We start from the raw sequence: 111,549 nt of genomic DNA, 5'->3' as shown, positions 1-111,549 counted from the left end.
ACCAGCTAATTCCATTAAAGGTTAGTGACAAGAGATCAGGAGGGAACAGAACTCTGTTCATCGTTTGCGCCTCATAATTCAGAAGTGTTTCTCCACAGCTGTCAATCATGAATATAACTACACAATCTGTTTCTTCTACTGAGCTCTTTGTTGAGGATGAGGATGTGAGAGGGGGAACAGGCAGGTTTCTGATTTACACTGCAGCAGAGGAGGGAAAAGTAGTGCTGCTAAGGGGAGCATTATGTCAAGTTTTGGGTGAGCCAAGATAACTGATGAATCTTCTGTGACACTATTTACTAACTTTATTTTCTTTTAGTTTTTGTAGAATTGGGCATTTTAAATTTGCATTTCATCATGATAAACCCTTGGGCTTTTGCTCAGCCTTTTTCTTTCTGGACCAACCTGCATCTTGACAGGAGCAAAACTGATTAGCAGCAGGGAAAGTCCAGCTTTCCTCTACACTCAGTTCGACAACTTGATGAGTGACTTTTTGCTGCCATCTGCTGGACAAGTATCATTATCTGCCTTTCATGTTACTGACTGGGTTTTAGATGTACCTGTCTTGATGCTGCTGAATGGGAAATCCAGTGAACATTTATTTTTTTATTCATATTCCTTTATAGGGTGTGTGTATGGTGACTTTATAATGAATCCAACACATAAAGTGCTATGTTTGAATTGACTTTTATAAATCATTTTAACATTTACAGTGTGGTAGTTTTCCACAGTTATCTGTATTATCATTTTGACAGTTGTATCTGAAAGACTCGCTGTATTTGTTGAGGGTCAAAATCATTTTTTCATCACAGTATGTACAATGTTGTTTATTATAGATAAAGTGAGACTCTATAAATAAAATGCATGAAAGCAGAGAATAAATGAACAGAGATATGTGCAACCAGAAAGAGGAGATCACCAGCGACAGTTGGTCAGAAACAGAATCGCCTTTGTCAGTGCTTTAATTTGGGGTGAAACATATAGTACCGGTAGATGGCAGAATTACACATGCGATGCGTCGAATCTGTCATCAATTTACACCATGAAGCAGAAAAGCAACGCGCTGCCTTTCATTGTCTCCGGTGGATGCGAAGACGGCTTGACATTCCGACGTCCAAAATCATTAATGTTACGAATTATTATTGTTTTAATCGAATAACGACATTCACTAACAGGGTGAATGACTGTTTATGTAAAATCAATAAGGACGGAGTAACGGAGTAACGTCTCAGCGATAGAGTTAATACATCAGCCATACGAACAAAATTAAACACAAATACAGAGGAAAAAGCAACAGTAAAAGAAACCGAAACCAACTTGATGAAATGGAAGACAATGTGAATTATTTGAACGCATGTTCCTCATGAAAAGCCTAATTTTTCTCCTCGCTGGATTGTTTATGAGCAATAAAGGCTATTCTTTCGACAACCATGAACGCAGCACCCTCCAAACCCGGATGTTTTGCTTAATGGTAGTTTACTCAAGCTGTTTAGAATAAGCCAGAAAAGACTTTGAATATCTGTCTTCACAATAAAATTAGTTATGACTGAGTCAAGCTGTCTGACTGAAAATTCCTTTCCTCGTCTGAACTGAGGCTATCGTGAATGAAGTTGGAGCAACAGAGCAGCCACAAAACAACCAACCTTAGTTTTTGGTATTTGTGGTGTAATTAGTGAGTTTAGTTTCGTCCTTCAGGATGCTTCGAGAGTCGTATCCCTTCGTGGAGGACAGTTTCAGCCGCTTCCCGTCGCAGAGTAACATTTACGGGCTGTGTCAAGCCGGGGAGCAGGAGCTGCTAGCGGCCACTCTTAAAGGGAAGGTGGTGTGTTTCAGGTACCAGGAGCTGCAGCACAAAATCCGACCTGTGGCCAAGGAGGTTCAGTTCACCTACATACCAGGTAGAGACCACAGACAGTGACATCAGTGTCAGTCAGTTAGTACATGTACTAAATCTGAGGTACTTTCACTTTACTTGAGTATTTCGATGTTCCTTTATCCACATTTCAGCAGGAAATATAGAGCTTTGTACTGCACTCCATTTATCTGGCAGCTGTTGATACTGGTTACTTTGATGATTAATACATCAAAATATAAAATGAGTTTAGAAAAACTGCTGCATCGTTATATGTTTACCAAAGAGTACTCCTGGAGTGACTTGCTACTGAATAATTATTGAAACCTTTTCCACTGTTATTTTCCCACAGCAATTATCATTCTTCAACAGTCTTTTAATAAGAGGACAGTAAGAAAGATAGCTAATTTCAATCAAAATGTATTTTCTGTCTCAAATAATCAGACTAAACCAACAAAGTTGTGGCCGACTCACTGTTTGAAGTATGAGGAATACTAATAGGATTTTCTTTTAGTAATGTGCTTTTTGTAACTCAGTGCAATTAAGCCATGAAACCTCCATATATGTCGATTGTTGGCTGATACTATAAAGATTTAATCATGTCTGCTTTATCTAGTTGATGCAGAGATTGTATCAATAGATGCCTTCAACAAGTCTCCTCCCAAAAGAGGCCTGGTGGTGGGCATCACATTCGTAAAGGTATTTCACAGGTTACAGTGTGTGTGTACTGCCACGAGGGTTGTAAATCTTTTCCACCGTTGTAGAAACATTCTTAACTGTGGTTGAACTTCTGCAGGACTCTGGTGACAAAGCCACACCGTTCCTGAATATCTACTGTGACTATGAGCCCGGCTCAGAGTTCAACCTAGAGTCTATTGCACGTGAGTGGAATGGTGTCCTGATGAATATGATGTTCACCCGAGCAATTGTTTCACCTGCTGATGTTAGTGTGTCTCTCTGAACAGAGAGCTGCCTGAATCTGGAGTTGCAGTTCACACCTTTCCAGCTGTACCACACAGAGTAAGTTAAGAGCTGCCATAGACTGTGAAAGAACAGTGCATGCTGAATGCAGAGACATTTCGCAGCTAACCCTGGCTTTTCACTCTCAAAGATAGATCATACAAAGTTCATGCTGAGTTCAGTTGCCATGGTGACAACTGCTGCAGGACAAACCTACAAGTTTTGCTCAGGACAAAATATAAAAGAACCAACTTCTGACCAATCAGCTGTGAGGGAAAATGGAGTCACTATTCCTACAGGATCCCAGAATGGACAAAATACTGCACACTTACACTGCACAGTGACAAGCACAAGCAGAATGACATCATTACAAACCAGCAGACAGAGTTTGCTTGGCAGTCTGTTATACTGGAAATATAGAAACTTTTTACAGTCCGATCAGTGTCCCACCATGGTTACATGTTACATTTTTTGTGAACCAAAAATGTTTTATAGGCTCAGTGATTTGACCAGTAAATAAAGAAAAAGTATAGTGTGCCCCAATAATACCTTCATCAAGCCTTGTTTTGTGTTCTTGCAGTTCTCTACATAAACAGCACACAGGGATTATTGATTGTAACACATTAAAAAACTTCAACAAAAAGCAACACTGAGCCAAAAACATTCCAATCCAGCTACTTAACAAGTTAAAATGCATATTGAATCCTATAAAAATATATTATATTAGTATCTGAAAACTGTATTATTTTCACTTTATATTCTAGTGATGTGCTGGACTAATCTAATGTCTCCACAGATATCACAATTTCATCTTACATAAAACACTCCACTCCTGATCTGATGACATCATTGGCTTGTATTAATAACTCTGCTTTGGACTGATCACACCTTATGCTCTATAGTATTCCTGAATGAGTTTTAGTGTCTTCTAAATTATAGTGTCGTGTGTCTTGATGGTACATGTCAGCAAGCTTTTCTCTCTGTCAGAGTGCAGTGTGACGATGGAGGCAGAGAGACGGTATTTCTGCTCAGCGGTCATGACCAGAGGATCCACCTGTACAAGGAGGTCAGATCAGAGCCAAGATGTACCGGAACATTATTATTATCTTGTCTTTGTGTGTTTAAAGACTTTCAAAGTGTATAAAGTAGACACAATTAATTTGCCAAAATAATCCTACACAATTTAGAAGCTGTACTGGAGCTTTCCACTGCATCACACCATCCTGTTCAGTAGATGGAGTTCACCCACTTTACGTCACTTCACTTTAAGTACTCCCTTACCTTAAAGGTTGAGTTTCAGGGTTCACCCATGACTTTAGAAACAAGAGTTGACAATAACAGGATTCATTGTTCTGTCAAATAGAGGACTTGTGGGTTAAAAGGGATGAAAGCTACAGCCTCATTTTCCTAGCAAGGGAGATGACACAAGATGGTGTGAGTTTTGCACAACTGTGGGAGATGTTCACTTTTATTCACAAGCATCAGAGCAACACTCAGCCTGACTCTCCTGTTTCCTCCAGAACGCTTCCCTCCACCAGTTTGAAGAGCAGCCAGTAGAGAGGCTCTTTCCTGAGCTTCAACAACTGCCCAGCAAGTTAGTCTGAGTCCCTTTGGCTATATGTATGTATGCATGAATGTGTATGTATATGTATGTGTACTATAGTGCTCAACTTAAAGCCTCCAATATGGATAAATGGATAAAGCATCAAAATGTAGTGACAAAGTTGGAAGACAGCAACAACTTCATTGCAAATAGAAAAATAAAAGTAGCAAAAGAGGGCGGCAGTGATATAAAATGGAACAGATAAAGAAAATAGAAATGAGTTATACACACATACAGAACATAGAGAATAAAGACATCAGCATTGATACTGATATAAGCTGAAGGCAGAAAGTTGTGTTTTACTACTATTCTGTCAGTGAACAAATAATGTCTGTCAACACATTTTCTAAACAACATGCATGTGCTGTATGATCCATAACCCTGCATGCTTAATGCTTCCCTTCCCTTCCTGCAGTGTGCTGTGGTTGGATGTGTTGAGTATAGCTGGTGGCCGGCGACTCTCAGCATTTGGCTGCCAGAACGGCTGCATTGGACTGGCTCTGGTCAACCAGACAGGACCAGGTGAGGGAGACCTAGCACAGAATAACGATGCTCTGAGATTCAGAGTGGTTTAGCTCTCTCACAGGAGCTTTTGACACATTTTCCCTCCACAGTGTGATTGAGGAACACAGAGGAGTCCCCCCTTCCCTCCTCCAGGGGAGCTGAACACATTTACATCTTTGGCCAGACACACTGTTACATTATTTATGCAGCCATGTGCATATACCTTCAAGGTATGCACACAGATGTTTTCACTTATTGTGGTTCAATGAACCTCTGCTAAGGTTGAGGGTGGGAATGATGTGTGGTCACTGGATTGATATACTAATAAGACAAAGGTGCAATTTGTCCTGCCCTTGTACGTGCCAAAATAACAGGCGGTGTCATTTTAGCACTGCCTGTACAGACTAACACAGTCCTCGCACCGTGATTACCGGACAGGAAAAACGTTCAGCCTTCTTGTTGTAATTCTCGGTTAGAGATATTGGAATTTTCTAAAAGACAGGATATCTCAGATTGGTGAAAAGAACTACAGAAGTGTCAACAAACCTGTGGCGACATGGCTGCAAAGCCACCATCACTGTCAGTTACATGTAAATACAAAACAATAGTAACAGTCCTACAACCAGTTCAGCTAATGTGAAAGGTGAAACAACTCAGTCTTATTTCCATGGAACCAGTCTGCTGGTGCAGCAGGTGTGCCAATACAGGGTCCAGCAACACAATACTGGACCGCCAGTGAGAAATCTGAACCAGGCTCAATCGTGATCAGTGAACATTCATTCTATTATTAATTATATTTATACCTTTGTCAGAGGTGTGCATCTATAAAATATGATGTCTTTTATTGTGGGACTGCTAGCAGAAAAAAGTGGAGTGTGGTGAATGTGCTATGGACAGTACTTTTCATTCCATTGTGGGAATTCTTGAGGGCACTACATAGATAACACTTATTAGCACTTACATACATAAATTTCACTCAGAACCCAGCCAATGGTGGAATGTAAGAACAGTGCATAGTACACTGGGAGTGATTTCAGAGCCATGGTCTAATCAGACAGAATAATTCAGATTCCCTGTGTGGGGGTATTGTGACTGTGCAGAGACTTTGCAAGTATGCAAAGAAATAAATTCTTAATTACAGTATATGTAGTGTTATGGTTATGGTTAGTGTGTATCCCTGAGCTGCATTCACTTGATTAAGATCGCTACCAGGTGTCACCTATTTGCTTATCAATAACAGGGAATACATTAAGATTAAAATATTGCCTCTATGCTTCATGAATGTTTCATATACAACCCTGATTCCAACAAAGTTTGGACAGTGTTTAAAACATTAATAAAACAGAATGTGATCATTTGCTCATCTGTTTTGACATATACATGACTGAAAACAGTACAAAGACAGTATATTTAATGAGCTCATCAGTTGACCTCATCAACTTCATAGATTTTTGTATATATATGCTTACTCTGAATTTGATGCCAGCAACATGTTTCAAAAGAGTTGGGACAGGAGCAACTAAAGACTGGGAAAGTTCCAGTGGAACGCTCCAAAAACACCTGTTTGGTTCTTTCCACACAGGTTGATTGGTAACAGGTGATAGTATCATGATTGGGTATAAAAGTTGCATCCTCAAAAGGTCAGTCGTTCAAGGATGGAGTGAGGGTCACCACTTTGTGAAACACTGCACAGACAAAAAATCAAACACTTTAATTTATTCTGCAAATCATGGACGTCGCATCCTCCAGCCTAGAGAGGAAAAAGTCCATCCAGATTGTGACCAGCACAAAGTTAAAGAGCCAGCATCTGTGGGGTATGTTAGTGTCCATGGCATGGTAACTTAAATATTGTGAAGGCACCATTAATGCTGTAAGGTACAAAGGAGCAACATATGCTGCCATCCAGAAAATTCTTTTTCCAGGGAGTCTGGACATGTTACAACAGCGTGGCTTCATAGTAGAAGGTACCAGACTGACCTGCCTGTAGTCCAGACCTGTCCCTCATTGAAAATATGTGGCACATTATGAAACGCAAAACCCAAAAACCGAGACTACTGACTGTTGAACGACTGAAGTCCTATCAAGCAAGAATAGGAAAGAATTTTACTTTCAGTTAAGTGTCCTCGGTTCCCAAACGCCTACTGAGTGTTGTTAAAAGGAAAGGTGGTAACCATGCTCCATTGCCAACAGTTTTGGTATGTTTTGCAGGCATCAAATTCAGAACGACTGTATTTTTACAAGAAACAATAAAGTTTGTTAGTTGGAGCATGAAATATTTTGTCTTTGTACTGTATTCAATTGAGTATAGGTCGCAAAGCTTTTGGATTCAGTTTTTTATTTTACGCAGTGTCACAGTTGGAATCGGGGTTGTACAGTAAATAGTAGTGTGACATCTATATGTTCTACATGTTGAAAGCAAAGATCTAATTTTCTCAATTTGAGCCTAAAAACTGGTCCTAAATTAATTTCTCATGGCATTTTCTAAGTACATACCTTTTACATCATTTCCATCTTGGTTCTGTATGGAATGACTACAAGATGCACTGATCCTGAATGCAATGTAGGCCTATTCCTAGTTGTGTTTGAAGGATGTTGTGTTTTTCTTCAGAGGTTTTGCAGAGCTGGAGGTTCCAGTTTGACAGTCCAATCTCTACAGTGCTGCTGTTCCCCCTGAGCTGCCAAACTGAGCCCAACCAGCCCAGTGGAGCGAAAAGTATGTGACTGTTCTGTTATACACCTTAAGACTTGTATTGCTGTTGGTCTTCTTTTGGATATTCAGTGTAGCTTATGTCTGACCATCACTGTGGATTGTACTTTTTGACTGATTGTCTGTGTCTGTGCTGTCTCAGGTGTGGAAATGCAAGGCTACAACCTTCTGGTAACCAGTACTATAGAGATGGCAGTTGTTTATAGGTCAGAATTAGAAAACTTCATAAAGATTTCAGTGTCAGGTCATCACTTGTTTTGGGGAGATACACTGTTCTCAGTGTGTCTGTGTCTTCTCAGAGATGTCCAGGAGCAAGGCTTGTCCTGCTCGGTGTGCCTCTCAGAGAGTGACCAGTGGGACGCTGTGCTTTGTGCTCTCGTCATTGACCTGGATTTTGACGGGCAGAAGGAGGTGCTGTTGGGAACATATGGGCAGGTCAGAGCTCCTCTTTATCAATGGACTTTATTGATAATACTTTTTCTGTATTAGGACTAGTATTTTTATTGTCAATAAATCCCCTAGACCAAAACTTACAATGTGTTAGTCCGTTTCTCAGTACAATCTGACTTCCTCAGCCTGTCTGTGGCTCTCAGCTCTAAGCCCATTGGTTCCTACTGCGGACATAAATCTTTTAAATAAACTCTTTTTAAAAAACGTTTTCTAAAACAGCTAGTTCTTAGCGAACAGTATTTAAACTGGAGTAAGTCCATCTGTTGGGGACGTTCACCCACGTTTGATGCTCTAGTGGGACTGGGTCAAAATAAACTACAGTGTGCGTGTTCATGGAAAAGAAGGAACATGTCACCCAGTACAACAGTGTGGCTCTCTGATCTGTCATTTAATAGTTTTTGAACACAGGAGCTCTATGGCACAGAGAAAGAAGCTGTATCAGGCTTTGTTTGTGTTTCTTTTCATGGGATTTGTTGACAGTAAGATGTGGTGGTCTCGTGATGATGACAGTGTTATCTGTCTTTCTGCCATGCAGGAACTTCTTTGTTACAAATTCCAGCCGGCAGGGAGTGGACAAGATGGACAGTTTCAGCTGCAGTGGAGGCGAAGCTTTAAGAGCCCTTTGCTGTCCATCATCTACTTAGACTTGACTGGGGACGGTTTGAGAGAGCTGGCTGTCCTCACACTAAAGGGACTGCACATCTTGCAGGTGTGTAGCAGAAAGCTGTGTAACTGTATCTACGGTATTAATAAAAGTTGCATTGTATATCCCTGTCAGGGTCAGCACCTCTCTAAAATCAATCCTATTGTGGCTCTGCGCATCAGCATAACGGTCAGCTCATCTGCTTACTAAGTCAACACTAAAACATGTTCTTCTACTGAGAAGAAGGTATTTGTGTTGCATTAAGAGTTGCACTGAAACAAGGTTTTACAGATTTTACAGGCCTGTTGCCTGCTTTGTCTCTTCTGTTCCCCTAATCTGCAGTGACCAACACAGAAAGAACCTTAGAACATGAGAACCATGTAAGCTTGAGAACTAAAAGAGATCCCACACAAATCTAAAATTTAATAAAGACATAATGACCAAAAATGCTTTTCATTTGCTTTTCTCCTTTAAAAGAGTTTTTTCAGCTCTTACAGTATGTGATGCCTCTTGTAGGATCATTCTTCATCACTGAGCATCGAAAGAAATCCCAGACAAAAATGATTACCATGATCTGCTATAGAAGAAGAAATATCTAACTTCATACACCTTTTCAACTTTGTCAATACAGACCCCAACAAGATGATAGTTTCTCTGTGCAAATGAATTCACCAGACTTGCTCAAGACTGTCTGACCTGCTGTACGTCTCATTTGATGTCATCTTTTCAGCACACCCTGACCAGCACTGCTGATTTGGTTCTTGAGCGGCTCGCCCAGAAGATGTCTGCACTGACTGCTGGCTCTGAGCTGGAGTCAGCCAAAGCTCAAGACACTGAGGAAAAGGAGGCTTTAGCTAAGAAAGAGGAGTGTACAGCTCAGACACCATCAAATTAACAAAGTGGTCTTATTTACAGGTGTGATCACACCTGGTGCATTAAGTTGCGATGATGGACGCTGGTTAGAATCTCAAACATCTCATTTGCCATGTATAACAGAAACACTGCTTTGTGGGGGAGTCCTGTCAGTAGGTGAGAGTCAAATAAACTGATCAACGTGCTTGCACTAAGCTATAGAGTGATGTGCTGTAGATAGTGTACAGTAAGATACAGATAATAAATGACACATTTGTTGTTTGTTGGGTATTATTGTCTGTGTTGTTACTGCTCTTCCTTTGTGGAGCTGAAGTTGTTAGGTATTTCCAGAGATACAGTAAGTGGAACAAGTGCATCATTTACATTTTCTTTTTATGTGTAAAAAAACAGATGGTAATGCTGAATATGAGATCTGATCACTTTGTTTTCAGTACTTCTAATAAGATACATAATACCAAAGGTCCCACTGCTGTTAGCTGGTGTGTTCTATTTTAGGGTTCAGAAGAGGTGACAGAAAAACCAAACAAGAAAAGCCATGTAAGAAGCATTTAGGTGGCGAAATCAGTTCCAGCTTTGTTCGTGTAGATAAAAGCAGTGTCCTCACTTGAGAGTTGCTTCACATCAGATGGATTTTTGCTTCGGCCTCGTCTTTCGGCCGGTCAGTGGCACTGTAGTCCTCTCTGGGCTCAAACTCTATATCTCTTCTCTTGCACTACAAAGGCAACAATAACAACAGCTGCACTTATCACACCGAGGACTTCACAGAGGAACATGACGTGAAGATCACCTAACAGAGCTCTGATCCTGCGCCTTGCTTCTGCGAAGCTGTTGCACTTGTTTTAATGGCTGATCGGCTCTCAGACTGTTCTGCTGCCTTCCTTTAGGCGCGGGGTTGTTTTGCGCGTCAACAATAAGGAGCATGCTGCCGGAGCGGCGGTGAGCGCGTTAAATGAGCGCATTTCACTCAATGGGATTTTTATATTTAGCTCTGTAAGGGACGCGCAGGACGTGTAGCAGGGCAGCGGAAAGAGGAGACCCTGATCCCGGTGTTGTCTGACATTTTGATCCCTTTGAGACCGTTTCGAGATCCCAAAAACTTGTCGTTCATATCGCGGCGCGCGTTTTCAGGCTATGTGGTAGCGAGGGCGCTGTGTGTGAGGGGGAACAGCGCAAATCTATCTACAGCTCCGGGGGAAAGATGATGATGGCCGGTGGTGGCGGAGCAGCCGTGGACCATAACGGGATATACTCAAATCCTAACCTCCACAGCCTGCAGCCGCCCCTTATGGAGCCGGATAACCCGGACTCCCGCAAACGACCGCTGGAAACTCCGGCGGAGGAGGCCGGCTGTACCAAGCGCACCAACATTGGAGGTAAGAGAGATACACATCAAGAAGCGGCTCATCCGCCGTTTCCCTGCCACATGAAGTCAAATCTGTTGTTGAAGAAGCCTTTACATGCGCCTTTGGAAGCCAAACGCCGTCTTCAGTATCACCACACTGCATGCAAAGAAACTCCGTGCAGCACAGAGGCAGGTTTGGGCTGCAGAATAGGCGAAAACATGCAGCACCTGTGCAGACTGACTGTGGCCATGGTGGTACGGCTGTTACTTCATAACCTGAACACCCAGCAGGGAGAGCAGTGGCCTCCCCAGCTCAGGTCAGCTTTGGATTTGAACCCGATGGCCTCTCTGCTCCACATCTGGAGGTATTAAGTATAAGTCTGCCAGTCAGTGGAGAAGTGTTGCTCAGTGCATACAGGCTTGCTCTAATATTTCAAAGGAGAAGTATTTTTTGATAGTTTATAGTTTGTCAGTGTTAATTGGTGGTGTCTGGTTGCTGTCTATGACAGGGATTCCCCAATGCTTTCTTGTGCAGAGGCCAAAGATAAATGATCATTTTCCTTGAGTATGTGAGGAGACTTATGTTGAAAGATAACAAATAGAAAGAGAGAACACGTTTCTTTAAGTGCTTACATCCTGTGAATCCGGTGATTCCTGGATCCTACACTTCAGGAACCACACACCCCTTGTACAGTACAAACATGTCTCCCTCTGAGACAGCATCCCATAGCTTTATAATACCTTAATGGCCTAATAACAGTTAAAGACAAGCTGGTTGGTGGCTGTTCAACCGAAAATGAACCCCAAATGCACACAGGATCTAAGTGTATGTTTTTTAGTACACATGTTGAGTTGAGCTAAGCAAAATCACACAACCCTCTATAACTAGTAGAGTGCGCACACATTACCTGAGCTAGATTCCTATCAAAGTCAAGTTAATTATAGTTCGCAGGGTGAGTCAAATCTCAGCATCTGTTTGGTATTTTCATTAGCCTGTCATGATGTTTGCCGTACCAGCATTTAGGCTGTTTGAACAGTTAGCACAGTGTATAGTGGACAAATTACAATTCTGAAATACTAAAATGCAAATTATAAACATGTAAGTGCTCAACGAGTAGAGCTGAGTGGTGTAGATGCTTTTGGGGGAAAGTGGTTGGCTCCCTCTATGCCTGCAAGTAAAGGCTAAACTCTCACATTTAAACTGAAGGATAATAAATGGTAAATGGACTGTATTTAACAATAATAGCAACAATCTGGACGTGTTACAAGCACATCATGTTACAAGCACATCCCAGAAAATCAGGGAGTAGTGAGAATATTGAGAACTACTTGATGTGGGGGAGAGACTACAGAAACACTGCAGCACAATTTTAGCAAATTGATCCTGATTTCTTTGTTCTGGAGGGAAAATGGTGGTGGCCAATATAGAATCAACAAGGAGCTGTGCTCTATTACTCATCAGTAAGATGTCGGAGTGCTGCAGTGAGGATGACAGCTGATTCATTATGCCAACTACTGTATATCTTATTTCAGCTTGTGATTGTTATGGTCTGCAGCTCATAGGGACTTACCACTTATTCAGGAACTTAATGTTAATTAGACGTCCGTGGAGAACAGGCAGTTTCTTCACCATATGCTACTGAAATTTGCTTTGTCTGTCTCTGTATCCCAGACACCCCACCATTCGATGATAGCAGCTTTATATCCTATTTCTAACAGCATGAGCGTGTCTTTGTTGCACCCCACTGCACCTCAGAAATGTAATTTCAGCGAGGCGCATAAGGACCCTTGTGCCACCAGACACTATTTTAGTACAGATCCAGCCCCTATATGTCCTCCATTAGCACCCCGAAAATCACTGTAGAACAGAGAAGACACACGGTGTTCCTGCTTCTTGGAGGGTTTTCATCATTCAGACCTCACCATAATCCTTCCATTTAGGATCCAGGTGATATGAAACACTAGACGGTGTGAAATTGTATTTCTATTTGCATAAATCTTAATTAATAGTAAAAATACATAATTCACACAGACAGCTCTGACTATTTACTGCTGTCATTTCTGTAATAGTATTACACTATTACACACCACTTTATACACACATACCCTCCCCCCCCCACAGGTATATTCTTATATCAAATCAATTTATATGATATGATATTGTAAGAACAGTGTGTGAACACTAATTACTAGTTTTGTTGAGCCTTTAAGGGGAGATTTATGTTTAATTCTGAACACACATGTTTGCAACAGGACATTTAGTTTGTGCTTAGTCTTTGAATGCTGAGTATTGAAAAATAAACTTGCTTCCCTAAGCCCACGCTAACTTGGGCTAAACTGATTAAAGAACCACTGGTTTATGCAGTTACTAAAAGTAATTCCCTCCAAAATCGCTGTAAATGAAGCCATTTTATTCTAAAATAAATTAGACATGTTACAAGTTAGCTTAGATTGTCTCTAAGGTGGTAGCAAATGCAGTAGCCCACCAAAATTAGATTCACAGAGGAGAAATGGCAGCTAATCATCCGGTCGTTCTGATAAGTATCCAATTTGAAAGCGAAAAAGCAAATCTTTGAGGCTGATCTGGAGCACACTACCACAGGCTGCGTTCAGGAACAGAAGCTACCTTTATATGTTCACATGGAATGCAAATTTACCACTTGTAATGACTACTACACAAAACAGATGTTTTATAAATATCTTGTCACCCTGTGCTTCATGTAATATGTTTTAGCATCACCTCCCATTTCATGTTATCTGCATGCATTATGTGTAACATTGCAAATTCACAGCCCATCTGGCAGTGGGGTAGACAGCCTGATAATCCTCAGCCATCCCTGTAATCACTAACCCCTTGACTATGTCTGATATTGATCACGTTATTCCTACCGAACTGATCATTAACATGACTGGCAGCTACAACAAAGAGAAGAAAGCCTGTGCTCTTTCAAAGCTGAGCCCCTCGTGCATTCATAGCTGTGGACACCGAATGAGGGAAATTACTCCTCTTTTATCAGTATTGCCCTTCTCCTCTCAAAATGAACATCTTTCATTCATTTCTCTTTCTAATTACCCATACTCTGAGCCCATGTTGCTGGCAAGCATGTGCCCTCCAAAAGGTTGTGTGACTGAGGGATTAGGTATGATCTCGTAATGTTGCTAATGGAAAGGTTGGCACAGGAATGTGAGCTATATTTTTTTATTTTTGGTGGGAAGGACACAGGTGCCCTTGCAGAGCGATGTGACGTGAGCGGACTGTGAATTTGCCAGGTGGCAGTGAAAGAGAGAATGAGAGAGAGCGATAGAAATGAAGACAGAGCAAAGCAGAGAGAAAAGCAGAGATAGATAGACTGGGAGAGGGAGTGGAGTCTACAGGGAGGCTGTGTCTATATACTATAGCATCTCTCAGTGAATGAGACTGGTAGAATTTTCTGGAAGGATTCGTTCCAAAACCAGATGGGCCACGATGTTAGGGTTTGATTTGTGATGATGAAACTAATCAGCAGCCAGAAAAAAATGTTCCTTTTTCACAGATTTCCTAGAAAGCACTATTAAATGAAGCTGGACCTTCCGTGTCCACACACAGACACTTACACACAAGCACATTGCAGTTTTTACACACATTCAGTCACTTAAGATACCTCTCGGTGTAAGATTTATAGGCGTAGTGATTGGCTTCATCACCCCCTCCACCATTCTGCGGCACTGCCATTTGCAATGGTTGATGAGCCCCTCCGCCCTCTCAAACATGGCCGTCTAAGGGATTGGGGGTGGGGGAAAGGCGGAAAGGAGGGTGGGTGGCGTAAGGCACGCTGTCTCAGATCACTCCTCCTCCACCTCCCTCATCATCTGCTTATGTTATCCATACACCTCTTCAGCCACCATTGAAGGTCACTCTACATGCTTCCCCATTCACCGCTGAAGCCCGCTCCCCCAGCCACTTCACCTTTGTCACTTTGCACTAAAAAAAGTGAGTGAATGGGCTGCCATACTTTATAGTGCTGCGTCAAAAGAGGCGGAGTAGGGGAGAAAATTCAATTTTTTGGGACCAGCATCGGGGGGTGGGGACATGACGTGCTGGAAGGAGGACGCTACCCATTGGCCGAGCGAGGTGTCAGTCCTGCGTGCTGCTGCAGACGGACAGGCCACTCGATGAATATGGATGAGAGCAGTGAAAAGGGTGATGCGGCAGGGAAGACCCCCCCCCTTCAAACCGATGCAGGCTTGAACAATGCGTGCCGTCTTTCACTGAAAACACTGAGAGCCTGCATTAGCATTTTCTCAGACAATTGAGGCTCTGGCCAGCTGCAGGCATGGCTCGGATGCTGCGGTGAAATCTCTTTTTCTGCACCCACTGATGAATTAGACCTCGTGAAAAAGTCGACTGGCCGCATTCCTCAACACTACCATTGCACCTATGCCTAGACTAATGTTAAGATCCCCTTTAGAGATTGTGCCCCGGCATTGATGGCGATCTGACAGAGGACTTGAGAAGCAGCAGATCTCAGAATGGGTAAGCCTCAAACTCTTTTTGTCTGACTTGTTGAATTTATCCATCATGCTCGACTACATGCGATTTCATACACCTAAATCTCATTTGGCTATTATTGCTCAGTTTTGTTCCATCGTCCTTGCTGCCTGTCAGCAGCAGGTTAGTCCATTGAAATGCAGAATGGGTACTTGGACGGGTAGTGAGAAGGAGGGAGGACGGTCACAAGGCATTTCCTCCTGACCCACCCCCCTTGAGTGACTTAACTAAACACATTTGGCTCAGCGTCCGTGTCTCTCCTCCAAGCCATCCTTCCTTCCAGTATTGGAAGCAGGGGCTTGAACTAACACCCCACTGGCTCAGCTTCCCAATGTGCCCCACTGCTCCCGTTCCCTGGCGGATTGCAGCAACAGATTGCCATGTTTACTCTACCACATGACGCCATTAAAACCTGTTACTGTGATCTCAGACACTAGGACAGAATTAATTATTGACTAATGACAGCAAACGTGGCTGTGAGGGCGATGGAGGGAATCTTAGTGGCTTCCTCCCCTGCTGGGTTTACTCTGGTTGAAGATGAGCAGAAAGTTACGCAGTGGGTTTTGGCTTGCCTGTCAACAACAGGTCTTTGAATGTTTGCAATCAGCATCATTCAGTTGAATGTCTTAGTGTGGCTACGATATCAGATATCTTGCGATGCAGTGAAGGCTCAGCAGCTTTAAGGTGACTGTGTCAGACATGCATGATCTTTATTTTTCCACCAAGGTCATTTTATTGTTATTCATTGTGAGAAAAGCGGAGAGGTGACTATAGCATGGAAATCTCAAGATCAGACAATGGCCAGAGATGAACACAGCTTGTTATGTGTTTTCTGTGTAAAGGTTTATCTCTTGCCCTTTTTTCAGAATAATGACAGATTGACCAGGACCAGACATATTTACTAGCTTTCGATCGTGTTGTAAATAGTCATTTTGTGTCTGTGCTTTCAAATAAATATAGGTATAATATGTTCTGGGATTCTCCAAAACCATAGCTAATTAAACTAAATCAAGAGTGAATTCCATTAACAATCATGTCATTGTCTGTATATTTGTCAGAACAATTGGTTATGGGTGATGTGCACGAAAACAAGCCTGTGTCTGAATGGAACATGAGAGGCATATTAATGCAATAAGGAGAAGAGCTAACATCTAGGCTGTGAAATTCCTTAATGTCACAGTGCCATGTTCATTCACATTTGAGTCTAATGAGAGCATTACTGAGGCAACAGGTTGGTCTCAGTGCAGGGCGGTCGACTTCCATCTATCCATCTTTCCTCCCCAACATGCCGGTCGAGCCCCCACATTCGATACCCTCCACAAAACATAGGATGCACAGTGGCATGGTGACGGACCATTTAGCTTTGGCGTCCGCGATCGAAAGCCTGCATCACTCTACACTTGAAAACGTATCAGATATTTCGTTCTACGGAGATGGACGGTGCCTTTTTACATCTCTGCCCGCTCGAGTGACGTCACCCTTGAGGCAGCTGAAAAGGATCGAACATGACGTCATTGCATCGAGATCAGCATGCAGAGGGGATTATTTGTAGCAGAGCTGAGAACGCACCTGTACCAAGTGTCTACCATGATGTCATCGATATAATAGTTGGAATTCGGTGGGACGCGCCACACCTCTACAGTAAATATAATACCTTTGATCCGTTGTTGGCAGATTCTTTAATTATCTTTGGGTCTTTGCTCAATATGTGCTTTTTAGTAGATTAGCGTACTCATTGTGATCAAGCTTTTCTTGGACAGACACTTTGCCCACCTTGATGCTGATTAATTCTTAATTAATGTTGTAGGAAAAGGAACTTCACAACTGAAAAGGAGAAACATGTCTGCAAATGGCTGGCTGCAAATTCTACAAACTGACGTGCTGTCAATCACTGACTGCTACAAGCCACTATAAGCCACAGAAGCCCCTTCCAAAATGGAGGAGATTTAGACCATCTTGGCAGTATAGCCTTTGAACAAATCTGTGGGATTGGTTCCCATATGTTCTTCTCACGTCTGTTAATTAAGAAGGATCACTCCGTAGTAGCATTCATGAACTGCATGGATAATGACTTCATGTGTTTGCATTTAGTCCTCTGTGTGTAACTTTCTTCCTCAGAAAATACAGGCTGTGTCTGTCTTTGCATTCAGACTGGAATGCTAATTCAACATTCTTATTCTTCATGTGTGAAGAGTGATTAGTAAACACTGGACCTGGCTTTGTATTCAGTCAGAGGTGGCTAAAACTCCTTGAAACAGATAAAATTAGACCTCTGCAAACTGGAAAGGAGGTCATCATTTACTCTACAAGAAATCTGGGACAGGACACAGAGCATGTCACCAATCTCTGATAAAATGTGAATGCACTGAAAACCTGAAAGAACTCAAAAGGCAAAAAATACCTTTCCTTTACCGGAGGAGTACAGACACAGGATTATGTTATTTCCCATATATGTCAAAGCTATGTATTCCCATTGCAAAGTTTTGCTTGTTCAGAGTATTGGGGGTTGGGTACCAGTGGTGTATGTGATGATGTGCAGAGCTACTTTATGAGATGTGACCCTATCCCACTTTGTGTGTCTCTCCCCCAGAGGAGGGTGAGTACTTCCTGAAGGTGCTGATCCCCAGCTATGCAGCCGGCTCTATAATTGGCAAGGGCGGCCAGACCATCGTACAACTGCAGAAAGAGACGGGTGCCACCATTAAGCTGTCCAAATCCAAAGACTTCTACCCAGGTAAGAATGGACACTTGGTAATTAAAATCGATGAGCATAAAGGCTTATATATATGAGAGGAGTCGTCTGACTCATTACCCAGCTGAAGGAGTGATGCTTTGGTGCAAGAGAACATTTGATATATCCTCTTCATTTGGCTTCCCATGAGTAATTGCAGTCCATTTTAATCACACACCAATCGTAAACACTTTGAACTTGATTATCCTTATGGCCTTGAGGGACAAACATGCGCATATATGTTACAGCATTCAAGTGTGCAGGCAATTTCAGCTTCAATTAAGTTGCTTTAGCTAGCAGGTTGCAGGTTTTTCTTTTTAACAATATTCACGGTTTCATATTTGTCTCACTTGTCTGGAAAAATTGCATGAGTCTGCCATTTTAACCCCCATGCAAATATGAGCACAAATTCTGTAATGCAGAGGATGCATAGCCTACATGAAAATTATTAATTGTGCTGGATAGTCTTATTAAAAAATGGCAAGAGGAGAAGGACGTTTGTGCAGCTCGGTGACCCTTATCATATGGAGGTCAAAGCTGAACCATCTTATCCTCCAAATACAAACGCCTGAGTCGTAGAGGAGTCTGGGTGTTTGTCCTTCATGCCTCAGAGGAGGCTTCAACCTGCTGAAAAATAACAGGTGCTGAGCGTCTCGCTGCTTATTAGGTCCAGATGTTTTCTGTGGTAACTGCTGCAAGCAAATAATCCCTGCGTAGTGTTGTATGTTTTCCTGTATATATATATAGAACATATTATTTATGAGCTCTTTAGATAAGAATTGGTAACAGTGCACGTGACCTATGAAATATGAGTAGCACAAAATACTGTATGCATGTAAGAAATATTATAGATGTTGTTAAAGTATAGTGTTCACAGTGTTCACCCGGTATCGTGCCAAAGGCTGTAATACACCCGCCGGCCCACCATGTCATGTTTTGCGTTGCCTAGGCATGAAAACACTTTCTCATTCCGCGGTCTAGTTATCAATAATAAATATGCAATGAGTGGTTACACTTTCAAATGAAGGCTTGCTGAGAAACATTTCAGGTGACTGTTGAAGTTTGGTTCGGTTGCTTGGTTATGTTTAGGATAAGATCATGGCTTGGCTTAAAATAGCTACTTCCTTAAAATAATCACTCACTATTGGTTTCACACAGGAACTGAATCCTGGTCTCCTGGTACTGCGCATTCATTCATGTTCTTGTCATGTGGAGGGGAGGCCAACCTTCACATTAACATGCTATCCTCTAGTGGATCAGTGGGTCTGTTACATGCTTTGGCGTGAGACTGGGCTTGACAGTCAGTCCACTGATTTCCTCAAGCAACTACCACTATATAATAGCAAGACAGAGAAAGATTGTTCCCAGAACAACAGAATGTTCTATCATAATGGCTATCTTCTTTATTAGAGGTGTCCTGTGACCTCTGCAACTTCATCTGAAAAAGAGTCTTTATATTATTTGGAGCGCAAAATATTACACTACAGAATAACACACAACATGGTTTGAATTTGACCTGTTCTGTTGGGAGTTGCATGTGATATATTGGCCTGACTGAGCCATGGCAGAGAATCAGTGAGCACAGGGGGAGAGGAAAAGAAGATGTGCTGGCAAATATTTTTCATGTACTTTTTCTTGCACCGTTTTTCTGTTTGCCATGATGAAAGGATGTGTGTTCAGAGGGCTTGAAATTCTCTATACACAAGGGCCAACTATGTTTAAGGGAATGAATTATGACTACTTCATTGGAATAGGAACAAATGAAAGGAGTGATATGTATCCTTATTTCTCTCTTTGGATTGTCAATGTGTTCATAGGCCACCACCTGCTCTGCCCATCCCCCTTCTCATTATCGTGATGAGTGAGAAGAGGAGTTCAGGGAGAGGGTGCTGGCAGGAGTTTGATTGGGTAGTTGTTCTGGCCCACACAAGTAAAATGAAACGACTGCTACTGTACACTCCACAATGGCTACGAGTATCATTTTCTCAGAAGTCAATAGAGGCTAAACTTTAAAAAAATAGTTGAACCTGGCTGCTTGGTGAAGTTTGTAACAGCAACATATAGATGCTAATTAAAAATCCCTTTCCTGAATTGTAGTGGCAAGCATGTCAAACTTATCAGCTGCATCTGGTTTGCCTTCCTTCATTGTTGAATCAGTTGCCATTTGGGCTAATATAGCATGCTAATGCCATTACACACAGTTCATGCCCTCATCTCTCCCGCTGTGGCAGCCTGAGCACACTCCAACTACAGCACGATCGCACACTAGAGAAATCAAGGGACAACAACCAATGCAGCCATTTTCTTCTGCAGTCCTCTGTGATAGCTCAGTCTGAGTCTCCCACCCACCTCACATCTCCCATTTGTCAGTGTAAGACATGAGACCATGAATTCAAAGGTCCTGATGGGAACTGTACAACTGGGCCCTGCTGTGGTGGACTGAGATGGATGATCACAGATAGTGAAGGGTGTGGATGATGCATGGATTGTATGTGAGCGAGGGGACAGGGGGGCAGGCCCAGAAATAGCTTGTTTCAATCTCTCTCTATGGACATGACCCCTCTCCCAGCTGTACTCAAGCTGCTCCAACACACGCCAAGTTTCCTCTTTCCTCCTCCCCACGCACTGTTTCTCTCAGATTTGGTTCCTGGTAGTTGGGAGAATTCAGGCCAGATAAGATGACATCATAGTTCTCTTAAAATGTTCTTTTTGCATGTTTGCCTCCTAACACAATGGCACTAACTGTTTTTGTTTTTATTATTTGGTTTGAACCCATTTGAACTGTAGCATGGATTACTCGAGCCCCCGTAAATGCAGCACACTATGCATTCACCTACTCGTACTGTGCATTCAGCACACACACACACACACCTACTCACACCTACTTACACACATCCGCATATTTAAGCAGCTGCAGAGCGAGCCGTGGGAGTTCACGATTGGAACATAAACTTAGAAACAAAACTTCAAATCCTTTGCTATGTGCTGCTGGCCAAACAGATGAGGCTCTTGTGATGTCATAGAAGCACTTGTGTATGTTTTCCATTATCTGATCATTAAAATATCAATCACAATATGTGACCTCATACTGGAAAACACCACTATTTCATAGAGTATAAGGTTTCCTTCAAAAACAAGCAGGCCAACTAACTGCAGCAAATGCACACTTCTTCAGCTGTATCTCTATATGCAGTATATACTCAGTAATGCTCCCTATTAGACAGTATCACTTCTGTCCAGGATGATATGGGCGGGGATTTCAGACTAATGGTAACTGCAGTTTTCTGTTTCTCGAGATTCATGTCTGTGCCTTCAGTGAGCAACAACTCTTCTGGTGACCAGGAAGTGTTGTTGTTGTACTACACTGTAGTTTTCTGATTCATTGTTCTGCTTTATGGTGCTAATGCTGTGTTGGAGAGCAAGCCTCACTGTTTGCCTGATCTGTAAGCACAATGTTTGATGCAGCTAAACAGCTGCTGCATTTTGTTTGTGACTGACAAAGGCTAGTTGATTAAAAGGGCATTAGTAGAGGTCAGTTTACTTTTCATAAGGAGTTGTACTATGATATAATCATAGATTTAGAGACTACAAATTTTACAAACTGGAGGGCGTTTGTTGCCATTTTCAAGTCAGTGAGGGTCTAATGCAAGACGCTACAGAGTTGCATTATGGGAAATGCAAGACCTAGCATTTTTAGGGCTTGACCCCATGTAGGAACTAAAAGTCTGGATATCTAAGATTTTTGCCATTCTTTTTTTAATCCGTGTTTGAAGTCTCCAACACATTTACTGCAACACTAAATCACTGAAATACCCCTTTAAATAATGAGCCCTGATCTCCCCAAACTAGTTCCTAGCACACCTGTCAGTTGAATTTTGAGTAATGCTTGTACAGTGCAACTATCAAATTTTTTTGTGTTCATAATGTGTTGCAATTCCATAAAATACTACTAGCAGGTATATCACTAATGTCGCACTACATTGGCAGTGAGTAAACAAAAAGTTAATGTGCTTCGCCATTTTTGCTAACAGAAAATAATACAAGACGTATACCACTTTGCATCAGTAACTGTGACTTTGGAACATTACAGTCAGTGTCATATTTTAGAAGTTCCCCATAGCAAGTAAAATATTTTTTTCAATGGATTCTTTCTTTCTTTCTGTTTGTTCGTTTCACAAAATGTCCCTGAATCATCACACCACCCTTCACAACTACTATTCATTATATTAGCTTTGTGTAGCTCCACCATATATGTTGTACATTGCATCATGGTACATTGCATCCATCAACACTACAGTCAAAAATCTAGCAGTTGAATTCTGCATGTTGGTGTTTGTGACACTTAGAATTAGTACGGCGCTCACCTTGCTGAAATGATGGCACAGCCTCGCCCACCACACGGCGAGATGTCCTCACATGAAATTGAGTTAACAGCCTCATACGACCACCAGTTGTTTTCCACTTCACATCTTGTTTTAGTTGTGTCTCGTACAATGTGATTTATTTGACATATTTGTTTTTTTATTTCTGATATGTATTTTAGTCATGTAATAATACATAATAATACACGACTGAAAATAGTCCTAAACCAATGGAAATTTCCTCCAGTTTGAATAATGTTTGCTAATACCTACAGTGGCTGGCTGTTTTAGGAAATTAATAGAATAAAAGAAAGAACTACATTATTGTGAGCACATTTTTAAAGATTTAGGATCAACCAACGTCCTTTGGGCTGAGAGCCACTGACAGGCTGGGGATAGGCTGGAAAATAGTAAGTGATGGACTTTCAGCTATGACATTGACAGATACATGAAGCAAACCAGTCTATAATTTAATGGCTTATTTGTCTGTACTGAATGCCAGAAAACGTCTATGATAAGCATCGCGTGTTTACTGTCTTTTTCAAAGGTTGGAATTGTTTGGAACTTCTGGTCAGGGTGTGATGTAATGTAAAAGGTGTCCAGGAGACTGCTTCTGATTTAGTGGATATAAATGGTATGCTACAAAAAAGTCACAGCTTTCAGTGTTTACATTTGAGAAAACGCATGCCATATGGCAGCAATGTGACATGATGAATATATTCAGCTCTGGGATTTCCAACAAAAACATTTCAACTCAATTTGTAGTGTGAATGATTACTTTAAAAATCTGCTGATGTGATGACAGTAATTATGGGTGAGACTTTATGTGTGGCAGCTAAACAGCTAAATCAGAGAAAAGATTTGGACAAGCAAAGGCAGACGAAAAACTCAGAAAAACTCAGGCAACAAGGCAAAGATATTGAGACTTTCTTACTTCAGGATCAGGACAGAAGACCTGAGAGTGGTTGCTCTCAGGGAAAAGCTGAAGGCTGAGATGTGTGCTCTCAGGGGCGCTGACACATTTCTCTCCCCTCCTGCCAACAAGAGGACAAGTTAACTCTTACTGCAACTCACACCCCAGAACTTTTATTAAGAAATGTGTCACCTTCAAAGAGAGACAGAAGGCAAATGGCTGATGCAAGCAATTCAGAAAGTGATACAGGTGGGGAATAAAAATTAAAATTCAGATAGTTTCATGTCCTTTTAATGGTTTCTCATCCGAGACAAAAGCTGATAAACTGGTCTGGAAGCAGTATTGTCACTCCTTCCTCATCTAGCCATGAATCTCAGAAAAGTGAAGAAAAAGCAATGATTGCTCAAGGCAATATGTCTTCCAAGGATGTGTTACATCACTTTATAATTTGTTGCATAGGGGTAGGTAGGCAAGTAAAGAGATTGCTCAGTCTAAATAAATTCCAATAAGTCTGACTAAGGTCAAATCACAGTCTGCAAACCCAGTTTTTTTTATGTTTTTTGCACATGTTACCTCCAACCTCTTCATATTTTAGATTTTGTGCCTGTTTGTATCCTGGCTGTATTTACACCAGCATTTTACACACACTAATTAATATCTTTTTACCATTTCCTCCAGCGGCTTGAAAAGCTTTGAGCATGTGATTAATGTAATGACCTGTATCTGTTACAACTTTGAAATGTTAGTACTAATATTCTATGATAAATGCATGTGATGACAAAAAGATCTTCAATAGGTCAAGTGCCTGTACTCGCTGTCTGTCTGTCACTTAGTCACCTCCAGAATCACAGGCAGGTGCAGCACAATAACACCAAGCTGCCCATGTTTCTGTCTGAAGCTTCATGAGATCTCATTATTAACCTGCTTGTTTGTCCTTTAGTAGGATTTGTATTTTGGTTTATTTTGTACACTTTTAGTAAAAATGAGGTGACAGTCAGAAATAGGGTCAAATGAGCAAGACCCATATTTCCAACAGTTTTATTTAATGTTCTTTGTGCATTGTGTACAATGTAGGATTGTGTGTCTGTTATCAACAACTTAATAGGAAATGAGGTCAGTTGCAAGTCAGCTGCCTTTTCTTCCATTTTGCCAAATGTCAGTTTCCTACTGCTTTTTCCTGATATGCTTGAACTGACCTATTGATTGCTTAAATCCATTATCATACATGTCTATGGCATAAAGCCAATCAGGTCTGACTTTGACTAATTTCCCTGCATTCATTGTGGCATTTTCTGAGTGCTGATAAATGGCTTGGAGGACAGATGTGTGCCACCCAATCTTGTAATTTGAGATTCAGTTGAATTAGAAATGGAAATGCCAACGATGAAGTAGAGCAGTGCTTCTCAGAGATGAGATCACCTTATCAGCTGGTCTTTCCCATTTACACATTTCACTCAGTCGGGAGATGGGAGAGTGTGAACTTTACCCTCACTGAAATATTTGACTGAGTCAGATTTATGCTGGTGGTTAAGTCATCTAAGAAAACCTGGAGACATTTCATATTCACTTCAGCCAAAGAACAGTAAAATGTTCAAGAGAGCTAGGCAGAAAGGTTAATACAAAAGGGAGAGTATTTTAAAAATTGTGCAAGCAAGAATAAAGGACTCGCTGTTGCATCACCTGTTTCCACGGCTCGGCCCCTTAACCATGGCAACGGAATGCCGGTTGGGTCGTCAATGTGGGTGTAGAAAAAAGCCGAGAGGAGGAACAAGTGTGTGTTTAGTCTATTAGAGCTGCAAGGCAAGGACAGGCTCAGTGTTACAGCACTGAAAGAGTTACATCATTGAAGAGGAATCCTTCTCCCCCCTGTGGCTCGCTAACCAAGCACGGTTCTCTCTTTCAGCTGTTCCTCTGTTGATTGTGTAAATGGAGGAAGCGAGGAATAGCTTAGTAATTTGGTCTCTTTGTGAAACGTCAAGGAACATTTTTCATTGCCAAGACATCTTAATAGAAATGTAGATTTTTGTCCAGCCCATAGCAAGCCCCTTAAAACTGCTCGCCAAATATGCACTTTATGGTAACTAATCACTTTTGTTTTTCTTATCCTCCTCTCTCATCACAGGAACAACAGAACGTGTCTGTCTGATACAGGGTACAGTCGAAGCCCTCAATGGTGTCCACAACTTCATTGCAGAGAAGGTCCGCGAGATGCCCCAGAGTGCCCAAAAACCCGAACCAGTCAGCATACTGCAGCCACAGACCACCGTCAACCCTGACCGTGTCAAACAGGTGAGATACTGTACTGTCAATAGGGTCATGAGGGTGTGTGGTCACTATGTGGAAGAAACAGTTCACTTCCAGAACACCTTGTTTATAAGTTGTCAGTCTTACTTGTTCTCTGGGCCATGACCCACAGTCTGGTAGGGTCAGGAAAATGTGAGGGTATGTGGTTATTTTTACCTACAGTCTTTCATAGCTAGACAGAGCCGTGTGGCAGCTGCAGCCTAAACCCCTGGGATTAACAAATCGCTGAGTAAAGCAGGGCCTGGTGTAGTACTCTGACTCAGTGAGAGATATCCCTCTTTCTGTCAGCCATTTATGATGTTAAATCTTTCTCCTGTTACCTTTTATTGCTACTTCAATCTTTCTATTTCTCAACAGGCCAAACTGATCGTGCCCAATAGCACAGCTGGGTTGATCATTGGCAAGGGTGGAGCCACAGTGAAGGCAGTGATGGAGCAGTCAGGCGCTTGGGTGCAGCTCTCCCAGAAGCCAGAGGGCATCAACCTGCAGGAGCGAGTGGTAACCATCAGTGGGGAGCCGGAACAGAACCGTAAGGCTGTGGAAATCATAGTGCAGAAGATCCAGGAGGACCCTCAGAGCAGCAGCTGCCTCAACATCAGCTATTCCAACGTCTCTGGCCCTGTGGCCAACTCCAACCCCACTGGCTCCCCCTACGCTAATACGGCCGAGGTGCTGCCTAATGCAGCTGCAGCAGCTGCCACTGCCTCCAGCCTTCTGGGCCAGGCCGGCTTGACGGGAATGGGCGCCTTCCCTGCCGCCATGTCCAGCTTTTCTGGCAATGATCTGCTGGCCATCACCTCAGCCCTCAACACACTGGCCAGCTATGGCTACAACACTAACACCCTGGGCCTGGGCCTCAACCCTGCAGCTGCTTCTGGGGTCCTTGCTGCAGTAGCAGCTAGTGCTAACCCGGCTGCTGCTGCTGCAGCTAACCTACTGGCCTCCTACGCCAGCGATGCCTCCAGCAGTGCTGGCCACCCTGCTACAGGCCTCGGGGGGTTCTCCCTGGGTTCTCTAGCAGCTGCTACAGGGGCTTCCAATGGTTACCTAAATGCTTCATCCCCACTGATGGCCTCCTCCCTACTGGCAACAGAGAAGCTGGCAGATGGGGCCAAGGACGTGGTTGAGATTGCTGTGCCCGAGAATCTGGTTGGTGCCATTTTGGGGAAAGGAGGGAAAACGCTGGTAGAGTACCAGGAGCTAACAGGAGCCCGCATCCAGATCTCAAAAAAGGGAGAGTTCATTCCTGGTACTCGGAACCGTAAAGTTACCATAACAGGGTCGCCAGCCGCTACGCAAGCAGCGCAGTATCTGATCAGCCAGCGGATCACTTACGAGCAGGGCGTGCGCGCTACCAACCCACAAAAGGTGGGCTAAAAGGAAAAAGAAGAGGGGAGAAGGAAAGGATGAAGACAGAGATAGAAGGGAATTGAGAGGGTCACGATGAATAGAGAAAAAAGAAATGTCCAAATATCTGTTCAATATTTCAGTATCAAATGAGAGAATCACAAAGGAGGAGGTGGGGGAGACAACCAAGATAAGTGTGTGTGATATGTGAATGTGTTTTTAGGACTGACGTCCTGATGTTTTTTAAAAGTTTGTGTCGAGTCCTTTTGACGATGGTGATCAGAGTAAGCTGAACTGGTCCACTGCCAAGCTGCAGATTCAAGGGTGAGGCCGCAGGGTTTCACCCTCCTCCAAAACCTCATAGCTGTTTTATTTTCCTGTTTCTGTTTGGGTTTTTTGGTTTTAATTTCAGTTGCAAACCTCAGCTCCCGGTGAGTTGAGTGTGTCAGATGAAGTTCCAGCCAGCTGATAAAGCTGTTTTACAAACCTTGCTCTTTGTATACAATGCAGAAGGCATTGTTAACAGGGGAGAGGTTTTATGGCAAGCACCTGAGGTCATCTCAGTCTATGGGGAAGCAATCTGAGTATAATTTCTTTAAAGAAATCATATCTGTGTTGACATATGTTGAATTCTGGCTCATATCATAATTGAAGTTTCTAAATTTGGGTATTTTATATTTTCATCCTTTATTTATTGACATGGTCTCATTCAAACACAAATAGATTATTTAAACCTGTGAATACAGGTTGATCTGAATGTAAAAACAATATTAGCCTATCGCTATTTTTTATTTACAGGGATCAAATATTGTGTTGCAGTGAAAGAAATGTATAACTCAAACCCAGTCTGAACTTCACTGTTGCTGTCTGCAAGTATAGTTCAGGGGTTAAATAATCAATGTGAGAGGATAGAGGAGACACACAGGAATGTATAAATATATTTTACATGAACACACATAGATAATGCTCCCACAAACCCACAAACACTGAAACATATTTGCATATTCAGTCACAGCTACAAACACACAGAAATATGTTGTTCTTTAACCCGTTCTTGGTGCTATAGGATTAGGTTTATATCTCCTTTACCATGAAACCAGAATCTCTCTGGCGACTATTCTCTTTACTTGATGTAAAAAAGCTGATGTGTCGCCCAGCCATTAGTAGCCCATTGGATCTGACCCACCCTCTCACCTAATGAAAAAGGATTGATTTCAGCATTTCATGATGAAAAGCAATCCACTCTTAATATTTATAGTCTATCATCACTCTCAATGCAGGTCTTTTTTTCTAAAATTGGCCATACTCTTGATTTCACCTGACAATATTTTTGCCTTAGTCACACATTTGTAACTCCCTAGAATTAATGTAAAGCTCAGACTACCTTGAAGCAGTGTCTAACCAGTTCAGTTGGCAAAGAAAGACAAGCACTACAAAAGCATTTTCATAAGAAAAGCTGTATGAACCAATATCTGTGAACAAAGAAACTATTGCCTTTACATTAAGGGTACCAAATAGTCAAGAGACACACACTAATGAAAGGCAAGTAGAATGACACTTGAAAAGAAGGTCTGGACTCACTTTTTCTGTGAGCCATCCTTCCCAATTTGCATCAAGACAAAAAAAAAAAAAAAAGATTCTGCAGTTCATCCAGGCAGCCTGTTATCGTTCCCAAAACACGTTAAAGCTCACTAACTTCGGGTGGAGCATGTAATAAAACATCATGAAATTTTTTGGCATCGCTGTCTTTTATGGGCAATTGTTTGTCTAATGCAGGGATGCTAATTGTCTAGAGCATTTCCAAGCACTCGAAGATTACCTTGGCTTCCTTCTGTGCTGCTATCCATGGTGTTCATCCTGAGTACACTGGGTCTCTGAAGACTGCACTGTGAGACATTAAGAACACAATGTAAAGCGTGTCTGTCCCTGCTGGGATGTGAGTGTATTTTAATGTGCACATCTATGTCACATACACAAGACCTACCAATACTGACACAAGGGATCTCTCCACAAGAGCATTTATACTCCAGTGTCTTGTGATGTTTCTGTTTACCAGTACCAATGCACTGCACTTAAATTAGACATTTTCTGATCAGCAAACCATAAATTATTCCCACCACATTTTCCTGCACTGTACTATCCAGTCCTATTACGTCCACTTCCCTGCTCGAAAGACATCTTTCAAGTGTCCCCATCAACCCGAGCTCTATGATCAGCTTCCTGAATGCACGGCTGTGAGGGTTGGTGCTGAGTAGTGTCCAAGAAAATCAAAACCACTCCCGCTTTTTGGGAAATTTAATGAGTAGCCTTTTCTCTTTTCATTTTCATAATTCATGTTTGAAAGTAAATGGATTTGAAAGTGTTTGAAACAACTCTTTGTGTCTGCGTCGCAATTGCAAAAGTGAGCCTTTCTTCTGAACTGAAATCTTTCCTTTCACGATGTGTCTGGAAGGCTTCACAGTCATCCATACCTACAATCTGGCCACTAATGAAATCATAGCATAAGATAACCTTTTACTGCCCAAGATTTTAGCATATAAGATGATACAAGCACAAAACAAGGGGATGTTTTATCAATGCAACTGGACTGCTTGACTGCAGAGAGCTCTCCTTCTAAACTCTCTGATCAATACATTGTGCCAAATACTATTTCTCTCTGCCCCTCATTAGCTTTCCTCTTTCTCTCAACATTTTATTCCCCTGCATGTTGCTGTTTCTCACCCTTCTAAGAGTCCTCCTGTGTCCTAATCCCTGTCTATGCTTCTTCCTTCACTGTGCTCTCCCCCTCTTTCTCCTTCCTCCTGTCTTGTCTTCTCATGGGTGGTGTGTTGGGTGTGCTGCTGGTGGGAGTTATGCACTATAGGTCATAAGGGTATGAAAATATTTTCCCAGGCCTTAGAGTTCACAAGGCTAAAATGCACAGAAAACACCTGCCTCCAAAACTGTGACACCCACAAGACCAACCAGCAATGTTAGCTCAAAGTATCAAATTCCCTCTATAAGAAGAACAAGTAGGATTTAGAAAAGTTTAGACCGTGAACTATGGCCTTTTAAGGGAAGAGAACATGTTGGCTTTTCTTCCGAAAGAAGGCAAATCTTGTGTGATTAAATATTCATATGTTGGCTGAACAAACTGAGCTCAAGTTTCAGCCTCTAAACAAAGCATAGTAAGGACAGAATGCATAAGATAGCGAGAGTAAGGTGGGAACTTGTTCGTGACCTCAAGCCGAAACAATGACATCCTTTATGCATATCCTCTTATCTGAAAATGACTAGAATTCATTTCTGTGGAATACAATATGTCATGTCATATGATCTATATGTACTTTATTGTAGCTATTCTAGTTTGTAGTCCAAATGCAGTCCAGCGTTGTCGATACAATGTGAACTATGTTATATTTGTGTGGATGATGAGAGTGCCAACTAAGCCTGATTAAGATTAGCTTCGCGATTTGTTTGTGCATTATGATGACTCATCATCAACCGGTGGTGTCCATATTTCTGTCATTGATGATTTAGTTTGACAGTAAGAAAATGTAAAGAATATTGGAAGCAATATAGTAGCATGTTGTCCTGTTTTGTGTTTTATGTCTGTTGTATGAACCTTTGAAATTACTAAGATTTTGAATGAATAGGTTTACATGTACTTTTTGTAAGTTATGAAAATGCTGCTATTTGATAAGTAAACTATACAAAATATTTTAGTTGAAAAGATGTCTGGTCTGTTGATTAGAAACATGCTCTAAAAGGCTGGAGCATAAAACGAGGTGTATAGAATACTATACAGTATTGGTAAGATAGTAAAAGTAATAATAGACTCCATAGTACAACCTGTGCCAAACTAGACCTCCGCAGCTTCTGAAATTGTAGATGTGCGATCAAATGTTAGATATCAATAACTTGTTTAGAAGTGCTGATCAAGTGCCAATCAAACACTGTCTTTTAAGTTAAGAAAAGATAATCAAATACATTACTTAAGAAAACAAAGGACAAAGAACTTTTGTGCATTGTTTTATCCCATAGGTACATAGAGTAAGAGTTAAAGATTGTGATTTTTATGGATCCATGTTGTTTTACACTCCATGCATCCCTTGTGTGTTTGTTTGACCTGTGGCTTAAGTACTGCTGTCTCACAAATGTCTCTATAGGCCAGCATGGACTAAGCATAACATGTTATAAGCATTCATAACATACCATTAACAATCAAAAATGTGTTTGTGGAGTTAGGTGTTATCTTTTTGCACGTCTTCTATTGCATGGTATCAAAGTAAATTATGGAGGAAAAAAATTACAAAAATTTGCGAGGTGTCTCGCAACATTCAAAGACATAACGCTGCATGCAGTCAAATGTAAAGCACTTAAGTTTACTCGCCTCATGTTAAAAAAGTTGTTTTTTTTATGTCGTGAGTTGGGAGGGAGCTCATTATTGTCATGTTGGCCCAAAAAAAAAAAAGGCACACACACACACACGCACGCACGCACGCACGCACACACACACTTCAGATCCAATTCTCATCAAGAAGTTGATCTCTCTACATATCATAAGAGAAGATATTTTAATTTTTAGGTACAGTGAGGAGTATTAAAATGTGAAACAAGCAAACGTGAAAATGTTATTCAGTGCATTGGCTCCTTGTGTTTTACTTTTTTAGAATATCAGCCATGCATTTCTTTTACAAACAGGTTCAACCTCATATAACCTGTCCCATAATGTTTGTTTTTTTTTTTATGTCACAGCTTGAAAGCCCAGATCTAATCTATGAATGTACCCATTTATTCTTTTCTTTTTCATTTCTGTCGAATGTTATCAGTCTTTAATGTAAATTCAGGGCAGGAATGTCAAATACATGTAGAGTTAATATCTATGTCAATAACAGATTTCAGCTATAGTCAGGTAGGCCTCACATGGCCACAGTCATGATCCAGATATGTTTGAACACAACTTCCGATTCGCTGTCAACATTATCTTGTTTGTTTGGTGTTGCATAAATGCACTTTACTGATCAGTGGGTCATACTGGGTGTGAAATGAAGCAAACCATGTTGGCTTTCAGTAGTTTCTTTATTTTATTTTTTTCCATTCTTTGCTGTTGCTCTGATGTTACATTTATGTATTTATTCCCTGTTGGGTCTCATGAATAATGGAAAGGGCTGGAGTCTCAGACAAAATAGAAAAGTAGCACCTGCTTCCTCCCATGAAGGTTTCTCCTTCACATTCCCTTCAGCAGAGGTTTGTGTCAATCACTGAGTGCTTTGTTTTTAACTAACATGTGAAACCAGGAGCGATCTGTACACTTTTGTCCTTTCCCATCCTCTTTTGCTTTAAATTGCAAATTAGAAAATGGTTTTCATTTCTCCAGCAAATTGAGATTGAAGCACTGGGCTGAAGACACTGAGGGATGACAGCTCACTGTCTGGCTGATACAACAGCCAGATCATAAAGAGACATAATCGGCACCAGCAAAATGAAGATGCCTCTGTCACCTCAACATGATCAAAACCACAGAGGAAACCTATTAGACTTTGAGTGGCCTAGTTATATGAATGATATTTCACTCATTATTTTGTGTGACAAATCCCTGTCATTGCATTTACTGCTTCACATCTGAATGCCAAACAAATTACACTATCATTCCAAAAGTTGTTATGTTTGTTTTTATTTTCAGTCCAAATGCATCCTGGACGTTCATCCGCCCCCGCGGAGCCCTTTCACAAGAAGGCTAGGACTGGTTTTAAAAGCTCCAAACTGGCTAAGGCTGCTTGCTCCTCTCTTACAACCTCTTCTCCCTGAGTCTCACTCTCTCAGCCTACACGATATCACAATTTGTGTTTCATCACACTGAGCACCTGCTACTGTGTCCGCCCTTTAAACGGATTAAAGTATTTCTGAGCCCTTTCGTATGAGAAAATACAGGATTCTTTGCCAACCAGATATGAGGCCATTTTTGTCTTTGACCCTGAACCTCCCATGAACTTGGTTGACCTTCTCCATCCCCAAGAACTCATGTATGTGTTGGATATTTTACATCACTTTTACTGTCAAACTCTGCGAGACTGTTCTTCTGTTTCCTGGTTATCTGGACAATTCTGCAGGGTTGAACGCTTGCTTAAGTGTAAACTGAAGAAAGCATGCCAGTACCTTGCGACCATTTTCATGTTGTTGTACATTTTCTTTTGGGTTTGGTTTTACTTTGTTTAACCTCAGTTCTTTCCATCTCAGAAAAAATGGACTGACAGCATAAGATCAAATATTTCAACCCTAAGAAAAGTGATGTTGTCGATTGGATACATTTCTCTTTGATATTAATGACAACGGTTCTGTCTTTCATTTGTGATGAGAATCTGTGAAAGTCCACAGTGTTAACTACCTAAAGGGCTTTCCAGGACAGCATTTATATGTCTTTTAAAATGAAAAAGTCCTTTGAATATATTCAGAAATGAGAGGAAAGTCTTCTTGTGCCATTTAAAAAAAAGTGTGAAAGCTTTTTATGGCAAATATTGTCAGCAAGAGTGCCAAATAATTCCATACTGAGCCAAAAGGCAGCCAGCCTACATAACTAAATGTTAGATCACTGGAATGGTTACGTCCCATTTCCACTCCCCTTGAAAAACATCACCCTAATTGTACAATGTTTGAGCTCATGCACCATTATTGTTATGCTGCCAGTCTGTTTTCTGCTTTTGTCAGAGAAACATCTCAGAAGCAGTATATTTTCTAAATGATACACTGTTGAAAAAACGACAACAGCTACTATGGTGAGGGAATGAGAGGATTTTAAAAGTGTCATTGTTTTTATTATTAGTTTATTTGAACATTATTCATTAATAGATTTAACGGTAATGACTATTTAATGTAACTGTAGTACTGTGTTTGTAAAAGAAATTCAGTGAGTTGTGTTTTATGACTCGTGGACTACCAGTGAAGTCAGCATTTCAGTGTTAATAATTGAATTGTTTTTTAAAGATTATTTTTGCGACGGCAACAAAGAGTCATTATAAATGTTCATTTTAACATCACTTGTCTTCTGTTCCTTTTATTCTTCACCTTGTCCCTCTACTCTGTCTCTCTTGAGTGAAAGGTTGAGTGTTTATAGGATTGCAACCAACACATTCAATGAATAGATCAATTTCTGGAGTGCTGAATCTGAGCACATATTAAATATGAACAATGGCTGTGTTTACATGGACACAATGCTCCTATAATGAGGAATCCCATTAAGATTCAGTAAGTTTGGGGTGAGAGCAGCATGAATTTCACATCTGCTTTACATGAATTTATTTGATGGTTTGTTTACTGAAGGTAGGGTGTTAGATCATGGGTGCTACATTTAGTCCCCCATCATGCTGCTCTTCTTCTTAAAAAGCTTATTTTATTACTTCAGATAGCAGTGACTTTGGTCAGAGCCCGTCTAGCTTCAAGTGTTTGTCTTCTCTGTCATCTCTCTGACTTTGAACACATGTGGTTTCACTGCAAAATACACTGGAAGAGCACAGTCTGAACACACCCACATCTTGAGAAGACATATGATTGTTAGTAGTAGCAGTAGTAATTAATGGGTATGTTTACCATGTTCACCATCTTTTAGTCCTCAGTTTAGTCTGTCAACAGACTAACCTTTGCTGATTAGCACACAACGTTTTTATACTATATCAGAACTATACTTTAACAGGTCATAAACCCAATGTATTGGACAAATTCAATGTCTGACCTACTAATGGCACTAGAATTAATTTTTTGCATTTCATACTGAGGAGGACATGAACCTCTTCATGGCAATCCATCCAATAGCTGTTGCAACATTACACTCAAGACCATAAATGTCAACCTCATGAAGGTGCTAGATAAGAAGTCAGGAGATCACCAAAATTAGAAGGCTTCATCCCGTGGGTATCATGAATATCTGTACAAAATTTAATAGCAATCCATCCAGTAGTTTTCTGTTGGTGGATTATTCATACAGCCATGCTGTTGGGGATTTTTGTTCCCCCCAGCATTTTCCTCCTTGGTGATGGAGAGTCCTCTGAGTGAGCATTTCGACTATCGCAGGATATTCAAACTCGCCTCCAAAGCAGAATCAAATCAAACCAGAGTAATGAAAATCTTTCAGTGTTACAGGCCCCTTATAGCAGCATGACAAACTACACTATTCAATGTACAGCAGCTCTTAGACTGATCTGACCTTTATTGTTTAATTGAGTGGAATAAAATAGATTTACTTTGAGAATTTTGTGTGATGAGAGAAGAACGTCTCACAAGAGATAGATAATATGACTGACTCACATCTGATATTAATCGTGAGCCAATAATGGGACAGTATACCAATCTAAGCTATGTATAACTGGGTTATGCAAACAGTAGTGATCAATTTAATGTTTACGATCAGTCACTTTAGGTAGAATTCAACTTCAACCAGGCTGACACTAAATTATTGCTGCACTCTGAAATCATGTCCTGTTGAATGCTAACTCTCTCTGAGCTCTGAGCACAGTCCCAATCACTTCTACATAGAAATACAGCCAAGTTAGTGAAAACGGTTCAAAGTTCTGCAACATGTACGACTGCCATTATTTTTATGTAATGATGTCCATGAGCCATCCAGCACACAGCGATTCCTCCTACACTGTTTGACCTTGTTCATAACTCAGCAAATACATCCCTAATCTTCTGAGCTCAGCCACACAGGCAAGGAAGGTGACATCACACACACACTAACATACAGGGCTGCAGCTATACTGAGGTCATACCCACAGTTTTGGATTATTGTTTTAGCAACCTGAGAGGCTGCTTACATAGTACAACTGAAACACAATGTACTGTGATGGATTCTTTAAAGGTTGGTCCCAGTATGTTTTAGCCTCAGTATGTTTTCTCCTAAGGAATATTATTCTGGCTGTGCTGCAGTGTGAAGAAGGCTGTAGGGCTACAGCATTTAGACCACCAGTGCATGTAGGGATCTGATACCAATGAATGGAAATGGAAATATAAAAAATATATAATTCAACTGCAAGAGATGTACTGAAGTCGAATTAATATACTGTTTTCGGCATGTGATCAAAATGATCTGCTGGAGAAACATGTTCCTCCAGAAGAAATTTTTAAAACGGACTGAATGTTCAACAAACATTTAGCCACGCATCTTAATATCCACTTTATCTAACTACTCTGTGTTTCTGGAGATATTTATTGACCATTTGATTTAGATACCTTTGGAAAATCATTGAATTCCTTCCTGGATGCTTGTGGAATTCAGTGAAAGAGACACAACAGAAGATTTACTTCATTCATGCAAGGCTTTGCATGTAGTTTGCATAACAATTACCAGAATGAGTAAATAACTTTAGCTACTGTCAATTAGCCATGTAGCTGCATGAGTAAGTCACTGGAAATAGTAACCACCCTGAGGTCACTGGAATTTGGGGGAATTACATGTTGCCAGTTTGAATTTATGAACTCCTCTCTGTTATCCCTGACAGTTTATCGCTCCTAATGTTGTGCCATTAGAAATATTTGGAATTCTTAAAATATGTTATGCTGTTTATTATGAAAAACAGCAGTCATAATTATCGTATTTTAAAACCCTATCTTCCAGTTTCTGCATTAATCATACTGTCTAATCTGCTTTTTGTTCAGCAGTTTACACCAAAAGCCACTTCCTCCCATTGTAAAGGCAAGAAAATCATCTTACATTGTTCATCGTGACAGAGTGATTTCATAATTCAACATTTTCTGCACATCTCAAGACATCCAATGTCTCATTTCTACCTTGAACTGAGGTGTAAAACCCTGCAGCAGTATACATTTAAGGCACATTTGATTCCTGCTGTGAGAGAAGGTAGCAATGGGCTTGAATGATAAAATTGCGTTGTCAAGGTAACAGGTTGTTCTGAAGACTGCAAATACATCGTACTGGGGATGCTCCTATACAATCTTTCAGTCTGCAGCCTCTGTAGCACTGAAATACATAATATCTGCATTTCACTCCTTCAAAGTCGAGCAGGTAACTGCAGATGTAATATGGTTTGCATTCATAATTTACAGATATTTAATAGCCAGTCTATCTTCATCAATGTTATTGAAATTATTCACCACAGATGTCATTTGGAAAACCAAATCATAATGGTCAGAAACCTTGGAGTGGCACAGTGATTTCTTTCAAATGATGAATGAGGAAAAAGGTGGGGACTACTAAAGAATAGAGATACACTGAGGCACCCTTTAACATGCCTCCTGATGTAACCATGGATACCTCTATTTCATGGCTGGAGTAATTTTAGCTGGAGTGGGATATGAAGGATGGATATCACTGTTTCTGCACTGCACATCATACTGTATATTATCACATCTTAAATATGAGGTTACACTCCAGATAGACTGAAAACATGCATTCAGTCTCATGAAGATATTATGCATCCCTCAGTATAATGCACTGCACAGGGAGTCACTGACATATCGGATGTTTTGTTTGCAGGAACAATTTGAGAAGCAGAATTTGTTTTGAAATTAAACATTAAGACAAACAGCAGCAGCAGCAGCAGCCATGAGTCGATACATTGTTCAGACATGTTGCCAAAGTATTTATGAATCCCTTTTCTGTCTGTGGTGAGACTTATTAGTTGAGGAGAGAGCAGTCGAAGTGTCTGCACTGTCAAGGCAACCATGATAGTGCTGGCCACGAGGGATTAAGAGGAGATGTAGCTATGATAAAAACAGAGCACTGCTGAGGCAAACTCGGGCAGTTTCTCAGAAGTCAAGAAACAAGAGAGTCCGTACACTTGGCTGGACAGTGACAAATGGTGCCATGACCATTCTTTTTGCCATGTTTGCATGGAGCGATTTTAGGAACTTTCTAAAGGAAAGCACAAAGCACAAATATCGGATGGATGTCAATATAGCAGGTTCATTGCATTGGGACGTAACTATTTGTAATCCATCAGGAACCCTGTCATGCTTAAAATGGCAATTATGGATGCCAACCAATATCACTATGTACAAATATGTATCTGTAAAGAGACACTGATTAAAATGCAGCTGTGCAGAGTGGTTCACATCAGTAAAGAAAACAGTGACATCCCCCATGGCTACATGTAGACAGATCAGATCAACATTTCTGTAAATGACTTGGATCTAGAATATTTGCATGCTGAGTGCAGAATTTTCTTTTTGCCATCACTCAGCTTTATCGAGTGCTCTCTGACTCCATCTGCTGGTTTCATTCAGCACTTATACACACACACACATGCACACGAACACACACAGACCCTTACCATTTCTGAATGGCTCTGGTGTCACTGTAGAAGCATGGTGAACATAGTTTCTGTCCTTATGATGGTGTCCAATCCTGTGTTGTTAAACCTGAAGGGGGTGCTGTTCTGTTGCTGACCCTCCTGGCCTGTAGCAGGAAAAGCAGATGATTAAGGCTTACGGTTTGATCTTTGTGCCAATATTGCATCTTTTCATATTCAGCCATTTCCATTCCAGAAATTTCAGTTCAAAGTTCTGTAAAGCCTAAAGACAGAGTACAGCTTGCAAGGCTTGTTTTCTGATATGTCACCCGGTAAAAAGTTCACAATCAACTGTATACACTAATTTATCTTGCTGGAAAACTCAGTGGAATGAATAAGCTGTAGGGTTTGATTTTGTGGCTTCTTTTATATACTTTTTGGTAGCATTTTTGTGCCTTTGTTAGGGGGTCAACAGCAGATGGATGACAGGAAAAGACTGAAAAGAGAGTTGGGGAATGACAGGCAACAAAGGTCCCCAGTAGAACTTTAAACAGGGATGTTGGGGTTCATGGTCAGCACCTTAAACCCCTAGGCCCCAAGTGCACCCAAGAGAATGAAATATAACATTTGGAAGTTGTATCTGTGACTAGGCTATTCAGGCCCTTCTCCATCTGCAGAAACAAAAGCCGTTTTCCTTCGTATTATTGTACATAGTCCTGATCACAGAACAGCAACAACAAAAAAGTTCCCTTGCCAGTTTGGCACAATCCAACAGAAGTGTGGGGTAATCACTGCTTATGTGATCCAATTATCAGAGAATAGGATTTTGTCAAAATAAATGAAAACACAATTTTCTCTCCATTCTCATTAAGCTGTGTTTAATTATTCAATGTGGTGTGCTATCATTTTTAAACATGCCCCAAGTCCACTGGCAAATCTTCAGAGGGATTCTAAGGGCTTTTTAACAGCGTTCTAGTTCCTCTCCTGTTTAACTGCCATAAAAATATTCTTCTCCAAAGAAATCTTTCATTTATAGATATAGCAAAGTCAAACTGAATGATTTATGGCAGGGAAAATAGCTATATGGGAGGAAAAACATCCTGCTGAAGCTCCAGTGGGGCCTTAGCTGTCACTATGATGCAGTGGTTCTCAGACTCGGGTCCGGGGACTAACCTGGGTCAATGAAGGAACTCCATGGGGTCTCCAGTTAAATGAAGATCAGTGTGATTTTCTTACTGTAGCATTCAGTAATGATTAGTGCAGCAAGAAAATGGCTGACCTTCCTGATCAGAGGACTCAGACAGAAGCACAGCAAGGTACAGCATTGATCTGTTGCACATGATGTAATTCACAATCAGTAAAGCCAGTATAAATTACCTTGTGATACCACTTTATATTTTACTTTTCTTTTACTCTTGATCTCTCCATTAGTGTGTTTGATCAATATTTACAGCTCTGAACATTATGAGCTCAATATGATTCATTTGTTCACTGTAAAGCCAATCAACCATCAGATGACAGTTAGCATCACATAAAACAACTGCTTTGCTAAATGCTCTTCATACACTGCAGTCAGTTTAGCTATAAAATAATAAACACTTGTAGAAGTCTGAATGGTTGTTTTCTGTATGTATAATATCAACGTATAGACAGCAGCAGAGGTGGTAAGCAATAATCAGATGGAAGACCATTGTTAAATGAAGATGAGCTGGAGAAACTGAACCTAGACTGTTTTTAAATGTTGCTATATGGCAGTGGATTGCCATAAGACATTTTACTTTGGTACAGTTTGTAAAATCCTTCTTTGTGTGGCTATTATCATTACAGAGGAGGCTAAAGGAGAACACTTTACAAATATTACAGCAACACTGTAACTCTTACAAGCATATTATAATGATACCATAAGAAATAATGACGCAATAAATTATTGAGCCCAACAGACACAAACACCTTTATTTTAGTCTGATTGTCAGGACAGTGAACTGCAAAGTGTTGCTGAGATGGACTATAGTTGCTGTTGGTACAGCCAAATGTGGGTTTGCTTGTTTGTGTTTTAATTAAGAAAAAAAAGGTTATGTGTCATAAAAGGTCTTTAAACACATTTACATATCTGTGTGGAAGTCAAACTTGAAGCTAACCTGCAGAGATGGAACAGAAACAGTCATCATCATAGTTTTTATAGGCTAGTGTTTTGTACACATGGAAATCCAATATTATTACTTGTCCTTCTGTTTTAACTTAGTTGAGCTAAATGTAGAAGAAGTCAAAAACTCAACGCGTTTTCAGTGGAAGACCTGTTTGTATAGCGAAAACCTAGAACTAGAATCGCAGAATCGTAGAATAAATCTTTAAGCTGTATCTAAAAAGTACAGGTTGTAGAATAACTGTTTACACTCCACACCAGATGGTGGCAGGGACGTGCTTTAACTGAGTTCGCACACCGAGCCAGAATAAATGAATAAATAGAGAAACCAAAAGAAGGAAGGACAAATAGAACAAAGATTGTATAACTGTGAAGAGAGAATAGTAAGTCCCGGAAACGTAGTCGTATGAAGACGGTACGTAGATCTCTGCACTGCTACACTGCTGGAATGTCCGACAAAAATTAATTCAAGCATCATTTGATGAAAAACACTGAATGACAAATAATATTCAAATTTTCAGCAATAACAATATGTGGAATTGTACAATTTAAAGTCTTTACGTACACAATATAGCCTAAATGTCGTATATTACGAGTTCTGCATGTTGTCGAAAGAAACGTCTGCACATGGTTGACGTTTACGATTTCAAGGCACTTCTTTTAAATCGCTGACAGCACTGCCACACACCAGACAATAGAAACAAAATAAGATAATTCAATAGTAGCGCATCGCTAGAACCAGAAAACCTCTTTACTGAAACCCAAAGACGGAAACAACAGAGAGACTTCCTCTTATCTCCCTGTAGCGTCAGTTGGGGCGTGTTGACGGACCCTCCTGCCAGCTGTGGTTCGGTTGGTGGAACTGACAAATTGAGCCGAAGATCCTGCTGTCAACTTTAACAAAGTGCTGTTTCCTCGCGGTAAATAGAAACGTTGAGTTCTAAAAGACCAAAGTATCGTTTACCTTAAAAACAATGTAGGATTAGATAAGTGTTAATCGTGGTATATCCGAGTTTTGTTGAATGTAACGGATAACGTACCCATGCAAATTAGCTTAGCTAAAGCTACAGTTAGCTGCTCAGGCTATTGTTAGTAACGTCAAGTTCTACCTTAAAGACGGAATTTAAGAGGCTATCCGGTGTAGACAACGTTTTAACGATATTAGTCAGTAATGGATTAGGCCAATAACACTTGGTACAATGCAAAACTCGGACCGTAACGTTTACATTAACATGTTAACCTGTATATTTGCTCTATGTTGTGCGGGTTTAACGCTTCAGGGAACGCTAACTTCAGTCACAATCTGAACTTTAAAAAGATCACATTTAGTTTGCTAGTGTGCTTTGTAGGTTCAAAGACATCATTATAAACGCACGATGCACTAAGATAACCTTTTAAATCGGATCTATTTTTCGCAGTCGGGGTGCAGCTTTGCTTTTTTCAACAACAGGAAAGTTTTAAACGGGACTGGTGGGTGTGCCCTCAATGAGACTGCAGTAAGAAAACACTGGACATGTTAGCGCTTGATAGACGAGAAGGTAAACCAGTCCTGCCGTAGCTAGCTGCTGAATCACCAAACCGGTTAGTATGACAGGGCCGAATAGTGAACAACACTTAAACCAGTACATATCTGTAATGTTGACATCCTTTTGTATGCCATCTACTCCAGCTCTCTAATTATTATTGTTAATTATGCCATTATTTCACAAGATACAGAATTATGGTTTTGCTTGGGATTTCTGAGTTATAGACCTCTGCACAGCAGCAGACAACTGAAACACATCTCTTCTTGAGAGGAAAAGATGCAGCACGATGGAATGAAGCCCTAGTTAAAAATCATGTTCTGCTTGTATTACTCAAGCCACAAATGACCACTGCCGACATCATTTCAAGTTGTTTCATTCCACTCACTCCATACAAAAAACCAATCGTGATCCCAGAGTGCTGAAGTCTTCAGTCAACGAGTGCTATAAGAAATCTGGACCCGGGTGGTGCTTGATCTTTTGCCTGATTTTCTGTTGCATTCTGCATTCACAGTTGACAGAAGATGTTTTTTGCCAAAAAGTTTATCGGTGGCGTCATTGATGTTATCAGGTAAAAAACTGCACAAAGCACCTGTCTATGCCAAAAAGGTTTGGATGGCGGCCTAATGTTCTGTCTTCGTTTTTGATCTCTTTGTAGCAACATTGACCCAGCCCAGTTTGTGCCTTCTGAACCTGTGAGTAACAGTGATTACATTACCAGCTCTATCTCACCATCACTGTTCTGCTAACTCTGCCAACTCTAACTCTTGTAATGTTTGCTGTTACTCTGTCCCACAGCCTCCACCACGAAGGCCAACTGTATATGCAGAGCAGCATGAGAGTGATGAGGAGAAACAGTTTCGCAGAGTCTTCCAGCAACTCGCTGGGGATGTGAGTGCTTTATCTACTTGTACTTCTCTTTTTTCTTTCAAAGAATGTTTCTCCTTCATCAGTTTTCTAACACCATGCAGTTGGGTATCTGTACAGGTTTCTGCTGACTCATGATGTTTACACTGTTGAATATTTGTCATGTAGGACATGGAAGTGAGCCCATCTGAGCTGATGAACATCCTAAACAGAATCATTGCAAAGCGTAAGACTTGTTTGTGTGTCATATTTACAGTATTTATATATGTATATAAGCATATACATACATTTTTATGTGTATTTAAAAGAGATATACAACATGGTGAGTGCCTGTTTTCTTATATTTCAGATGACGACCTGAAGACAGATGGTTTCAGCATTGAGTCTTGCAGGAGCATGGTGGCAGTCATGGATGTATCCTTTCTATCATTAGTAATGTTTATGTGTTGTGTACGGGTAATTGTATGAAGCTGGCAGGGAAAGCACAGTAGAGATGGCTGTAAATGGGGCAAGCCCGCACTGCTTTTGGCCTGCAGCATTGGGCGGTGAGGATTAATGACCTCAAAATCAGTGGGGGTTAAGCATTGAGCAGGTATCAAAAGTAGGGAGCCATGATCCCAAAAAGTAAGCTGGAAGCAAACTGTTAATTTTTTTTTTGTAGTAATATTGTACATTTAAGTAGAAAAGAGTGCAAAGGTAGCTAAATGGGAGTTATGTGATTCTTGTCATTTTGGTGTAAACCCCAACAGCAACTTTGTGAACAAGTCAGACAAAAACTTGATATTCATTCCCCACTGTGAATTCTGTACTACATGAATGAGGAAGGTCTGTAAAAATTCACCTTGGGCAAATACAGCGTGGCCACAAGTAATGCAAGTGTTTGTCTAAGCTGGAGTCTTGATGACTTGGTGTCTATTGTCCTTAATGCAGTTTCAGAGTGACAGCACTGGAAAACTCGGCTTTCACGAATTCAAACACCTCTGGAACAATATAAAGAAATGGCAGGCAAGTACAGCAGCAGTGTTTAACTTGTCCACCACATCTGTTTCTGTGCTGCACAGCTAAATTCCTGTGGCCAGTGTTAATCATCTCAAGTAACGGTGAACACAGAGGAAACTGAAGCTTCAAGCACATACAGTATCAGCTGTTTATGGCATGAATGACTATGATTTAAAAGTACAGTGTACCAAACTCCTCCTTACTTTGATTAACTTCCTCGTTTTACATAGACATTAATCTGTATACTGTTTACTGAAGGGCACACAATATTAAATTGGCTACATGTGGAACAGATAATTTGAAGAGACATTTGACAGGAAATTCTTAGTAACAACTTACTCTGCCAGTAATATGACACATGTATTTGATGCTTGGAGTTTCTCATATAGTTCTTGCATCCATATTGACAGCTATGTACGTTGTTTCTTTTATTCTTTCTGGGTTGTGAATCAACTTATCTGGAAACTTTCAGATCGTATACATGCTTCAAATACTTTTGTTGTTGTTTAGGGAGTGTACAAATCCCATGACACAGATGGCTCTGGTGTCATTGGTGCAGATGAGTTGCCCAATGCTTTCAGAGCTGCTGGTGAGCTTTTCTTTAATTTCTTCTACTGTTGTTAAATGTTTGCGCAGCTATTGACAAGATGGATTTTTCATGTTTTAAACATGAAAAATATTGGATTTGGATCATTTTTCATAAGCCAGAAGTCTGTAAATATGATAATTTTATCATTATTATTATTATACTTGTAAATGTTGAATTTGCAAGGTTTGGCTTAGCTCCTGCAGACATAATTTTCTTATCTCGCCATGGCCAGGGAACACTGTTTGAATAGATAAACTGCTAGATCAGTATTCCAGCACCTTGATAGATAAGGGCAGCAAGTCAAATACAAGTCAAATGTTTCTGAACTCAATAGAAAGTCTCACCTTTGAGCTGATGTGTAATGGATTAATGATTAGAATATCATACCAGTTATTTATATATACGTTGCCTTAAGCCTATGTTTGTGTAACCTTTGTGTAAATTCTCTTAAATAGTCTACATTGGTTTAATCTCTTCCTCAGGCTTCCCCCTCAATGAACAGCTGTTCCAGATGATAATTCGCAGATACAGCGATGAAAATGGGAACATGGATTTTGACAATTACATTGGCTGCCTTGTGAGGCTGGATGCCATGTGCCGTAAGTTTGAAAGAGCAGTCCTAAAATAAATGGATTTACTTATTTGGTTTAGCAGCCTTATCTGTGTGATAAGAGTGGCTGGTTCATAAACTGAACGTGTTGGGATATCTTTTCTGATTCAGGTGCCTTCAAAACCCTGGATAAGGACAACAATGGGACTATCAAAGTCAATGTTCAGGAGGTAAAGTGATCTCAGTTATTTTACAGATCACTGGGGTTTGACTGGAATTCAGATTTTGAAAAGGATTTGATTCAGTTGATTGGAACAGTTCACTGTTTACATCAAGTTATCTTCTCTGCTCTTGTTTATTTCCAGTGGCTTCAGCTGACCATGTACTCTTGAGTGCGGACAAGATCTCTCCTGCTTGTTATACAGAACCACTTTCTTTGACTACTCAGTACAAAATATTTTCTCAGCCATCCCTATTACTTCCAGTTATTCAGCAAATCCCTTGTGTGTGCAGGTTTATTTACTTCAGTGCAAGTGTTGTGGGATTGTTCACTGTTCCAGAATACTTGCAAGACAGAATTTATACTGTATTACCAACCCAGAAAAGTACAACACTGCAGTCACAATGGTACCCATAGCTGAGCACCCAAAAGGAATGCTGCTAAATGTTCTATATAGCCAACATGATTCAGGTGATTCATAACGATAATGGTATGTTGAATTGGTGTCATTTGGTCTGCTTGTATGGCATTTGTATTCGATCTGCCCCATGCACTCAAGTCAAATTGGCATGCGAGGAGGCAGGCCAACATTAAGATGACTTACACTGTGAAATCTTTCAAAAACCCAATCTGAAAGCTCCTATGTGTCTGGTTTCACAAAGATTATATGTTAGAGAGGTCTGTGGAAATAGGCCAATGCTTAGTTTTGGCATTAGACAGTTAAACAAAAATAGAGTGACATTTGTTTTTCACACCCAACATCTCAGTGCCGCCTGCTGCCAAAAACAGGAAAGCCTGCTTCTCTTATCACCGTAAACATCAACAGAGGTTACCAGTGTGAAGCTGGAGCTTGGTCGGCCATGTTTTTGGTTTGGTAGGCCACTCACACTGGTGTTTTCACCTGTGTTGCCTTATTATATCTTCTCTGTGTAGACTGCTTGGTTGACATCTCGGGCTCAGCTGTCACTTTTGTGACACCTGTTGGTTGTTTTTATTATTACATGAAATTTATTGACCTTGTAAATTCTCAGGAATACTCCACCAAACTTAAACCTGAGTAGGGCACAAACCAGCCTTCACACTAACTGAAAACACCTGTGAGGTCATAAGAATCCTAAGAGTGGAAGTTGTCCCACCTGAACAGGTGCAACAAAACTAACTGGAGTGTTGGGGAAAAGGCTGTCAGTCTGTACACACCCTTGCAGCCCCGAGTGGGTGGACCATGTCTTTGCAGAGACTTTCAGATGAACAAGAACCAGACAGATTTGTACTTATACATGTGTGAAGTTTTATTGTTTGGTATACCCAGTCATATACATTCTCTTTGTGAAACCAGCCCAAAGTCCACTGACACACAAACAACAACGTGAGACAGCTCACCATTTTGTTTAGAGCTTAGAGACAAGTAAGGTAGATGTTTGAATTATGATACATTTTTGTCACAACCTATTGCAAGCACATCATGGTGTAATGGTTAGGACACTCCACTATCTTGCATCAGAGTTGTACTGGTAATGTATATGCATAGTAGTCTGGAATCCCAGTGCGTTTTGTTTGGGCAGGATAATTTTGCATTTCATGTTTAATGCTGGTAGTGCAGCTTGGCCACAGCATTACGTCTCAGCTTACAGATCACTTTTCTTACCACTGTGTACTTCTTCAAAATGCCTGCACCAGATAATGCCAGCACAATATGTAAATTGCTAATATATCAAATATGTGATATGCCACTAATGCATGCAGTCAGTAGTAAATTTGCCAGTTATAGGTACAGCCAGTCATTAAACTGTTACTGAAAATGCTTATTAAAATAATACCTGTGCCATATTTACAATAAAAGAAGTATGTTAAATCTGTCAGTCTCATTCTTGATGCACTGCTAGTTGTTGCCAGCTAAAAAAAGTTCTTTGACACCCTCCAGCTTTACACAGTATTTATCTATCTATCTGTCTGTCCGTCTGTCTGTCACTCTTGGCCACAGAAATGAATCCTCCATTCACAGCAATGAAAGCTTGTAGACCACCAGCATTCTGTCAATTTGTTGAGGCAATCTGAAGAAACTCACCCCATGCTTCCTGAGACACCTCCCATAAACTGGATCGTCTTAATTAGCACTGCTTATTTACCATACAGTACGTCGAGCTGCTACCAGGACAGCTCAATAGAGTTGAGATCTGGTGACTGCGCTGGCAACCCCATTATAGATGGAATAGCAGGTGACTGCTTCTTCTCCAAAAAGTTTTTGCATAGTTTGGAGCTGTGCTGTTGGGCCATTGTCCTGGTGTAGGAGAAAACTGGCTCCAATCACACCATCACATTTCCTCCACCATGCTTAACAGAAAGCGTCAAGCACGCCTCCAACATCTTCTGGTTTGTTTTGCATCTCAGTGTTTTTCTGGTGTGATCAAAGTGTCTCAAACTTAAATTTGCTTGTCTACAATACTTTCTTCTTGTGTTCTTCTGTCCAATGTCTGTGTACTTTGGCCCATCTTAATCTTTTCCTTTTACTGGTTGGTCTCAGATACGGCTTTTTCATTACTACGCTGCCTAGAAGAGCAGCATCCTGGACTCCTCTTCCCTGTTGACACATCATTTAATGAAGCTGCCAGTTGAGGACCTGTGAGGTGTCCAGAGACTCTGATGTACTTGTCCTTGTGCTGAGTTGTGCCCTGGGGCCTCCAATTTCTCTTTCTCATGCCGATGAATAAGATCTTACATTTCTTTGCAATTTCTTGCTTGGAATAGCCTTAATTTCAAAGTGCAGACTAGAAGAAAGCTTTCTGGTTTTTTTTTTCTGGACATTTTGAGACTTTAATTGAATGTGCTGATGTTCCAGATACTCGGCTAGCCTCAGTAAGGTAGATTGTATTGCTTCTTCAACCAGCACAACGATTTTCAGCTATTGTAACATGGTAGCACAGGGGTGTCTAATAATCAATGAGCCTTTTAGCATGACAAACTTGGATTAGCTCTCAGAATGTGCCACTGGAACTCAGAAGTGATGGTTGCTGAAAATGGGACTCTATAGCTTATGTAGATATAATGTTTAATAATGTTTAGACTCTTTTTCAATTTAATGTTATTGTCATTGTAGCTTTTCTTACATTTTTTCCATTTCGCACGGCTTTTACACCACCCGCATACTGTTAACGCAGTAAAGTGATAAATACCTACGCCTCCTTCGTCAGGAAACACTCACTTAAGAGCACATCGGTGTTCTGGAGCTACACAGACTTCCTCCGCCTGTGTGCCAGAGCGTGTTGGCTGTTCTATCAACTCACCCTACCATCCCAGAAATAGGCGTGCTCTTTCAAAATAAAAGCATATCGTAGCAAAAAAAAAAAAAAATCTAAGAAATAAAACAAAACAACGTAATGAGCAAAATCACGATTTATCGTGGTTATTGTTGTAAGTTACACGTGGAATCATACTTAACGGTCATGTACAACTGTCATACTAATATAATTGTTTTCGTAGATAGCTTAATTCCTCAGCCAGCTGCTTCAGTTAGCTAAGTTAGCTAAATAACGTTAACCGGACATCTCTTGTGTAGCGTTAGCTTCATACTGGCTAGCTTGACAATAGCTATCTTGTCGAGAAGGAAGTTTATCATTAACGTTACGTTTCTGGACCAAATCCCAACTTCTTTCATTAGGGGGTATGTTCACCGTGTCATTAGCAACGTTTGTCATTAAGTTATACCTTGTGAAATTATGTTATGTGAACTAAGTGCTTCATAGTCATTTCTGACTCTAAGGTAGCGTTAGCTAACCTCTTGCAGTAAAGAGCTAACCTAGTGTGTGCTGTTGTGTAATATTCGACTAAAGCAAGCTAACTAAAGGTATGTTGCATTGTATGAGGATAATGAAATGGCTGTTACTCGTTAAAATAATCATCATAACGTATGAATGTAGGTAAAGGTATAATTTGACTGTAGCTATAGCCATAGATACAGCTAGCTAACTAGGCTGTCGCGTGTGTATAGCAAGTAACGTTACAGCATCGTCCATTGTTCATTCACTTACATTGTTATCCTCACGCTAAATCTGCTCAATTTCCCTGCTTAACAATGTGAAAACAGTTATACTTATGCATTTATCTTAACAACGTTACAGTTAAAATCATGGAAATCTACATTCATTGTCATTCATTTACCTAGTCAATTAACTAGACCTGCACGCAGCGTCATTGCTGAGCTGTTGAGCCTGAATGGACATAATCCGTGTATTTATTTTCTTTTATCTTACAGCTTGTCATCTTTTTGTCTATATCCCTTAATTTCAGTCACAGATATCAGTTTCAACGTTTTGTTTATCACTTAATACATTAGTACCAGTGGATTTATCATTGACACCCGCAAACTTTTTTTTGTCAGTCAGACTTTTGACAGAACTGAAAGACAGCTGGAGAAGTGGAACCACAGCGGAATCGACAAAAAGCAGCTGGATACCTGTTGACACTGTCTGTGGAGAATGTCTTCACCAATGTACTACAACCAAGACAGTGTTACTCGCTTCAAGAAAAGAAAAGCTCGTTTCTCTTTCAGTGAAGTCCACATACTGTTGGATGAAGTGAGGAAGCATCGTATGGTTGTTGTGGGTATGTGTCTTCAGTGCTTGTCCCTTTCAGAATGGTTTTATTCACTTTCTGAATGAAGAGGTTGTGCTTTGATGTTTTATGTCTGGGTTTCTGGAAAATGGTGGTTGAACAGTAACAGGTTCATCAAAACCACACAAAAAAGAAAGCTAATTAGAGGAAAACCAAAATGCTTAGGGGAACATGGGTATCCTAGAAGTGACAGTAAGTCTGTGAAAAATACAATGTGGCCCGATCACTAACAGAGAAGTGCTTACAGTCATTTTGTTTTCTTCCCCAAGGCAAATTTAATCGTGGTGTACCAACAGATGTGAAGAAACGCACGTGGGCAGAGATTACTGCACGTGTCAATGAGATTGGGGAGTGCCAGCGTGAGGTCATCGAGGTCATCAAGAAATGGTCTGATCTGAAGTGTGACACCAAACGGAAAGTGGCTGCCATGCGGTCAGGGACAGTGCCCAACAGGGGTCTCAACTCACGTCTTTCCAGAGATCTTAATCAGACAGAGAAAATAGTGCTCCAGATTCTGGAGATGGACGAGGAAGACCAAAGCACAGGTGACTTTGGCCCGCTGGGAGATGACGATGATGTGCCAGAGGAGGAAGAAGAAATGGAAGAGGAGGATATGATTGGAATGCAAAGTTCTCCTAATGGTGGGTTGGACATGGCGTCGATGCCTCCATCAACCTCCTACACCATGAGTGAGTACTTCAAGGAATAGGTCACCCAAAAATGAACGTTTTGACTATTTACTCATATCAGTGTATAAGTATATATGTCTACATAACACACTTCAAGTTATTTGTTATTGTGAGGTTTTATTTCATTTGTTAGTTGTTAAATCCATGTCACCTTCCTCTCAAAGAATTGTGTAGCTACTGTGCTGACATTTTGCCCACAAGATATAAATATATGGCACATGAGTGACCAAATTTTGAATGTCGCAGGGGACTCATCACAACCTGCGCTTGATGGGCAGTATGATGTACCCGTGACAGAAGGTAAGTTGTCAAGATTTGTGTTCCAATTAAAAACATGTTTTAGTAATAAAAAAAACACTGATTAGCCTTTTTCGTTGACTCAAGATACTGAGGCTGCGTTTGGAGACTCAGATGATGACCCGAGGGATGACATGCTTCCTTCAACTCAGGCAACAAAACCAGCAGAGGATCACCAAGGAAACAATGGCATCCAGAAACAAGGACAACCTCAGACATCCTCTGGTCCTTCAACGTCAACAACCACGGTTCCAATGCAAGCTCAGCCCTCACAGAACATGAGAGATAGCATGCTACATAATGCATCACTGAGCCTTCAAGAGCAGCACGCCACCAACATTCTGTTGGAGACGGTTTCACGCTCCCTCGAGCTTCTGTCTGAGTCCGTGCAACAGCTGGCAGAGACACAGCAGGAGTTTGTGCGCGAGTCACTGCAGCTCCAGCGGGAGACGGTGCAGGTTCTCAGAGACTTCACAGGTGGAGCCATCGCACTCATGCATGACAAACTGAATGGACGGCCAGCGTTATAGCAACAAAGTGTCACACAAAGATATTAAGTTGTATCACTGACTGCATACTTGGCCTTCAGGTGCAGGAACCTTTAAGTTCCTTTGGACTCCACCGCTGGCTACTGTACTTTTTGATAGTACTCAACAGATTTTCTGTGGTTATATTTTAAAACTGTATTCCTAGAAACATTGTATTGATGAAATCACTGTCTGTGAGGTTACATGACAATGGATTGAGAAAGTAACCAATGTTAGCCATAAAGAAAGAAGGTGTGGAGGTTTTTTTTTTTTTGCTACTGAAACTGAGACTCCTACCACTTGCATTGTAAAAGTTTTTTTTAATTATTATTAAGCATACACCACATTTAAAGCCTTTGCATTCTTTAAACGTTGCAACATGCAAAAAGTCAGTCCAATCCATTTGTTTGTCCTTGTTAAAAGTGTAGTTGCATAAGTGTCTGGAAGTTATCACATGTACTGTAATGGTGAGTGGATTTCTGCACCTGACCATTATATGGTCCCTATGTCTGAAAGCTAAGTCGGGTACTTTGAAAATACCTGTAACTGAATAATTTGTGATTGTGTGTCAGATTATTATTATTTTTTTTTTTACATTGCAAACATGAACACTTGAAGTTTCAATAATTTCTTTTAAATATGGAATAAACCCTGGTGTATTTAAAAAGAATACAAGTCATTTCACTAGCTGTGAGTCAGTAAAGTGCTCTAATGGACACTCATCTCTCTTTACACATTCTGATCTCAGCGATCAGAATGTGTAAATCCATCTCATTTGGGGGGCTGCACATCTGGCTTGAAGCCTATATCTTGATATATCTCTGATAAAATGATTTGACTTCACTGAAGATCATACAGTTAAAATGTTCTCAAATGTGAAAATTTGAATTGCTTCATAGTCTGTGTCCGATAGACTGCTAATTTAGAAACCTTAAAAAATGACTAATAGTTCAAAGTATTAAAAAAGAAACTCTTCTGATTCTTATTCATTAGGGAGGTTTGTGCTCAAAATTAAAGACTTATAAAATGTAAGGCTTTCTGATGCAGGGTGGATTACACAAAAGAAAAAGTGTAATAAAAAATACTGTAGATATTCAATTTAATTTTTTTTTGTTTTTGTTTTTTGGGCAATACATACCATGAAAAAACCAAAGCCAACAATGAATTGTTCCTATTATCGGTGTAGTAAAATGCTGATATATCTTTTAACTCTGTCCCATAGAGCTCCTCCAGTGAGCCATACCATTGCACTGGGTGTGCATGTATGCATGTGACTTGTTACAGTAAATACTGATAGAGCACCAAATGTGTAGTAATCAGCTGCTGAAAATAGTCCCCAACTTTCCACCTTTTTAAGTAACACTCATCTGGAAGGAATGGGCAAGACAAGGTAGGAAAGTCAGAAAGCACAGAGAGACAGACTAACACATTGTTGGTTTTTGTCTATTTCTGGGATGTGTTGACAACAACAAACAAAAAGTATAAGATAACTCCAGATTTATTATATTAAAGTTTTAACATTTAAGTATTGTCTTTTATGAGGCGAGGACATGCAATGTTGGAATATCTGTGATCGTCCTTCACTGAAACACATCTTGAAACTGTTGTCACGTAGAGACAAGGGTCCAGAAGGCTGTCAGTTTTTTTTGAAGGTTCATGTAAATTGCAGTAGGGGGCTCTGCTGCACAGTCTCAGTTGAGAGGCCAGACTGATGTCGAGCACATACACAAGATGAAGCCTTGTCCACAGTGTATTCTTCTGTACAATGTGTTGTGCAGCAGTACTGAAGACGATAAGAATATTTTTAAGGTTGGCATGATAACTTTTCAATGTCCCTGACTTATAGCACATTTTATTATATCACCTTTTCAAGCAGGTGTACTTTCAGTTTTCCTGTTAATCTGTTCAATCAGAAAAGACACTTGAGCCTATAAATTGAATGAATCATACACTGATCATGCTTGAACATGTGCTAAGAGCTTCATTTCAGAGTGAACTTTTAGCAGACAAATTACATGACCAAACAGGACTGGTGAAAGAGCCAACCCTGTAAAATGGAAATAGTCAGTGGCACTTCATAAAAAGATCTAACACGAATGATGAAACTAAAGTGTAAGCAGATGACAAAAAGGCAAAAATCTGACCCGAGCTCAGGAATGTTTTTTGTTGGACTTTACAGCTAAAACTAATTATATTACTATACAGTATATTTGTCACATCATAACATTTCATTTGTAGCAATATAATAGGTAGTTGGCTACTTATCATCCAATGAATTACATGCACCTATCTTATTATGTGTGTGTTTGAGGGTGCTAATGAAACTAGTGAGAATGAGAAGGGCTTTGGATGCATTTTGAAGGAGAATTTTCAAATTTTCAATAAGGTGCATTGCATTTAGCACCAGATTGCAGCTAACAGTGATAGCTCTATTGTTTGGCCAGGTCATACGCTCCCTGTTAAGTCTCATCTATTCAAGTGAAAACCAAGTCAGGGTATTGTAGATGTTGAGAAAACTGACTTGTTTCACTGGAACCACTTTATCCACCACGGCAACTCCGGTCAGAGAGTAGACACAGACACAGTGAACAGTTCAGGTTCTTTATATAGGATTAAATGGTTGCAGCATTACAGGCAAGTCTTCAGTCTACCGAACTGACTTTTAGGATAACGTAGGATGTAGAATGTAGAATGGTTTCAGAATGGTTTTTTCTTCATGAACGCACTCTGTGGGATGAGAAGCAGCCTCAGTGCAGCATGTGCTCGTTAACTCCACACACACACAGGGTAAACATTATGAGGACCCTACAGCACACCTGAGCTGTCCAAGAAGGTGCCTGACTAAAATAAACAACATAACACCCTGGTTGAATTAAATAACATGGAATTTACAACACAGGGTTTATTACACACCATGTTCTCTGGCACGCTGTTTGGATTGACCAGAACCACTGTGAATCAACAGTTTTAACTTCACAATGACCATGTATGAAATCATGTTTTAGTACAGATAGTTAAAGTGCTCCATTCATGCAGTAACATTGTTCTAGATCAGGGGTCGGCAACTCGCGGCTCCGGAGCCGCATGTGGCCCTTTCATCCCTCCCTGCGGCTCCCGAAAATAATTAATGAGCATTTAACTAAAAAGTATTTTATTTTAGTTCGTTCGTTTTGAAACAAATCGCTCGCGCTCACAGATGACAGTTTACGATCATGCGTATACGATGCAGGTGACGGCGCACAGGCACAGACGCTCTGCGCTGAGGTTCAGGAGCAGAAATCACATTAACCACGTTTGATTAATATTTTAATTGCCTATTATTGAGCATATATTCATATTTTTTCATTGTTCAGTGAAATAGTCCTATTATTCAGGTTGACAGCTGACTGCACGCGTCAGTAAAAGACTGACGGCACGCAGAGAGTGGACGGTATTTTTACCTTGCTGCCGGTGGAGAATTTAAGTTTGGTGTTTTTTTCATTTATGCAAGAAGGACTCCAAGAGACATTAAGAATTTTACTTGAAAGTACCTTCAAACCAACGTCTTTTTGTCGGACTTCAAAATGTTATTGTTGCACGCAGAAATGTCATTTTGTTTTCTCTGCAGTCGTTCAGCTATTTCATAAATGCAGCACATTATCGCTTGTTTGTACATAGTATAAAGGCAAAAACAAAAAAACATTATATGCAGCGTTATTTTATTTGACACGTCAAAGGGGTTTTGTGGCTCCCAGTGTTTTCTTTACTGTGGGAAACGGGTCCAAATGGCTCTTTGAGTGGTAAAGGTTGCCGACCCCTGTTCTAGACCATGCAGGTTCAGAACCAGAACCAATAGTTTCTAGCAAGTTTGTCTAGATTGATAGCTTTATTGCCTAGCGCACTCCTTGGACAATTGGGCAAGGTCATCTCTACTGCAATGTAACTCGACTCGCTCACTGTGAGGAGCTCTGTGCATCAGTATTTAATTAAGACAGAATGATACTGATGCTTCTAACTGATCTTATATTCACAATTAAACTTTGGTGTAATAGTCAAGGATGTTATGGTTTTAGGGAGGGGGTTGCATCAATGGGTCCATTATTAATGAAATAATAGTGGAAAATAGTGACGCAGACACACACACGTACACACACACAGAAAGGCTGAGTTAAGTCAAAATTCATTGTTCTCCCTTCTGCCTCAGTTGGCTAAACAGCTGCCAGGGCCAGCCCGGCTTGCTGCAGCAGAAAGGGGAGGAGGGCGGGATGCAGCAGGAGTTCAACAGTCTGCTGGGGCTTCCTCCTTTGCAGGAAGGCAGGGGGCAGCATTAGTGTCTGGCTGGGGGGCTGGGGTATTGAATAGGCAGCTGCATTCACATTGTGAACCTTTAGTTCTTTACGGAGCCCTTAAACCTGAGCCTTAAGCCTCTCTGAAAGGGAATTATTCACTTTGAGTACCTATAAAACTGTATTCTGCGTGATTCTAATCCCCCTCTCCTCTCTTTAGAATAAAATACGACTGTGCCTATTTTACAAAGTGAATATTTACACTAAACCTGTACCTGATTAAATCAGCTATTAAATTCCTTTATAGGCTGCATTTCTATGTACTATTTGATGTGTCATTCATGTGGTTGAATCCATTGCCACATCAGCAGAACAAATGTTAAAGAACAAAAAATATTTTCCAAAAATACTTATACAATCATTATATGTTGCTCCAATCCTCATCTCTCCCCAGCATGATCCTAGGCATTTTTCCATGTTTCTACACAGTTAGTTGACATCTGGCAAAAACAGACAGATTTGGAGGGACGGAAAAAAATCTATCCATCGATTGGCCCCTCTGCAAGTCTATATGTAAGTTTCCTCCCCCTTCTATTGCCCCAGTTGACCCCTGTACCCTTTCCTTTTCTTCAGTTTTCACCCCCACCTGTTCTCATTCCCTCTCTCCTCCCAGCTCCCGCTTTTATCTCCCATCTGTCACTGAAGCTGCTGCAGGACAGCGTCTGGAATGGAGAGGAAAGGTAAGATCGAAGGAAGGCAGATCTGTCGCTCAGCTTGGACGGGATTAAATAATTATCATGCCTCCTTTTGTGCCCCAACAATAGAGTCATTATACATCCGCTGCTAAGTCAAACGGATATGTGTTATTCACCTCATCTTGTCTGTTGTTTTTGGGAAGCATTTGTGATGTGATAAATGACTCACAGAGACTGATTTGTTTGCTCCATATGTTAAAGCAACAATCAGATTGTGTCCTAGAAGACCAATATACAAAATGTTTGTCAGTGCACCGTTTTATCGTTTACATATTGTAAGAACTGTGAGGTCCTTCTGTAACTATAGTACCATTTTGACTGGCTCTTTGAAGATGGCAAGGAAATCCTGAAGATACACTATCATGTGGCTGATATATTGCAGGTTACACACCAAATTCCCACAAAGATACTGTGACTACACACACACTTAACACACACAGAGACACACACTATAGGATGAGGAAATTCAGCAGTCTTTAAAGATGATGAAACCAATTCAAAACCTGTATGGCCTTTTGAGGCTTGGTAAACTATGCCGTATTTCATGGTTCTTAAAAAGCTGACACTGTTTATCAGAAGCACAACTGCCATTGGCGCAGGCTTTAGTAAGAAAGACATAGTACAAGTTCCTACAAAAGCTAAAACGCTGGCTTGACATGGAAGATGATTCAGCAAGTTATGTCCTCAGACTGATTGCATAAAATGAACTCATGTCTGGTTCAAGCGATGGAGACTAGGTAAGCACCGATGGATACTTCAAAATGTTGCAACATGACTGTGTCGTTTTATCATTTTATTTTTGTGTTGAAAGAATTGTATGTGGAATATTATTTGGACCTAATGTTTTAATTTGATCATGTAATATTAATGTATATGCTTGTACTGCAGTAGCAGGACATACCAGCACATTCACTAAAGTGATGTAATTAAGTATGATTTTGAAGTACTGACTTACCTGGAGTATTTCCATCTTATGTTACTTTATGCTTTCTTTTGCAACCTCTCAGCTACACTCGGGTGGTGTCCTCACACAGATTTCATGTACATTAACAGCTGCAACATTTAAATAAAACTCACCTGTTAATGCATCAGTAATAATAATCCAACAATATAATATGCAGTATATCATCTTTGAATGGAGTCATTCAACACAATGCCTACTGTTACTTTTATATTCTTGTGCATGGAATACAATTTTCAATGCTGGACATTAACTTGTAACAGAGTATTTTCATATTGTAGTATCACAACTTTCATTCATGTAAAGGATCTGAATACTTCTCCCTCCACTGTTGTACTGTGATATTTAAGTCAGCAAACTAACTGATGAGCTAACTGTCATGAAGATGGACATTGATGTCCTTTTCTTAAGGGCTCAGAAGGACTTTGAAGAAGAAATTCCAGCTATACTCCGCAGGGATCAGGCTGTGGGAAAACAGGATAATCAAGTCAAAAAGGAGACAAATAACAGCACAGGATCAGGATTTTCACAGGGGATGATACATGTGGTCACAGCAGTGCAGAAAATGGTATTTTGCTGGTGTACTATGAGCTAGTGATTGTGAGTTGAACATGCACTGATCAAGAGTAAGTGTAACCAGTGTAGAGTGAACCCAATTACAGCACAAATGAACCAGGAAGTAGAATAACAGTCTTTATTCAGCAGGTAAATTCAAGAACACAATTAACCACAAGATGCATATGAGTAGAGCAGGCCTCAGAAATTTCCCCCACAAAACGGTCCTTAACATCCGGGACAGGTGGGGGCAAGATGCGGGTCCCTCGAAGAGCAGACTCATTGGCTGGCTGGTCGGGGTGTTTCTGATGAAAGTTGGCCACGCGTCTGGGGTCCACAATATGCCGAGCAGGAACCCAGGACCTCTCTGCATCTCCCTACCAAGCAGGTCAGTGTGGTTCTCCACCCAGGAACCTCTCCAAATGGAATCCAAAAAGATGGCACCTAGGTTCGTTGGGCCTTTCACAATCCAGAAAACCATCAATCCAGTGGCAATCTGGTTGAAGCTCCCGCGTTCCATAAGAGTTCACCCTACCTTCCATGTGTCCAAGGTTAAGCCAGTCTACAACAGTCCCTTGGTCCCTGCGGCACAACCGCCTCGCCCTCCACAAGTGGTTGATGGCGGTCCAGTGTATGCAGTGCGTCGCCTGATCTGCTCTCATTGATGGGGTAGAGGTCTCCAATACCTTGTGGACTGGGAGGGTTACGGCCCTGCAGGTGCATTGCGGTGGTTGGCAGTGGCAGCATAGCACCCACAGAATGAAGGAGGGTGGAGCGAGCTTGGAGCCATGTTCTGCAGCATGATGGACGAAGGCTTGGACAGACAAACAGGAAATCTCTTACTCTTGGGCTGGGAACAGTGGTGGTGGATAGCCATATGCACACTTAAATGGAGAGAGGCCAGTAGCAGAGCAGACGAGGGAGTTGTGAGCAAATTCAACCCACAATAGTTGTGACCACCAGGAGGAGGGTTTTTGGGAGACCATGCACCTCAGGGCTGTTTCTAGTTCTTGGTTCATGCGCTCAGTTTGCCCATTGGTCTGGGGGTGGAATCCAGAGCACAGAGGAAAACTGGGGACCACGGTCTGACACTAAATCAACAGGGAGGCCGTGTAGGCGGAATACATGGAGCAGCACCAACTGAGCGGTCTCCTTAGCAGTGGGGAGCTTGGGCAGAGGCATAAAGTGGACCATCTTGCTGAAACGGTCAACGATGGTCAGGATGACAGTGTGGCCATCAGAGTTGGGAAGACCAGTGACAAAATCCAAGGACATGTGAGACCGTGGGCAGTGAGGAACAGGAAGACAGCGTGGCAACAAGGCAGGGTGTAGGGAGGATGGGCTCAGGTCTTGCAACAGAATCTTCCGTCATCAGAAACTGAATTGCGGGACCCTGGACGGTAAGATGTTTCCAAGTTGAAACGGGGAAAGAACAGAGACCAGCGGGCCTGGTGAAACTTCAGTCTTTTAGTGGAGCGTATGTTCTCCAAATTCTTGTGATCTGTCCACACAAGAATAGGCTCCTTTGTACCCTCCAACCAATAGCACCATTCCTCTAGGGCCATCTTAACTGCAAACAGTTCCCTGTTACCAATGTCATAATTCTTCTCAGCAGAGGACAGGCATTGAGAGAAGAAGGCACAGGGATGGAGCTTTTGTTCAGTGTCAGAGCGCTGAGACAAAACGGCCCCCACCTCAACATCGGAGGCATCCACCTCGACCACAAACTGTCATTCAGAGTCAGGCATGTGGAGGATGGGTGATGAGGTGAACTGATCTTTGTGGGTCTGAAAGGCTGCTTCAGCTGGAGGTAACCACTGGAAGGGCACTTTGGACGAGGTCAAGGTGGTGAGAGGCCACAAAGCTATAGTTGCAGATGAAGCAACGGTAAAAACTGGCGCCCCCCAGGAACCACTAAATGCTGTTTGTGGTTTTCAGGAACAGGCCAGGAGGTAACAGCTGAGACCTTGCCTGGGTCCATCTTGCCCTGTGCTACAATGTTCCCCAGAAAAGACACTGAAGAGACATGGAACTCACTTTTTTCTGCTTTTACATACAGGGAGTACTCTTGGAGGTGCTGGAGGATGGACTGGACATGGTGAATGTGTTGCTCTTTGGTCCGGGAGAAGATGAGAATACCATCAAGATACACAAAAACATATTGGTTGAGCATGTCTCAGAGCACATCGTTTATCAGTGCCTGGAAGATGGCAGGGTGGCATGGGTGAGGCCGAATGGCATTACAAGGTATTTGTATTGTCCATTTGGTTGAATGCCGTCTTCCACTTATCTCCTTCTCTGATGCGGACAAGGTGGTTGGCGTTGCGCAGGTCAAGTTTGGAGAATATGGTGGCCCCTGGAGCAGTTCAAAGGCAGTGTAGATGAGTGGTAGTGGGTAACGGTTCTTTATAGTGATTTCATCTAGTCCTTGGTAGTTGATGCAGGGTCTCAATGTCTTGTCCTTCTTCTCAACAAAGAAAAACCCTGCTCCAGCAGAAGATGAAGGAGGACAAATGAGTCGTTGATCTAAGTCTCCATGACCTTTTCTCTTGGGCTCCAACAGAGAGTACAGGCGCCCCTTGGGAGGTGACATACCAGGCAGGTGAATGGGAGAGGTCTGATGCATGACAGTGCCCAAGATATGTCCATTTAAGGCTCTAGCAGGAACCGGATGAGGCAAAAGTACCTGCTCAAGCCCCAGCTGAAGGACCACCTCCTCATCAATGATACAGGCATCGGCCCCAGAGTCGATGAAGATATCCAAGGTGTGAGGGCCATCTGAAGGGAGGGGGCAGCATTGGAACAGAGGTCTCTGGCTTTGGGGAGGTGACAGGGCAGTTGTGCTCACCAGGGTCTCCCCAATCCGCTGACCCAATGAGGCGGAGTTGACTGCAGCAGCACTTCCACGAGAGCGATGTGGAAGAGAGCGTTGGGTTCCCTCTTGATGCTTCTCTCGTCAATGAGCCTGGATCCGAAGGTGGATGCGTATGGCTAAAGCAATCACCCTGTCCAAGGTGATAGGGGTGTCATGTTAAACCAGTTCATCTTTAATGTAGTTAGCCAAACCATGGAGAAAGGCATCACAGAGGGCTAAGCTGTTCCAAATGCTATCTTCACTGGTTCAGTGGTGAAGGTGCAGGGCTGCAGGGCAAACAGAAGAGCAGTTGGTGAGGAAGGGGCTACAAGTCTCTTGATCACCGTCGTAACGCTCCAGGGTTCCCACCCGGGGCTCAGGAGCATCTCTGGGAGGAGCAGGAGCTGATGCTTCCGAGGAGGTGGCAAATCCAGCGGAAGGAGAGAGCTGCTCGCTGTTCCACACTTCGCGGCAGTGGCGTGCACAGACTTTTTGAAGGTCAGGGGCGAAAAGGACTTCACTTGAGCACGCGTTTTGGCGTCCAAGAGGGCACTTTAGCACGCATTTTGGCGTCCAAGAGGGCACTTTAGCGCGCGTTTTGGCGTCCAAGAGGGCACTTTAGCGCGCGTTTTGGCGTCCAAGAGGGCACTTTAGTACGCGTTTTGGTGTCCAAGAGGGCACTTTAGCACGGGCTGGGAGCTCTAACTGTAAGCTTTATCAAAATTAGCTGGAGAGTATTTAGCAACGAATTGGGACAGCCTGGTAGTAGGGAATTGCAATAATCCAGCCTGGAAGTAACACATGTGTGGACTAGTTTTTCTGTATAGTTTTGAGACAGGAAGTGCCTTATTTTTAAAATGTTACGTAGGTGGAAAAAGGCTGTCCTTGGAATGTGTTTTACATGGCAGTTAAAGGACATATCCTGATCAAAGATAACTCCTAAATTCCTTACAGTGGTGCTAAAGGTCAGCTCAATGCCATCCATAGTTACTATCTCATCGGATAGTGAGTTTCTAAGGTGTTTAGGCCCAAATACGATAACTTCAGTTTTGTCTGAATTCAATAACAAAAAATTACAGGTCATCCAGGTCTTTATTTCCTTAAGACACACTTGGAGTTTAGTCAATTGATTGGTTTCCTCTGGCTTCATTGAGAAATATAGCTGAGTATCATTTGCATAACAGTGAAAATTTATGGAATGTTTCCTGATTATGTTGCCTAGAGGAAGCATACATAGAGTGAAAAGGATCGGCCCAAGCACAGAACCCTGCGGAACTCTGTGACTTGCTTTAGTGTACACAGAAGAGTCATGATTAACCTGTACAAACTGAAATCGTTCTGAAAAGTAGGATTTAAACCAGCTTAATGCAATTCCCTTAATGCCAATGTGGTGTTCCAGTCTCTGTAATAGGATACCATGGTCAATTGTGTCAAATGCAGCACTAAGATCTAGTAATACTAGTACAGAGACAAGTCCTGATGCAATTAGAAGGTCATTTGCGACTTTAACCAGTGCTGTCTCTGTGCTATGATGCACTCTAAATCCTGACTGGAAATCCTCAAATAAACTATTGTGATGTAGAAGGTTGCACAGCTGACTAGCTAGGATTTTAGAGAAAAAGGGTAGGTTAGATATAGGTCTACAGTTGGCTAAAACCCCTAGATCAAGAGTAGGCTTTTTGAGGAGAGGTTTTATTACAACTACTTTAAAGGACTGTGGTACGTAGCCTGTTGACAGAGACAGGTTTATCATATCTAATAAAGAAGAACCATCTAAGGGTAAAACATATTAAAACAGGTTTGTTGGGATGGGATCTAAGATACAAAATGATGATTTTGATGAGGAAATTGTTGAGATTAGTTGGATTACCATCACTTAACATAAGGCTGTGTTGATGTTGTTTTCCCATCATACGCTCATATTCACTATTCACATATTTATTATTGTTATTGATCTAAAGGCAGAATACATTCTGTACTCTTGTGGCAGCAGTATTCTCAGGATTACCATGTACAATTTGTGTAAAAATCTGTTAATATCTGGCAGTATATTTTTATGTCTATTTTTCCCAGTTATTGCAGCAATGCAAATTATTTATATATTTTTATCTTCTCTCTTTTATTTTGTATTTTGTTTTTTGAATTTTTCTATCTCTGTTGCTAGTATTCTTTCCAACTGCTATTCCATGCTGCTATGATACCCAAATTTCCCCAGCTGGGGATTAATAAAGTTTTATCTTATCTTATCTTGAAAATTCTTCTGTCTCTAAGAGTGAGTTTTTTTCATTAAAGAAACACATGAGGTACATGATTCAGTGGAATTATGATTGTCTGTCAGCCTGGCTACAGTGCTGAAAGAAAAGTGATGTTTAATGTTTGCACATTAAAACACTTTTTCACATCATAAGACCCATGTTTTTGCAACTGCTTTTTCAGTCTCCACAATTAGAAACATTACTTCACAATTAGCTTTTTTTTCCTGATTGACCAAACGAAGCACTGAGCAAAATGTGTTGCTGTTCCTGTCTGTGGATTTGTTTTTGATATTTTTAGTGTGCCTCTACCACACTTCTCTCTACACTTTAATTTACCTATTCATTTTATGATTTATTTCTAAATTCTCTCTAAAGCACTTTAGTCAAAATTTGTAATTTCCCTGTGAATAAATTGACTTGACTAACCTTAATAATTCTAATCATGATACTGAAAGAGGAAGTAAAGAGGAAGGAAAGCTGAAGTATGAGTAACTTATCTATGAAGGCACAGATAGCCTGAACCATTAAGAAGTGAAATGGTTAAAAACACTGTTTTCACAATGTAGAGGCAGGAATGTATTTCTCACCTGTCACTAGGCGTGTATGTGTATGGATTCACCTGAACCTGCCTGTGAATTTGTTTGCTTGGAGAGAGGAGGCAGGGGCTGATATTTCTGTTGACCGTCAAGTTTTACTGTCATATAGTCCAGTAATGTAAGTGCATCTGCATAGGCTTTATGTTGAAGGTAACCTGGAATTGAAAGGGTCAAATAAACAAAGTCAAACTGCAGCAACGGCTCTATATCTCCCTCCTTGGATTCAGCGCATCAGACAGATCCCTGTATTCCCATCTCTGTGACTAATTTAGTTTTGATAGTCATGCAACACACAACACTGGACAAGAGACACTAAGAAAAAATATACAGTCTGTATTACTGTAAGCCAGCTGTCCAGCAAGCGTCTGCAGGAGGGCTAAAGAAAAAGTACCCTACCTTAGTAGCACAGATGGCCTGAGGACACAAGTATAGCCTTAAACGTTTCAACACACTGACTGTATAACCTGTGACCAGACAGGGACAGTAAGGAAAAGTTAGAAGATACAGTGCAATATTTCTGTCTTTGTTATTTTTCGCCAGCAACCTGCCTAGTAACAGCTCATTTCCCTTTGACTCAGCATACATTTGTTCATGGGGGATGTGGCAGAACTGTGTGCATTTTTTGGTACCCAAAAGGACATCAGCATCCAGCATCTTAATGAGATCAAGCATTCAACCAAATGGCATGTGTAAATTTGAGGCACACACATGTACACACTCACATAAACACACAGAACACCACGGCTCACCAGACACCCATTCCACACCTCCTATTGTCCCACAGTCAGACAGCAGGCTGGGGCTGCAGAAGTGGCCACAACAGACTGACTTCTCCCCCGAGGGCCTGCCTGAGTCAGATTTGCAGCAGCTCCCCCTCTTTCTTTCTCCAAATGTCCTCTGGGGAGAAGGATCTCCAAGCTGCTGTGGGCTGTAGATGAGGCAGATGCCAGCCACTCAAAGTAATGGGAGGTCCAGGGGGGATGAAATGACTCCTCTTTGGTTCCCATGCCCTGTGGCACGCTCGTGTCACACTCCTGAAAGTAACACAGATGACAACAGCAGAGAGGGTGCACTGTCCATCTGCTCTCCTGAAACAAATACGCACAACCTCTTCCACGGAGGGATAAAGCAGGTACTGTAAACAGACACAAACATTTACAGACAGTGTTTCTGTCTCTCCTGCAGAAGCAGAGGATGATGTATGATGCATTGGAACATGTGTGTGCTTCACTCGCACACACACACAAACAAACAGACATAACAGTGCCATTCATAGTTACAAGTGTCTAAATAGTGTCAGCCATAAAAGAAAAATATGAAATTATGAAATCTGAAAGCAGCCGTACCTCACATAGCACTGTATGAAAATGATGGTGGGTGGGGGCTGTGTATTTTTTGCCTTTTTGCTGAAGGGAGTGTTATCAGTTTTTCTTTTCACATATATTTTTCCATTTCATTCTCCCCTTTAAGCTCCAGAGGCTGCTTCATATTCATTGGCTGTAATAACCTTTTATATACCAGCTCTTTGTTCAGATTATACACAGGCTGTACTTTCATTTAATCTTGCCATGTTTGTGCAAATACTCAACTCAACTTTATTTATATAGCACCTTACAAACATGTAGCCCAAGACTAACACAGCACAGGCAAGGTTTACAAACAAAAACAGACAAGAATAAATTTAATAAATTTTAATAAATTTTGCCAGAGAAGAATAATATGGTAAAATAAATAAAAAAAAACACAATAACTGCAATGGATAAAAAGCAATTTGACACATTGAAAGCTAAGGCAGCAGATTATGAATAAACCCCACGCTAAACAAAATATGTCTTGAGGTTTCTTCTAAATATCCTCACAAGTCCCTCAGATCCACAAGCAGACTGTTCCAGAGACTAGACCACAGTAGCTGAAGTAGATATTTTTAAGGTATTAGATGGAGTGTATTGCAGTTTTTTTCTACATCAAGAACGTGTCCAAAGAAAGTGGGGTTGTGGGCTTTCTTTGTTTATATATATATATAGATATAGATATAGAAGATTCAGCCCCCTCCATTTTCTAATCAAAGATGATCAAATGAAAAAGGCCACCTCGTCCTACATGTGTACTGCATGTGCTGTATTCTTTAATTTGGATGACTTGCAGAAACCCGAATAAAATTGTCTTCGTATTGTAAGGGCCTTCCTTTAGTTCCATGGAGGTCCTTAGTCCCACTTTTAGAACCACTGTCCTGGACTCAAGTTTTGACATGAAATTTTATGAGCTGACTATAAATAACTGCGAGACCTGCAAGGCTGCTCAGAAAGCCTACAACACACCAGCCATTTTACAGAGCTACTTTACATACAACTGTGTGTGCTTCCTCCCACGTTTGTGCTTGTTGTCCTGCAGGGAAGCGTGCCAGGATGTACAGGAGGCCACTTCAGGCACGCGTCCTCTTTTCTCATTATAATATCAATAAGACCCCACCCCCACCACCTACTATCACACATACACATAACCCCGCACACGTTTGAAGCATGAGGTTGATAAAAACAGCTGAATTTTCATGCGGCTGCAGTCTTAAAATCTTTGACTTTGTGACTTTGTTGAAATGTTTTGTGCACTCATCTCATCTGCATTCATCCAGGCTTTTCCTTCAGGCAGTCTGTCATCTGACGCATGTGTGTGAATGAAGCGCATCGACGTTCGTTTATTTTTCAGACTCTTAAAACTCCTCATGTAACATCTCGAGGCTGTTCTGCTCTCTAAAGTCAGTCCCCGCTGGTTTATATCGGTGCTGAAGCTTGGATCAGCTCTAGTGTGTAAACGACAGTTTAGGTGTGTTTACCCTCAACCATACTACAGCCAGCGACAGGTGTTGGAACCGACGGTCGACCAGAGGCCTCCTTAAATCAATAAGGGGGGAGCGGTGTTATGTGTGTGTGTGTGTGTGTGTGTGTGCGTGCGTGTGTGTGTGGAGTGAGGCGGGGACGCTAGGAGGAAACAATAGCCGGGTTTGGAGCCCTACACGGTCGACCATGTGCCGTTGATTACCATACAGCTGTTCGCATGAGGTCCAGACAAAAGCAACACGATAGCCCCCCCAACACATACATACATACACACACACACACACACACACACACACACGAGCAACATCTCTGTCTTCCCTCCCCCCCAGCCTTCTCCAGGCTCAGCGCACAGCAGAAGAGGCCTGAGTAACTGCTAGACGCACAATAAGATCTTATCCGGGACCTGCCCCCTCTTTGTCACCTCACACGCGTCAGAACAATTACAATGTTGGATGTAAAGAGAAAAAAAGCCTATAAGCTGTTCTTCCCCGCTTCATACTGATCTTTGTGTAGTGTGTAGGCAGGTCCATAAAGGAAACGAAAACTTGTAACCTCCTGGCACACTTTTTTTTTTTTTTTTTGACAGATTCAACATAATCTGAACGCCCAAATAACTGTTCTGGCTGTTTTTAATATTATAGTCACCAGTTTTCCAACCATCCAACAAAGCTCGTTATTTAGGTAACAACATATCTATTATTCAATTTTACACCACTGAAGCTTAGTTTGTTGCAAAAGCGTTTCAGATTGACCAGTTCTACAAACTTGTGGAGATTCAGATCCATCACCCATATTGGTTTCCTCTTTTTCTGGCTGGTTAAGATTCATGCAGTTATACTAAACATACATGCCCGCTTCTTATACATATTCCTATTAAGAACTTGGTCCAGGTGTAGTGTGGGCTGTCTAAATCCCCAGGCAGGCCACCCTTTGTCAGGCTGCTCCCCTGAGGTCTGCTCCAGCTCCACCTATTTGGCTGTGACGCGGAGCATCAGAGGGTATAAAACCACTCAGCGTCTTTACGCACCAGAACCAAAACAAGTGGAGTGCCGACAGTTGGACAGAGGAGAAGACTATCAGGAGAAGACAAGAGTTTAAGAGACATCCCACAGGATCATAGAGTTAAAGTGATGAAACGTTTTTGAGTTTTTCTTAACATATTTCGGGAATATTATTGCGCACAACGAATGCAGACAACCACTCAGAACTGGAAAACAAACTCTGAGAAGAAATGGCAAATCTACACCTGAGATACCTCTTGGCTTTGGCTTTAGTGGATACGGTAAGTTGACTTCTGTTTGTGCTAAAATGACAATCCAAAAAAGTATTTACGATCAGCGCGTCTGATAATTTTTTCTCTCATTGCAGGTTTTGTCCTCTGGTGTGTTCGAGCTGAAAATTCATTCATTCCACACGGCGCAACACATCTGCAGGAGACACAGGGACTGCCATATGTTTTTCAGGATTTGCCTAAAACACCCCGAGGATGTAATCTCCGCAGAGCCGCCTTGCACCTTTGGCACTGGACACACCAACGTCATTAGGGCCGATCACACCTCGATATCTAGTAGCGCTCCCATCAGGGTGCCATTCCACTTCAAGTGGCCGGTAAATGGATTGTTTCAGTTACACAAACGATAATAATGTTGTTGGGGTGTTACCATTTTATTTATAACTGCGTAAAATACCACATGAACTACATGCATCACTGTTACTGCACATGTACTAAACGCATTTTGTCTCTGTTCTAGGGAACATTTTCGTTGATCATTGAAGCCTGGAACGCCGAATCTCCGACTGAATACACAGGTAGGTTGTCTCTTGTTCAGTCTTTCCAGATCAGTGAGTCCACTGATGACTCCGCTCCAAGTTTGAGCCAAGTTAAACCACATCCATTCCTTGCAAGATGAAATTTGTTTAGAAACGCTCCTTCCCCCTGCAGACAACCAAAACAACCTTGTGAGCCGTCTGGCGACCAGGAGGAGACTCGCCATCGGGGAGGACTGGTCCCAGGACGTGCACTTTGGCGAACAGAGCGAGCTGCGCTATTCTTACCACGTCTTCTGCGACGAGTACTACTTTGGAGACGGCTGTGCTGACTACTGCAGGCCAAGAGACGATACGCTGGGCCACTACACCTGCGACGAGGAGGGCAACCGCATCTGCCTGGAGGGCTGGAAGGGAAACTACTGCTCTGAGCGTAAGTGTATATGAACCATTACAAAATACTTAAATCCTGCACTAGTCCCCTCGATACAGTCCAGTGTCTAACCTGACAACACTGAATCACACAAATCCTATATTGGTTTTAAAGTACACTGATGCTACAAGCAGCATCTAATGTTATAGGTTTTGGTCTGTTGTCATGTTATTTTGCAGTCTTACTATAAAAGTATAAATATCCTGAGTTAATTAAGTCAGTGAATCCCTAATATCTCTAATTATATAAGTAGTCTAAAACAATAAACTACATTTGTATGGAACCTTTCAAAGCACAGTTATGTACAAACTGTTTCACAATAAAATACCAGATAAAACAGTAGAATAAACAAAACACATTTAATAAATGGCATCCGTCTCAAAACTGTTGTTTCCAAAGGAGGATGGCCTCATAATTAGCAGTTTCCCATCGTTGACTGCCTTTCACTATACCAAACAGTGTAAAGACAACATTTCACAAAACATCATATAAATATACACCTGAGTAAGTAGAGAAATTGAGCAAATTGAGTAAGAGTGCAGTAAATAGAAGGCAAAAAAACCCCCAAACCCCCCAGTAACATCAAGACTGATTATTAACAAGATAAAGCAACGCAAACTTTTCTCCTGCCATGAAGTGAAAAAAGAGTCAAATTTTGTCCAGGCATGGATAAAAAGTGATTTTTTCTTACTACTCAGCTTGTGGTTGATTTTTGATCTCCCACACCATTTGAACAGGAATCTTTTCAGGTCATGCAGAGTATTTCCTTTACTGGAGCGATGTCCCAGAGTGTTGTGTTTTATTCTTTTGCAAGACGGTCTGTGGTGTTCCATCTGCCTTTTGTTCTTAGTTACAATGAGAGAAAGAGCTGTGCCCCCCCCCTTTGCACACACACATTTCAAGGTGATCTGGGTGTGTTTGTGTGTGTGAGACAGAGGAGATAAAAGAAAGCATTTTTTTCCAGCAGTGTGCCTACCAGCTGCTTGGCTTAATACTTAACCAACAGTGAAGTCTGGAACAGGGCTGGGGTCAGACAGGGGGCCCTGCGCATGTGTGTGTGAGAGAGATGTGCATGCCCATTGTAATCACACACCCTCCCTTCTCCTCTCCTCTCCAGCCATCTGCTCGGCGGACTGCAGTGAGAGGCACGGCTACTGCGAGGCCCCAGGGGGCTGTACATGTCGAATGGGCTGGCAGGGCCCCTCCTGCAATGAATGTGTCCGCTACCCAGGCTGCCTCCATGGGACGTGCAGCCAGCCGTGGCAGTGCAACTGTCAGGAGGGCTGGGGGGGGCTCTTCTGCGATCAAGACCTCAATTACTGCACCAACCACAAGCCCTGTGCCAACGGCGCAACCTGCACCAACACAGGCCAGGGTAGCTACACCTGCACCTGCCGGCCAGGCTTCGGAGGCACCAACTGTGAGCTGGAAACCAACGAGTGTGACAGCAACCCCTGCAAGAACGGAGGCAGCTGCAATGTGAGTATACAACTGGATTATGGCTGTCAAGTTTAAATGCACACTATTATTAAAATAACACGACTATCACAGATAAGATTAACATCATTGATCCCACACAGGGAAGTCTCACAGCAGTCAGGAATAAAGTCAAATAAGGTTAGGAGACAAGAAATTTGGAATAAAAAATAAAACTGAACCTGAAGGAATGGAAGTGGGTGCTGTATATTGTGTTAGCATCTTTAAATACAACTATTGCACTTCAACACTTTAGGTGTGTCTTCTAATGGAAACATAGTAGTGCACAGGTTTCGGTTGGCAATGACTTAATCCAAAACTGCTGAAACTGCAAATTTATGTCCAGTGATGTCATTTGAAATCATATTGAAAATCAAGAGCTTTTATCAGGTCTCATCCTTTATCATACCTTTCAAAACAAATGGAACAGGCCCCGAGTGAAGGCTTTCTTACAAACTCCAATATCCGTTCCAGACCTCACACATAAAACAACTTTGTTTCTAGATATTCCCTCCTTAACGTCAAAGTTTTCTTCCTCTGTCCACAGGACTTGGAGAATGACTACTCGTGCACCTGCCCACAGGGCTTTTACGGAAAGAACTGTGAGATCATTGCCATGACATGCGCAGATGGTCCATGCTTCAATGGCGGCACCTGTGTGGAGACGATGACTGGAGGCTACACCTGCCGCTGCCCTCCCAGCTACACTGGCTCCAACTGTGAGAAGAAGCTGGACCGCTGCAGTAACAGGCCCTGTCTGAATGGTGAGTGGGCAGGAGAGGCAGTCTCTCTAGTGGCACCTTGTGGCTGAAGTGCAGACCAGCAGTTGTTTGACTGAATATGAAATTGTTTCAGTGAATGAATGTTACTGTCAGCACCCCTGCATCAATGCCCTTGCAGCACTTTACAACAGAGAGAGTGTTAAGTGTAATCCCATTAACACTCCTTCTGTAAACAAATGTTTGTCCCTGAGCTCTTGAATGCTGAACAGAATATTTCTCCCCTCTGCAGGTGGTGAGTGTCTGGACCTTGGCCAGGGCGTCTTGTGTCGCTGTCAGGCAGGCTTCACTGGTGCCAACTGCCAGGTTAACATTGACGACTGCGCCTCAAGCCCCTGCCAGAATGCTGGAACCTGCCAAGACGGTGTGAACGACTACACCTGCTCTTGCACTCTAGGGTACACCGGCAAGAACTGCAGTGTGCGCTCAGATGCCTGTGGCGCCCGTCCATGTCAGAATGGTGGAACTTGCTTCACCCACTTCACTGGGCCAGTATGCCAGTGCCCTAAGGGCTTTATGGGTCCAAGCTGTGAGTTCACCCTCCAACCCAGTTTCAAGCCTGCTCTGCGCCAAACCTCCCAGCCCTCCTCCGTCACCCTCACCGTCTCCTGTGTGCTGGCCATCTTGGTACTGGTTCTGGTGGCAGGTATTATCTTCCTGAGGAGGAGGAGGACACTGCAGGGAAGGAAGCAGCTGAGCGACACTGCAGTCTACAATGACTTGGAGGCAATCAACAACCTTGGAGGAAGCGAAAGGGAAGCCTTCCTCAGTCCTAATGGCCTGTTCAAGATCAGCAACAGCACGGCTCGGCTCAGCCTCTCCCTCTGCCCTGATGGAAGATCTGGGTACAGGCACAATCCTGTAGAGAGCAGCTTGGCCAGAGGTGAGCGTCAGGGCTTTATGTGGAGGGACGAGGCCAGCCTGGGCTCTGGGGCTGGGCTGCGATGAAGCAGAGAGAAGACATGGACATTAACGCAGGCATACAAGAATATTAGCACTTGTTGCTCCTCTCTCTTCATGCACAGAGAAGAGAGGAAAAAAATCCATGAGCTGAGATCTGCTCTGCTCATGCTGAAGAAGATATACCATTAAAAGTGTAAGTGTATGAAGCAAAATATTGACAAATGAACTATTCTGATGAAGATGATGTACAAAGATTACTGAAAAAGTATATGGGGCAAAGCTCTTTCATGTTTAAGACCCAAAGAAACTAATAATATGATCCACTTTCATTGGACCTACAACACAAACCAAATACAGGAAGTCACAATATTCTGACCACGTTTGGAAAACTGACCCAAATATGTGTTTTATTGGGTATTTATTTTTAATCTGTTCATTTAGTTTAATTGTTTCTAATTTTTTTAAACACTGAATTTTTGTTTTGCTTTTCAATCTTCCTTTGGCCATTATTTCCTTATTGTGCGTACCATCATTTTTATTCTTTATATTATTTATTTATTTGAAAACTTATGTTAATGGCTTCACTTTGATTGTCACAGATGAAGATATATATTTATATGATGCTGAATGAAGACCAACGCTTGATGTGCACTTGGATGTTTTATGGGCTGTAAAGTCTGTGTGAAATATCCCAAAGATATTAAGTGCAGGGATATGAAGAAAATATGTTTTATCACACAAAGTCAGCCATTGCCGTATTTATATATATAGTTTTTATATTACTGATCACATTGCTCCTTCATGTGCCATTTTGTATTCATGCCAAAGTTTGTGTTATGTTACACGTTTTTATTCATATTATTTAATTTCACCATGTTGTGGTTGTGATGTGGAATAAAACAAAAAGATGCAATACTGGATTAAGTGTCTAATTTGCAGGCTTGAACCCTGCACCTTTATTCATAGACCGATTGCTGTAGATAGAGGAAATGAAGATCTGCTCAGAAAACTGTCACATTTTGCATGTCATAGGTGGTCTATAGCCTGGGTACTCAAGTGCTTTATTTTCTCAATAGGTTAGTCCAATAGAAAATTGTGAAAATTGTGTTGAAGCTGGTTGTTTTGTCCAACACATTTGAGAAGCTGGTAGCAGATCCTATTCGGCATTTTCACTTTTAAAATAATTAAGGCAGTTAATTATTTCAGCTCTAAGTGAGTATACACTGTTGTGCATGAAAGTTGTAAGGAAGCTGTGCTGTTTCTGTTCTGGATCTATGCATGTTTATGCATGCAGACCTCTTGTCACACAACTACAATATGAAAAACACAAGGCATAAATACAAAGAAATGGACTCGGAAGATACTTGTAGTTGGTGATAATAACAGCTAGTATGGATTCATTTATAGAGACAGTGCATGAGATTAGGTTTAATAGATCTTGTATTTGGTTTAAGTTGCAAAATCTCTATCAGAAGTTTAAGAAAAATTTAATAAAAGTGATCTATTATTATGGGACCCTTGGAGTCCCACACAGAAGACAAAATATGTCATATCTGCAAAAGATCTGAAAAGACACTTGTCTGTGGACAGTATACAAGAACATAGAAAAAAATGATCAAAGTAAATACTGGCTCATCCTCCTTAAAGAAGCCTTCATCATCAGCACATAGAAAGTTTTAATGAACAGTGCGTGCAAAGCTTCTCGTGAACAGAGCATTGGGTATTCATATGGGCCTGTGGCATCATCTGCCTAATTGATGCAGGTGAGCAGTCATCTGACAACCAGTTTCCTGTCCTGACCTCTACAGACTGCCCATACATGTCAGTGTCTGTTTTTGGGGTAATCTTGTTGGAATGTATTGCAATGTTTCTCCTGCCAAATTGCGACGTGTTTTTGTATTTCGTTATAAGTTTAGAGACCTCTGTGACTTTCTAGGGTTTTCAGAGAAGGCAGAAACAAGACACTTGATTTAAAGGATAACTTTCGTTTTTTACAACCTGAACCTTATTTGTAGCATTAAATATGCCCATTTACTCACCCAGACAACTTTGGTGGCATTTGGAGTCGTTTTGAAGAAATTAGCCCCAGAGGAGCGGCGCGTATATCCGTATAATGCGAGTACTCGGGGCATCCTCTATATAACACATAATGTGCGGCGAAACTCGTTCATATTCCAATATTTTGTTCTGATATGCTGGTGCTATTCCCCTCTGAGCCGGCGGTCGGCTAGTTTAGCTGTAGTTTGGCACAGCTATGGTTCGTTATTGCGTATTCGTAGCCGACCGCCGCAGAGTTAGCCGTGTTGTGGCTGGCTGCTAGCAGCGCGCGGCGTTCAGTAATGACGTCATCACGTCAGAGGTAGTTGTCTAGAGACGCTGGATGTTGATAACATGCCACCACGGGCTCAGAGGGGAATAGCACCAGCATATCATAACAAAATATTGGAATATGAACGAGTTTCACCGCAGATTATGCGTTATATAGAGGCTGCGCATGGGTGCCCCGAGTACTCGCATTATACGGATATACGCGCCGCTCCTCTGGGGCTAATTTCTTCAAAACGACTCCAAATGCCACCAAAGTTGTCTGGGTGAGTAAATGTGCGTATTTAATGCTACAAACAAGGTCCAGGTTGTAAAAAACGAAAGTTATCCTTTAACAGCTTTACCCAAACGTGTCCATGTGTAAACGTTCAAAAGTTAAAATGTATGTCAAACCGTTACAGGCCGATTGAAGACAGGCGGTAGTTTATCAGTATTTGAACAGATAACCTGTATATAAATACTTCTGCTCCGCAGTCTGCGCCTTCGTCGCCTCCCACCGCTGCGCTGACCTCCTGTGCGTGAAAGAGAGGAGAAACCAGTCAGACCAGTCCAGACCAGAAATGGCAGCCGACCGGACCGGAACGACGCTTCAGGGACATGACGACGTCCATACATCGGATCTGGGATTGACTCCGGATCACGGCTGTAACATCCCGAAGAGGCACACCCGGGTCACCGTGAAGTACAACAGGAGGGAGCTGCAGAGGCGGCTGGACGTGGAAAAGTGGATCGACGAGAGCCTGGATCGGCTGTACTCGGGTCAGGTGGGTTAATGAATGTCTCCGAGAGCAGGAAAGAAAATGCTTCGGCTGGTCTGCATTTTGAAATTTGTTGTTTGTTGAGACTATAGCTTTTCGAAAACGACTTTGGACACTTTTTAAAGATGTAAATATGGAAAACGAGGCAGGAAATTTAACATATAAGTTGGAAGTTATGACATTCGAACAAGAATGTGATATGTGGAGAAGAGAGGTGGGGCAGACTGGTTCTCCTTACAAGGTCAAATATCCTGCAGATGTTAGGGCCACAGCTGTCCCCCTCTCACAGATCTGTATCTGGCCTGGGCCTTGCTGCCTTACATGGACAGTGTAGGACTGAGGGAAGGATGAATGATGAGAAAAAGCAAGGGGGGAAGCTTACAGAGGAGGAAAGTGCTGCTGTAGTTCCCAGGAGGAGGTAAACACTATCCATCTGGCTGCTGAGACAGCTGACAGTACGTTAGGATCTCTCATAAGGAGACTTGAGGAGAAGGGTGCAGGATTGTGTAAGCTAACTCTGTTGATTTAGAGGACAAGATAATTCAGATCACCACAGTGGCAGCTCTGAAAAGCAAGAGGACCAAACAGGGCCCAGCTTTCATAAAGAGTGCTCGCCTCAAGCCAATGGCAAGTTCACATGAAAATCATACCCAAACATTAAATTAATATTAAAGTAATATTAAAGGAGCTATCATTTTGGGTTGGTCATTTTGGACATTCTGAAAATGATTTAAATGTGACTGTTGTTGTAATATGGCTCATGATGATAACTTCTCAGATATCTTCTTGTTTAACCAAGTCACGTTACACATAAAAAGAGACCAAGCCTTATTACTTTATCACTTTTTTGGGTGTGAAGGACTAGTTTTACTGTGTACAGATGAAGCTAGTGGGCTGTAGAGTTGGAGTCCTGCATGTGTCAAGGGCCTAATTACACAGGCAGTGCAGTGCTGTGCAGTGCTGTGCTGTGGATGGGCGGGTGGGACCGTCCCTTCACTCTGCTGATACAATGGCTGTTTGTTCAAAGAGAACAAACCACTGTTACAGTATTACGTGAGCATTGTTACTAGTCAGCCCCCAGAACCTAAACAAACAAATGATAGACATGCAATGTCTGTAGGCTGAATACAAAGTCTTGAGTTTCTCCTAAAACAGAAAATTTTGTTTTTTTGAAATATTGGATAAATGTGTGAGTACTTTATCTCATCTGAGTTGGTTTCTGAGTTGGTGTGACACATGGTGCGCACATGCAGAATATCTCCTTGCACTTCATAAAATTTTCATCTTCAAGGTTCCCTGAAATTAGCTGCATGTGAAAATAATTGGGCACTAGGGATGGCAGTGTCTGTCAGTCAGTCAGTCAGTCCACCACCTTGGTCCAGACTTCTGGTGGATTGCCATGAAATTTTGTGCAAACGTGCATGGTCCCCAGAGGATAAATCCTGATAACTTTTCCTCTAGTGCCATCATTAGATTGACATGTGTGGTGCAGAATGAAATATCTTGTCAACTCTGATGGATTGCAGTTGAATTAACAGCAGTTATTATCACAAGTCAATCACAGTCAATATCACTAGAGGGTCAATTCTAGTGATGCTGGTAACCCTCTGACATTTGCTCTTGTGCCATCAGAAGGCCAGAGTTTTCAATTTTCTTGTGGAATATCTCAACACCTACAAGGTAGATTGGCACAAATGTGGTATAGATATCCATGCTGCCCAGGTGATGTATTCTACTGGCTTTAGTGAGCTGACTTTCCTTTAGTGCCGTCATGACTTTGACTTTTTTGGTGTTTATTAAAATATTTTGCTAAATATCAGATAGACTGCTGGGAAATTCGGTCTGCACATTCATGGTATTCAGAGAATCAAAATAACTTTAATCCCCAGATGTATCATCTAGCACCATCACCTGGTCAAAACAAAACATTTTGTCCAGTGCTTTGGGCTACGACCAAATACCTACATTACTAGTATGCCAATTAGCTAAACTGACATGGTGGATAATTTCTATATTATACCTGCTAAACATTAACTTGCTAGCATCGTGGGCATGTTGGCATGCTGATGTACGCCTCACAGAGCTGCTGGCATGGCTGTAGACTCTTGTAGACTTTTTTTTTTAACAATAGATCAAATGAATGTGAATCAATTAATACTGCTCCATCTGTTCCTTTTTTCAATATGAAGAATATTGTTTTTACACAGTAATAAATGTAAATTCGAGATTGAGATCATCATCTGTGTCCATGTTTACTTTAGGAAGGTGATATGCCAGAGGAGGTAAACATTGATGACTTGATTGACCTGCCTAATGATGAGGAGCGTGTCAAAAAGTTACAGGTAACATGACCAGTGTGAGCACTTATTATACTGTATCATAGTGTATAAGCGTGCTGATAATGACATTAGAAGAGGGATTCCATTGAAGAAGTTTTTTAAATTTTATACCACTTCACCTCATGATCAGAGTTTTTCCACCAAGATGGACAGATTTTGTTTGCAGAATCACTCAAATAGACATTTCTGAAAGAATTAATATCATTTTACAGCATTACTGAGATTTTTAGGTAAAATGTCATAATGTTCATGGTATTTTTAAAATTAATATATGATTATGTGGCTGGGTTGTTACAACATAATCCTCTTTTTTTAACAGGAGCTTCTTCAAAAGTGCAGTAACAACACAGAGGTATGTTTTGACTTGGAACTTACATTATGCCTGCACACACACACACACACACACACACACACACACACACACACACACACACACACACACACACACAGGTCACAAGCAGCTAAACTGATGCAGCCTTTGACACCTTGTCCCATAGTCACTCCACATGCACCAACAATAGCTCTCTGTGCTCACTTGCCTTCTCCTGAAACAATGAATCCTTCTGCACTCTAACACTGGCCTCACTGTGGCCTGGTCAGAGATTCAAATACAGGCAAAAGAGCAGGAATGCTTTCTGTATAATGTGGAGTGCCATTAAAAGGTAAAAGGTTCTGTCATTTGCAGTAACTCAGAAAGGGAAATTTGTATTTAGATACTCACTTGCTTTGCCTGTCTCAAACTGGTGAAGCCTTATTTTAACATAAACATCGGATTGTATTTTTGCTGAATGGTTAGTATGAAAAGGAGGAATATTTACACCAAGGAAACTGTTTCACATACGGTACACATAAATATGGGCATGTGAATATTGTTGTAAGAAAGACTTTCTTTCTTACCTAATGACACAGATTCGAACAGATTCAAACAAAACAGAGACAGGGGAGCTGCTATCTGACTCGTTCATTACTTGTTTGAGATTTTGACACAACCACAGCCAAGACTAGAATGAACTCTACTTCTTCTAATTAATGGCTATAAAAACAGTCCAACACTTGCTTACTGTCAGTATTTAGAAAAGAGTGCGGCTGGTTGTTTTGCCCACATCTACTTGTACTGTTGTCATAACACACCATATCTGGATACTGTGTTTCTCATCAGGCTATTGAAGCTCAGACTCAGCATTATACAGAGTAAGCAGTAGAAAAGATGAACCAATATCATGCTCAAAAACCGGTTATTGTCTGGCATGCACATTCAAATCATAGTTTGTTGACTTATTTGGCATTTTTAGTGACTTATTTTGACAGTTTTCAACTGTTACTCATGAGTTACACATATACACTCACTGGCCACTTTATTAGGTACACCTTGCTAGTACCTGGTTGGACCCCCTTTTGCCTTCAAAACTGCCTTAATCCTTCATGGCATAGATTCAACAAGGTACTGAAAACATTCCTCAGAGAGTTTGGTCCATATTGACATGATAGCATCAGGCAGTTGCTGCAGATTTGTTGGCTACACATCCATGATGACAATCTCTCGTTCCACCACATCCCAAAGGTGCCCTATTGGATTGATATCTGGTGACTGTGGGGGGCATTTGAGTACAGTGGAGTCATTGTCATGTTCAAGAAACCAATCTGAGAAGATTCGAGCTTTATGACATGGTGCGTTATCCTGCTGGAAGTAGCCATCAGAAGATGGGTACACTGTGGTCATGTCCATCGACATGGATGTTGGGTCACCAACAATACCTATCTATCAGGTAGGCTGTGGCATTGAAACGATGCTCAATTGGTACTAAGGGGCCCAAAGTGTGCCAAGAAAATATCCCCCACACCATTACACCACCACCACCAGCCTGAACCGTTGATACAAGGCAGGATGGATCCATGCTTTCATGTTGTTGACGCCAAATTCTGACCCTACCATCTGACTGTCGCAGCAGAAATGGAGACTCATCAGACCAGGCAACGTTTTTCTTCTATCTTCTATTGTCCAATTTTGGTGAGTCTGTGCGAATTGTAGCCTCAGTTTCCTGTTCTTAGCTGACAGGAGAGGCACGCGGTGTGGTCTTCTGCTGCTGTAGCCCATTTGCCTCAAGGTTCGACGTGTTCTGCGTTCAGAGATGCTCTTCTGCAATCCTCGGTTGTAACGAGTGGTTATTTGAGTTACTGTTGCCTTTCTATCAGCTCGAACCAGTCTGGCCATTCTCCTCTGACCTCTGGCATCCACAAGGCATTTTCGCCCACAGAACTGCCACTCGCTAGATATTTTCTCTTTTTCGGACCATTCTCTGTAAACCCTAGAGATGGTTGTGCGTGAAAATCCCAGTAGATCAGACCAGCCCGTGGCACCAACAACCATGCCACATTCAAAGTCACTTAAATCACCTTTCTTCCCCATTCTGATGCTCGGTTTGAACTGCAGCAGATCGTTTTAACCATGTCTACATGCCTAAATGCATTGAGTTGCTGCCATGTGATTGGCTGATTAGAAATTTGTGTTAACGAGCAGTTGGACAGGTGTACCTAATTAAGTGGCCGGTGAGACCATGACACAAAACGATTGACAGAGTCAGAAATCCCTCCGCGGTGGCCTTTGGGCCACCCTTGCAGGACTTCTCCAAGGTCTTTTTCCATCTATGGACATAAGAACACTGAACAAAAAGGGGGTGGAAAATGACTAAGTGCTAAATTTATTTCCCACTATTTTTGCTGCTTCACATGTAATTGCTGTTTGTTTAATGCTCTGATAAGGACTGTATGGATATTGTTTCAGTCATCTAACCTTGGTCTTAGAACAAAATGAGAATGCTAGAATGCTTATCCAGCTGATTTTTTATTGAAACAGTGGTTTTATTAACAGCCTAGACTGACAAGAGGCTTCCTGTCAGTGACCAGTGATTATGATGTTTCCATATAAGTGGCTCTCTGTTGTAACAGGATGCTTTCCTTTCATTAATTGCCCATAATTTGTGTTAAAATGTACTTTACAGTAGATGTGTATTATTTCAGCTAAACATCTTTCAAATATGCCCCCATTTTTCAAGTACCCTCCAGTTTGGTCAGTCACCTCTCACAAACTGGCAGTCTACACTGTTTAACCATACTTATGATTGATTACACCAGTTGCATATTTCAAAGTGCTCCTAGGTGAAAAAGTAGTGTACTTTAGTTTATTAGAAATAAAATCTAAGTAAAAACTTGAAGGTGACAAAAAGGTCCTGCAAATAGGAAGGCAAGTGCTGTAATCAGTGTAAAATTCCATTTCATCTCTGCTCAGTGTGACTCTGGTCTCTGGTTGCTGTGCTCCTCCTCAGACCTTCATCAGAGAGCTGGTGACAAAGCTGGAGGGAGTTCACAAGCAGGAAGAGTTGCAGAGTGAAGGCATTGAGCATCCGGTCATCTGCCACAGCCACTACCGCCATGAACCGTACCATTTTAACAACCCGCACCAACACCACCACTTTCACCACACCCAAAGCCAAAACCCGACCCTCTGACAACCCAGACACACGCTCACACACACTGTCATGACATAAAAACAAAAATCTCTAGGAAGAAAAAAATCTTCTCTAAAATTTGCCAGCCTTTTCACAGAAATTTAGATGAGTAGATTGATGCCACTCTTGTGTTTGTACACAACACATGAACCTACAGCCATGGGGCAATTTACCTAGCTTAGCACAAAGACTGGAAACACTGGAAAACAGCTATTCTGGTTCTGTCCAAGTGCAACAAAATCCACCTACCAGCAGCTCGAAAGCTCACTAATTAACACATTATATCTTGTGGGCTTGTTAAAACAAGACTCCAGGAAGTCACTGCAACTAGCCCAAAAATAGGCTGTTACATAGCCGGCCATAAAACCACAATATGTCATTTTTACACTTTAGTTTTTTTAATGATTCAACAAGCAGGATGTAAACAAGAGGTGTTAATTAGAGAGCTTTAGAAGTGGTGGTTGGCAGATTTTATTACTTGCATATAGTTAGGCTAGCTGCTTCTTCCTGCTCACAGTCTTTACACAAAGCTAAGCTAATGGCTGTTTGCAGTAGCCTTATATTTAACAGACACATATGAGCGTGGTTTCAATTAGAAAAGCGTATTTCCCCAAATCAAACTTTAACCACTTAAAGCAACAGATCAAATTGGACGATAATTGGCCAAGACATGAAATAGAAATATATTTTGAACTCAAAAGCTTATCGAAGAGCAAGGGTTTCACTGTCAAGATCCCATTTAGCACAATTAGTAATTACATAGGAAGAAATACATCATATAAATATCATTTTTTCCTCTCACAGTAAGCCTGTCCCTTAGAGACCTTTAATTTGCAGCATCAAAACACGTGACTAGTACTTTTACTTGACTGGAAAAATGTGTCACTACCTTGCTCTTACAATTATTATTATTACTCTCCATGTACACATAGTTGGATGCAACAGTTTCTGGCACTATTTGAAGTATCTGATGAAAGTAGAAGGAGTAGAAAGGTGAATTTTACACATCACAATCTTTTTTCAGTTCAAGATTGAACTGTACTGTGACACAGTTACAGTACGTTCGCCCTTCCACTGACTGCATCAGCATTTTACCTGCACCACTTTCTAATAACACTGCTAGATTAGATGCACTTATTTAACATCTGTTAAATTATAAAGGTCATGAATGTTATTTATTGTCAAGTTTACAGGAAATGGAAATACATTGATCCAACATAGCAATATAATGTAACCCAGGAAATAATCTTGTTGCTTTGCTTACACACTGTAGCTTTTTAAATAGTTCACTGTCATTCATCCCATCTGTTTTTGAGATGTATAGCTACAGTTTAATTTTTGGTTCTGCAAAGAGATACCAGTCCTTTGCAACAATTGCCAATAAAACCATTTCTTTCACTATGGTCTGTATTATGCTTTAGCATGTAATGTTTTTCCAGGCCAGGAGGGACTTCCAATATCTGAACAGTCTGAAATACTAGTTTATTAGGTACTCCTGTACAAGTACGTAATATAATAGTCATCTAATATAATAGTTCAGTCATTGTAGCGTTAGCTCTTTGTTTTATTGACACTTAGCATTCCTGTGGCTGTTGTTAGTAATGTTGTATGTAATGCAATGTATCATACTGACAGGTCTTATCAATATTGTTCTGTATTTTAAAACTGTGAAACATGGGTCATGTCTCCTCTCCATGTTACAGTACATAATCACACCAATAATGAATCACCCCTCATACACAGTGCCCACTTCTAATGGAAGAAGTGGTCTTAAGAATGGTCCTAAGCTTCGAGTCAATAAATTCTATTGAAAGCTAGTTGCTTTTAGCTTCTTGATGTAGAGCGTGTAACTGTGTCTTTTCAGTGCTGTCTACAGTGCAGCCTAACAGACCGAAAAAGGTCACGTTGTGTTTGGCTGCTTGACCATAAGGGGTGGAGCTAAGGATGGAGGAATTTACAGAAGAGCAATGATTGAATTTAGCGTAGGTCTGTTCACTACATTGTTGTGATGTCTGAACAGCTGGGTGTACTAGAAATGGGACAGCACATCATGTTACACACCAGAATGTACACTAGGTGGCAGGAGGGGGCCACAGTGAATACAGGGACATTAAGGAAATGTTGAAATACAGGGTTTTTATAACTTGTTGACATGTTCTTTTACATGGTCATTTTCTAAAATTCCACACATCAACACTGAGCCATTTTAAACATATACTCCACTCATTTATCCCTCAGCTCTTTTATTTTACTGCTCTGTTCTTTGTGTGACACTCGAGCCTTGACGTGACTATAGTGACCTTGAAGCTCTGCTGTAAAGCAAAGACAATATAGCAGCAGCACCAGTGTTAATTGTCATTTTAGCTCTGGTCAGTCCACTTAAAATCTTCCGCAGAGGAAAAATACACCACTGATGGTGTATGAATGGAATTTAGACTCAAGGTCACGGACACTGAATCATCCTCATAGTTCATTTTCAACTTCCAACAGAAATCAGTCAGGGTGATGCACACACACACACACACACACATGCAAACCCACAGACAGGGTGTTTAGAGCTGATAAAAACATTAAGTACTGCAGAGGAATGCTCTGTCCTATTCTGTCCTTCACTGTACAGTTAATGCAATTAGTGTAATTAGAAGTGTCCCCAGGGTGTGTGTGTGTGTGTGTGTCTGTGTGTCTGTGTCTCTGTGTGTTTGTGCATGTGTGTGGGGGGAGTAGGGAGGGGGAGAAAGGACGGGACGGGCCTTTCCTCAGGAAAACATATCACCTTCTACCACAATAGAGCCCGTCAGGAAACCACAGGCAGCCACATTGCTCTCTTGAGTCACCGAGTACTTTTGGACACACTCTCACACTCATCAGTCACACACACACATGCATACACTCCACAGCCTGGCAGTCCACACAGCCAGCACACTCCAGGATGACATTGTACTGAAACACAGCTCGGCAATCTCATCAGGTAAGTCCCATTTTCTACACTCACAGAAAGTGTTAGAGTTTGGAATCCGATGATTTAATTTTCATTTGGGTCCATAGAAAGAATTGTTTTGTTCATTCATGTGTGCTGATGATTAATATCAATGTTCAAATTATCACATTTATCTGTAGAAAGTTATCTATTTTAGTCACACAGGAATTGGTGCCTAAACATTTGTTGTGTTGAAATACGTTTGAAACAGTCATTTGTGTTGTTCAGTGATCTTATGAATCAGAAAATCACACTTACTGTTTTCTTCATGTTATGGTGAGGAAACTCACATTTGAAGGATATTCTGTTCATCCTGGTTTAGCTTTAGTTAAATATGTTCAAACATAGAAAAAAAACAATAAAAATTGCATGTGCATGCCACAAAGACAAACTGGGTGAAAAATGAGAAAAGATGGAAAACAGAGCATGCACTCTCTTTACCTGCATGGCTACATTTCATTTTCAAAATATAACACAACACTGCTGCTGTACCCCAGTTTTGGAGAGTTTTCTCTTATAACTATGACAAAAAATGAGCAGTTACGAGAGTATTAACAAAGAGACCATAGATAAGAAGAAAGGTGAACCATCCCCAAACAATTCAAAGCAGAAAAATGCGTACTTTAGACTTAGCCTGCAGATGTGCCTTACCCTAAGGCATCAAAGTTAATAAAGTCTAAATATGTACATTTACAGCACGATTACGTTCCCACACTCTTAATTTACATCTTGGATCAGATTGTTTCAAAATAAATGAATTGAGACATTGAGAAAACGATTAAAACTAAAACTGATGAAATGATCTTTGGATAGGTGTTTAAAACAAAGTTTTCCTCTTGATGTTTCCCCGAACAGTGTTTCCTTGCTGAGCTGCGGTGGATGGGAACACGAGGGAAAGAAAAACATTTTAATGTACATATGGGAATGGGAGTCCCGAAAAACTGAAAAAAATGGAAACACAACAAAAAGCAACAGAGGTTTATTTAGAATTCTGACAAAATCTTAAAAATAATTCACCATTAAAGTTGCCCTCAGTAAGAAAAATCTGAAAAATAGGACATTGTCTCCCGAATTGCAGGAGAAAGATGATAGCTAAACCTCAAAGCATGGACTTAACAGAATCAGTAATCAGAAAATTTCATTCAAAGAGTCAGATTATTTCACTTTAGTTTAACAGTAAAAAGAGATAGATGACTGAATCCAAAAACTCTATAAAAGAATACCTTCACAGTGAATATTTTACTTTATATAATTCAAATGCCACTGTGTTTGTCTTTCTCAAAACACTGATGTATGTTTGCCAATTGTAAAATATTTATATGAAGTTGGAGTTCAGCATGTGTAAACGCAGTAATATTTTGAAAATATATTTCTTTTTTACTTTGTGAAGTGCATTGCATAAGCATCATGTAAAAGGATGTTTTTGATTCCCGTCATATAATCTCTCTGATGGCTGATGTACCATCAGAACAACAGTTTCATAAAATATGCAGTGAAACAGAGTCCTGTCTTTTGTATAGGAATTTATCAGGTATTTTGCATTGATATCCTGTTTATTAATTCTCTGTTATTAGTATTTCCATACTACATCCCAATTTTAAATTACCATTAAGGAACAGTTTTTGTCAGAAAAAATAATTATTTTCTATAACCACTGTTTGAGTGAACGTTTCTTCTTGTATTGCAGTTTGTTAAAAAATCTCAAGTGCAACCATGCCCATTCTGAAGAAGCTGCCGGGAAGGTCCAAGAGCTGCCATGAGTTCCCCAGAGTAAACGGTGAACTGATCCTGCCTCGACTGGACTTGGACCTCAGGGACTTGAATCGTCTCAATGACATGAAGGAGCTGAATGACCTGAAAGATCTGAACAAGAACCTGAACCCCTTTGAGGATGTGGATCTGGATGAGGATGAGGGGAATGGTGGTGACATGGGCCTCATCATGGGGGAGGTCAGGGGTAACCTCCAGCTCAGGTCCTCCCGTGATGGTGAAGAGGAGGAAAACGAAGTGAATGCAGAGAGACATGGGGCAGGGAATCCTAAAGGGAAGCCTCTCCGGGGGACCCTGGAGCGTATCTGTGGAGTGTCACCCCTCAAAACCCTAGGAAAACTGGGCAAGGGCCTCCGTATATCGGGACGCAATGTATGGGGAAACAACTCTCCCCACTACAGCCCTGGAGACTCCAACACTCTCCCACCAGAGAGGGAGAAAAGGAAAGGACTACGCAGGAGCTCCGAAGGAATTATGACCCTGCTCCGGTGAGGAGGGGTGGGGAGGAAGAAGAGGTCAAATCTTATGAGACTAAGCTATGGTGTGTCATTGAACTGTGACGAATTTGGATTTCTGATTTAAAATATTTAAATGCTTCAATAGTTGTGGATGGCATTTTGGTTGAGTGCACACAGGAAAAGTATGAAATCTATTAAGACTATTATTATACAGCACTGTATAAACCTAAAGAACAATGTGATTACATAAGATTAAAAAGGAATAAAGGGAAAATGCAATGCATTTTTGCATTTTTATGGAACCACGGTGCTGCAACTTTCTTAAGGGCTCTACTATCGTCCAACCATCCATCAGATCAAATAAAATAAACTGGTGGAAACCACTCCTCTACTTGGTAAAGCACATTTTCAGGAATCAACTGCAAAAGAATATTTTAAAAAATAAACAGCAAATAGTATCCCATAACATCAACAGAAATCATCAGAACTCAAAAGGACCCCACACAAAAAAGCCAAACAATACAGTAACGTAACTGTAAGAAAAACTGATAATTTTTTGAGGGTCAAGGCCTTTTTGAACAGCTGAGTTCTAAGAGTGTGAGTCCCAGAGGAGACCCTGTTACTGTTGCCGGTCAGTCATAGAATGGCGTATAAGTGCGCTTGTTTCCTGAGGAGTTATGTAATATGCTGTAGCACCTTGCCGATATACGGAAACTTCTTTTGTTTTTAGTGACATGTTTACTTGCTGGGCTCTCTGTCTGGGACTATTTTTAACTGAGGCAGACATGCTTACAGTTGCACAGTTGAACAGATGTGTGAATATGTGGCATTCCAAACATAGCTACTACTGGGCCACACTGTACAGTCCAATACAAACCTCATATCTTAAGTCTCATAATTGTCATTCCTATTCATATATCCCTATATATGCAAATCATGCAGTTTGATAATCTATCTTTTTCAAAGTCCTTTGGTGGCAGTCATTCATGTTCTTCGTTGCTGCTGTGGATACTGTGAAGCTTTACAGGTCGACGTAAGGAGGAGCGCAGAGAAAGCCTGCCCTGTGGAAACCTGAGCACAGACAGCGAGGCGGAGGCTTCCAGGCGGCCCTCCTTCATCAGGATCAGTCTAGGCAAGCTGAAGAGGGAATCCATGTCAGACAAGGCATCCCAAGAGACTGAGGAGGAAACAGAAGAGGAGGAGCTGGTGGTGAAAACCAGAGAGCCCCTCTCAGGTAACAATCAAGAAAACATCACAAGTGAAAATAAAATCGTTGCGAGAAGTTTCCCATATGTTAGAGAACTTTGTTCTTCCTGCTCGAGATTCAGCAGTACTTCCTCCCAATCCTAGACAACTCTCTGATGAGGCTGAGAGGTCCCCAGATCCCTGAGTCATTGGGTTCAATCACCACCAGACTGTGAAATCAGGAAATGACCACACTTCCTCCTACTCCAGGTTCCTCTCGATAGAAGTTCAACCGAGCTACTGTTCACAAACTCCACAGGGAACTACTCGATAACCATAGAAACAGATATACCCTTTCCCTGTTTGTTGGTCAACCCTCTGTTATGTGACTCTTGCAGGTAAACTTTTTCTCTCCTTGCTCCTCACAGTACTGGAGATCCTGCAGTTGGTCAACCACAGGGACCTTCTCCTGGCTGACACACACATTCAGGAGCTGGAGCGAGAGTGTGAGCTGCTGTCTCTCCTGCCTACTACAACTACTCCCAGCCTTACTCCCACCCTTTGTCCTAGCACCCCTCCTGGCATGATCCCCCTGTCATCCTCCCTAGATGACTCCCTCAGCTCCAATGCAACACTGGACTCAAGCCGGCGTAAGGCTAAAGATGTGGAGCTCCTGTATGAGGCCTTGCAGAGGGAAATGTGGGATGTAGTGCGGGAGTCCCTCCGCCAGCCCAGCGCTGGTCCCAACCTTGGGCTGGTGGTGTTGGTGATCCAACAGGAGGAGCATGCTGATGCTGCCTGGGCCCTGAGAGAGGAGACCAAGCCAGAGCGAGCTGGCACCCAGATCCCACCCAGCCAGCGTCCCCGGCGACTGAAGACGAAGTGGAGGCAGGCTGTGGCTGAGGCTGCAGACTGGAGCCTGCCACATCAGGTAGACACCCAGGCGGGTCAGCTGGCCTCATACCTTGAGCGCCTGAGAAGTCGGATGGTGGATGACTTGGATGCAGCAAGGAGGAATGCTGTATCCATTTACCCAGAGGAGTTTGCTGCCTTCCAGGTGTATTTGGAAAGTTATCATCGAGCCGTGGCCAAACGTCTTCAGACCATTACCAGTGGCCCGCTGCAGGTCACAGACGTCTATTCACTTCTAGACTGGTTCTACAACATCTACAACAGGTGGGGTACCTTTATTAGTCAGCAAACCTGGATCCAGTTCAATAATGAGATATCAAACTTTGAAACTGAACTTCTTATGTCTATCAGGGATGTCCTAGGAACCATTGGCACAACCACACCGATCAATTATGCTTTGCTGGAACCCATTCTGCCCCAAGTCACTGTGGACAGACTGGAACAAGACTGCATCAGCATCGTCAGGGTAAGAAACTTTATTTACAGACAGCAATAATCTTGCTAGTAGATACATTTTAATTTTATGCTGTATTTTCAGGAGAAGGTGACAATAGAATTGATTCAGGTTCTGGATGAAGAGGAGAGGCGATGGGCCCAGACTTTGCATATAGAAGAGTATCAGTCCCACCTGGCACGCTCGGTTATCCAGGTACATTGTCACATTATCACTTGGGAACTTACTTTTTATGATTTTAATAATGCTTTTTATCCTAATATACAGCTGTCTTATTGCTCATGTCTTTCACAATTCCAGAGACTGAAGGTGGACTTGGACAGATCTACATCTGTGAACCAGTTTCTAGGGGCAAGAGTGGCTCGCTGTAGTGTAATTGGACTCTCTGACTTTCTCTACAAGTGAGTGTATGCAATCAGAGAGGCATAAAATCCAGCAGGTGCAAAGTAGAGTACTACTGATGTTGGAATATGGATTTATTATTTTTTTCACAACCTTTGTTGAATGTACTGGTATTTGTTTTTATTCAATGATGTCTTGAATACAGAGCAGATTTTTGGGCAAGCCCCACTGTTTTTACAGGACAGGACATGATTATTAATTTATATCTTGTTTAAGCATTCAGTAGGTTCTCATTAAACCCCTATATGTCCAGTTTCCAGAGGAAGGTGGAGATGTTTCATGAGACTCAGGCAGAATTTGGAGACCGAGGGGACGGATATGTTTCCAGGACCATAGCTCTGGTGAACTGCTGCCCTCCTCTCAGGTTGATAAACAATTCATTATTCAACTGATTTGCATTTATGTATTTGCAATTTTTATGTTTTGTTTTAAACAACTGAACTAATTTGCTCAAAGTTCAGCTTCAAATCTCCTGTGTATCCTGCAGATCCTTAGTGGAGCGCTGCAGGCAGTGTGACCCACAGGGCAGCGAGGAGTCGGCACAGAGAGCCAACTCCTCCCTGGACAGAATCATCAACCAGTCTGTGAGGGTGCTGACTGACAGACTGTTTGAACACATCAGGGTGAGTAAATCAAGAGCCAGTCCCATCCTAAAGTTTGTTTCGCTTTAATGAGACTCTTACAATGCACAGGATGTATGATACAGTGAGCTTTGAAATCCCCTGAAAACATTTCCTCCTGGTTTTCTTAGTTGAAACTTGAAAAAGACAATCAATTAGGTTTCCACAGAAGAGGTGACTGTGGAAAAAAACAGCTCACAACCATGATGCAGTAAAAAGTTTGTTTAAAAAAAGTTGGAAAATACTTAATAAAACAATGAGGTGACACACTGCAAAAATCCCTTAAATGCTCAACATTGAGACACAGAGCAGTCTGGGTAAATAAAACTTCACATCTTTGGAGTTTGTCAGCTCCTAGTAGTAAAAATGTATTCAGATCTTTTACTAAGTAGAAATAGTGACCTCACAATGAAAAAAAAAATTCCATCACAAGTAAACGTTGTAAGAGTTTAGAGTATAAAATCTTAAGCTGCAAAAATAACTAGTAACTGCAGTCATCAGTTAATTGTAGTGCTGTAAGCAAAAAATGTAGATACTCAAGAACAAACAACAAGCGTTGCACATATGGTACTTGAGTAAATGTAGTTTTTTGTGTACTCTGTTAATCAGATCTTGGTATGTTGTTGTTCCAGCCTTTCTTTGACAAACTGATAAAGAGAAAATGGTTGAACAACACAGAGGCCTTTGAGGCTATTGAAGCCAGCATTAAACAACACTTCAAGAGGTTCAGAAGGATGGACTCTCCACCTTATCAGGTAACATTATTGGATCAAACAGGTGGTGTTAAACATGTTAAAGTGCTCTGCAGCATTTGCTTTAAGCTTATGTGTAACCAGTTAGTGATTCACTTCATGACTGATAGACACTGGTGGGTGAGGTGCACCGGCGGGTTCTGGTAGAATATGTCCGAGCCATCATGCGGGGACGGGTCATCTGCACATCCTCCAAGATGAGGAAGAGGATGGCTTTCCGCCTGCAAGACGAAGCCAAACAGCTGAAAGGACTCTTTAAGGATCTGGTAAGTCTGTACTTGAATCTGGCAGTGTCATTGAAGAGGACACATTTAGTCTGATTTGACCTGATGTATACTCTTGAATGTGACAAAGAACTCTTCTGACCCCTAGAAGGAGAACAAAATCCAAAGCATCCAAAACAGAACTAATAACTGCTTTTCAGGAGTCCCTCAGTATTGTAAAACAATTCCAAAATGCTGATTTGTAAAATCACTGAGCAGTGCTGGCGCAGGGAATGCAGAGTCTGGTGGCTGTGAATGGAGCCTGACCCTCGAACTTCCTAGGTCAGGAATAACTCAGACAGTGTTGATACACTGAGCTCTGAAAAATGGCTGCCGTCAGGGAGATGGAGATGGATGAAGCAGGCTTACGTTAGCACTTGCCAGAGGGGGCAAGAGGGTGTAAAACAACTCGGCCTGACAGTGTGGCATTTGCCCCCTCTCTGTGCGTGAGTTCAAACAAGTGTCCGTCACCTCGCTGACAACAGGAAGCCGCTGTGTTCAGAAGGAACTTCCTGTTCCTGTCAGCTGGCTGGCTTTGATGTAGTTCTGGGATGGCCTTGGTGGCCTTTTTCGCAGAGGAGTGGGATGAAGTGTCTGTGGAAACTGGGAATTTGTGGGTGGGGGGGGGGGGGGGCTTAATGGCTGTCTAAAAAAACTGTTGTTATTTTTAGTGAATGCCAAGCCAAAGAATTCTGCTTTCTTTTTTCTGAGTGTTTGAAGGAAAAACAGGACCTAGAAAAACAGAGGTGGAGTTTGTTTTTCACTTAGTAAATGACTTAAATGTTTGGCCTCTCACCTTTAGAGGTATTAATTTATAGTTCCTCTGAAGGTTTGATTGTTCACTGCTGGTCATGTCTAATCTTAAAAACACACTTTAAATCGGAACTAGAAGGAATCTGGATAAATAGCGATAAGAAATAACAACTTTGAACTTTACATTTAGTTGAACAAACTTCCAAAGAAAACCCAATTCAGCGACAAATTTTAAGTTTTGTAATAAACCCTTGTTGCAGGGTAAGTAAACTATTTATACCTTTTTGTCTTCTCTCTACTTCAGGAATCAAGTTCATCCTGGTTGGACAGCATCATCTGCCACCTCGCTGACATCATTCTCTTGGAGGACACTCCCTCCATCCAGATGGAGGTTGCTGTCCTGGTGAAAGAGTTTCCAGATATACGGTGAGAGATTTAACAAATTAATGGCGTTGGAACATTTTTATTTCTGCCAGGAAGTGTCTATAAAAACAGATATTCTCTGTTCTGTACCCCCAAAGGTCCTATATTCTTTTATGCTTACTGCTACACATTCACTTTGCTGTTTTTGGCACTTAGCCAAAGCAAGGAAAATGTAACACTATGTATGGAGTTTTTTTTTTGTCACAATGGATCAAAACAAGGAAAAGAAACACGGAAACATATCTACATTAACTTAGCTATTTTTGGAAAGGAGCATGGGTCTGTTTTGAGAATGGATGAGGCTGAGAGGCCTCAGTGGGGGCAGGGGGGAGGGGGCTGTTTGTGCACAGATTAAGACTCAGGTGATAGTTGGCAACCTATGACCGTGTGTGACGCATAACCCTCTGCGGAGCAGACAGGAAGCTGCTGCCGAGTACTTCCTGTTCCTGCCACCCTGCAGGAGACAGACTGGTGCCACACTTGGAATCAAAGAGGGAGAGGTGTGGAAGAGGAGAGCAAAACATAGTAGTTCAGACCTGGAGACATGCTAACTCACTGCTTGACTCAACCCTTTTGTTTACTGTATGGCATCCCCTGCTGGTATTTTAGGAGATCAAAGGCTGCCGGCCTTCCTTGAGTTTTCTGGGTGCTTCATTTAGCTGCAGTAGAGTCCATTCATGCACATGTGACTGTAGCTGCACATGGGCATACACATCAGTCCTTATTGAAACATGTACCTGAACTCCACTCGAAAAACAAAAATGTACTCATGCGTTGTTGAATAGTTTGAAGCCATTAATCTTTTGTGTTTCCAGATTGTGAAAAAGTCCTCTTAGTTAGCACTTCAACAGTACTTCATCAAGAAGACCAACTGGAGAGTGAATAAATTACTGTAAAAAACGAAAAAAGAAAATGACAAATCCATTTACCAACATTTATAATTGCATTATAACCAAATAGAAAGCATAAACACCAGCCAAAAGGATTTTTCACAACTTCACTAAACAAGGATTGAAGTAATATATGTGATGAAATGCAATGTGGCATGTTACCAAAGCTGTGTCAAAAGACTAGTATAAAAAATAATAATTAAAAAAAGATATTAGCATGTGGGATCGATTTTTGTAGAAATGTAAATTGTACGTACGATACACAACAAAAGTGTACAACAGTCTATAAAGCATTAGAAATTGCTTATTAACCATTAATATATTATAACACCCTTATAAAAAGTAATTTTTTTGGAAAGAAGCCCCTCATTCTGTTCATTTCCAGAAACAGATGCTATGACTCAGAGAGATGTGACTGTTACTCAAAGTCATAGCCTTTGACGACACCAAACAGACCCAATTTCCATTAATACCCGGCTACCCCCCTTCCTCCCTGTATCCTTCCTCCCTGCAGGAAGAAGCACATCTCCACCCTGCTGAACATACGAGGAATGATGCGGCAGGCGGAGCGCCAGGAGATCCTCAACATTGTCAAAGACTTTGAATGCCGAAATGCCCTCATGTGCCGGGACCATGCCCTCTTTTCCGACATCCCCATCACCTCAGAGGTGCACTGCATCAGCCTGGGTCTCCTCCGCCTCGCCATGACTGTCTCCAACTGGTTCTCAGAACACCGTCCGAGGCGAAACCGCAGGACATGTACCAGAAATGCAACATCTCAACATGCTGAGAGCCAGAATATGGAAGACATAAATAAACTTCACAGAGAAGACTAGTTGGTGTTTGTGTTAGGAGAGCAGTCACAGTCATGCTGTGAAGATACCGATGAGATGTACATGCACCTTGACCAAAAACTGATTGTATCAAATGATATTACCAGCCACTTAAAGAAACTTGACTTCAGGTACTCCTTGTACTGTACATGCTCACAGACTTATTGACATTTCTCCATCTCCAGATGTGCATTTTATTGGAAATGTGAAACAGGCTGTGTATCGTCATAGCTCACCATGATTTGTAGTATTTTTTATGTTGATCAGCACATCTACAGAAGTAAATAAGTGGTATCAATAATCCTCAAAATGTAACTTCAGTCTTTTTTAGCCTTTTATCCCTCCATATCATAGCAGAAACAACTGCTAGCAGATGCAATGCAACATGGTGTTTTGCTGTTTAACATTTATTTACCCAACCATATATGCCCATTCTCTGGTATATAGTCCATGTGTGAGGATATGGTGTATGGAAATGTAAATGTGTTGAACTCTCACTGTGAATGAAATGGATCTGTTGCTGGAAACATAATAAAAACCCATTGACTGGGTAGACTAAACAGATTCAGCAGCTCTGTCATTGTGAATATAAATTAAGTATTCTTTATATCAGGTGAAATCAGGTGGGGATAGTTTTTCTCTGCATACTCTTAGAATGGATATGTTGTTTTACAATTGTCTTATTCTGGCTTCTTCTAACTTCAGGTGTTGTTGCCCCTTGAACATGGGAGTGTCAGACACTAAGTCTGCAGCAACAGTGTGTTTACAATACAAACCTGACAGAAGGTCTGACGCAGAACCAATGCTGCCACTACATATACATCCATCCTTCATGCCTAGGCTGTTTATCTTAAGGATATGGTAGCTTTGTTCAGTAAACTGAGAGCTTCAAATATGGGGCTCCACCATGGCTACTATATGACCCTCTGCCGCTGTACAACAAGAGGGGTCATACACCCTGAGGCCAACAACGGGATGTTTTTCGATAAACAAAGATTTCCTGTTGTCCATCGAGGTGCCAACGGATGCTTTTATTGGAGCCAAGTTTACGTTATGCACTAGGAGGGAACTTCCCCTCTGTGGTCCAGAGTGAAGGTGCAGCAGCCATGGAGCTTTTTCATGTCTGAGCTGCTCGTGGGCTTCTCAAAACACAGTCAGCCAGCCTCAGCAGGGTTCATTCTGCACACTGACCTCTGCGACTCACTGGCTCTAAATCTGAATTTGAATGACCAGCTGGCTCCTTTGAAATATAGAAATAATTCCTGACATGTGATGTCAAGTTGTTGGATTTTATAGCTGGTTGGACACACTGAAACACATGGAATTACAAAATGTGGCCAGGTGTGTGAGCACCTCATCGTCCTCACAGCAGCTAAAGTTTGGTCACAGGTCCCCAAGAGGACATGATGGGCCTCAGCTGACCTTTGTGATCGAACTAATTTATATATTAGATTTTGTTTATATTTTGTGGCAAACCTGACCAAACCCTTTATACATATAAAAATACCTAAAAATAATAAAATAATAAAAAGAATGATTTGTCTGATTACCCACTTACACCTACATAAAGTCTTACATATCCTCTTCCACCCTCATTCAAACATCCAGAATCTATAAATATGCAAATATTATTCATTTCAAAAGTGTACCTGAAGATGTCTCCTGCTTTACTGTTAAGTCCATTCTCATCCTCAATGTCTGTGCACTGAAGGTTTCAAGTTTCCACATCATGCTTTCCTACTGGTGTGTCTTAAACTGAGATTTAAGTTGAGCAGAGAGAAACCGTCAGCAGCTGAATGTGAAAACAGTTTTCTAGTGTCAAACTTCACACACGCACATCCATCACTCTGCACACCGAAGCTCAAACATCACAGTTAAGGAACAATACTACATTTTTAATTTCAGGGAATTTGAAGGTTGGGTAAATATGGAGTTGGGGTTGACAGTTACCCCTTGCTTATGTGTTTACTATAAGCATGTGGTGCACTATAAGCACATTTAAGATGCTGACAGTAAGTCATTAGATGAGAAGTGTAAATAAGTGGACTGTCTATCTGTTGGGCCCTGGTTGTAAAAACATTCATGATGGCCAGTTGCTCAGAGATGAGTTAATTACTTGTGTTAGAGCAAAGCTCCTTAAATGTCATGTTTAGTCCTGCAGCAACTTCCTCTTATTGACCTGTTCAATTTATGGCTAAACATAATCAGCATGCAAACTTGTTGATGGACAACAGGAGAAAGACTCATATGTGTAAAAAAAAAAAATCCAAACGTCCTTAAACATTTCTTCAAGCTGTTTACCTGTTACCAACAATAGACCTCAGATATCTCTGACCTTGGACTGCACCATGCAGTTGTTTTTATTTTCAATATGTTCCACGAATTTGTGGAACAGAGGAAGGACATTAAGTGAAGTTGGCATCAACTGAATGTTAAGTTTGGCTGTGTGGCTACTGAGTCATATGTATATCTAACAGCATTATCAAACATCCTCTCATATAGCAGGCTGAAGGCGGATGCTGGACTGCTGTTTTCCAGGTATCCTTGATGGGGACTACCATCCCTGACTGAGGAGGGCAGGTAGGAATGAGGGCCAAACTCTTGGAGGTTTCCCTTGATCAAGCTGTTAAAGGTGGAACGGTCCACAGTATCACAATGCAATCCCTGGGAAGCACTCCCCTGCTTCCTCTCATTAACACAGCTCTGCAATGGAAAATCCATCTGCCTGTATTTGCTGTTTGTTTTCGGAAGCAAGCCATGCCCTGTCTTTGTTCACACTGAGATGCATTTTTCATGGTTCCACTCTTTTCTGTTTGTTTGCTTCTAATGCAGTGTTCCATATATCTAAAACATGATTGTGTGTTGTAGCTGAGAAGGGCACTTGTTCAGGTCAGGGCTTGTTTAGTCTAGACAAGGCCTTTCCACAGTTGTTTCCCTCATACTCCACTCAATACATCTATACCTGTAACTCAGGGACTAATATACCAGCCCACTGAATTACTGGGCTGATATTGACCATTTAAATCAGATATGAGCCAGTTAGTGCTGTCCACCTCCAAAATGAAGACGGGAGCATTAGTGTCAATCTGTGAAAAGCAAGAAAACCTGGTCAGGACAGCTTCAGTGGCTGTGCATGTCCCTATATTACCACTGACAAAGTTAGAAATTGCTTTATATGATTGAACTTGAATTTAAACATTTCAGCACTGAGGAATATAAAATTACTTAATTCAAATAATATAGAATTGAAATACCCAACAATAAAGATAAGGACAACAACAAATAACAAAACCAATAAGACACATCACTAGTAAGAGGAAAGTAAATGAAAGTCAAAGATAAGTTTTTGGGAGTGATTTAAAAGCTGCAGATTCTCATGCAGGGACATCCAGAGCTGAGTGGCTCTGACTGCAGAAGCGGAAGACTTCACTATTTTATTAGCTTGCATTTATTTATTATTATTATTATAATTTACTTATTTACAGTCACTTGCACTCACAGAAGTAACTTTGCTGTTGTTGTTTGTCTGCTGGGTTTGACTTGTCTAGCAGCATGTCTCAAGAATGTGTGTGAATGTTTTCCACTCTTCGTGATTGGAAGTCATAATGTAGGCATAACTTTGAGCGTCTCTAACAAGTTAAAGTGTCTACACATTGCTTCCACAGTCCAGGAGCCAGGAGATGGTTAGCTTAGCATAAAAATTGGAAACAGGGTCAAACAGCTACCCTTGATCATGCAAAAGCTAAACAAATTCCACATACCAGCATCTACAGTAAAGCTCACTAATGAACACATTCACATGTAGAGGTGCTGGTAGTTGAATTCCAGTCTCCATGAAGCTATGCTATTGGTCTGCTGGTTCTAGCTCCATATTTAGTGGCTAGACATGTGGACAAGTGGTAGCAATACTGTCATCCAACTCTTGGCAAGAGAAGGGAGTAAGTGTAGTTCTCAAAATGTTCTCCAACTATTCATTGAGAGAATAACTATAACTGTTTTCAACCTGAAACTATTTAACCTCCATTGTCTATCATAGGGATCAGTGCTGACCAAATCAGTTGCTTTATTGTAGAGACAATGAACAGTTATATGATGAGACCTGTTTTGCAGTATCAGCAGACACTTGAAATCGTGAAATCAACCAAAAGCTATTAAAATTAAATTACACCTATTTGCAGCAAAGCTATCCTTTAACTGGTTTGGTGTTAGTTTACATTTAGATAATTTAATGAGGGTTATTGAATCAAAGCTTCATCATGCCTAACATGTTTTATTCACTTAGACTAGGTGGTTTTGGTTGTGGGCCGGTCAGCCAGCACGTTGTGTAACCACATAGAAACGACCCATTCTGACATGACCCATCAGAGCAAGATTCAATGGAGAGAACCTCCTGTCCTCTCCCATGTCTAGTATACACTGTCTGTCAGGATGGCTGCCCACTTGAACCAAAACAATGGTGTACTTCGTCACTCCTGATGGGATATCCTGATTTATGTTATCCAAGTGTATCCATCAAGTGGATCTTTATTTAGCGATGAGGAGCTGCCTGCCCCACCTGCCGCTGCCCACTCAACTCCAAATCAGACATGCCAACCTGTTTGTTTCTTTATCAGCAGTCACTTTAAATCATCAGTCTCAGACCTTGGTCACAGACGGAGCAGAGGAAGTTCACCTTTGTTCAAAACAGGGACTACAGTCCAAAATAGACTTAGACCAAATCATTTGTTATTCTTAAAATTTATCAGAAAACATATGCACACATCAAACTTTCTTTCTTTGAATGTTGATACATTTGATTTATGCTAAAAGGTATCCTGGGTGGATACATGGATATAAATATTTTGCTCAGGTCTGTGCTGGCCTGATGCCACTTATACTGTAAACATCCCAACCTGTGGAGTTATTTGTTTTCCTTTGTTTAAACTATTTTGACGTCTATATAATAGTGAGAAAAAACAGGAGAGGCTTTGCTGGTCCTGAATGTCTGTATTTATGCGAGCACATCCCCTGGCCTCACAGACCGGGCCTTATTACAGCAGCAACTCTAATCAACCAATGATACAGAGATAAATAAGAAGATGGAAAGCCTCTGACCTCCAGGTGGTGATCATCAAAAGAGGCAAACCAAGTGAATTATAATCTTTATTAAACTGTCATTCACTATTTTTCTATGTTAGTGGTATGGATCTATGGGGGGCAGTGTTGGTCAGTCAGTCAGTCTGTGGATCTTTGATGGATTACGATAAAATGTTGTGACATTCATGGTCCGCAGACCACCAGCGGGTTGATATTTTTGGCTTTTGGTGAAATGCCTTGGCAGCCATGGAATGGATTGCCATAACATTTTGTACAGACGTTCTAAGTCTAAAGACATTCAACTGATGGCTCAAACTGTACTTTGTGTTGAGTGCTAATGAGCAGATTTAGCATGCTAACACACTAAATGAAGATAGTGAACATGGCAAGCATTATACCTGCTTAGCATCAGCATGTTAGTATTGTCATTATGAGTGTGCTGATCTTAGCATTAGCTCAAGGCACCGCTACCACTGAGTACAGTCTCACAGAGCAGCAAGCATTGCTCTGGAGCTTACACAAAGGAGCATTTGAGCTTAAGTTAGCAGTCTATCTTTACCTGAATTTCCTCAGTGTCACTGACTGAACTTCCAGCTTAGTTCCTAAAATATGCAAATCTTAGTGGTTCCTCCTTAATATTGAAAAGAGCAGCATATTGCCAAACTCTGTTGCTGTTCCCCATTTGAATGTCAAACACATACACATACTGTATTCATTGCCATAGTGAAATCATAACTGCACATATTGCAGCTAGTTAGTTTTTCTCTTTGGCTGAGTTTGCATGAATAGAAAGTAAATATGCAGCATGCAACAGTGCTTAAAACATGATTTTCCATGTTGAAAATGGATTAAAGACCTCATCACCTCGAAGAATGACAGCATGATTAGAATAACTTTGCCTCTTCTCCTTGTTGGTGACAGAGGGCTGCATTCTCTACAGCTCCCACAATAACTTCACAAAAACAAGGTTAAAAATAGATGAGAGGCAAAAGAAAGCGGAGAGAGTGAGGATGACAGTGAATGATTGTGTTGTCACGTCTTTTCATGGAAAACAGGGTGGACAAACGGACATCCTTACACACTGTGTGTCCTAGAGGCCTCATCTTTACACTCTGAGAGGAATTTCTGTTGTTGTAACCCCAAAAACAAACATGGTCATAGCAGCCTACATGCATGTATCAGTCGATCAATACAGCAAGAACTTTTTGTTGCTTACGCTTGAAAGTGGCCCCGGAATAGTTTCCTGGTGACAACATATTTGTGTCTGTCAGTATTTCTGCCAGTAAAGAAAGGTGATGCACTGTATGTCTGACTAAATGCAGCCAGTGTTTTTGAAGAAGCCTCCCCCATGCTGTTTTGTCATAATATCCCCTCTGTTTCTACCGTTAACAACAAATTTATTGGCTCAGGCCATTTGCAAGAGCGGAAACTACTTTGCATGGCAAGGAATAAGTCTGGAGCTAAACAATGGTTCCTCTTGTGAAATATGGCAACAGGGTCTCACCTTTGGCTCCTTGTGCCTTCTCCCCCAGCTGATTTACGTAAGCAGGTTGTGTTCTGTACCCCATCAGGAAGAGGTGTTGCAGGAAACCCAAATCTGAGGTAAGATTTAGAGTAAACTTATAACGTTAGACCCCAAAAGCGAGCTTATCTGATCTCTCAGGGAGGTGAAAGACAGGGTAAACACAAGTGTGACCTGTGCACCAGAACCAACAGGGAGCCAAATACTCACTTTACTGGATTTGATTATAGGCTGTGTTGTTTCCACATTGCCAGGAGGTTGTGCTGACCTAATGACGTAACCTGTTTATTGTGTTAAATTCCAGCAGTACCAATTATTATTAAGCTGCTCTCTGATGCACCAATAGCTTAGAACATGATAAAACAACATTATGAAAAGAGAATCAAAACAGGTGAAGATTGAAGAAATGTACCGGAACAAATCATTGACACATTGTTGAACACTGTGTCTTTGCTCAATAAACTGAACGCTTTATTACACCTGTCAATCATCAGTTTATTCATTTGGTCAACCTGCTTGTCTGGAGTCTGTGAAATATTTCAAATATTCTTTATTTCCAGCTTCCCCATTGTGGCCATTAGCTGCTTTTCATTGATTTATATTATTGTTATTTGATATCTGAGTTTTGTTCCATTGGCCAGACTAAACAGATGAGTTAAAGATGATACTTTAGGCTTACAACATATGATGGGAATTTCCCACTACTTTCAGACATTTGATGAGCCAAATAATGATAATGACAGTAACTGTTAGAGATGATTCCTTCTTCAATAATAAAAAAAAATCTTTGGTTTCACGGAACAATTCAAACATAAATTCATTTTCTTCTTTTTATCACATGCTATTGGTAGAAATTTTGAAATCTTAAGCTCTGTTCCTGCAGGAAGTACAGCAGCTTTCTAAGTAAAGCTAGATCCTACACAGAAGCGTCATTTGGTGATCACAGTGAAGTTACATATGCATTTTTTATATAGATGTTGAATACTTCACATGAAGAAAAGAACAATGCAGAGCTTTAGACAAGTTCTTAACTGTGCTTATTTTGCTTAATTCAGTTGTATACATCAAACATTTTTTATTGCTGTACTCAGTATACATGACACCAACACCAGTTCAGCAAGTGTCAATAAATGAACAAACAGACACATGAGGTCATGTTGTTGTTTTACATTTTGTAAATAGTAGCTGGTCTGTCATATTAACAGTGTTTTCATTGAATTAATCAGAAAACCATGGTGGCATCTCCAAAGCATACACAGGAAGTAATTAAAGAGTTTTTTGATATCAGTTCAAAAAATTCACATTCACTTCCTTCCAAAAGTGGTCCTAATGGACCTGCTGAAGAATTTTCAGATTCTTGTCAGCCAGCTCCTCTTCACTTTGATGGGTGCACCTTCATCAGGTGATGATGACTGATGTCTCCTCAGTTGGACGCTACTGGCTGCGATTAGGCGGACAGCTGGTTCCTCCTCAGCCAGTAGAGTCTTCAGCACCAGCAGCTGCTGCTCCATCAGTTGAGGGATGTTTGACACGTATGTATAGGTGTTTCGCTATTTTCAACATGATGGCAAAGGCATGTTTTGTTTTCAGTTACAAAGTTGCAAACGGAGGAATAATGAGCCTTCATACATTACCAGCGCAATGTTTTGCCACAAAACTTACACTGAAGCCTGGTACTGTTTCATTTATTTATCCTGTGGATAAACTGGTAAGTGTATTTTTCTCTTGTTTTATCCATTGACCATGCCAAAACAAATATATAGTGTGCTAGAGAATGTTATTTGTTGAGATCAAATAAAAACATGATTCTCAAATACAGAATTGTATAAAATATATAGTGATGGACATTAAATGAAGAACACAAATGTAATGGAGGATTTCTTGTCGCTGTCAGTGCAACAGAAACCCTGCTGTCTACTCAGCTCGAGGAGAGATGAATTAATCATCATCTCAACATCTCATGCCACTTTTATTCATTTCAGTGTTGTGAGTAAAATTTGGTTTCAGACATTAAATTTCTTTCTTTTCTAGATAATTTCCACCTGGCTAAGCCGAGATAAAACAGAATAATTATTACCTATCTATACAAACATCAGCATTCCTCTCTAGTCCAGCTGAGTGCAGATGATATAAAAGCTCTAAACACCACCAACCAAAATGGGTTGTGAATGCAGCCTGAGGTCCCAGCAGCTTCTCTCACCCCTTCATGAACCCCCATCCATCTTTCATCAGCGTGGAGTTAAAGTTTGAGCCTAATCACTCCACATCCTCTCTGCACTCCTGCTGACGGTGCACCACAAACTTGCCCTCTCACACTTAACAATTGGTCTGTTTGACCTTTAACACATGAACCCACTCATCTTTTTTTTACTTGCCTCTGTACATCTGCATGAACACACCATGCATTCTCCTGTCTGTGTTATACAACAGGTCACAAGCACTGACTTGTGTGGCTCATGAAACCAGCTGAGGGGCAGTGGGGCACCTGCCTGACTCAAGCAAACCAAGGAGGTATTTTGTGTTAAATGGAAACTCAGTGGTGAAACCTTCAGGCTAACAGTGGCATAGCATTATAAGGTAGCAACACTATACTGTCTATTTCTAAACATGTAAGCATACTGTGCACAAGCACAGATAGGTACCATTTCTTAAATGTAAACTTAATTCAAGTGAATGAACAAAATGTTTAGATATCTAGGCTTTAAATCTTTAACCAAATGAACCTGCAAACTAATATATTGGTAATGCATTGGATATATTGGATATGCAGACTCTGCATATGGATGCAGAGTATATTTGATGATTAATTTTTGCCATACATTTGATGAATTAATGACATGATAGACAATAATCGTTTGTAGGTACACTACCAGTTAAAAGTTTGGACACACCCTCTCACTCAATGGTTTTTCTTTATTAGTTTTTTTACTTTCTACATTGTAGATTCATACTGAAGACATCAAAACTATGAAGGAACACATATGGAATTATGTAGTAAACACAAAGGGTTAAACGACAGTCAGTCATTACTCTGAGACATGAAGGTCAGTAGATCCGGAAGATTTCAAGAATGGTTTTTGCGACTGCACTTGAGGATACATTCAAATGCTATGATGAAACTGGCTCTCATGGAGATTCCCCCGAGGAAAGAAAGACCAAGAGTCACCTGCTGCAGAGGATAAATTCATCAGAGTTACCAGGTTCAGAAACTGCAAATTAACAGCACCTCAGATTAGAGCCCACAAATGCTTCACAGAGTTCAAGGAGCAGGCACATCTCAACATCAACTGTTCAGAGGAGACTGCGTGAATCAGGCCTTCATGGTCGAATAGCTGCAAAGAAACCACTACTGAGGAAGACCAGCAAGAAGGGTGTGTAGGGGTGCTTTGCTGGTGACACTGTTGGTGATTTATTCAAAATTCAAGGCACACTTAACCAGCATGGCTACTATAGCATTCTACAGCGACATGCCATCCTATCTGGTTTGCCTAGTTGGACCATCATTTGTTTTTCAACAGTACAATGACCACAAACACACCTCCAGGCTATGTAAGGGCTATTTGACCAAGAAGGAGATGACTTGGCCTCCACAATCACCTGACCTAAACCCAGATGAGAAGGTTTGGGATGAGTTGGACCGCAAAGTGAAGGCAAAACAGCCAACAAGTGCTCAGAACCTCTGGGAGCTCCTCCGAGACTGTTGGAAAACCATTTCAGGTGACTGCCTCATGAAGCTGACTGAGAGAATGCCAAGACTTTGCAAAGCTGTCATCAAAGCAAAAGGTGGCAACTTCGAAGAATCTAAAATATAAAACATATTCTGCTTTGTTTAACCCTTTTTTGTTCACTATATAATTCCATATGTGTTCATTCATAGTTTTGATGTCTTCACTATGAATCTACAATGTAGAAAGTAATAAAAATAAAGAAACTTTGAGTGAGAAGTTGTGTCCAAACTTTTGACTGGTAGTGTTTGAAGTGTACTGCTCCTTTTTTCACAGTTTCACCAGTCAAGACGACATAATAATATATAATAGTAAGATGACAGCTGCACATTGCCTCCCTCTAGTGGCGATAGTGTGGCATTACAAGACTGAACCCCCCAGAAACTCGATCACACTGAAGTAAAAAGGCAACACGACATTATTTGGATTGCACCAGAAGCAAGTCAAAGTCAAAGTCCTTTACAGACGGCTAAGACAAGTATTAGGACGACCTATAAAAATACAATACAATATAAAGTCATAGATAATTTTAATCAATTGAAATAAAATAGATAGATAGATAGATAGATAGATAGATAGATAGATAGATAGATAGATAGATAGATAGATAGATAGATAGATAGACTTTTTTTTATCCCAAGGTGGGAAATTGCAGTGCAGCAGCAGCATTAGACACAGTGAAATAAGTGAAAAATTGTGAAATAAGACTACAAAGAACAAACTACTATACATAATAAAATATCAAAATAGCAAGCAGTAAACAGATTACATACATAATAATAATAACAAAATAGCAAAATAGTAAACAGTAGTAATGAAAAAGTATTGCACAAAAAAGAATATCTACAGCAAATGGCAGTGTGTAGAAAATAAAGTGTACCGTGACTGTTAGCATTAAACACAGTGAAAAAAGTGCAAATTTGTGAAATAGGACAATAAAGAACAAACTATATATAATAAAATATCAAAATAGCAAGCAGTAAAAAAGTATATACATAATAATGAAATAATGAAATATCAAAAGTAGCAAACAGTAGTGATAAAAAGTATTGTATATATATTTTTTAGCTGTTATTGTACAGTGCAATGGCATGTGGCAGGCGGAGCTGTAGCTGATCATTGTCCATGATGAATAACAGTTTATTCAGCGTCCTCCTCTCCACCACAGTCTGAAAAGAGTGCAGTAATAAGTTGTAAGTTGCCTTTAATTCAATCACCCATTCATAAGTGATAAACCTGATGTCATTCTCCTTTTTGCATTCACAATGTGACCACTTATAAAGGCAAAAGTTGTTTTTTTAATGTCTGTATGCAGTGTTCCGGAGTCCAAGTACATCAATGCTGTACAAAGAGCAAGTCATTATGTTATCTCACTGAGCACAAGTGTGAGCTGCTTGGACTTACATTAGAGGTTGTTTGAACAAAATCAACATTTGAGACATTTCTTCTGTGTCTTTCCTTCATGGTGATGGCTTCATGAGACTTGTATTTGCAGCACAACAACATCTAGTCCATCCCTCAGGTTTCCATACATCAGATTTTGATGCAAAGGTCATTCCCTTCGACATGCTGTGTTTGTAGTGTTTGATTGGCAATGTTGCTAAATCATACAGGTAAAAAAATGAAAATTACTTTATTATTCCTCTAGTGAGCAAGTGATGAAATTACATTGCCCTTGCAATGGATTTACTAATGCCTCTGCATATCCACCTCAGAAGGGTGGACATTGCGTTTACATGGGTCTGACAAGGAATGGGTGTTTCAAGAGTAATGGAAGTCTGTTGTGCAGATCAGTCCATTAATACGATCCCGTGTTTCCTTATATCACATATGATTCAAATACAGACCCCACAGAGCTATGCTATTCAGCTTGTGTCACATGTTTGAGTCACAGTTTGATGCACAGTAGAGTTAAGAGAAATTACGTTTTCTGTCAGACATTAGAAAGGTGTCAAGAGTCAGATTTTTCTCGACCATTTATACTGAGGTAGCTTTTCTGTTAATGTCTCTGGTTGTGTCAGCTCATTGTGAGCAATGTTGCAAATCAATTAGCAAGACTACTTAATGGAAATTTTGTATTTACAGGATGTTCTGCATTCCTATGATGAAGAACCTTGATTTCTAGATAAGCATGCTGACTTAACAAGAAATCAAGGTGGCTCTGTGGATGGCAATGTCTGTCTCTCAGTCCATCTGCCCATGAAGTTAGTCCAGAATTTGGTTTTACACAACTCGGCCTATTGGATGGATTGAAATTTACGACAAACAATCGTGTTCCCCTCAGATTCAATCAATTCAGTTTTATTTATATAGCGCCAAATCACAACAGAAGTCGTCTCAGGACACTTAACAGAGCAGGTACAGACCAAACTCTTTATCTACAGAGACCCAACAAAAACGAGCAAGCACTTGGCAACAGTGGTGCGGAAAAACTTCCTTTTAGGAGGCAGAAACCACGAGCAGAACCAGGCTCTGGGTGGGCAGCCATTGCTTCGACCGGTTGGGTGGGTGAGAGAGAGAGAGAGAGAGAGACAGAGAGAAAGACAGAGAGACAGACTGAGAGAGAGAGAGAAACAGAGAGAAAGACTGGGAGAGAGAGAGACAGAGAGAGAGAGAGAGAGAGAGAGAGAGAGATTTGATTTTGATTTTTAACCAGACGTTTATTTGTCTTTTTGTTCACTGTATAAAATCAATAATCAGGACATTCACACAAACAGACTAACTGACAGATGTTACAGTTACATCAGCACATTTCCAAAGTGTAGCAGTCCCTCTGCTACAGAGCAGAGCACCCCCTCATAACCCCACCTCACCTGGAAACTGTCCAGGTCCTGAACAGCCCTGTAAAAACTGAAATCAATAATCAGTCTGGACTTCACCATTTTCACAAAAACCGGAAGCACGTCAACATTCAAGTCTTCCTCCACCTTCCTCCTCTGGCTCACATACACCGCCATCTTTGCCTGTCCTAAAAGAAAGTTCAGTAGCTGTCCTTTGTTTTTCTGTTGGCGAGTGTATTTAAAACCAAAGATAAAAACCTGCTTCGTGAAAACTTCTCCACATCTACTGAAGATGGTTTCCAGCAGCAGAAACAGAGCTGTGAGACGGGAGCACTCTGAGAAGCAGTGAAACACCGTCTCTCTGTGGCTGCAGAAGGGACATTTGTCCTCTACAGCAGCGTTGATCACAGAGAGGAAGGAGTTCACTGCTACAGCGCCATGTAAGATCCTCCACTGCAGGTCTCCATGTTTCCCTGCTAGAGGAGGTTTGTACAAGGACCTCCATGCAGGCCTGAATGGAGGGTTTAAGGACCAGTAAGTCCTCCATGGGGTGTCACTGCGCCCGTTCAGTTTATTCTGGTTCAGAGTCTTTACCAACAGTTTGTACAGCGTCTTCCCTGAGGCGTCCTCCATAGAAACACCTACAGGGTCGACAGGCTCGAGTAAAGGACCAGAACAGTTTTTAAAACCAGGAAACAGTCTGATGACAGGATACGGGTCTGCACAGTTTGGTAGTAGTGCACCACCACAAAAGTCTTTCAACAAAGTACATTCATGTCCTGTCAGCTGATGTCTCCAGTGTTGCAGCAGCTGGTTGATGACTCTTGTTGACCTCACTCTCAGCCGAGCCGCAAGTCCAGCAGGGTCGCCCAACCCAGGTCCGGCTAGCTCCACCACCTGTCCCAGAGTGGAAATTCCAGCAGTCCGAAGCAGTCTGGACAGAGTGGGTCCACCCCAGCTCGGACTGGTTAAATGTCCTCCAAACAGTACTGGTTCTTGCAGAAGCCAGTAAAGAGAGTCCGCCTGCTGCTGCCTCTGCTTTCTCAGCAAAGTCCACACTGAAAAGACACTCCTGTAAAAGGCTGGCAGAGATGAAATGTTCAGCTTACTGGGGTCCATTAAAAACAGAGACAGACCCAGTCCTAGACCACCACACTGCCTGAGGATGCAGCAGGATGTGGGTCTCCACACCAGGTCTGTAGGTCCAGTGATCAGTCTCTGAATAAACTGGATCCGGAAGGCAGCACCCCTACTGGCCAGATGGATCAGGCCCTGCCCACCTTCCTCCTTAGGGAGAAACAGGACGCTCTGTGGTACCCAGTGCAACCTGTCCCAAAAGAAGTCCACTAACAGTCGTTGGATGTTTGACATAAGTGAAGCTGGGGGATCGATGCAGGCCAACCGGTGCCACAGAGCAGAAGAAACCAGGTTATTGACGACTAAAACGCGACCTCTGTATGATGTTTTTTTTAGAATCCACTTCCATTTTGTGAGACGACCTTTGACCTTTTCTAAAACATGATCCCAGTTTTTCTGTAAAAATGTGTCGTTACCCAGAAAGACTCCCAGATATTTCAGTCCTCCTTTCTTCCAGACCAAGCCCCCGGGTAGCCTAAGCCGATCCCCCAGCCTATCCCCCACCATGACCGCCTCACTCTTTCCCCAGTTCACTTTGGCAGAGGATATGGAACTGAACAGGTTAGCGTTGTTCACCAACAGATCAATATCTTTTTGTGTGTTGACCAGGATGATGACGTCATCAGCGTAGGCTGACAGTTTGAAAGAGACGTCACAGTCAGGGAAACGAATGCCACTCAGATCACGTCTCAGTTTGTGCAGAAGGTGCTCGATTGCTAATGAGTAGAGCATGCCGGACATAGAGCAGCCCTGTCTGACCCCCCTCCCAACACCAAAACACTCGCAATGTCACTGTACAGAACCTGGATCTTGGCTATGAAACCTGGGCTGAACCCAAAGGCAGCTAGAGTTTGCCATAGATACTGGTGTTCAACCCGGTCAAAAGCCTTTTCCTGGTCTATGGAAATAAGACCAGTGTCTACAACCAATGAGCCAGAGACCTCCAAAATGTCCCGAATTAAAGTGACATTGTCACTTATGAGCCTGCCGGGAACACAGTAGGTCTGGTCAGGGTGGATGACAGAGGCCATCACCTCTCTGAGTCTGGTGGCCAGGGCCTTGGACAGTATCTTATAGTCCGTGCAGAGCAGAGAAACCGGTCTCCAGTTCTTGATTTCCTGCAGGTCTCCTTTCTTGGGCAGTAAGGTGATGACCGCCCTCCTGCAGCTCAGAGGCAGCCGTCCACTCTCCAGGCTGCTTGAGACCACCTCCAACAGGTCTTCCCCCAACACAGAACAGAAAGATTTATAAAAATCGACAGGGAGACCGTCCAGACCAGGAGCTCTGCCACTCTGCAATCCCATCAGAGCAGTGTACATCTCACTGAGGGATAAAGGGGCCTCCAGTTCTTCGTTGGCCTCAGCGTCCACCTGAGGAAGACCAGAGAAGAAGCTGCTGCACACCTCAGGGTTTTCAGTCCTCAGTTCACTCTTGAACAGGTCTTTGTAGAACCCTACTGCGAACTTCCTGATCTCAGAGGAACCTGATATTGCAGAGCCGTTGTTGGATCGCAGAGAGTGGATGATCTTTCTCTGGCCGTTTTTCCTTTCCAGAGCAAAGAAGAACCGAGAGGGGGCATCCATCTGTGAGATGTTGAGAAACCGTGACCTGACCAGAGCCCCCTGTGCTGCCACACCCAGCAGGTTGGCAACAGCCGACTTTTTAGATTTGAGGGAACTTAAGAGCCCTCGATCTCCTGTAGAATCAGCTAAACTCTGCAGTTCTACCAGCTGAGTCTCCAGGTCCCTCATAGATCTGGTTATGTCTCTAGTGACATTATGAGTGAACTGTTGACACAGCTGCTTGATCTGGACTTTGCCAAAATCCCACCACTGTTGGATGCTGGCAAAGTCAGATTTACATGATTTGTGGGCGAACCAGAAACACTCAAAGGCTGCTCTAAAAGCCTTGTCCTGAAGCAGGGCAGTGTTAAAGTGCCAATATGCACTCTGCAACCGGACATTTTTTATAAAAACAGAGCAAAAGACAAGAGAGTGATCTGAGAGGCCCACTGGGTTTATGTGACAACTGCTAAAAATGTTCACCTGATGTTTAAAAGAGTAGAGGCGGTCCAGCCTGGCCAGGGATATCACATTGTCTTTACAGTGACTCCAGGTGTACTGCCTGTGGTGGTGATAAAAACCCCTCCACACGTCTGAGAGCTCGTGAGCTGCAGTCAGCTGTTTAAACCTGCGTGATGAAGCAGGATGAGGCTCCTGGTGGTTTCTGTCCACCTCTGGATTCTCAGTACAGTTAAAATCACCCCCTAAAAACAAATAGTCGTCACTGCTGCAGCTCCTGATGGTGTCACTTAGCACATCCAACACAGCCAGTCTGTCCAGTCTGTTGGTTGGCGCATAGACGTTCAGAAAAACCAAATGAACATTTTCAAACTGAGCCCTGATTTTTAACAAACAGCCCTGAATAATTTCCTCCACTTCACAGGAAGTGGGCAGGAAACTCCTGGAGAATAAGATGCCCACTCCTCCACTACAGCTGGACTTATGGCTCAGAAACACCTCCCCATCACACCCCCTCCTCCATTCACTCTCGTTGTCTGTGGTGCTGTGTGTTTCTTGAATCGGCATGACATCCAGCTTCTTCAGCTCCATCAGTTTAAACAGAGCAGATCTTTTAACATCATCTCTGCCTCCGTTAATGTTTAGAGTGCCCAATTTAAACTCACACATGGAGAGAAGGATGTTAAAAAAATCACAGAGCAACAGGAGAGAGAAAAACAAGACTGTTGTTTTAAACATCGTCATCATCAGCAGCGGTTTGTGTTTTTACTCTCAGAATCAGTTTCTTCAGACGATAGATCTCCTGCTCTGTCAGGACCTCCTCTCCACTGTTTGCTGATCTTTTAGTCAGAGGTCTGGCTGATTCAATGAACACTTTCAGATCTGAAAAATAATCCTCTACCTTCACCAGCCTGAAACCCTTCGTTTCCTGGAGGAACTTTTTGATTTTAACAGCAGAGTACTGGCTCTGCTGGTCCTCCTGGGTCAGAGGGGTCAGGGGGGTCAGGGACAGATCACTTTCAGGCTCTATTGGTTTCCTTGCTTTTGTGACTTTATTTGTTTTTAATGCTTTTGCATTACTCTGGACGGGTTCTGGGTTTTTTCTTTTCTGTGACAGTTTGAACAGCTCATCATCGGACATTTCTTCATCCTCAGTGAACTCCTCACACACTGCCAGACTCTGCTGGACTTCATGTGGAGGATTATCACTTACAGCAGTACAGTCACGTTTATTCTGTTCGTCCTGCTCCTGTCTGGACTCTCTGACTGTCTCAGCCTGCTCGCTGTCTTGTCCCTGTCTATCACTGCTCTTGTCCCCTCCCACGGGGCCGACGGGGGGGTCGCGGCCCGCGGCCCCGCCGGGGTCACCGGCGGTCCCGATCGGGGCCGACGGGCCCTCGCCGGGAGCCGGGACCGAGGCCGGGGTCGGTGTTACATCGCCGGCGGCGGCCGCCGGCCGCTGCCCCCCGCTCCTCTCCGGACAGGAGCGGATCAGATGCCCCTCCGCACCGCACCCGAAACACTTCATGGTTTCCGACGTAGCGAAAACCATGTAATTAAAACCCTCCACCCTGAAGCTAAAGGACAGGTTGAGCTCATCACTGTTGTCTTTTAGTACCATGAAAACCTGCCGACGGTGACACACGACATGTTTGAGCAGGGGGGACTTGCAGCCCAGAGACACCATTTTAATGGGTGACACTATCTGTCCGTACCGGACCAGCTCTTTAGCCAGCGCTTCGTTTTTAATGAACGGGGGGGCGTTAGAGATGGTGATCTTTTTGGCCGGATTAACCAGCGGGAGAACAGGAGTGAAGGTGTCCTGGATCACCACCCCTGACTCCACCACCTCACTAACTTTGTCGGTGCTATCGAGGAAGATCACG

General features: G+C 41.6%; 7 protein-coding genes across 15 annotated transcripts; all 7 read left to right on the top strand.

The window, feature by feature from the left end:
• Positions 1-1,477: 1,477 nt before the first annotated feature.
• On the top strand, positions 1,478-9,938 carry kptn (kaptin (actin binding protein)). The gene is made up of 12 exons (XM_041952494.1): positions 1,478-1,895; positions 2,466-2,548; positions 2,646-2,730; positions 2,815-2,869; positions 3,797-3,875; positions 4,330-4,403; positions 4,828-4,934; positions 7,525-7,629; positions 7,766-7,829; positions 7,923-8,058; positions 8,609-8,782; positions 9,447-9,938. Exons 1-12 carry the CDS (start codon positions 1,694-1,696, stop codon positions 9,609-9,611), a joined length of 1,329 nt encoding a protein of 442 aa, XP_041808428.1. The 5' UTR covers positions 1,478-1,693; the 3' UTR covers positions 9,612-9,938.
• A 921-nt stretch (positions 9,939-10,859) lies between these two features.
• LOC121617714 (RNA-binding protein Nova-1-like) lies at positions 10,860-27,145 on the top strand. Of its 5 annotated transcripts, XM_041952920.1 has the most exons (6): positions 10,860-10,999; positions 12,755-12,774; positions 15,547-15,558; positions 18,050-18,193; positions 25,587-25,753; positions 26,126-27,145. In XM_041952920.1, exons 1-6 carry the CDS (start codon positions 10,875-10,877, stop codon positions 27,143-27,145), a joined length of 1,488 nt encoding a protein of 495 aa, XP_041808854.1. In that variant the 5' UTR covers positions 10,860-10,874. The 5 variants fall into 5 exon arrangements, with proteins under 5 accessions (XP_041808854.1, XP_041808856.1, XP_041808853.1 ...); XM_041952922.1 differs by lacking the exons at positions 12,755-12,774; positions 15,547-15,558 and having other exon boundaries at positions 10,860-10,962; XM_041952919.1 differs by lacking the exons at positions 12,755-12,774; positions 15,547-15,558 and having other exon boundaries at positions 10,860-10,962; positions 26,036-27,145.
• A 13,731-nt stretch (positions 27,146-40,876) lies between these two features.
• Positions 40,877-47,080, top strand: capns1a (calpain, small subunit 1 a). 2 transcript variants are annotated; one of them, XM_041952013.1, is made up of 11 exons: positions 40,877-40,895; positions 42,518-42,574; positions 42,662-42,698; positions 42,802-42,894; positions 43,039-43,096; positions 43,220-43,284; positions 43,807-43,875; positions 44,380-44,458; positions 44,941-45,057; positions 45,180-45,238; positions 45,374-47,080. In XM_041952013.1, the coding sequence occupies exons 2-11, from the start codon at positions 42,528-42,530 to the stop codon at positions 45,398-45,400; spliced, it is 651 nt and encodes a 216-aa protein (XP_041807947.1). In that variant the 5' UTR covers positions 40,877-40,895; positions 42,518-42,527; the 3' UTR covers positions 45,401-47,080. The 2 variants fall into 2 exon arrangements, with proteins under 2 accessions (XP_041807947.1, XP_041807946.1); XM_041952012.1 differs by lacking the exon at positions 40,877-40,895 and adding an exon at positions 41,296-41,400.
• A 1,692-nt stretch (positions 47,081-48,772) lies between these two features.
• On the top strand, positions 48,773-52,246 carry zgc:153990 (uncharacterized protein LOC768125 homolog). 3 transcript variants are annotated; one of them, XM_041952780.1, is made up of 5 exons: positions 48,773-48,886; positions 49,608-49,827; positions 50,106-50,525; positions 50,772-50,825; positions 50,910-52,246. In XM_041952780.1, the coding sequence occupies exons 2-5, from the start codon at positions 49,701-49,703 to the stop codon at positions 51,350-51,352; spliced, it is 1,044 nt and encodes a 347-aa protein (XP_041808714.1). In that variant the 5' UTR covers positions 48,773-48,886; positions 49,608-49,700; the 3' UTR covers positions 51,353-52,246. The 3 variants fall into 3 exon arrangements, with proteins under 3 accessions (XP_041808714.1, XP_041808713.1, XP_041808715.1); XM_041952779.1 differs by having other exon boundaries at positions 48,787-48,886; positions 49,604-49,827; XM_041952781.1 differs by lacking the exon at positions 48,773-48,886 and adding an exon at positions 48,912-49,069 and having other exon boundaries at positions 49,604-49,827.
• Positions 52,247-67,505: 15,259 nt separating this feature from the next.
• dlb (deltaB) lies at positions 67,506-72,533 on the top strand. Its single transcript, XM_041952516.1, has 7 exons — positions 67,506-67,706; positions 67,793-68,032; positions 68,176-68,233; positions 68,367-68,624; positions 69,742-70,103; positions 70,648-70,864; positions 71,112-72,533. The coding sequence occupies exons 1-7, from the start codon at positions 67,656-67,658 to the stop codon at positions 71,825-71,827; spliced, it is 1,902 nt and encodes a 633-aa protein (XP_041808450.1). The 5' UTR covers positions 67,506-67,655; the 3' UTR covers positions 71,828-72,533.
• Positions 72,534-74,667: 2,134 nt separating this feature from the next.
• Positions 74,668-82,113, top strand: ppp1r14aa (protein phosphatase 1, regulatory (inhibitor) subunit 14Aa). Its single transcript, XM_041952596.1, has 4 exons — positions 74,668-74,871; positions 77,127-77,207; positions 77,524-77,556; positions 80,528-82,113. Exons 1-4 carry the CDS (start codon positions 74,668-74,670, stop codon positions 80,708-80,710), a joined length of 501 nt encoding a protein of 166 aa, XP_041808530.1. The 3' UTR covers positions 80,711-82,113.
• A 1,416-nt stretch (positions 82,114-83,529) lies between these two features.
• On the top strand, positions 83,530-93,933 carry LOC121617401 (tumor necrosis factor alpha-induced protein 2-like). Of its 2 annotated transcripts, XM_041952572.1 has the most exons (13): positions 83,530-83,678; positions 85,375-85,945; positions 86,935-87,149; positions 87,529-88,276; positions 88,364-88,478; positions 88,551-88,661; positions 88,767-88,867; positions 89,122-89,232; positions 89,356-89,491; positions 90,121-90,243; positions 90,351-90,506; positions 91,561-91,682; positions 93,084-93,933. In XM_041952572.1, exons 2-13 carry the CDS (start codon positions 85,401-85,403, stop codon positions 93,403-93,405), a joined length of 2,805 nt encoding a protein of 934 aa, XP_041808506.1. In that variant the 5' UTR covers positions 83,530-83,678; positions 85,375-85,400; the 3' UTR covers positions 93,406-93,933. The 2 variants fall into 2 exon arrangements, with proteins under 2 accessions (XP_041808506.1, XP_041808507.1); XM_041952573.1 differs by lacking the exon at positions 83,530-83,678 and having other exon boundaries at positions 85,316-85,945.
• The last annotated feature ends 17,616 nt before the right edge of the window (positions 93,934-111,549 follow it).

Source organism: Chelmon rostratus, chromosome 14 (assembly GCF_017976325.1).
Source record: "Chelmon rostratus isolate fCheRos1 chromosome 14, fCheRos1.pri, whole genome shotgun sequence".
Classification (NCBI taxonomy): Eukaryota; Metazoa; Chordata; class Actinopteri; order Chaetodontiformes; family Chaetodontidae; genus Chelmon; species Chelmon rostratus.
This window is presented reverse-complemented; position numbering and strand designations above follow the sequence as displayed.

Coding starts and splice junctions, on each gene's coding strand:
- kptn (XM_041952494.1), top strand. CDS start 1,694: ATGCTTCGAGAGTCGTATCCCTTCGTGGAGGACAGTTTCAGCCGCTTC. Junction 4,404..4,827: donor CTTCAACAACTGCCCAGCAA/GTTAGTCTGAGT, acceptor CCCTTCCTGCAG/TGTGCTGTGGTTGGATGTGT. Junction 7,630..7,765: donor CCAGCCCAGTGGAGCGAAAA/GTATGTGACTGT, acceptor GTGCTGTCTCAG/GTGTGGAAATGCAAGGCTAC.
- LOC121617714 (XM_041952919.1), top strand. CDS start 10,875: ATGGAGCCGGATAACCCGGACTCCCGCAAACGACCGCTGGAAACTCCG. Junction 10,963..18,049: donor CAAGCGCACCAACATTGGAG/GTAAGAGAGATA, acceptor TCTCTCCCCCAG/AGGAGGGTGAGTACTTCCTG. Junction 18,194..25,586: donor ATCCAAAGACTTCTACCCAG/GTAAGAATGGAC, acceptor CTCTCATCACAG/GAACAACAGAACGTGTCTGT.
- capns1a (XM_041952013.1), top strand. CDS start 42,528: ATGTTTTTTGCCAAAAAGTTTATCGGTGGCGTCATTGATGTTATCAG. Junction 44,459..44,940: donor CAATGCTTTCAGAGCTGCTG/GTGAGCTTTTCT, acceptor TCTCTTCCTCAG/GCTTCCCCCTCAATGAACAG. Junction 45,058..45,179: donor GAGGCTGGATGCCATGTGCC/GTAAGTTTGAAA, acceptor TTTCTGATTCAG/GTGCCTTCAAAACCCTGGAT.
- zgc:153990 (XM_041952780.1), top strand. CDS start 49,701: ATGTCTTCACCAATGTACTACAACCAAGACAGTGTTACTCGCTTCAAG. Junction 49,828..50,105: donor GCATCGTATGGTTGTTGTGG/GTATGTGTCTTC, acceptor TTCTTCCCCAAG/GCAAATTTAATCGTGGTGTA. Junction 50,526..50,771: donor ATCAACCTCCTACACCATGA/GTGAGTACTTCA, acceptor TGAATGTCGCAG/GGGACTCATCACAACCTGCG.
- dlb (XM_041952516.1), top strand. CDS start 67,656: ATGGCAAATCTACACCTGAGATACCTCTTGGCTTTGGCTTTAGTGGAT. Junction 67,707..67,792: donor CTTTGGCTTTAGTGGATACG/GTAAGTTGACTT, acceptor CTCTCATTGCAG/GTTTTGTCCTCTGGTGTGTT. Junction 70,104..70,647: donor AGAACGGAGGCAGCTGCAAT/GTGAGTATACAA, acceptor CTCTGTCCACAG/GACTTGGAGAATGACTACTC.
- ppp1r14aa (XM_041952596.1), top strand. CDS start 74,668: ATGGCAGCCGACCGGACCGGAACGACGCTTCAGGGACATGACGACGTC. Junction 74,872..77,126: donor ATCGGCTGTACTCGGGTCAG/GTGGGTTAATGA, acceptor TGTTTACTTTAG/GAAGGTGATATGCCAGAGGA. Junction 77,557..80,527: donor AGTGCAGTAACAACACAGAG/GTATGTTTTGAC, acceptor GCTCCTCCTCAG/ACCTTCATCAGAGAGCTGGT.
- LOC121617401 (XM_041952572.1), top strand. CDS start 85,401: ATGCCCATTCTGAAGAAGCTGCCGGGAAGGTCCAAGAGCTGCCATGAG. Junction 88,479..88,550: donor ACTGCATCAGCATCGTCAGG/GTAAGAAACTTT, acceptor CTGTATTTTCAG/GAGAAGGTGACAATAGAATT. Junction 88,662..88,766: donor TGGCACGCTCGGTTATCCAG/GTACATTGTCAC, acceptor TCACAATTCCAG/AGACTGAAGGTGGACTTGGA.